The sequence below is a fragment of the Platichthys flesus genome, chromosome 6, assembly GCF_949316205.1.
Source record: "Platichthys flesus chromosome 6, fPlaFle2.1, whole genome shotgun sequence".
Classification (NCBI taxonomy): Eukaryota; Metazoa; Chordata; class Actinopteri; order Pleuronectiformes; family Pleuronectidae; genus Platichthys; species Platichthys flesus.
This window is the reverse complement of record NC_084950.1, coordinates 6,548,937-6,693,115: the sequence shown is the minus strand read 5'-3', so window position 1 is coordinate 6,693,115 and position 144,179 is coordinate 6,548,937. Positions and strand designations below refer to the sequence as shown.

General features: G+C 45.1%; 2 protein-coding genes across 4 annotated transcripts in view; both read left to right on the top strand.

The window, feature by feature from the left end:
• The window catches only part of mtss1la (MTSS I-BAR domain containing 2a), a 23,841-nt gene extending 5,518 nt beyond the window's left edge, over positions 1-18,323 (top strand). The window contains exons 4-15 of one of the 3 annotated variants that reach the window (XM_062390338.1): positions 8,491-8,575; positions 9,103-9,194; positions 9,295-9,369; positions 11,604-11,761; positions 11,846-11,953; positions 12,828-12,925; positions 14,259-14,391; positions 15,091-15,165; positions 15,373-15,528; positions 15,912-16,079; positions 16,241-16,409; positions 16,890-18,323. In XM_062390338.1, coding sequence (XP_062246322.1) covers positions 8,491-8,575; positions 9,103-9,194; positions 9,295-9,369; positions 11,604-11,761; positions 11,846-11,953; positions 12,828-12,925; positions 14,259-14,391; positions 15,091-15,165; positions 15,373-15,528; positions 15,912-16,079; positions 16,241-16,409; positions 16,890-17,719 — 2,147 coding nt within the window. In that variant the 3' untranslated portion in view covers positions 17,720-18,323. The remainder of the gene's footprint in view (positions 1-8,490; positions 8,576-9,102; positions 9,195-9,294; positions 9,370-11,603; positions 11,762-11,845; positions 11,954-12,827; positions 12,926-14,258; positions 14,392-15,090; positions 15,166-15,372; positions 15,529-15,911; positions 16,080-16,240; positions 16,410-16,889) is intronic. The other 2 variants (XM_062390339.1, XM_062390340.1) reach the window with 2 other exon arrangements.
• A 5,081-nt stretch (positions 18,324-23,404) lies between these two features.
• LOC133954774 (neural-cadherin-like) lies at positions 23,405-112,246 on the top strand. Its single transcript, XM_062389258.1, has 33 exons — positions 23,405-24,407; positions 51,627-51,824; positions 54,337-54,562; positions 56,332-56,536; positions 58,137-58,248; positions 60,618-60,867; positions 64,566-64,708; positions 66,288-66,460; positions 68,387-68,555; positions 69,476-69,646; positions 69,974-70,146; positions 73,145-73,312; positions 75,230-75,479; positions 75,897-76,024; positions 76,462-76,648; positions 79,472-79,615; positions 80,982-81,265; positions 81,640-83,248; positions 84,048-84,141; positions 84,946-85,130; positions 85,999-86,228; positions 86,944-87,221; positions 89,597-89,811; positions 91,899-92,026; positions 92,190-92,317; positions 94,464-94,587; positions 95,992-96,175; positions 96,460-96,626; positions 100,097-100,361; positions 101,062-101,245; positions 103,619-103,869; positions 109,102-109,256; positions 111,311-112,246. Exons 1-33 carry the CDS (start codon positions 23,405-23,407, stop codon positions 111,869-111,871), a joined length of 8,742 nt encoding a protein of 2,913 aa, XP_062245242.1. The 3' UTR covers positions 111,872-112,246.
• The last annotated feature ends 31,933 nt before the right edge of the window (positions 112,247-144,179 follow it).

Sequence of the window (144,179 nt, the reverse complement as noted above, 5' to 3'; positions counted from 1 at the left end):
GCCATGTTATTTTTCTAAAATATATACATCCACATGTTCCACTCTTCCTATACTTGGTAAGGAAACAGTCATTTCTATATCTGTGGCTGTTTCTCCCCCTCTGTCTGTCTGTCTGTCTTTCTCCCTTCACCAGTCTGTCTGCAGCGATCATGTTTGCCTCAGCGTCTGCGTAGCCTTATAGGGCTGATTGCACCACAGGGGGGCCGGCCCTTGGTTACAAGCTGTAAGCCGTCATCGCAGTCGCCCCCGATTCCACTATGGTGATCGGGGGGGGGGGGGACACGAGCTGCAGCTGCTGACACAGCTGGAAGTTTGATCTTATTCTTCTACTGCTTCCCTCAGTCTACCTTTGACACACTCACCTCCTTCACCCCCCCCCCCCAGCTCTCCAGACCGAACAAACACGCTTCCTGCCAACGAAAGCAACATTCCCCGTCATTCATGGCTCCTTGATGAAACCTTGGAGAGAGGACAGTGAATGAATAGAGGATTTCATTATTTCCTGTCCTGCCGCTTGTGGTGTCTCCAAATCGGAAGGGCGTCCTTAAAGTTTCCTCTCTGAGATCATCCCCTCGACTTCCACCTCACACAACGCCCTCCCGCGTGTTCATGTGCCAGACTAACATTGTTCTGTGTTCATGTTCAGGCTCCCATGTAGCCCCCTTTTTAGAGTTTATGGTCACGGCCGTGGCGTCAGCGGCTGTGTTTTATGGAGCAGCTGGAGGAGTCGGTGGCCTGGCGCTTTGGCCCTGCGTCCGGCAGAACTGTTTCTCAAAGCCGCGTTGATGGATCAGTGTCAAAAGAGCAGACGACTCGCATCTGGGTTTAATAAGGCTCCGCCAACCACAAAGTCTATATTAGATGGATGTATTTGGAGAATTTTGGCCTTTTTAAAAGAAAAATGTTCCATGTTTTAACACCAATCTTTCATGGGACTTAAGTTTGAGGCCCTGCAGGTCTCTGGAATGTTTTTATTGTTGGATTGGTCAGCCTAATGGTTTTTGGTGTGTTGTCTAGAGCAGTTTTCGTTGTTTCATATTAAAACGTTGTGTGACATATCATAGCGGCGGACTTATCAGCAGGATAGTAAGCCCTGTGTTTGGTGCTTTGTTGTTGCTAGGCCGGGTGACATGTGTTTTAGTGGACGGTTGACTTCATCTCTTCCATTTCTGGACACGGTTGAAGTGGACAGAGGTCAAAGAGTGGGCAGTTCAGGGCTAATGTTCCATTATGGTATGAAATACAGGCTGTACACATTTTTTCGGAGAGGTGAGGACATGCAGCGAGGGGGGTGGTTTGCCCTGGGTGGGGGTTGTGGCTGCAGTGGGATTTCCACAGCTCTGGGTATCCAGGCTAGGCAGAGGCGTTTAGCTAATCCTCTTAGCCCCACTCTGTAACACACAGACAGAGACTGCCTTCCCTGCCCGTCCTGATCAGCCACCCCCAGCTTTCAAAATTCACACTCTGGGATCACCGGCCAGACTGCCATGCACTGCAAGTTTGTGTCCAGCACAGACCAAACCCTCTTTCTCTTTACATCTGTTTGCCAGAGCCTACCGAGTTCCCACAGCATTACTCACACTTCCACTGGGGTCAGTGCAACCCCCGCCCCCTGTCTGCCTCTCACTCTTTATTTTCTTACTCATTTAGTCTATAACTCAGTGGAGGCATTGAGGTATGCTAGTAGATCAGTGTGTCAGTGAAGCAGTAATCTGCTTGGCCGCTGTGCTTCTCTGGGTTGGCAGATGGGAGAGATATCCCTACCAGCCATCTGGACAGCCTGGCATGGACGACATGCGGCCGTGGCCTAGTGCTGGGCGAGATCAGGGGATTACTGTCCTCCGCACCATCCCAGCAGCGCAGCTATTTTTACAGACATGTCAAATAATGAGAGTGTGCCCATGTGACCGGCGCTGACATCCATCAAGCTTGGCATTTCATGTTCCAGCATGATGTGGGCCTAGATTTACATCTATTGGGGGTTTGACTCTATAAAATGAGATTAAGTGCTCTAGATTGTGGACATTCACGTGCACGCAGTCGCACTGATGAGCGCTCCAGCCACCTACTAGTCTGCTGATTGTATGCTAGGCTCTTCAGGTATTTCACGATATCCAGCCACGAGGTCACGTTAAGAAGCCACAGGAGCCTTTAATTCTCCGAGCAGTCTACCTCGTCCGTCAGACTGAGCTGAAAGCTTCCCAACACATTGGGTAAACTCAATGCGGTCCCGCCACAAATGAAGGTTTTCCAGCTATTATAATGACTACGTACAAAAAGTGAAGGGTGAAGTGGCCAGAACAATGATGTGAAGAGCAGATGAGAGTGAAAACAAATATTTCGGCTCAGCGTAACTCTAGCTCTGAGGAGTGAATAAGTAGACAGCCATGAGACTTGAGTGGAACACTGTGTTCGGCTGTACTGTATCCTGAACAACAAGTCAGCGTGGACGGGAGCTGGAGAGAGGAGGGGAACTACAGAGAGAGAGAGAGAGAGGGAGAGAGAGAGCCTGATAGTGGAATGCAAGGGAGAACGTTTAACAGAGAGAAAGAAAAGGACACATACATATTTTTATACGGTTGGAACAGTTGGAAAACATTTACTGAGAACCGTGTTTGATGGCAACCTCACTATTTTCAAAGGGCTGTATGTCGTCCACTGGATACAGTCAGTGCCTCCACCACTTCAGTCCAAACATTCGTGATCCCCAGAGGATGCATTGTTCCTGACTTTGTGGCTCCACTGACTTTTTCCCCGATAACCCCATGAGGTTTATGTTCTTAGAAATATCTCAACTATTTGATGGATCGCTTATAAGCAAATGCTAAAACTAAGTTTGCTCATTAACCAACACTCGATCATTTTACTTTAGTAAAATTACAAATAAATATAAATAGACAAACATTTGCTGTTAAATGCAATGGAGTACAAACAAAAAAGAAGCAATACATGAAAGGATGTACTTAGCTACAGTAAAATGTACTTCATTACAAGCCACCACTGACATGAATTGAGATGTTAGCATTTAACTCGGAGCATCCATGTGCTAATTACAGCCTCGAGCTGTTAGCATGATTACAGACTCGTCTAAATTTAATTAAGAGATCCTTCCCGGGTGTGCTGGGGGCATACGTTTTCTTCAGCGGTATCTTATTAGGGTTGAGTATATGTATTTAATACTTCTTCACTGCAGCTCAATGAGACACTGTGTCAGAACAGTTTTAAAGTTGAGTTGAAATAGTTCAGAACCCAAATGAAGGTCAAAGACGGATCTCATTGTTCTGAGAGTCGAGCGGTTCTTTGTAATTTAGCCGTCTAATAATAAATTAATTGTTAAAAAGCACAAGGCCCAGAGACTACAGGTGGAGATGGAGCTCAGTAAGTTCTGTGTGAGCAGCAGCAGCACCACCACCAGCAACACCACCACCACCAGCAGCAGCAGCAGCAGCAGCAGCAGCAGCAGCAGCAGCAGCAGTAGTGGTGGTGTCAGCATTGTTTGGAGGATTGTTTGCAAATGAGCAGTGCAGCGTTAACTTTGGCTGAACAAAGGAGCGGGAAGTGCATTGTCAGCTCAGATAATGGAAACCTTACTGCAAAGAGTGGAGAGCAGGACAACCTTATCTGAGTCAACCGGCCTAAAGGCTTTTTATCCCCCCCCCACCCGGCATATAATGCAGGGGCTATAGTGATCACAATGTCTGTCTGTTCGTCCCCCATTTATTTAGTTTCCATAGAAGGCTTTACCGGGGAGATTTGTCATCTCCTGATGTCTCTATATTTATTACTGAATCAATCACCGTTGTCTTTTCTTCAACTTTTCGTGCTTGGATGGATCTGTGGTCGTTTCCCTGAGCTGCAGGTGGAGAAAGTCCCTGAGGTTCTGCTGTTCTTCCCATCAATTGCATTATACATTACTCCTCCGCTTCCCTTTCAGTTATGTTTCTCTTGTTTTCTCTCTCTCTGCATCCCCCCCCCCGTCTTTTTTTTCATCTTCAATGAACAGCACATCTGGACAAGGGGCGCCGTTTATTTTTAGCAGCGTTTATGTCCCTGAGCAGGAAGCTCCTCCAGCAGAAAAGTCCAACTTCCTCCTTGTTCTCCTGCTCCTCCTCCAGTCTTGTCCTAATGCGCTCCAGAACACATTCAACCCACATCACACTGGGAGCTTTTTATGAGTGTATGTGTTACTGGTTGAGAGGTGAAACTTGCTGCGTATACTGTTTGGCCAGACAACAATGGGATGAGTGTGTTTGTGTGTGCGTGCGTGTTTGTGTGTGAATGACACAATTGATCTTGAGGCTGTTTCCTCTGCCTTTCATTACTATTGTTTTCTGGTAAGGAGAGACATTGTGAGGAAGTGACACAAAGGCCCCCGAATGCTGTTTTGATAACTGCTGCTGCAGAAACACACACACCTTCACTCATAACCACCCTCACATTCACAGGACGTCTCAGGCTTCACATATGGGACAGTTTGCACAACATTGTAAAATATATATTTTGGGGTTTCGGACAGAAAGTGCAACGTGATGACGTCACTTTGGGAAGTTGTGTTGAGGTTGTGGTCGTTTACGATATTTTTTTCTTGAAGAAACAAATATCTGTAAAATAATTGAGGGATAATAAATAATGAAAATAATCAATAATTGCAGCCTACAGGAAATATATATATTTCTCAACGAATCCCATTAATGGAGCTCTAATGTTCTCTGCTCCGCATTTAACAGCTGAAAAACACTCTTCCCATTGACTTATTATCCTAATGCTTAAGAACGTGTCCTCACTTGTTTCACTCTATTAATGTCTTTTGCAGTGTTATACTTTTACAGTTTCAGTGTCTTTCAAAACTTTTTCACTGCACAGATTTATATACTTTTAGATATTTAGAGAAAGAAGGTTTCTTAAAAGTTCTGAAGGATTAAAACAATTTCACGACGATTTAACAATGACTATAACATATACAGTTTATGCAATTATACCCAGCATCAACTGAACAGAAGGTTTAAAGTCCTTTGTATTGAATCTCCGTAAAAGCCATTTCCAGTGGTAAATATAAGGTTGTGGAATGGAAAGGTTCTTTGATGTTGTATGAAAACCTTTCCCCCAGAAACTCTCGTCCCTTATTGTGCTCGGTAGACCAATTGACTTTTCACCTTAAAGTGTGGGATCTTGTCTTTGGCAACGCCGGCTACACCTGCAGCAGCCAGCTCGCACTTCCTCTGCCCCCTGACCGACCAGTACCAGGCCGCACCTCGGCAGTGTGTACCCTCTTTCATCCTCCCCTCTCACCCAGCAGCCCTTTTCATCCGTCACCGGCCTCCGCTGTGTCCCTGCCAGCTCACACTTAAAAGGGTTGAGGGAGGGGAAAAGGCAGGAGGCTTAACTGTCTGTGCCAGCCGCAGTCAGCTCCGCGGCTGAGGTGCCAGCGATGGAATTTACCAGCTCAGCTCCCTGTATGAGAGTGTGTCAGGAAAACAGGGACTTCATATTCCTGGAAGTGAAACCTTGAGGATGTTCTGTACCTTTTCGCTTGTCCCATATAAACATGCTTTATTGACACAGGAAGCGGAGAGAGAGAGGGAGCACCCAGGAGAACGGCTTCAGCTTGAAAACCAGTCGAGTCCAGAGGCAGCAGAATCTCACTCCAGCTCGGTGGTCGCGAGTGCAAATTAAGTCTGATATGAACGTGTAGATGCTGGAAGAGAGAAATAGTCGAGCTAAGATTCAGTGTTGGAGTCATCAGGGGAGAGACCCGTGGCAGTTTGGCTCCCGGCTCCTGGCTCCCAGTTCCCGGCTCCCTGCAGGAGAGTTCCCCATAAAGCAGGCCTATTAAAATGCTCCTCCTTCCCCAAGGAATCAGGAGTTAATCAGAACCAGACCTCTGGATGGAACCACTCACTAAACACTTGGACCACACTGCGTTGGTGCTGGATACTGGAGCTTAGGGTTCCCACCAAAACCCGTCAGTAGAGGCTTGACCTTCTCCCCGAAATTCCCATGTACCCGGAGACATACGCAGCAGATCTGGCTTCAATTTCTATGTGCGTTCTGAATATATGTTGAGTCAGGCGCCATCTGCATGAGAGAAGTGCTGTTTTAATCAACCACACATTGCTGTGCTACTCGGTTGGTCCCAGTTACGTGTCCTAAGATCTATGACTGGGTTGCATAACGGCTCTCTCTCATCCTGGTCTGTGTTTTGCTTCATTCATGCACGTGTGGGTGTCTGCTATGAGGTCAGCCCTGCTCCCGCTGAAGTCCCAGGGGTCCAGGTCTGCTAAATAATCACTTTCCCAGTTCCTACCCATGTTTAGTCAGGGTCCAAACGCTATAAGGTCAAGTATCAGTAGATTTTTAAGTGAGGGATGGAGTTGGCAAAATTTGTATTTATACAGCCCAGTATCACAAATCAAAAAAGTACCTCAAATTGAAATAATAAAAAAAAAACAATATCACTTTAAATAGCAACAGAGAATGGATCTCTGTTCAACGTTAAGATAAATATGAAATTAAATAAAAGAGAGAAGGGAAAGAAACTCCTTCCAGCCTGTGTGCGTTCGCCACATGCCTGTGTGCATGCCGGGTGCCGTGGGAGTGAAGAACTGCGTCCCTGTCCGTCCGGTCGAGGCCAGAGGCCAGCAGGGCTCTTGGACACTGGCAGGAAGCCTCTGGACCTCCCCAGGATGTAGCTGTCAGCTGATCCCTCTCCGGGAGGGGAAGGAGGAGAGGGCGAGACGGGAGGGAAATTGGCAGGTGTGGATGGGACAGGGGGGAGGGGGTGGTTAAGGGGTAAGACGGCGACATTGGGAAAGTCTGTTAGAGAGATAAAAGGGCCCACATTTCTCTCTCTCTCTCTCTCTCTCTCTCTCTCTTTCTCTCTCTCTCTCTCCTGTCTCCCTCCATCCTGCTTGCTCCCGCTGCACAAGCTGATTTGCAGCTGTGCACGCATCCTGCATTGCTATTAAGAGAAGTGGAGAGAGGCGTAACCAGAGGACACGTGTCCTACGTGTGTGTCTCTATTGCTTCTTTCAGACGTGAGCTAACAATCTCCCTGAAATTATCCAGTAGGGATGAATGTGAGAAAGCAAATGTCCAAGTCAGTTGCTGTGAACATTCTTTGGAGTCCTTCCCCTAACCTATGGACACTTCTTTGGCTATTTATAGGAGGAGCTCGGCGTATAGGTTCCACGTGTTGCTTCAATCACTTCCCGACTTTTCACCTCTGACCTGTCACCCTGAAAAGCGATGCAGACAGAGGACGACCTTCCCTTCCTCTCTCTCTCTTCCAGACACACAAACACACCGGGGTTATTCCACATCTGCCTGATCTCTGTGAGATGGCGTCCAGATCTGCAGCTGAGTGTCTTTGAACCAGGGAAACAGTCAGTGAAGTCGACAGCCGAGTGCTGGAGTGTGTGACGTGACATCGACTGGAGACCATAACCTAGTTTCTTTATGTGATCACAGGAAAGAAAGCACAGATCTCAGCTCACAGCCATCTGAAGCATTCCTAACAAAGTGTCTGATTTCAGAGCTGCTGTGCGAGTCACGTTTTTTTCTGTTTTTATTCTGCCTAATCGCTCTTTTTTTTTTCAGCTTATTTTTGCTGTGCATGTCAGAGCCAGTTTCTCTCTCTCTCTCTCTCTCTCTCTCTCTATCCCTCTCTCTCTCTCTCTCTCTCTCTCTCTCTCTCTCTCTCTCTCTCTGTGTCCACCCTGCATGAATGGTGTTTAGGAAACAGAGAGAACAGGAAAGGCAGAGCCGGTAGGGAAGAATAGAGGGATATCCCCTTACAGGGTTCCCTCCTTTTTCCTCCGGGATAGAGGGGATGAGAACATTGGAAAGGGTGCTACGGGAGGGGGTGGGGTGGGCAGTGGGGGTTGGTGAATTGCACCACCTGTACACACACACACACACACACAAACCTGTGCACATTCACTCCAAAAATCTCTCATATTCATTTGTCTGTGAGAGGCCTACTGATGAGAGATGTCCCCTCTCTTTCCCGTTGAGTGTGTGTGTGCGTGTGTGTCTGTCTGTCTGTGTGTGTGTCTGTGGTGAGAGACCCTCAGATTAGCCCTATGTGGCCCAGATTGCAACAGGATCAGTGCTGCCATGTATTACACCAGGCTGCTAACCATTAGTAAGACAGTGGAGCAGCCTGGGCCTTAGGAGCTTAAGACCCCATTTTAATTACACTTCAACCGAGAGGAAAAGTACAGTAAGCAAGTCACACGAGCTGGTGGCGAGAATCGTGCACCTAATGAAGTGTCAGTGGGGGAAATGCACATTTCCTGGACGGGGAAGGACGTGGTGTTGGATTTTAGTTTCCATTAGTGCATCACGTGTAGTTTCACAGACAAATATGACATTTACGGTCTCTGCTCTCGGGTTCCAAAGCCTGGGCATGTCCACCTAGTGGCGGCAGCAGGAAACGAGTCTATCATGTGTAATGCTTAACTCTTCATTTTTCTGTTTGTCTTTCTCAAGGTGCCACCAGGGACATTGGCTCCGCTCTGACGAGGATGTGTATGCGACACCGCAGCATCGAGGGAAAATTGCGCCATTTCACCAAGTAAGTGTGTTTTTTTTTATTTTTTGTCACAAAGGTCAATGAGATTCAAACCAGAACCCAGAAAAACACACAGCAGCTTATTGAAGAAGGAGAGAGAGAGATGATCACAGCTGTACATGTGTTATATACTACTATATCTATCCCTACTCAGTGGTGGGATGTAACAAAGTACATGTACTTAGTACATGTACGTATGTACCTTTTGATTTACTTGAGTGGTTTGATCTTTTGTTACGTTTCCCTTTTACTACACCACATATATCAGCAAATGTACTTTTACTTTTAATACTTCAGGTAGATTTAAAAGTAAGTGGTTAAAGAGTACTTTTCTGCCTATTTACTAGTACTTTTCCTCAAGTAAGTACTTACTCAACCACAGTTTTTTTAGTTACATACACATACACTAAATATACTTTACATACACGTATATTGCAATACTGCATATACACAAGCCGATACTTGGTAATTTGTGTGGCTGGGTTTTTACGTGTGTCATTAATCTGTGTTTGTTGTTCCTGTGGCTGCAGTGCTCTTATGGAAGGTCTGGTTACACCGCTTCAGGACAGATTAGAGGAATGGAAGAAGACGGCAAATCTGCTGGACAAAGACCACGCCAAAGGTGAACACCCAGCGAGCACCAGTGATATGATTCTCTTTTTAAGTAATGTGCATATTGGAGAGAAGGTGACTAAGCTCTGGCTTTGCCTTGTTCTCTGCAGAATACAAGCGCTCTCGTCAGGAGATTAAAAGGAAGTCGCTGGACACCATCAAGCTCCAGAAAAAAGCAAGAAAAGGTGAGAAAAATGCACCTGTTGACCAAAGGACCTGTTGTGAAACTCTACTGGTTTCTGCTTGGCTGCTGTACCAATGTTTCAGATTGAACTGGTGCCATCTAGAGTGTGGAGCTGAAAATGACACCTCAAATCAAAAGGCCTGGCACGGTTTCAGATGCTCCTCCACTGCTTTTGGATGATTTATTCTCTTCTACCTTAAAAGCCAAAAAACATTCTTCTTTCCTGGCTTTGCTTGGGTCAGCCCCTTCTGCTGGTTGTAATCAAACTGCTATTTTCATGGTGAAATCTCACCCGTGGCCTTGGCCCCTCTTATGCAATGTGTCCTGATTTGATGGAGCTAACTCTGCCTGTTCTCCTGTCTCTCCTCCTCTCGCCTGTCCCTGCAACCCCTCCTCTATTCCCCCCCTGGCTGCAGAGCTTCTGGGTATGTTGGCCAAACTTAACCCCGAATTAGAACTTTTCAATGAAAAGATCATTTCAAAAGTATCATACCCATCTTCAGGTGAAACTGCCAGTCAAAGAAAACCCTGCACTGTCTTAGCATTTGTGGTTTAAGAAAAATTAATAATAAAAATTAAATAAAAAGATTGATGCCCCTTTCATGCCTGTACGGTGCATATGCAAACTATATATAGACAGACAAGAGAGTGTGCTCTCACCAAACAGCAAGAAAGTGTCTAAACGTCAGTTTATCCAAACCCCAAGCAATGCAGTCGTTGTAAATATCTTACGAATGATTTTCCCCAAATTCGTAACAATAAATAATAAATACTGAACAGGAGTAAGAGAACGGGACCAGGTCACAGCAGGAAAAGCACAGGTCTTACTTATAGACTGTATGTAAAGGTGGACACACGTCTCCCAATCCTCCCACTTCCCAGAAATGTTGTGCCCATGCCCCATCCACTAACATGGAGGAGCTGGTTTATAATCTATGCTGCTGCCAGCCACCAGGGGGCAATCAAGACGCTTTTTGGCTTCACTTTTGCAAAACAGTCATGTCGTCCATCTTTATTTGAAGTATATGATGTTACTCTTAAAATTAACACCGAGTCTGATCTATTCCCGAGATGTGACAGTGTTCGCCCAACCTGTTCCTTTTTAATATGAGAAATGCCTTTTTGAATATAGTAAGAAACTGCCAATTCAGTTCCTTTGGCTTCCCATCAGTGAGACAGTCTCTCATGCCCGTTAGTAAAATCATCTTGTCACGAGCTGACATTTGGCTCCGGGATGATGACTAAGTGTCTCAGCACAGACTTAAACTTCCGTTTTTAAGAACCTATTAAGTGGCAGGCTGTCAGATCCTCGGAGGCTCTGTGTGTTTAATTTGTGGCCCATTAAACCTCAGGTACGCTGGAAGATCAGCCCATTCACGTGATGAAGTGTTCAACACACAGACCGTTGTCAGACAGATGTTCAACGCGTTGTCTGCTACAGACTGTCAGCAGTGTTGTTAGTCGGACAGACACATGGATAGGTAGATAGAAAAGTATCAGAGATAAAAGATAGATAGATAGATAGATGGATAGATGATAGATGGATAAATGGATAGTTGGATAGATATAAGGTAGATAGACATAAGATGTATATATAGGTATCAGATGTAGAAGATAGTCAGATGGATAAATGGGTAGATGTTATATGGATAGATGTAAGATGAATATATATAAGGTATACAGTGGATAGATATAAAATGGATAGATATAAGATAGGTAGATGTGTAGAGGAACAGACTTGTAGATTTTAGATAGATAAATATGTTAGAGACGGATGGACGGACAGTGAGTGCACTCTTTGAGATTTTAACCAAAAATGCTGAGGCACTGCAGATGCTATTACATTTCAGGGTGAAAAAACATTTATCTGGCAGCGTGTCTTCTCTCAAGCAAAGAATTTGGCCTCTCATTGCTCATCTTCATCTTCATCCTTTTGCCGTCTATCATCCATCATCCAGTGTGGCATCACATTCATTTCAGGAGTCAGCACCAGTTGCTTTGCATCAACTCGCGATCGCCGACTCATCCCCTCATTCCCATGAACCATCAGAATGTTTGTCAGTGCGTTGACCGTTAGTACACGAGCAATTTATCACCATGTGTTCTAATCATCTCCATTTTTTTACCTCCTCCCTCCTCTGTGTACACATCCATTATCTCCCTCCATTCCAACTTTCCCGTCCTCCTCCTCCTCCTCCATCTTCTCCCACCCCTCCTCACTTCGCCTCCTCCCAGGCCGGGGCAACCTGCGCCCCCAGCTGGACAGTGCCATGCAGGACGTGAGTGACCTGTACCTGCTGATGGAGGAGACGGAGAAGCAGGCGGTGCGCAGAGCCCTGCTGGAGGAGAGAAGCCGTTACTGTTCATTCATCACCCTGCTGCAGTCTGTGGTGGTGAGTTGCTCTTTGCACAGCAGAGAATAAAGAGTAAAAACACAGGGCGGTTTAATTCAATGCATCCTTGTTTTCTTGCTCCAGACTGTAGAGATTGCCATGCTGGGAGAGATCACTCACCTACAGCCTATAGTGGACGATCTCACTGGTTTGACTGAAGACCCACACAAGCTGCCGCCGGCCAGTGAGCAGGTGAAGTGGAGAGCTTGAAATGATGCCAACACATTTATTTCTCAGAGCTGCTCAGGGTTATTTCGATCATAATCAAAGCTTGTATATTTGCATTTCTATTAAATGAAAAGTCCGCCGATATATTATACTTTTATCATTCAATGCTTTTGTGATTCTGTCATTATAATCTTGAAAAGGATGAAGAATGAATTGATCCAACAAACACATCTTTTCTGTGTCTAAAGTCTGATTCAACCTAAATCAAATTCAACAAATTTAAACCAAAAAGCTGCTTTTGATGCTTGACTGAGTAATATTTGCATCACAGAGCTGTGTTTAAGAAGTTGTTCGATTTTTTTCTACCATCAACAGTAATTGTTTGTGATCTGTCTGTAAAGATTTATGTTTTCAACAGGAGAAAATGGGCTTGAAGCGGGAACGAGATTTACAGACTGTTGGTTTTGTCTTTTAATGAAATAAAAAAAACAAAAAATGAAATATCGTTTAACTTTTAAATTACAGTCAGATGCATCGCAGCCAGTTATCTGATGCAGTTTCTAGATTAATAAATGACTTTGCTCATCTCCAGCGGGAAGTTAATGTGTCACAGCAGCACAGCAGAGACGCAAAAATACCAATTAAATAACAACACCAGAGAGTTGTGCAGTATAATAAGTAGAAGAGATCAAATGTGATCATCTCGTGTACTTATTCGATATTTGTCGTTGAAAGTTTTTTAAATCTCATGTGACTATGCATCTCTTACTCTCATTCTTCAAATGTTACCACAACAATAATCGATTTGATTACACGTGTTTTCCTGTATCTTGAGCAGTTAGATCTATGGCTGCTGTTGCCACTGTATCCTCACTGTTTGGTTACGTTGTTGTCGCAGGTGATCCGGGACCTGAAAGGCTCAGACTACAGCTGGTCGTACCAGACCCCCCCCTCCTCCCCCAGCAGCGCTAACTCCAGGAAGAGCAGCATGTGCAGGTGATGTTCTATCTGACACATGCACATATTCGCACCTTATCACCCTTTGCTCTCTGTTGAGCGTGTGCCGTATCATTTCTCTCAAACAATAGCATCGAAAGAATTATTAAATGTTTGTCATGAATACAACCCCCCCCCCCTTCAGCTCTTGCTTGGAGCAGATTTACAGTTCCCAAGCTTCTTACAGGCAGATTAGATCCAAGGCCGTGAAACATCACAGCCTGAAAGCCACAAGCCTGCACGAGAACCAGAATCCACATATTCATGAGGCCTTATGAGGCAACATCTCTCTTGAGCAATTTATTCATTAAAATGTGGGTCAGAAGTAGATTCCAGGCCAAAAAAACTGCAATATTGAGCGAGAGGAATATCAAATGTTGTCATCAGAAATCATCGCCTTGCTGTTTGTGCTGCTGTAAGAGAACCCTCCTGATATTTCTGCCAATTACCACTGCAGCCTATTTTTAGAGTTCGGTGTTTGACTCACTCGCTTAATGCAGCTTTAACTTGTAAACCACAGCTAGTGTGAACTTATTTTGAGGTGAGAGTCGATAAAAACTAATAAAGAACTTGGAGAAACTTCAGAGTGGGAGCTCGACTGCTGCAACTGAAGGTCACTGGTTTTTATCTGCATGTGAGGAAACAAGATTCACTTGTGGATAAAGATGTTGGAAGGCTTTATTTCCCATTACAACAGAGATATGAAAAAAAAAGAAAGAAAAGGGTATTGATGGTGGGATAGAAGAAAAACAAGCTCTCTGTCCAAGAGGTTCATCCTATTTCATTTGTCTTATCTAATTTGGAATTCTCCTTAATCTTATGGAAGACAGTGATTAAGGAGAAAAGACAGCTTCAGATGCATTCCAGAGGGAGAGTGGGGGTGGGGGGTGGGGGGGGGGGGGGGGTGGGGGCACAGAGGGGAGGTGAAAAGAACAAGTTGCACATTTAAAAAAGAAAAGCGTGGGTGACAAAGAGACAACGCTGAGTGAGAATGACGGCGCACGACAAGGGAAAACACAGATACAGCTGTTAAAGTTCAGGGGGGGAGGCTAATCAAAGGAGGGGATAACTTTGTAATGCTCTTTGATGCAGCAAAATTAGAAGAATGGCATCATTTAGAATTCTTTCACCCCGGCTTCATGTTCACAGCGTTTGTGATCAATTTTTCATCCGGCTTCTCCTGTTCTCCTGCCCCAGCCTACACGTAAACCCTCAGATAAGAAACAGATAAGAGGGGAAGGGACATCCCTGCTGGGATCGTGATCATAACCCCTTCTTGTTTATACGCACGCTGTATGTCGGGGTATATACTGATGTGGTTTCCTGTCAACAGCCTCCTCCAGATGCCCTCTGCAGGAGCCCATCGGCTCAGCAGTGTGTCCTCCCACGACTCTGGCTTTGTCTCCCAGGATGCCAACACCCACTCCAAGCCTCCATCGCCCATGCCGTCTGATATCACCAGCCAGGTAACCGTCTTTGGCTTTATACTAAAGTTTAATCTTTGGTCAGGGGGAAATCAGGTCTTTTTATCGCATTGGAAACCAGGAAATGCAGACGTGTAAGCTGCTGAGGGAAAAACTGCAGGGGGAAGAGGACACATCAACAACTCCACTTTCTCTTGTCGAAGTAGATTTACAATAATTTTAATCTTTTTAACAACGGGGCCTTTTTTTCCATCTGGCATCTCCAGTCCGACGGGGGATTTGTGTCTTTTTGCATTTCAGAGATAAAGCCGCAGTTACAATAAGAGCCGGAAAATCAAACCCAGACCGAATCCTCCGTGTTGTTCTGCAATAGAGCCTTATCAGCTGCGGATGTGGACTTTCTGTCCCACTGGTTTGATAAAGTTAGTCAGACTCTCACGGGCTGAGCAGATTACAGTGTGCGCAACACACTTGGCAGCACACCAACTGACGCAGTGTTCTTTTTCGGGAAAACCCACGATCTTTAAAATGCTGCTTTATTTTGGACCTGGGCTACGTGCTTATAGATCCCCTCAGAGAGAGAGAGAGAGTGAGAGAAAAAACAAGTCAGCAACACCCAGACTCAACCCGTTCCTCTGCATCTCTCATCTCACACACACCTCTCTCTATCTCTCTCTCTCTCCCTCTTTCTCCATTTCCTCTTCCCCCTCCACTGTTTTTCCTCCATCTCCCGTTTCCCAGAAATCAACCAGCTCAGCCTCCTCTGAGGCTTCAGAAACCTGCCAGTCTGTCAGCGAGTGCAACTCTCCTACGGCGGTTAGTGGTGCATGTATCTCATCAACCCCACTTGCTTTATTGGAAACATTAGCAGAGTTGTACGCTTGCATTTCACCCAGTGTTGTGTAGTTTGAAGAGACCCGTGGGCTCCACTTGATTCTGTACTTGACAGCCGCAGTGTGGTTGGTCCTGGACTGTTCATGGATGTTGAGCACCCTGACTCACACTTGTCTGTCCGTTCCGCAGTTTGGCTCATGCTCATCCTTCGGTACCTTCCGCCCTGCTTTCTCTCACACTGGCACCATCAGGCCTCTCTCTGTCATACTTCCTGCGTCCCCCACATTTAATCACTCCCCTGGATCCAACACCCCCTCTCCCACATCCAAGGTTCCTAGCTGGAAGGTTTGTCTTCATTTGCAATTTTACTTTTAATTTCTTTCCTCTCTTTTTAAAACTGTGTTGCTTGTTTGCCTCTTGTGTTTTATGGCCCTCATGCACATTACTCAGCGTAGAAGATTAAGCTCACAAACACCCATGTTGCTGTTGCTCATCAAGCTCGGTTTCATCCTCTTTCCTCACAAAGATGTGCTGAACTGAAGCAGCTCTATCATTTAACAACACTTACCTAGCCCACTGTAGTAAGTCCACGCCTTTCCGAGCATCTAACCAGTTCATGAGCCAAACCAGTAGCGTCCGTGTTAGATGACCGTACGAGAGTTGGATGGCAAAACGCTGGACATGCTCCGGTTGGAGGCCTCGACTCATTGTTCCATATGCCGCTGCAGGACTGGGCCAAATTGAGTTCCTGCGAGCCGTCGCTGGCCAGCACTCTGCAGCGTAGGAGGGAGTCTGTGGAGAAGATGAGAGACCTGGAGGCGCCGCCCAGTCCACATGGGTATTCTGGGATGCAACCAGATGATTCACACCGAGGTCGACTTGGCCCAGCGAGCAAGGTAAGAAGGTCCCCCGGGGAGTAAACATTCAAATGTCAGTATATAAATTGATGTGCCCTGGGAAACGTGGTGTGGTGAGGAGGATATGTAAATGTTCTCATCTTTATGTATTTCCTACCCGTCTGTATCTCTAACCATGTGTGTGTGTGTGTGTGCTTCAGCATGGCGAGCCCCTCTCTCCAGCAGCCAGCACTCTAGCGATGGTCCTGACCAGAGGCCTGAGTATGGAGCAGCAGCAGAAGAGCAGCAGGGACTCTCTGCAGTACTCGAGCGGCTACAGCACTCAGACCAACACCCCGTCCTGCTCCGAGGACACCATCCCCTCACAAGGTAAACACCCAGGCCACCTTTCTTTCGATTTCAAATTAAATGTCCCCCCTCCCGTCTAGACGAGCCCTTATTAAGTCATTTCCAAACGTGATCTCTAGATATTTTACAAAGTCGCCCTTTTACACATAGAACGTAAACCAGTGATTTTCTATGTGAGACGTGTTTTCACAGAATTACACAAACTTGTTCCACACTCCCACTCGCTGGCTGTGAATTCTCTGGACATTCACCTGCTGTATTCCCACATCGTCTGTTTAATGAGCGGTTCACCTGATTCAGACTCTACCTTCACACGTTCACCTCCCTGTGTGTTTTCTAATGTAGTAATTGCCTTTTCTGCCATTTTGATTCGCTGTACATTATATTGTAAGGAAGCAGCCGCACAGTAACTCTTCCCAGCCTTGTCGGTGTCAGTATCTTTTATCATTGGGTGTAAAAAATAGATCCTCATGACTCACTGTGACACTCACTCACTTCCAGGTTCGGATTATGAGTGCTACTCACTCAATGGGGATGCTGACAGCGAAGGGCAGGCAGACTTTGACAAGTCCTCCACCATCCCACGCCACAGTAACATTGCTCAGAGCTACCGCCGCATGATCCAGACCAAGAGACCTGCCAGCACAGCCGGTCTGCCTGCAGGTAAGACCCTGCAGGGGACCCCCAACGGTGCGGGGGGGAGCAGCTCAGGAGCCATCACCTCGGGGACAGCCACGATTCGCCGGACTCCATCCTCCAAAACCGGCGTGAGACGCACGCCATCCACATCTGGCCCCATTCCCATTCGGCCCCCCATCGTGCCGGTTAAAACCCCCACAGTACCAGACTCTCCGGGGTATGGAAGCCCGTCACTGCATGGTACGGGCAGCGAGGAGTTTCTGTACGGGGATGACCTATCTGCTAACGACTACATGAGGGCTTCTCCAAAGCGGATGAGCCTCCCTGACACAACTTGGGGCTTGGGAGGAGGAGGAGGAGGAGGAGGAGGAGGGGGAGGGGGGGACAGGACTTTTTATGCCCAGCAGGCTGCTGGCATGGCCGCCCACAGTGCTGAGGAGGACCCTCAGCTCGCGGCCAACCGCCACAGCCTGGTGGAGAAGATTGGGGAGCTGGCAGCGAGTGCCCACGCCCTCGGGGAGGGTCAGTTCCCTTTCCCCAGCTTGCTGCTGGGGGAGGCGGCTCAGCCTGCACCCCAGGATCTGTCCTCCGTGACCCAGGAGGACTTGGACGTGCTGGTGTCAATACGCCGGGGAGTGAGGCTCCGCAAGACGGTGACTGACGACAGGTCGGGACCCAGGATCCTGCGGTAGCTGGAGGAGAGGAAGGCTGTGAAGCAGCTGTGTCCTTATTGACAAACTGAAGCTTTGTAGTAAAATGCAACAGCGCTCATGTAATACATGAACTGAGGCACAAGGAGGATGTAACATGTGGTGAATGAAGGCCAGTCGACTGACGTGATGAGTGACCACGAACTATGTCAAGTCATTTCATTTTATGTCATGTATGTATCGTGTACGTACAAAGTAATCCATATTTTTTGGTTTTTATTCTTCTGTTGTTTTTTTGTGTGGCTGTGCGTCTCTGCTCCCTGTGTGACCGGTAGTTTGATCCCCGTCAGTCCCTGTAGACCCAGTGGCCGAGACGTCACAGGTCTGAACGCTGTGTGTCCTTGTTCTTGCTCTTATGATTATTATAATATTGTGCGTTTCTCTGAACATGGCGACCTGTCTGTGTGAGGCCGTCTGTGTGTGTTGTGTTTCTCATCATTACTGTACAAGTACCGTATTACTGTTTTGTTTCATAAGCTGAACAGCAGCTGTGTAAGTCATGTAAAATGGAGCAATATGGCAGTGTTTTTATTGCTGTACTGTACTGTCAATATATTCTGCAATTAAACAGGCTTTTTATTGTTAATGTCTTTGTCCAAAAATGTCTTTACTGGTCGTCCACTAACCAGAAGGTCGGCAGTCAGATCCCAGTTTCTCCCATTCCACGTCCCTAGTTGCTTGTGTGAACTATGTGTGTGTGAATGAGTGAATTGCAAAATTGTACCATAAAGAGCTTTGAGTGGTCATTAAGACATGATTACTTATTCATAAATAAGACATTTCACATTATTATTGTTTGGGAGGCAAAAGAATCTGCGATATTTAAAAAAAAAAACTAATACTCACTGTATATTTAGTGGTAAAATGGGTCACCACCAGGGTTTTGGATGGTCTTATAATTTATTTTATTTCTTAGAAGATCCTGTTTCCCCCCCAGGATCTTTCTCTACATTTCTATTCTGCAGATAAAAGTAGGCTATCAGTATTTTATGATTTCTCCAGCAGCAGTAGGCTCGACGTGATTTCACAATTTCAAAGCTTTGTTTGTCGCAAATTCCCAAGATCATTTAGTGCTCTGTTCTCGTGGCCCACAGTCACACGATGTACAGCACCGCAGTCCCCCTGTAGAGGCAGAGGAGGGCGCCAAAGAGCCTTCCCTCGCTGTCACTGTGGCTGAGGAAGACTTAGGTGCCAAAAGGAGCAGAAATGGATGATTTCCATGTCCATGGCTGCTCCAGCGGAGACGATACATGTGGTGAGACACAGATTCAAACCAGGTTCGGACTTTTCACATGAACAGCTTTCATTAAATAATCATTCACTCATTGACAGAGAAACAACAAAAAACTAACAAATCTGTTTTGTTCGCTCTTGTTTGGCATCATAAGCTGCAAAATATATATTCATTTTGGCCAGGGGGCTGTTTCTGTTAGTGGGGGGTAGTGAAGAAAAGCCCATCATTACTCCTCAAATCATCTTCCTGCTCGAAAACAACTGCACAAAGCAGCAGCAGCGATGATGATGAACCACGCAGCCTTTTGCCTGGATGCAGGATAAAGGAGTTTGTTGGAGGGCACCATTTGATACATGAGCACGACGTCCATTCAGAGCTGCTCTCAGCGAGCAGCCACTCGACGTGGAGCCTGGAAACGAGGCAGGGTTCAGTCTGTTTTTCGAGACGGGGAAGGATGTCATCTATTTCAATTCTGAAACTGAGTCATCATCTCTGACAAGTCTCGTTGATTTATAAAAGAAGATTTCAGGCTCAGAAGGTCTGACCGCGATCAGATAATGAAGATTCAACAGCTGGAACCAGTGGGCTGATGCCAGATAATGAGGGGGGGGGGACTTTGGGTTTCGGCCTCGATGTGAGATGCTGCAGAACCAACCACGGCCGAGGAGATGATTAGCTGCTTTGGCTCATGGAAACATTCAGTAGCCTTCAGTCTTTTTCACCCCCCCTCCCCCTCTCATAATCCTCTCAGCCTCATAAATAGCACATTATTGAGTTAACACTATCAGTTAGTAGCCTTGAACTGGCCGAGTAATGGAAACCTGCCTAATGGCTAGGCCTTGCCAGAATAATTAACTGAGAGAGAAAGTGCACAATCCAAGGAAAACGCTCTAACTGACTAAACCGCGTTTCAAAGAGAACATCATCATCATGGCTTCCCTCTAAAGAAGAGGAGCTCGCCTCTTCATTAGCCGGAGAGCGAGCAGGACACAGTGCCATGCTCATTTTCGTTTTCTCCTTTTACTTTTCAGTGAACATCTCCCCGGTCCTTTGATGGTGCAAGAAATCTTTTAGACTGCAAACAGGGAGTCATGATTGTTTCGGGGGCTATTTCGGCGAGATACGGTTCAAATCAATGATGGTGTCTTAGTGTGCTAATCACTGAGGCAACCCCCGGGCTCCTCCAATCACAACGCTGGTATGATAAAGAAGCGCTGCTCAGACAAGACGCGGCCCTGAAGTTGTTGCACGTATTTGCTTCTATCAAAACAAAAGGGCCTGATGTTTTAATCATGACATTATTTTGGGGGCTTTTTTTTCCTGCTGCCAAGGTGGCTGCTTGTTGTTCTCATTTCATTATTACACTCATCCAGCCTGCAGGGGGTGTGGCTCCGTGATGAGACGCTTGACTTGGTTGCTCTTTTTTTTCCATCTTTTTCAAAACTAGGTGGAGGCTCCGTTGCACTGTTGTTGTTGTTATTATTATTACAACAGCGGAAAAGGTTAATATTGAAGCAATGTGCAGACTTGGCACTGTAATTAACAGCTCTATTAATTAACAGTTATGGTTTACAGCACGGTTTAAAAATACTACAGCGCCAGGAGCCTTAAGGGATTCACAGATACGATCTAATTAGCCGAATCTAACACATGTGGGACATATCTCGATATTTCCAGCTCCACTAAATGCTGTTAGGCCCCGGGTTGTGATGGGGGTGCTGGGGGGGGCTGGGGGTGTCCCGAGGGGCCCCACATGCGACACATGAGCTGCTGCTGCCTCTGCTGGCGGATGTCACGGTGTTTCCAGAATTGGGTCTTGTCAGGCGAACTTGCACGGTGTAGGGCTTTCCATAAACGTTCACAGATGAATGGCAGCCACGAGAGCTGCGCTGCTTAGTCACTCGCTCTAATTGTCCTGTCATTCTCGAATAAACCTGCCTGCTTCTGCCAATTATTCCGTTGACTTGTGCTGAATGGTCTATTTCTGAGACACTTTTTAAACACTGCACTCGCTGACATTAGCTGCCGATTAACTGATGTCGGTGCCAAGTCCTCTTAAGTCTGTCCTCCATCATCCCCAGTTCCTGTGTTTCCTGGAAGAATAAGAGACGACTCACACAACAGGCTACATTACAGGATCGCCGCCCCCCCCCCCCCCCCCCACACTCACCAAATCCCATCATGCCTCGTCTCTGAGGAGAACAGAAGCAAAGGTAGCATCTTTTAAAATGCTGCAAGGCTACAACCTTTGCCTTCATTAGCCACGTCTCCCTCCGTCTGAGTGAAGGGAATGGACCCGGTCAATTATTCATTGAGTAAAGCACGAAGCTTTCTAATGTTTGTTGCTTGCTTTCTTCAGTGGGATTCCTTCTTTTCCCCCCAAAATGCCCTGCAGCTCCGCGTTATCTGTTGGAGAAGAGGGAGGCACAGACCGTTTCATGATTTTTTATTTCATTTAATTCATTGCAGCTTTGTTGTTGTGGTTGTTTTGTATGTTTTCATCTCAGTAGATAGCAGCTTCATGCAACCCCTCAAGTAAACCACCATGGCCTGGGCCCAGGGATTGTATTGGCCCTCGTCACAGCTATCTCCCACGCTGGCAGTCACGGTGAATTTCAGCATGTAAGACAACATGATAAGCAGACGGGGTTTTGATTTGTATTCATGAAGCACTTAAGAAGTTCAAAGACAAGTCGCGGAGCAGAATAAAGCATTCAGGGTCGTCTCAGACAGTTCCAACGACGTCTATTGTAGGTTTAACCATTTCATCCGAAAATGACAACATGGCACTGCTGCTACATGAGGCCATTTCTCATCAATACGCTCCCTGTCACACTTTGGGCTGTGGCTATTTTTGGGCACGGATTTCTTTTCGGGAAAAGGGCCTCTCCCTCCTCAGGACGGAGATTGTAAAAAAACACCAGAGAGTGTAGGGATGGCTCATGTGTCCTGGTAACACAGCCCACAGCTTTGTGCCTCGTAAAAGAATACAGCGATCCACCAATATGAGCTCTGTGCTCCAGCTGCAGGCAGGGATTCAAAATTGTCTGGGGGCTCACTGCCAGTTACCAGAGTTATTGCCTGAAAAGGAGCAGTTTACTGCAGAGAGTGGATTCGGGTAAAATTGCAGTGATGGATTGTCGTTTCAAATTGATAAGGATCTTTCAGCGGAGGCTTTGATGATTTTTCAGACTGAATACAGATGTAGACTATACGCTATGTATGAGCAGAGGGGGAGCATCACGTGGGACGGGCGTATCATCGTGCCCCCAGTGCATATGAATATTGATCCACGCACATCTAAAGTAAAGGTTGACATGACGCGGGAGATGCAGTCAGTGTAGAAAGCAGCCGTGCTCTCCAGCCCATTATTTCCTTATCTTTTTGACTATTCACAGCCCTGCGGCCCATGTAATATTCAGCCGTCTGACTTGTCACATGCAGAGCAGTGAGGGGAATTGAAAGTGTGCAGTCTGTGAGAATTAGCAGCAGCCAACCTACAGATTGGGTCGAGAGTGCTCTGGGTAGCTTGGCACAGCAGTAGAGTGGGAAGGGAGAGGAGAAGCAATCAGGGTGACAATGTTCATTTGAACTCTGCTCTGCATGTAACACAAGCTGCAGAGACATATGGAGCCACTCAGAGTGGCTTGTCTTAAACAATCATGTTTGCACAGTTTAACAGCCCATACTCTGACAACTACATTTATATTGATGCATTTTACAGCCTCTCTTCTCTTCAGGCTGTAAATGAAACATGATTTGTTGATCACAGGGACTGTAAAATGATGAGTTCAGAGGTGACTTTTCAGCAGAAGGGGTTGTGGGATCAAATCCTTCCGACAGACAGGTAGAGAGAGAGGAGCGCACGAGTCTCTGTAAACAGCAACTGCAGAAGTGTTCTTGCGCAGGGCAACTCTGACATGCAGGGCTGGCAGTGTGCGTTGGATTCCAGACAGACAGAGTGTCTCTCGGATAAAGGAGCACTCGACCTTCTCTGGACTAGAGCGTTTTGCTCTCTATCAACACTTCTTTACGCCTGAGAGCGGATTTGTAGCAGACGGTGTCATGCAGCTGGGATAAAGCTCTCTGCGTGTGCACAGCTCGGCCGCCGTGGGGAGGTTTGGAGGCGGGGACCGTCTCAGGGTGGGTTCACCCGGGAGTTCCGTCCCCGCGCGCCGCCACGCCCCCGCGCTTGGCGCTGTCCGGAGCTGTGGTGCTGAACGCATCCAGCTGCCTGCAGCGCTGTGGACTGACTGCGCACAGGAGCCCGGAGACGGAGCTCTCATGATGATCGAGGGGGAAGTTCGCGTGGGTCTCCTGGAAGAATCACACCGTGGATAACTATGAGGGGAAGATTTTTTAAGTGTTTCTCTTTTCCTTTTTTAAGGATTTTTTTTTACTAACCGCTTGGAGGTCCATAACTTGCCACCATCATGATTTGGGGGCTCTTGTTATGGTGCCTTTTCATGGCGGCTGCTGGATATCGAGCACGGGAGCGACTGCCCTTCTTTCACGGGCATGTTTTTGAGAACTCGCCGGTGGCTTCTAAAGTGAACGGACTGAGCATTCCGGTGAGGCGCGTTGACGCGCAAAAATGGTGCCCAGTCTCTGGAATGCACTTCAAACTGTACGGGAATGGCAGCGACGATTTCCGCGCCTTCGCCCACCACAGGCGGGGGAACCTATTACTGAAAACTTCCCGAGTCTTGGACAGAGAGGCTCGGTCAGAGTACCGGCTGAGCGTCGGTGTCTGCTGTCAGACCTGCGCGTCGGACTCGGTCGTCTCCGAGGTAGCGTCGGTCAAAGTGGATGTTTTGGACACCAACGACCACGCACCGACTTTTCGCAGTGCAGACACCGTCCACATAACTTTAGACGACACCACCGCGCTCCGGAGTGTGGTGCACCGGCTGGAGGCGGTGGACGCAGACAGCGGCAAGAACGCAGAGTTGACTTATATCTCTGTGCCCCAAAACGGCAGTTTCTACGTTGTCCCGAAGACAGGCGAAGTTTTGCTGGTGGACTCCATCCTGGGGCTCCCCTCGCAAGTCAGATTCACAGTTTTTGCCAGGGACCACGGCTGGCCCCCTCTGACCAGTAAAGGTGTGGTGGTGACCATCGCTCCCCAGCGGTGGGCGACGCGCAACGCTGAATTGGCGCGCCGGTCACAGAGGGCAGGGCGGTCGGCGAGGGCATTGCTTGACTCCGGCACTCTGGTCCACCTCAACGTGTCCGAGGACGCCAGCATCGGGTCGGTCATCACGAGCCTGAGCCCCACCAGGTTTCAGTCCGCCGCCTACGAGCTGATTTACCCGGAGTCGCAGAGCTCCCCGGTCAGCGTGGGGCGCGACAGTGGAGATATCACGATAAGCAGGAGGCTGGATAGGGAGGCAGAGTCCACCGTGGAGCTCACTGTTAGGATTCAGGATAAACGAGGTGTGTAGAATATTCCTCTCCCTTTAATCCGCACTTAACTTGGGCCATGCACCCCCCCCCCCCCTCCTCTCACCGGGAATTATTTGCATTGTGGTGATCGTGCCCTATTTAAATGGAAAAGGCTGCACATTATGCGCACACGGTAAAACTGTGCCGCCATCTGGACACCTCAGCATTCACCAGTGGATCCCCCCCCCCCCCCTCCCCAAACATGGCCTGACATATCCATCACATCCATACAGAGCCCAGGCTCATTCCACAGGTGTGACCCATCATGTAACCATCCACATCCCTGATACATGTTCAACATGATGTTCAATGCTCTCCGATTGCTGTCAAATTCATCTGTGAGGTGTTTCAATGCTGATCTCACACGACAGGTTCGTCTGGAGCAGGGGCCACATGAGTTTACATTGAAGTGTCTACGTGAAGTGGTTGAATTATGTCCTTGATTGACATAGTTTGCCACTGTGAAGTTGTTTTCGAAGCTAATCCTTGCAGAGTGGCAATCCACTGTGACCCTCCTCTCTCATCTACTGGCATTACCCCTCTAATCCTCCTCTCATTCACTCTTTAGTCCCAGGGATTTGAAGTGTAGCACTGCCACATTCAGGCGTCCTCTCCGATTCTTGGAGGAAAACGTGATTCCCATCGGTTGTTAAAGTTGTGTGTTGCTCCTCCATAACGTACATATTCCGAACGTACCCCCCCCCCCAAAAAAAAACAACAACAACAAAAACAAGGAATCAAAATGATTCGCCTTGTAATTGAGCCGCACGCTGCGAGGGAAACCGGGTGCGCTGTTTTCATTTGACGTGCCTGCTGCGGCTACACTGCACAGCGTGTTCGAGATTGTAATTGCATGTCTGATTGGGACACGCTCTGGCAAAGGGTGTCAGGAGGCATTTCACAGGGAGGAAAAATAGTCAGAATTCTGACGGCCCCCCCCCCCCTTCCCCACCTTCACAGCTACGATAGCAGAAATAAAACAACTCTACCCTGACAGATATTCAGATACCTTCCTCCATTTTACCTTTCTCACCTGCAGAACTCCCCTCTCCTGATCAAAACCATGTCATGTTCTCCATCCTGTGACTTTCCACACTGAGTCCTGACAGGAGACCTTTTTCTTCTGCTTGTTACATCCCCCTCTTTTTATTTTATTTTCAGGGTTTCAACCTAATCTTTTATGTAAATTCTGCTTCCCAATGTATATGGGTTTGAACGGGTCTTGCTGTGAACGCGGGGTCTGTCTCACAGATAAAGGAGCGAGCTCACAGACACATGAGAGAAAGAGGCAGCAGGAGTGAGGAGCTCTGTCCTTGCTGGTGTTTGTTTGTATGCGAGTGTGAGGCTGCTTGATCACATGGAAATTGACCCCCGGTACGATAACAACAGTTTTAATAAGGCCCCGTGCGTTGCAGCATCTCCACTTATTTTACCAGGGCGAACCCTCGGCAGCACAGAGCTGACAGTCACCTGCTGAATGTCAAACAGAAAGCACCGTCAGGCAGCAGTCTGCAGCGAGACTTCAAAGACTACACAAGTCAGCAGCGTTCAGCGCTCTGACCTTAAAGATGTTTACCACATCATTCGCATACATGGGCAGATACAGATGTGAGGCACCATCGTTTCTCTCTGATGAGATGTGCACGGCGGACAGTTTGACATATACAGTTGGAAAACTATAAGTTCTCTTAACTGGAGCGAATCTTGTTGGAAGAGATGGTTCGATCCTTCATCGTAACACCGCTGCAGAGGTGGCACAGTAGCCCAACTGGTTTGGAGGTTAGCAATTCAGATCCTTTTCTTACATTTCGGTCCCTCTCTGTTCTAAATGCCTCCTGGAAGAGCATCCATCACACTTTAGATATTCAGAGCTGCCCTCCCTACGTCCTGTTGCCTGGGGTTCTCGAAGTGGGGTCCAGGGTCCCCCAAGGGTCCTTGAAGGGTTGCAGCGGGGTCCCCGGCCAAAAGGGGAATAATTTATCTTTTTAACATTTTCATCCATATGTATCACAATGAGAAGACTATTGGGGTTCTGAATCTCAAACATCTTCTGGAATAAATCCTTGAAGAGGAAAAATCTTGTCAAATGGGCGCCCATGTTCGAGTTGGTGTCGGCTAAAGGATCTTTGAAGCGCAAAAGTTTGAGAGTCACTGTTCTATGTATCATCTCACAAGAACTATACTTAAAAGACCCGATTGACTTAGATGATGATGGAGAAGTTGACATATTCCCCCAGAATGCACCAGGATACATTTACCAGTGTATGGTCGAGGTGGTTCATGCAGCTTCAAAACAAGGTTTTACACGAGAGATACAGTAGGTGCATAACTGGAATTCTACTCGTCCTCCCAGTTGCGTTGTTTCATTTTTATGATGTTCATAGAAAAGGTTGGTACCAGATATTGACGCCCACCTAGAAAACACTCAACTAGTTTTGTTGTGATGAATAATTGTCTATTCTTAAACTATTCTGACAAAAACCCAATACAGGAAACAGGAAGGTTACCACTGTAACACAATGCAGCGCTTCAGGATCACAAAGCAAGGGGTCGAAAACCAGCGCCTGAGTTAAATTATGGCTCCGTAGAGACCAAGGTATAAAAAGCACACTGACCTTTGTGATAGTGCAGGTAGTTGCTTTACAGAGCTTCTCAATCTCACCCTGCTCTTCTGCAACACTTGCATCCCTGCCATTATGACCATTAGCTTTATTACCGTGCAGTCCTCTCTTCTTCTTGCCCCGTAAATGTGTTAGTGGTTGGTTTTGTGCTTAACAGCCTAATGTTTGCTCCCCTGGATAATTACAAGAACCCACACGCTCATTACAGTCTACGTGGGGGAAAAAACATACAAATGGTTATTAACTGGTGAGCGCAGATTTAGCAAATGTGCTGCGAATGTGTTCATTAACTGGTTGATGTGGGCATGAAATACTAATCGCACTGGTGCGAGGCTTTCTTATGTTAATAAGTGTGCTGTGGGGAGAGCGTTATGATGAGAGCTAATACGTTGCTGCTCAGACGGAGATTAGAAAGTGTAGCTCGACACTTAGATATTTTAGATAGGTGATTCCGGCACGATGCGGACGAGGGGACAGCAGTTCAGGATTCATCTCAGTGCCGAGTAGAGTACATCCTCATTGACGTACTTATCTGAAAGAAAACGTGCTTACCCAATACCCCCCCCCCCCCCCCCCCCCGCCCCCTGTGGCTCTTAGACATGACATGTTTGATCACTGAGCCGTTTCTTGGCGGTTGTATTAATCAACAATGATGCTGAAAGGTTTCGTTTGGAATAAATGTTTAACAATACACCAATGTTATAATTATGGCATCATTTACAATGTGTTATACAATGAGGACGGAGCTAGTGCCACAGTGTTTTTGCACACATTTTACACCATGCATAAAAAGATCTACATCCGTCAGAATGTGTCTGTGTCTCGTAATCCTGAATATGATAACAATAATTTACAGCAGCTCCTATAGCAGCTCCTGTGGATGTTCCTATTGAATAGCTGTGCACACGGGTCGTGACCGATCTGAAACCAGTGTGCACTACTTTCCTACAGTTTCTGGCTTCAACAATAAGTTGCCTCATTGTAAATATTGTTATTTTGTCGATGTTCTCTCGTCGTCCGTCTCTGAAGTTGAAGTGTTTGCAGTTGTTCTTTCTACAAGTCGAGGGATCAAGGCAGATTATGTGGCACTTGTTAAAGGGATAGTTCACCAGGATATAATAAATTCACAGTGGCTTTTTAGGCTTAACACATAGAAGTAAATGTCAAATTTTAATGATGTGGCTTATGGACACTTGGACAACACCACGCGAGCACTATGGAGTTATTTTATGTTTTTTTGTGTTGTTTTTCTACGTTTGAAGAAGTGGTCACCATTTACTTCAATTGTATTGGATTTGGCTGAAACACTGTTTACCCATGAAACTCCGAAAGTGTTTTTTGGACCCAAACACTTCACCGACCACCTCCATTGGCATAGTGGTGAGTAGATAATGAGGGATTTTCCATTTTTGGGTGAACTATCCCTTTAAGCCCAATGAAGCAAATTGTGATTTGTGGATATGAGCTTTATACAAATACATTTGATTGATGGATTGACTCTAAATGGTTCACAACAGTGTCCAAAAGTTGAGCCACAAAACTAGGGATAGTTTTGTGGGAGTGTCAGAGGTGATACCTGGTGGATACATGGTGTGACACAACAGAGTGTCTAGTGTGTCACTAATCCTATTTTCAAGACATAATATGCAATATTTAATGTCTAAACCTGACTGGACCTTTGTCATATATACCTTTGACCTGTGTATTTACAAAATGTGTCCACTAACGTTCAAACCTAGAGTCGCTTTATTTCGGTCTCCCAGTTAATCCTCTTAACCCGTGACTTTGTCCTTCTCTGAAATAACTTCCGGGGCAAACGACGAATGACGGAGGTAAAACACACGGCTACTCAGAAAGCCAGTCAGCTGATTCCCCCGCCCCCCCCCCCATTCCTCCACTGTTAGAGGATCACCATTAGTCATGGCCGTTTGCACTGTATCGTGAATTCACCTCATCCGTGAACACAATTTGCATCAGGTCGATTTTCATCAACAACGATGACAAAGATAACAAAATTCCCATGATCCCACGCTGCATCACAACGTCATCAAACCAGGTGTTTGTTCATGGTTTGAATCAGGAACCCTAAGCAGCCGGATTTACATTTTTTAATAAATGTTTTATCGTTGGCTGAATTTTCTTTTCGGCAGGACATGATCAGTTTATTTAATCATACACGTTCTCACACTTGACTGCTAAATGCAAACACATCACATTGTTGATTTAGATCTTTACCGTAGCTCATTATTTCTGAGGTCAGGAACTTAAACAACCATCTCACTGCTGGGACTCGTTTCAACTCACTTTTTTAATTACACCCTTAAAGTAAGGAGTCTCAGTCTTGGTTTGCAAAAACAAAACAAACTTCTCACTTAATTCTCCTCTTTTAATTTAACTTCACTCAAACCCTTTTTTTTATGTATTATATTGTGTATTTTCTTTAGATGGCTGGGGGGGGGGGGGTCTAATTAATGGATGTACATGGAGAGGATTCCCAAGATCTTAATACGCTTTGACACGGATGCCTCAGACTCAGTCGTATCACCTTGTTTGTCTAAGGAGTCTGCTCTTGCTCAGGGCGCCGTAAAAAAAGTATTCCTCCTCGTCTCTCCGCCTCGATCCCCTTGCTGGCGCTGGAGAAATATTTACCGTGTAAACTATATTCAGTACACCAAAAATCCCCAGAGAAAACCACGAAGCGATATCTTTCTGACATCGCCTCCGTGTATCAAACCAGTAGCGTTAGAAAAAGGAAAAGAAAGAAACGGTAAAGACGCATTGGAAGTAGGCCATGACTCATGACTCAAACAGTTACGTGGTGTTGTTTTGAGGAGAGGGAGTGAGGGACCTCTGCAGCTCTTTCTGCAAAGGCTTCTTTTTTTTTTGTTTCCTGGCTGGCCCACAGAGGATGTCAGTTTAGATTTGTATTGGAGGGGAATTTTTCTCGCGTTTCTTTGCTTGTATCCTACCTGACGATTCCTTTTCCCTGCACCTGAGTATGAATCTGTTAATGGCACTTGACGGGTTTGGAGGAGTATCGAGCGAGTGCTGCGTCCCACTTCGTGAGGCGGAGTGGGGAATATCGGAGTGGGGAATATCGGAGTGGGGAATAGTGGAGTGGGGAATATCGGAGTGGTTCCTGCGAGGCGTCAGTGGGCAGGGTGGGATTCTGCTTGTGGTAATCACCTCTTCACAACCTGTTTTGTCAGGCAACCTTCTCTTCCCCTCTGTTGTCCTTCCTCCTCTGTCTCATAGTCAGCATCTGGCCTCACGCTGCCTTTAATCCAATTCCCCTTTTTTCAACTTGCCCCCCCCCTCTCTCCCCCGCCGCCCCACGATATTTGCATACTCCCCTTGCGATGTGAAATTAAGAAGAGACCCGATCCCTTTTTTGTTTGTTGGTAATTTGTGACTGTGGGGAATGTTTGTTTAAGTAGAAAAGAATTTCACAAAAGCCGTCTGAATTTATTCAGTGGAGTAAAAAACAAAAAATGCCCATGGTTATATGGATGCCCCCCCCCCCTTTGTGATTGTGAGCACGTGTGCGTGGTTTTATGTGCATGCACACAAGGGAGCTGTGTAAATTTGTTTGCGTATCACTCACTGGGCATGTGTTAACTGTTGTGATTGTTCTTCCAGTATCCCGACCCTCTTCCCCCCCCGCCCCCGGGAGCACAGAGTCTCAGATTTGTGACTTGTGTCGACGAGCTGCGAAGCTGTAACTCGCCCGAAGCATCTGATTTCTGCTTCTGTGGTCACTCCCACGGAATGCGTCTGTGCAGCATCCCCGCGGTCCTTTCCTCTCGACAGTCCTAGCATGTTCCCTGATGCCGTGTAGGTGGGGAAAAGGGGGGGGGGGGGGGGGGGCATGTGCCACGGCTCTTTAAAGACGGGATTAAGCACAGAGAGAACAAGAGCAGGGAAATGAAGGGAAGTGGCTCTCTTGTACATGTAGGAGAGATATTTAAAATGGATAGGAGACGCTACTATGAGGGGCAGAGAAAGGTCAGAACAAGTTGTAACACTGGGGGCATGTGTGTGTGTGGGTGTGGGTGTGTGTGTGTGTGTGGGGGTGGGTGGATGGGCGTATAAAAGCATGCCAGTTTGGGAGATTGTTTGTTTTTTAAAGGGCAGGGAGTTGTACTGTGCTGATGAGTGGTCAGCGTGATGAAATATAATTGTCACATGGTTAGAGGGCAGGAGTGAGGAGCTATCGGAGTGGCAGCAGGGGAATGAGGTGTGCATGTACCTCGCCTGTAGTGCAGGGTGGATGGCCACAGGGCACAAGGGAGCTGTGAGGAAATCTACCAGTGTACAGCTGTGAAAAGGGCAGAGTGCGCTAATATTTGTCGGAAGACGGTTGCGGGGCAAACAGAGGGAAGATGAGAGGAGAAGTATGACCTGCCCTTTGGAAGGAGGGAACAAACAATAGAGAGAAAGACGTGTGTGTGTAGTTTAGCACATGGGGAGAAAACAGACTTTTCTCTCCCGGCACTTACTCTGACACTTTCCTCAGGGTCTCCTCATCCCTAGAAACACCTTCTTCACGTGAGGACGGAGAATCTGTAGGTGACGTGACCTGGACCTTCTGGTTTTGGGTTTCTTTAGTTTGACCAATCACGCTTGAGCATGGGGTTTGGTGGCCTGCAGGTAAACTGTCCGTGTGCAGAGAAACTGAGGTGAACTGAAATCAGCTTTTTAAATTATCTGCATGCTTATGATGAAAGCTGTTCCAATCTGGCCTCTTTCTAAGGCTCTAGCTGGAAAATCAAATGCTTAAGAATGAACAGAGCATTTCTGTGCAACTACTGGGTTTTTATGAATTATCTTGGAATTTATATAAAGGTACCGTTTGCTGTAAGCATCGGTAAAGATGTTACTAGGTCAAAGTAAATGAAGATGGAACACAACCTAAATGAAAGATTTCTTGCAACAAATCTAAGAATGAACATCCCCTAATGAAATCATGCTCCAAACCTCTTGTGATCCACAGCACAACATCTGAACATTGTCTGTGCCACACTCTATTCTATTAGAGTGAGGCAGAGCAAAGTCAGAGACGTAATCTTCAAATGGCCGTCTTGGCACGATATGTACAAACTCTTTTATTTTCATTTCGATGTCTTATAACAATAGACATCAGCCAAAATGCCGTCTGGGTAAAAAACACTCTCTTTTATGTTTGTGTGGCTAAAATGTTTGATTTGTGTGGACGCGTTTGGCTTTGAACGGAGAACAGAAGACAGAGTCCTGGTCCGGATGTCTTCTGTCTACACTGGAAACCCTAATATATAGGCCATTGCCCCAGAAGCACTTTGTCAGACATTTATCACTTCAGGGTTTCCTGAGTCTCATTAAGAAGCAGTTCTCTCTTTGTCCCGACTTTACACTGTAAAGAAACAGGGGCCTGTTTTTACGTGAGAAAAATGCAACAAGTGAAAAGTGGAGCCACGTGTCTCCGGGCTGACATTTTGACAACCCCCCCCCCCCCCACCCCCCGGCCGCCTCGCCGGTTCCACCACTGTATCACACCACTCCTGACTGACAAGACTCATAATTACTACAGCTGCCAGCAGTCCCCGTCACTGCGACTGTAAACACGTCCTCATTGGGCACTTGCTGACGCGCAGGAGGCCGCTGTCTCCGGGGATCTGCTGCGGCACTACGAGGGACTTAATGACTATAACCAACAGCCAGAAACAGCACATTTAAAAAAAAAAAATTAAATCATAACGACAATAACAGAAATGTATTGCCATTATCCGATCAGATTGTTGCATCCCCACTGTCACTGCAGCAAGAGGAGATATTTCTGTGTCTGTGCTCTTGTTGGGAGACGGATAAATTGGCTTAAGTTGCCGGCAAACACAGTTATTATTGAGGCCAAAGTCGTGGAATGATTAGGAATGTATATGTCTCGGGCGTCCTCGTTCCACTGGGAATGTTTTTCTCGTTACGGCAGGAAACCTCACCGGCTCATCCCACATTCTGTGAATTATGCAAGTTTGTTGTCGGTGTGCCTCGAGATGCGAGCGCCGCTCACGCCGCGGTGCTGTGAGGACAGCCGTGGCGGCAGGGAGCTTTTATCCGGCCAAGGGTCTGCATTATTGATGCCCATTACCACAGACAGTGTCAACTCCAGACAGTGCGCGGAGGCAGCCGCTGTCAGGTAAATGTCTTGCTGACCTCCAGCGGCACAGATTCCCGGGATGCCTCCGCGGAGCTTAGCGTCTACCTGTGTGATAAATGAGCACGACTCGCACATTGTACGAGGAGCTCATCACCAGCCGAGGAGGTTCTGCTTTATTAAATCTAATCCATGATGTGCTGACAACAGCTTTAGTGGGAGACAAAGGTTTGAGTTTGAGGTTTCGGGGGTTTTCGGGGCATAATTGGATTTCTCTCGCTCTCGTCCTGGCAGCGATTGGCTAAATCTGGAACGATCTGTGGTGGACACATGAACAATTTATATCCCACCTCATTCCGTCTCAAACTTTTTTCCACCTTTGCATTGCATTCCATGGATAGCCTCTCTGTGGCATTTCCCCGGAGAGAGCGGAATCGATTTTGTGCTATTGATTAACCAGGAGCTGTTTTGCTCCCAGTCACAAAACATGACTTTAAACAACAATTTATGTGTCGTTGAATAGCCTGGGACAGACTGTTGCTGATATTTTACAAACTCGCAGAGAGGTAGGTGTGTGATTGAGTCGGGGGGGGGGGGGGGGGCAGATAGAACTGTCCCGAAGCCCTCTAATGAACCAGGCTCTCAGACGAGCCGTCCTATAGGCTGCGGCGAGCGCTGGAAAATTGGAGCGAGTGCGAGGACACGTCGTGGGAATTCAGTGCGTGTGCTTATTTATCTATTTGGCCTCGAATTTCTCAACCTTTTGTACCCAAAGGTCCAATTAACTGAGCATAACAATGGCTGCGGCTGCACTCTCTGTGGCCAAAGGATGCACCGATAAACACACAGGACACAGACAACTTTGAAAGCTTTGCCGGGTGAACTGTGAACAAGGAGATTTTTAATGTAGGGGAAGAAGATCACATGGCTGGCCAAGTTGCCTTGTGAGATGTTTTGACATGCGGCGAACTTTGCCTTTGAGTAAAAGTGCACAAATTGCAGAAATTGCAGTAATTGTGCGACGGGCAATTTGTGAAAGTACTGCTTTTGTTGGAAAGACGAAAATGACTAGCGAGCTAGAAGAGACGGAAGAATGAAGAAAAAGGCTTCTTGCTAAATTCTTGTCTTACTGGTGATAAAAAAAACATAAAAAAGCCCATGTAGAGGGCGAGGGATTTGAGGCTCAGATTTGAGAATGTGTTTGAAGATGATGTCCATCTCATGGTTCAGTTATTTAATCAGTTCCAGGAAACAGAGAAATAGAGAACAACTCCATCACAGCCTGTGCAGGGCTGATTACACAAGCAGGTGTCTTTGATGCACAGAAAATGTGCTGCTCTCTCCAGGCTGATGAGCATCCAGGAGAGAGAACGGGTTACATGGGCTTTTAGATGGAACTTGTCACACACGTGCACGGGCATGTGCATGTGGAGGGTGTGTGCTCGGTGCGCTCCAGCCTCCAGTGTGTGTCTGTTCCCAGTGGAACTAGTGAAGTATTTGTTCCTTTCTATTTTTCTCTCTGCCTCGACAGCGCGGGGCTTAATTCTGCGGACTAATCAGACCATATGGTCCCGACAGTCTTATGATGTGCTGAGAAGGATGGGAGGATAGAGATGCTGCTGTGCTGCTTTTAGTGGCGGCCGTGCTCCGGAATCACATCGACACACTCCACTGCTACACATCAGAGATTAGGACCTGGAACTGAGTGCACAGACTTTGCCGCCTCCCTCACAAAACTGTTTTACTCAAAATTTAACAAAGGAAATGTGAGAGAAGAACAGAATGGAAAGCACAGTTCTGTTTCTTCTCCAGCGTTCACCGCCTCTCTGCTCTTTCAGACCCGGTCTGCATGTCATTTTTTAACAAGTTGCCGACTCGTAATTACTGCTGCCCTTTGCGGCCCGACACCACAGCTGCTGTTTAATCATTTCAATTATTGATTGCGTGAATGAATGTGCATTAACGCGGTTTTGATGGATATCTCTCACTGAGAAATGGCTGTGTCTGTCAAACGCTGAATTGATGATCTGTGCAGAAACGTCGAGTTAATCTCATGAATAATTGCAACTCGAAGAGACAAATGAGTCGCTCGGCTCTCGTCTGATTTGGATTGAGAGCGGGATCACTATATATTTACTCTAAACCCGACTTACACAGCTTTACTTTGCAGAAAAAATATTAACATGAGATGATGTTCATCCACTATGAACACGATCACAGATTGAGGGCGTTAAGTTGATTAATATTAGTCTTCCCCACGTATGTTGTGCATAATCATAGATCTCCGTTGTGTTAGCGTGGCTCTGGTAGCAGATGCTGTGAGGAGTCGTGACGCGGTGGGGCCGACTCACACTTGGTGTGTGCCGCGCACAGCGGGTGATAAACATTGATCTTGTTTAATCTTGCTGGCCTGCTGCTAATGACGGGAGATGATGGGCCACACAGGACAGACTGCCCACTGGATTAGATATCTAAATGAGGACTTTATCCTCATCCTCTCTTCCTCTTCACCCATTACCAGTAAGCCAGTCGCATGCGGAGTTAAAGTTTAATGCATGTGACTAGCGCGGTGTGTAGCATGTTTTGTGTGAATGCGTGTGTGTGTATGTGTGTGTGTTTGTGTGCATTCACGACAAAGGCTGAACCGTGTCCGTGTGAGTTTTGTCAGTGTGCATTCATGCGAGCAAGCAGCGGTTTGCTTTGAAGGAACATTGTTACAGCTCGAGTCCGCGCTCCCACTGCTGCTCCCGTCTAATCTGCCGGACTTCCAAAGGAATATATATTCAGCTCATTATTGCACCTTTGCACAATAACAGACAGTGATAGGATGCTCCCCCGAATGCCTCGGCGCCCGGTGTGCCGAACAAACACAGACCCGGGTTCTGGTTTCAGTGATAGATTATTTGCTGTCTCACCCATACACTGTGGCTTGTTTTCCCATTAAACCCCTCGAGGCTCCCTCTGTTGCTTCTGTCTGGCCCTGGTCTTGTGGTGAGGACGTGTTTGTGTGTGTCAGCTCCTCTGACCGTGCAGGGGGCAGTGTGTGTGTGTGTGTGTGTGTGTTTGTTTTTCCTGTACACGCGTTTGTATGGAAAGATATCGAAAGGGCTCCGAGGACAACCCCCATCAATCACCGGCTCAGAAGGAAATGGAGAGAGGGATGGCGAATGGAAAGAGAGATGGAGGTCACCACAGGAAGCAGCATCTGGAGAAAAGGAGAGGGGGAGAAGGGGATGGATGGATGGAGCGGTCCGTGCTGGCTCTGATTGAGCTGGGTAGTGTAGTTTATATCCTTTAGAGATAAGGCCGGGGAGCACCGCTCAGCAGCTTCCTCCCACTGTAGCACGAACCGAGTGTGATAATAAGAAAGCGTGAATGGGGCAAATTGAATTAATGCCGCAGCACACCATAAAAGCCCTAACTATAATGCATTTTAAAATCCTATAATGAGCAGAGAGCTAAAATAATTTCACACTCCAGTGAAGAAGATGGTCCTCTAACAGATTTTGGGGCCTGGCACACAGTGCCGGGGCTTTTGTCATATAACGTTGACTCACGGTGCTCTGTCAGAATGATACTCTCTCTTACTTCCCAGGGTTCGGTAGCGAGAGGAGAACTTAGCGAACGGGCCATTCAGATTCCCGCAACACATACAGGTCTTAATCAGAGCGGGGAGCGGCCTCTTGCTGCTGATGTCTCGCTTGGGTCAGTTTTACCGACTCAGAGTAGAGCAGAGTTGCAAAGAGGGCACATCTGCCATGGAAGTGCTCCCTCATTACTCTCCATTAACAGCCCATTCAGTGATGGGGACAGTGGCAGGAGTTGGACCCTATCCTGCTTGTGACCACACGTTCATCAGCGTGCACACACACACAAACACGTACACACACACACACATAGCAAAAGCACAGATGTGTTGCTTCTGTATGTACACACACACAAAGGCACAAAGTATTTTTCAGTGTTTCTCCCCTTGACATGTTCTCAGCGCTCCCATCCTCATCATTAGAGTCCTGCCATCATAAAGCTGAAATTACCTCTCCATCATCAAACGAGGGGGGGGAGGTATAGCTGTCCAGCACACCACAACAAAACACTAGCCTCTCTGGCTGAAACCAACATCACCTACATCTTCAGGATGTATATACTGTTTTTATATATATATATATATGGAGCTGTATTGGGTTTCCTGGAACTTCTCCCTCTTTCACTTAACCCCTGCAGGCAACTGTGAGCTGAGGTGAACACGGGCGCATCTCACAAATCTAAGTCTTACTGGACACACACAAACACAGCTACTGTTACACATCAGCACACAAACTACACACACTTAAAATCAAAAGCACAGCCCAGTGCAGACTTTTAAATCCATACCTGCACAATCCATACAGTTTCACCCACGTACAAGCCCGCTAACACACATGGATACACAAACAAGACATAACGCACAAAAGCTTCAATATTCAAACACTGCCAAGCAAATACATGCACACACACACACACACGGTGAGCACGAGTCAGTGTGACGCACACACCTCGTTCTTTTTGCTCCGAGCAGAAATTGAAAGCCCAGAGCGAGGTGGAGAAGCAGGGCAGGAAGAGGCCAACCATAGTTTACTATAGACGTCTCCTCCTCAGATCCTCTTACCACTGAAATATTCCATCTGTCAGGATAATTTAGATTAACTCTGTTTCCACCTTTTCCCAAGACCAGTCTGTGCCGTGAACTGTGCGACAGGGCGTGCACGTGTGCCGTCGCACATCCGTGTCATTCCGAGCGTGGTGGTGCTGGTGGGTGTGAGGACGGGTGAGTGTGCCCATAGACTCCACCAGCATCTGCTTGAGTGCATATTATCACTGTACAAAGTGTCTGTTTGGATAGCAGCAGCACATTGTTTCAGCGCAATGTTTGAGAACAAAAAAGCATACTTCAACTGCCAGATGTAATTACGTGTGATATCACTGATAGTTGAGAAGATGCAATACTTGACTACTGATGGAGTAGGGTTTATGCAAATGTAACCAAATACCTGTCTGTACAGTTATTTCTCTCTCCGGTTCCATTTGTGAAGATGCAAGGAATCCCACACACTATCACTCATCTGGACTCACTGTAATTTCCATTTTTCAATTGTTTCACCTAGAAAGTCCTCTACCTGCCCATCAAAATCTCTGAGGAGGAATCTATAGGGCTGAGAAGAGAGCTGCTGTGGCCAGATGTTCATGTAACTCACTTGTTTTCCGTCCAATCAATTCCCAGGCCTTGCGGTCTTGTTCTAACACAACAGATTGTTTGTTTACAGCCTTGCTTAGGATCGCCTGTTCCTCCCAATCATCTGTAATCTTACAGACGACCTGCAGATAATTTACTTTCAATCAGGGCCTCGGAAACGTTTAGGCCATCTTCCTTAAGAAATGCAATCAGCAACGTCTTCTTTCCAGACAAAACTGAAAATCCTAATTACGTTGGATTCACCAGTCCGGTTACTACCCTCATCATCCTGCATTGCTCATACTGATGTGGTGGGAGCACTGGGTCCTGTTGTCTGCTACCCTGTGTTTAGCATCAACTATAATTGTGAGTGGACTTATTGACTGTTTAATATGTTGGCTGTTCTCCTCTGAGGTGTGAGTCTTGATGGAAAAGGGATGTTCGTCTATCTTGAAACAGCCAATCAATATCTGGGGATATAAGGATTTCTTGCTGCCCGTGCAGAGGAAATTAACAATAATGTGTTGTCTAGGATAGTTTGGTTTAGATTGTCTTTCACAGCTAATGCGCTGTTAGGCTAAGCTACATATTAATAATATCATTTTGATTTATTTGCAAATGTGTAGATAGATAGATAGATAGATTGATAGATAGATAGATAGATTACTTTATTCATCCCCGAAGGGAAATTAAGTTGTCATAGCAGCTGGTATATTTGAATACAATAAAACACAATACAATAGAATAAAATAAAAAATTTTGAGGTAGAAAAATAAAAACAGAAACCCAAGATAAATAGGTAGATAAGGTGCAGTGGCAAGATGATGGTAATAGTACTAATGATATGATGGTAATCTTATTGTTAGACTGTATATAAAAATAGTACACTATATATAGTCAATAATATAACATAATATATATTTATATATGATAGTAATAATTATACCAATATAATAGCAGTATATAGTAATAATGGCAGCAACAGTATATAAAATAATAATAGTAAATATAATAATAACGTGTACACATGTGTAAATATGTGTATATAGACTTATATATACAAAAAATATACAAAGAGTATGATATAATATAATATGATATATAGTAGCGGTATAAATATAAGGATTTGACTATACAATAAATAATATAATATACCATGAGTGTAACAATATGTAGACATAGTGTGCAAAAGACAATATTATTGTATAAAATGATGCATTGAGTTGATTATATTTAGTACATACGCATCTCTTTGCTATAAGAACACGCGTGCAAATATGTTTCCAGGGGAACTACTCAGTGATGAACTTGACCGCAGCTCAATGCTTTGTGAAGTTATTGAAGTTTGCTGCTCGTCAGCGGCGATAGAAACGTTCACAAGGTTTTTTACATCTACTCACAATATCACACTTTTTCCATTCATAGCTGCCGTTAACTATTTGAAGAGTTAAGTTGGTGGTCATGAAAAACCAAAGTCAACATGTGCCCTTCATGATTTATAGTATTGAGGCCCAGCTTTTCCCTTTGTGACTGTTTCTTCCCTCACAGTTTGTTGTGATTTCTTTTTACACTTGATGAAAGTGTTACCTCATAGCCACACTGCGGGGGTGTACAACCGTTCCCTCTTTCACTCCTTTGCCAAAGGGACACACTCGTATTGTTTGTGCTGATGAGTCGAGTGGGACAATTTCATTCAGCATTAATTTGGAAGAGCCTGAAATAACTCTCTTGCACTTCACTGCTCGGGAACATGGTACGAAGAAACAACGTACATTTAAGTACTTAGCTCAACTACGAGGTACTCGCATTTTACTTTGAATTTACTTACATTTTACATTAGTATTTGCTTTCGGCTCCTTCCACTACAAGCACAAGAGATACAGACTTAATTTGCCCATCTTGTTGTTATCCCAGTGCCTACAATTGAGAGTAGTTAAATGTAATTAGATGGTCTTTGAAGTGGTTTTCATTAGCGTATAAAACAGCAATGAACACGGATTTCTATAAGGTGCTGTTTGTATTACTTGTGTAAACTGGATTTTATCAGTGGTCGGGTTTGGAGAGACCTTAGTGAGCCTCCGTCGCCGGTCGGACAAAGCTTTGTTCTTCCATTTATATTCATCCTCATAATTTGAATAGAGTTAGGAAAATAAACCTCAATATTGGCTGATGACATTTCTCCATTAACGCAAATGGCTCTTTCTTGTGAACATAATACATACAATCCTAGTAGCAGGGTGCAATAACTGAATATATGCAGTTATTATATATATATATATTTATATGTATGTAATCTGTATTAGTTTGATCAGTTAGAGGATAGAGTCAGTCAGTCCTTTGCTTTTAAATGTTTGAATAAAACTGTGGCCAAGGCAAACTTTCAACCAAAGTAAAAGAAAAAGAAAAAGAAAGACAAAAGTCAAGAAAGTGAAGGGAGCTAGAATCAATTCAAGTCAGTGGAGATGAGAGTAACTGTGATGTGTGTAAAGAGACGAGTGCTTAAAGTGTGGGTTTGATCAACGGGCCTTTGTTTGGGAGCTAACATGAAGGTTTGAAGTGTGATTCCCATGGAAGCAGGTCAGCGCTACAGTGTTTGTGAGAAACTGTTACTGCCGTCGTAGGCTTACAGTCTTTTTTTTTTTACAAGCCTCGTATTGATAATTTAGAGCCAAAGTCAAGAATCAATAAAAACGGTGTTGTCTATGAAGGAGGTGAGGAGGCAGAGGAGGGATGTTTTATGGTGTTCGAGGTAGTTGTAAATCACCGGCCTGTAAATCATCAGGTTGTTAATGTTTAAGACTATTTCCTGATATTTTGAGATCAAGAAACATTTTTCAAAAGAGAACAAATGAGGCTGACTTCTTGTATTACCTCCACCAAGGTGCTTCTGTCCGTTTGTTGATTTGCAAAATCTACTCGGAGGATTTCCACAAAACTTAATGGAAGGATGTGTTATGGTTCAGGGAAGAACCCAGTGCATCACATACGTTTGGACACATCGAGTTAGTATCGACATTTCCTTTGATTTCTTATAATTCATGGAAAAACCAGGCATGTTTAGCAGGCTGGTATTTTAGGTTTGTGCAATTCGATGCAGATCCAAATACAAATTAAGATCTTGTGAATTTAGAAGTGGTTTCATTAGGGGACTGACGCAGGCGCTCTCCTGAGTGCCACTCTATTTTTTTTAATTTTTTTTTCAAGTGAACATGATGACAACAATCAGCTTTTTATTTTGCCAACTTGCAACCTTGAGTGTAACATTTATAAACATCCACAGAGCTTGTTGACTTTGAGAGATAAAAACAACAACCGACGTCCACCACTCCAAAACACACAGCCTCGGAAATCACAACACATCAAACCTGAGTAAAGCAGCTTCACGATAAACATCTCTCGAAGTTCTCCGCAAGTTGTGATTGTTGTTATTTCAGGATTCCTTCAGTGCTCCATCTTTACCGAGGTTCTTTGTTCATATGATCAATTCTCTGATTTCCCCCAAACTTTACACTAAACATTTTAAAAAATGACTTGAAAGGTTGAAGGCCAAATGCAGAAAAACCCAAACGATCCCAGACAAGTGAAGGACAGTTTCTTTTCAACCTCATTATTGGTTTTTCAGTATCTTTGTTGCATCACCACAAAGCCCCTTGAGCACAGTTTTCATTTGTCCCAGGTTGGGTCCAGGTGCTCAAATAGACCTTTACATTCTAAATGTGTATGTCAACAACACACAACGGTTAAATTGATTGAAAACCTTTCACCGACCCTCGCTGTCGTTTCCGCTCGACACAAGAGATGTGATGATCAATTCATCCTCATTTCTCTAAACAGCAGTAACTGCTCAGAGGTCTGCAATTATATGGATCGGTTCAGAGCAGCGTTCACTTATGTGTCACACTAGTGTTCCAGTTCAATCGGTGATCATGGGAACTGGTGATCTTTGTTTACATTTAAGCGTGTCAGAACAAATTGCTAAAGTTTATCGGCACAAACACATCCAAACAGAACTCTAACATATGGTCCTCCAAGTCAAACCTTGTCCGTTTAGACAAAATAAACCATCAGCAACTAAAATAAATAATGAAATGCCACGGTATTTGTAATCCGTCCTACACAGTGATATATAAGCGGTGATTAACAGATATGAATTACAGGATTTAAACATTATTTTGCAACAAATGTTTCTGGTGTTGAGCACTTCGATGAGCCTGTTGACATGACAATGATTTATTTTCTTATCTGTCATGTCACAAATCAAATCCTGTCCAAAACAAATGGGAAAGAGGTTGTCGCCACATTATCAAATGCACTTCTTTCGGAATAGCAGAAACCATGCAGTATTAGAGCGAGGACAATCCATTTAACATGAAATACACAAACCCTGAATAAACGCTAATGGATTAGCCAGGGTTCGACTGGGGCCTTTCATTGTTTCTGTCAAAAGCAAACAGGGCAATAACAGACTCAACAGGTGGTTGTGCAACACAGCTCTATCTAACACAAGAGTGAAAACACAAACATGCATGGCTGTTCTATAATTAAGACATTAATCAAGTGCCCCGAACCTGCTTCACACATGTGTCATGTTGACCAAACACCCGACACGGCTCAAATAAATCATCTGATGATTGCGGAGCCTTGTGTTGTTTCCCCGAAAATAAATAGCATTCGCACTGCAGCACAACTACTGAAAGCAAATTAGAAAAACCAGCAGCTTCTGTGATGAGCTTTCTCAGATGATGATCCACGGCTCAGCAGAGAGAACATCCACCACGTCCTCCTTTAAAAATCAGGTCTTTAGCAAGAAATGAGTTGGGGTTACATCATGGAAGCTTAAACATCCACCGCTGTTTTAATCTGAAAGCATGTTCGCTCACACAGAGGTCTGACTGTGTTCCTGTAGGGGAGGGATGCTTCTACATGAACAGTGGAATATATCTGTGCATTGTAAACACCACTATGTGCAAAAGGAATTTCCTTGGAAGAGCGCATGGCAAAGGTTTTTATTCTTTTTTTCAGGCTTGGTTAAGTAGACAGCATCTCTCCGTGGGAAGTTGTGACTCTCACCAGTTAACGTGGACAATCGATCAACAGCAGGTGTTAAATGGCCGACAGGGACGATTCATGGGTCGTTTGAGGCATCAGTCGAGCAGATTGTGCAACAAGGAAGCTGATGGACGGAACTATGTGTCCCTGAGGGAATATTTCTGATCCCAGTATGGCCAGTATGCGATGTACTGTTGTCTGTAAAGCTGCTTTCACATATGCACTGAAGTCCAAACACTTTCCTGATACTTCCCAGAGGGGCTGCACATCAACCTTAACTTTCTGCTTGGGTTAGAAAATTCCCAGCGCACACACTTCCCTCCCTTCAAGTTCATAATCGCTTTTGTGGAATCCTGTAAACCAAGAGACCAACAAACAAAGGCAACCGAAAAAAAGGACCTTCTCGACGGAGGTGAAGTGCACCAACACAGTTTTCAGTAACTACAACACAACCTGAACCTCTCCGCACACTTCATGGCCGACTCACAAAGAACGGCTTTACCACGGCTACATGCTGACATCTTCACTCACACACAGCGAGGGCCTCACTTCCCACAACGGAGCAGCCGAGTTGGAGTGAGTCACATTTCCACAGGTGCAGTTTCTATTGTTGCACGAGCGACTGGAGGCAGGCAGGCTGTCACCGGAAAATCACAAGTCTATAGTAATTCATATAATTATTGTTTGTTCATGTCCATAGACGGAGCTCAGAGAGTGACAGGTGAGGACAGAGAAGAAAGGCCAGAGGAGAGAATGGAAAATACCTAAATACAGGAAGATTGGCCCAATTTTCCATGATTCAAAATGGCTAATTTCAGTTTTTTTTTTTTTAAGATACATTTTATTGATCCCAAACACATGCACAGTCACACTACATGCAGATGAGGGAAATTTGTCCTCTGCTTTTGACCCATCTGGTGAGCATCGCAGGACACACAGAGCAGTGCCAGGGGAGCAGATGTTGGGGGGGTAAGGTGCCTTGCACAGGGGCACTTAGACAGTGGGGGTAGGGAGAGTGCTCTTTGGACTTTGGAACAGATCCAGGTGTTTTCCATCCAGGTATTTTTTTTACTGTCACTGCGAGGAGTTGAACCAGAGACCTTCCAGTCCGATGTGCGTAACTTTCTGCCCATAGTCCAATTTTTCTGCCACTAGTCCTCCGCCTCTTCTTCTTTCATTTTTAACATTTTTTATTTTTTTTACAAAGCTGTAAAATACGTGAATTCAAAATACTATTAACGAGTCTATCCATCATATAGTAATTACCTCAACCCCAATGGTCCCATTGCCCCCACGTCAAACCAGTTGGCAGACAGACAGAGAAACCACATTTCCTAACGTGTTACTGAGCTAAATCCTGAAAGTGTTCAACACCAGCGAAGGAAAAAGGTCTTTCCTCAGCTACATGACGTGACACCTCCGTGACCTCAGCTGAACAAATTTGTATCCTCGTCATTATGGCCAGCAGGGATTTGTTGAGTCATATTTTTAAATGACTAACGTTCCCGTCATGGATGGGTTTTTTGTTTTTTTTTCATCCTGCTCTCCTCTGTCAGTTCACATCCACTCGAGGTCTGGTCAGCATGTTGCTTCAACGTGCAGCAGCCATGGCCGCGTGTCCTCATGCGAGTCTTTATTTTATTTTGTTCAATGCAAACGCTGGATTAGTCAATTTCTCTCAGACAAAAATCAAAATACACCCTTTTATTTATATATTATTTTACAGGAGAAAGCAAAAACAAAAAATTGGCGATGGCAGCTTTCCATGTAGGTGAGCCAGCTTCAGGGCTCCGGCTTTGTGCCTGCTTACTCACCGACATGGTGCACTTAATGGAACAGAGCCACCAATAATGCTATTATTTACCCTTGTGCTTTTCATGCTTTGGCAAGTCGGCAGGGGGATTTGGGTTGTGCGGGTACCAGACTTATACCGCTCACCGAGAGAGATGATCCACAACAGCTTGCAAAATAATTGAGCAGCTCCCTGAGCGGCTGTAATAGACGTTGTGCATTATTGCGAAGAGTAATTGGGATATTGGATCCATCCACTGATCCACAGCACTGAGGGATATCACATCTCTCTTCAAAGCCATCCAAGATCTCCTGCAGGTTATCTCTCCCTCGGGCGGACGTGTGAATTGGCTTTGTGATGCCTGTAGAGCAATAAACGCACACCCCCTCACAACAGAAAATGCACAGTTGCCTCACCTGCTCAAAACACCTTTGAAATCATGCCGGTTGGTAACGGCACCAAATGGAAAAAGCAACGGCATGGTTTGGCGTAAATGTTCCCTTTGTTTGAAATGGTCAAAGTTTTCTACCGTGGATATCAGAGGCCTCATGCTGCTGTCGAAGCTGAGGACAAAGCCAAATATCTTCTGCTTTTTTTGCGCGTCTCAAATTGCGTTGTCTTTTCTGCTTTCATAGCTCGCCATCGCAAAACCCATGTGGCATTTGTCTGACACAGTCACCAGCCTTTAGACCTTACAGTAGAAGTGACATATATAAGGAATGGTGAAATGTGGAACACAACTATTAGCCGGGACACTTTGGAGATGCATGATGGACACAGGCGTAGACATTTGTCTCAGCCATCCACTTTCGTTTGGATCATGGCATCGCACACACCTCCTGAAAACACTCACAAACACTCCCATGGCTTGAGAAAAATGTCTTCTTCACCTGGGTGGATACAGGGAATTGGGGATTGCTACATTTTTTTTTTTTTTCCGCTTCCCACGTTTGCTCGTCACCAATTGCGTTATCTTGTTAATCTCAACAGTTTGACCCCCCACATATATTTGTTCTGTTTCACTTTCTAAACGCTTGTGATACAAATCCGACAGTCGTCTGTCATAATAACAAGCTCTTAGACCTTTTAGTAGAAGTACATTATCCATCCATTATCGATACCGCTTATCCTGCATGGCTCATGGGGGAGGGGGTGGGACCGATTCCAGCTGAGAGTGGGCAAGAGGCAGGCTACACAGGTTTCAGGTGTACTGCATATAGAGACAAATGACCATTCACACCTACGGTCAATTGAGTGTCACCTATTAACCTGAGCCTGCACATGTCTGTTGTCTGTAAGGAAGCCGGAGAAAACCAACACAGACCCGAGGAGAACACACAAAACTCCCCACACACTCCCCGGCCAAACCAGGATCCGTGTTGTGAGGCGACAGCGCACACCAGTGTGTCGTTTTAGCCGAAGTGACGTTTGAAATAACAACGTGTGAGCAGTGTTTGACGGGACACACAGGTGCAGACGACAGTGTGTCTTGGCAATCCTCCGGAGTGATCCATGTGCAAATGCCAGGTGTGGAAACAGAGCCAAAATGACTGCTGTTTGAAAAGGTCTCGTCCAATCCAGAGACCGAGGAGGGAACTCAGAGCTAAGCACACAGAGTCAGAAACTCCCCTGCCACCGAATGCAAAGATTAAGTTTAACAATACTTGCTTTTCGACTTAACGAGCAAGTGGTGTCATCATTGGCCATGCTCGCTGTAAATGGAGTTCTAAATATTGTGGAGAAATACCGTAAAGCCCCCCCGAGGGCTTTACGGTACCAGTGTATCTCCGCTCAGCACTCGCTTCCGTCTAAATCCTCCTTCTATGCCAGTGAATAGGCCACATTCTTCTCTGCTCAAAGCAATACAACAAAAGGGATTGAATGAGTTGTGTCATTCCTTAGGCAGAACTACAAGAAGAAGAAGAAGAAGAAGAAGAAGAAGAAGAAGGAGGGAGAACCCAGTAAGGTTGTAGCTGATGGAGGTCTAATGGGGAAGGAGAAATCCATCAATCCATTATGACATGATTCTTGCATTGAACAGAAACACACATGATACTATAAACACTTGGAGTTAAGAATAGAGTCAAGGTGTCAGATGCACCGCGAGGATGATTGCTGCTGCTGCTGAGCGGACCTTTGTTGTTTCTCTGCTTCCCTGTAGTTAACTATAGGTTTCGCTAGCTGTGCACGTTTATCTGTACATGTGCATTTCACCTCCGTGCACTGCACCTGCGTTTTTCTTTCCATTTGTATCTCGCTGCCGTACAACAGTGTATGACTCACGAGTCCTGTATGCAGGGTTTGGATTGAAGCGTATGGCAAGAAATTAACTACACACAGAATATTTATGCACACAATTCTTTTTTTGGGGCGGAGGGCTGGAAAACTTCATGTATCTTGCAGGCAATTCTGAAAATAGTTGTTCCATTTTAAGATATTAACGTTTAAACCCGGATATAGTTGAAGGGGCTGTTAAAATGGGAGCGAATAGGGACGTCCTCGGTAATCTGAAGGCAGATAGTTGCCAGAAGACACATTGTGGGACACGTTATCAAACTCCTGTATGTGGGCTTTCTGCAGAGTAAAACCAGTGAATTAATTGCAGATGCTTTTCCTCTTTTGTAATTGTTCTGGGGATGGAAATGCCCGGCATGTGTGTTTACTGTGTCAGCCATTCTGAGCAGCAGCAGGGTGCAGGGTGGAGGGTGGAGATTGGAGGGTCCAGTGTAGAGGGTGCAGGGTGGAGGTGCCGGGATCAAATGAGTTAATAGATTTCTTTCCCCCTGTGCTTTTAGCGTGTTGATCTCCTGCTGACAGCTCCGTGCTCGGCTTTAAGCACAGAGGTGGAGGGGTGGGCAGCTCAGAATTGAGCCTCCTTAACTCTGCAAACATTTGGTTAATGTAGCTTATTGCCCCCCCGTTGAGCTGACTTTCACTTTCCATTCACTCGGCGGATAAAGAAGCACCCCTGAAATCCATGTCTCGCACGGGCCATTGACGTTTATGCTTGTAGACGCAATTTGTTTAATTACACACAGAAATATTTGTTTCTTAATTTCCTACCTCACTGGATGTAGGAGGAACCAGGGATCCATAAGAGAAGCCCTGTGTTATTAATTAAAACACATGTTCTACCTTCATGTTTCTCTCTCTCGTGGCCTGTGTGCTCTGCTCTACTGTACGCTCCCAGACGTGGACGCTCTGTGCGTGTGTTGTTGTTGTGTCACGCTGTTTGTTGTGCCTCCCCGGCTTCTTCTTCCTCCACGCTGCATTCCTCTCCCTCCTCTACGTCGCTCTCTCTGTAGATATTTGTGTTTCTGTATCTGTGCCTCTCTCCTTCACTCGGTTCCCTCTCATCTCCTTCCCACACACACTCAGTGTCCTTGTACTGTGGGCAGCGTGTATGTGCACACAAGCACTTGAGACAACTTTTCTTTTTTTTTCTTTCCTTCATACGGCCAAGCCACTTAGCAGCTTTATATAGAAACTACCCAAGGAGAGGATTAACAGCAGGAAACATCAACAGAATGCCCTGCAGTGTTATAGAACACACGCTCACACATGTGAACGCACCACGCTGCTCGAGTCACTAAGCCTTACCCTACTCTGCACCCCTGTCACCCACCTTTGTGTGATACATTAATACAGTTAGTCCCCCCCTCCCCTGCAGATGCTCTTATCCTTATGGGATTGTGGTGCACAGTATGGAGCAGCCTTTCGTCACACTGAGCGCAGAAAGCATATTTGACTTTGGAAAAATCCGGTGGAGCCTGCGACCCTCCGACTTTATTTGATCGCGTCGTTTTCTCTCAGTGAGGTGAGGCTGTTGGTGTCGGCTTGCGGCTCGCGGGCCATCGCTCACCGCCGCTCTCCACCTGACTCGCCGGATCAGAGAGGAGTCCCACACGTTTGCAGCCTCAGCACACGGGGCGTGCAAGTCTCGCTCGCCCATGCACATCGTCGCCCTCTCACCTCGCACACACAAACACACATACACACACACATATGCACACTCACACTCAAGAAAGTACATTCTTCATTATCATTCCGGAGCTGATAGGCTCTAATTATCTGCCTTGGCTCTGATTAGTCTCTCTGTAACAAGCTAATTAGATGGAGCCTTGTAATATCATCACCACCATTACCACAGAGACATGGCTGGGAGAGACACCAACAAGCGGGAGGCCAGGAATGCATCTCGCGCTGCTCCAAGCAAAACATTTGACTGTAAAGTAGCTGGGAAGTGCTGCAGCTCCGATTGCCTTTTGATTAAGTGCCTTTTAAACCCTTCCACTTTGCAGTACAATCTTTATCCTTTCTCATTATTCATCACCAAAGGATTCTTCCGTCTTACGGGGCAGGATGATCTGGCTTAAATTGCACAAACTGCCGCTGTCGACATTTTAGGAGATAGCATCTGAGCATTGATTGGTTTCTGTGGCCCCCCGACACTGTGGCCATTTATCCAAAACCAACCGTCGTCAGATCCGAGTCAGAACTTCTCTCTCCGCAGAGCAACTTTAAAGCCCGAGCAGAGAGCTAGATTAATTCTCTCCTCTAGCTTCTTCCTCCCTCTGTTATTATCCCTCTAACAATCCTTTTAAGAGCTGTCACACACTTTATAGCTATTGTGTTTCGGTTGTGGACACTCTGGAGCTAGCCTGGTGTGCAACACATTGTATTTCCCATCAAAATGCATCTTAACTGTAAGCCAGTTAAAAAAAGAGAGAGAGGATCTCACCATCTGTTTTTTTTGGGGCTTTCCAGCTCACTCGAGCAAACATGTATAGGTACAGAGAAAGATTTATGATATCAATTCAGACTGTTTGGAGACTTTATACCATTTCCTGTGTGCATGCACCGATCATTACCAACATAAAGTTTTCTCTTATCATATTATAATTGACTTTGGAGAGACATTTAGGTTACAGAACATTGGGGAAGCCAGAAAGGTAGAACTGTTTTGTGCAGCCCCAGCACATCTGTTGCGTCAGCCCTCAGGAAGTGAAAGGATGCGTCGCAAACTCCCGCTGCCTTTGTCTTGGATTAAAAAGTCCATCTAAAGCCTGCGGTCACACACAGGAGACCTTTTACATAATGGGATTTGAAATCCATAGTTACTTTTCGCCCTGAGGTAACTCACCTCTGTGCTGCGGAGTGCGTGGGGGGTTGTCTATGTCTGAGTGCGTGAGAGAGAGAGACAGGAAGACAGAGAGAGACATGCTGATGGCAGCTCTGTCAAGTGTGCAAACATGTGTCTGGGTGTGACAGGACGACTTGCCAGTATGTCAAACCTTTGTGTTTGTGTTCATATCAGGGACTGTGTGTGTTAGTGTGTGTGTGTGTGTGTGTGTTTGTCCTGGCAGGGGGGTTCACCCTCTCGGGGGTGAGGCAGATGGCCTCTGTGGAGCCTACTGAACTGGTTGGCAGCTCTTCTGACATTCCTTCATGCCACGCCGACATTAGATCACAGCCAATATTTTGCGGAAATAGTTTCTTAGCTCACAATCCGGTGACTTGCTCCACTTTGCAAGAATATATTTTACACAAAAAGTGTCCTAGATCAGGCCTGTGACAGTGTAAGACGTTCTCTGTGCACAGTTTCCAGGTCGTGTCGTGGTATTTAATGTGGATAACGATCCGCTGCTATCAGTTCCAGCAGGAGGCACACTGCGCTCTTGTCATATAGACAGCAATGCAGTTGTACATCGCTCCTCCTTGAGAGAGCTGCTGTGCGCTCTTGCTGTCTGCCCCAGCTCAGGGTGAGTGAGTTGGTAATTGGATTGCTGGAATCTTCTTATTTTTCTCCAATGAGCCAGTGTGCAGGTGACAAAATGCATGCAGCCACGAGGCATCATCCCCAGGCCCCTGCGGGTAGATCAAGGTAGCTTACACACAGACTTGGTGGATGAGACTGCGACTGTGGCTTCCTCCCATGGGAACCTGGGAGTCTGGCTGCCTGGATGGGAGCCCTGATGGAGAGTGGCTGGTCGACGTCACGATCACTAACCTCCACTATGGGCCCAAGCAGCTTTCCTGACATCCACAGTGTTCTCACAAGCCAGGCAGCTGTGGTGAAGCAAGAGGAAGTGGAGAGATAGTGGGTACACTGCCATTACAGATAGTGTGATAATTGGCTTTGGCCAAAACTTTGAGCTGAACCGACTTCCCTGGCATCAGTGCCACATTGGAAATACAAGTATGAATGTGTTCTATTCTGATCCTGCAGAATTATGTTTTGCCATCAACTACAGTTGATTTCTCACATACCTGTACCCTCAGGTGACTCGCTGCTTTACGCTGCTCTGGATTCCCCTGGCTGCTTGTCCCGCCGCTCCACACACAGTTACATGACAGCTGTCACTTTCAGTAACCGCAGCTCCGTCACTATCTCTGCTCTATCCCCCAGGCCCAGATTGGTACCTGAACAAGGTGAAGCTGAAGATCATTGATGTCAATGACAACGTCCCTGAGTGGAATATGAAGCCGTACCCGTACTTGGCTGTAGTCTCCCCCGAGGCCTCTGCTGGAACGTTCGTCTACCAGCTCCAGGCCCAGGACGGGGATGAGGGCAGCAGTGGAGAGGTGGAATACTTCCTGTCCGATGGTAAGCACGCACATACACACTAAACACACACAAACACACACACGAGACGCATGAGTAGAAAGTGGCATTAAAATAGGTTGTGTTGTTGTTAAAATAGGTTGACAGTCCATGAAACCTTGGAAATAAATCCAACTTGTCAGACACCAGCAGAGTCGCACAGACAGCCACAGGCATTCACACATTCATTCATGCATCCATACACTATTTAGGTGTCCATTAGTTTCACTGCTTCCCTTTCACCCTGTCTCTCTCTGCCGCTGTGTCTGAGTTGCTTTACTCTCTTGCACACACATACGCAAGCACACACACACACACACACACACACACACACACACACACACACGCATACGCAAGCACACACACAAAGCCAGAGGCCGTCACACGTTTGTTTATGCACTTATCATGCACTCTTGTCTATCTGTCTCCTTCTCTCTATTTCATACACACACACACAGAATCAGGCAAACACACGCCCGCACGCACAAAACGCGTGCACAGTGGGCTTTTGGAAGTCAGCCAGGGTAGTATACCCCCTGGTGATTGAGGGGATAGAGGTTTGTTGGCATGTCAAAGATGGGGGGGGATGCGCTAATCTTGCCAGTGGGGCTTTACAAAACCCTGCCGACTTCCGTCTGACTCGCATGAGTCCGTCACACAGCACCCTGATGTGAGTTAAACCACGATTACCACGAGGTGCCCGTGGTCTGCATGACCATGCTGAGAACCCATGTAAGCGTGAGGTTTGCTGCTAAAAGCTTGTACAAACTAAGTACCTCACCAAAGTTGTCTAGACCATATTTAAAGATTCCACATGTGTTAAATAACTCTCTTATCCTGTGCTTAACTTTAAGATCTCAAGAGGATGAGAATAGCTTGTGCTTGTGACGAGTGAGGTCAGCCTGCTTGACCCCATTTTTAGTATTAAGCAGTGCTGGAAAAGTTATTTAGATCTTTTCTCTAAAGCTATGAGCTTTTCCTGTAAATAAGACGCGTTGTCACAATAATGCAGTGTGTGTGTGTGTTCTGGACGTCTTCCTCGATAAACATTTGCAAAGCCCAATTTTTAATTATAAAAAAAATGCATTGTGTACATCCACGTTCACTAAAGTCGTTTTCTTCTTCGCAGCCTTTATTGATGCATTGCTTCAAATATTTGCACATTACTGTCACCAGCTGTCAATCAGCAGAACCGTGAGGAACAAATGTTTGTTAATTGGCCCACTTCTTTGCATTCGTACACCTGCATTGTTGTGAGCAAACACAGTATAAAAGGAAATGCAGTGCATGCTCACAAAAACCCTGTTCCATAGTGCTACTCGTGGTCACAAATGCTACAGGGTACCTTTGAGTAAAAGAAGAAAAATCCTTGATCTAAAAATACATCATCTGGAGTAAAGCTGCTTCAGTCTTGCAAGTACAGAAAGATTCATAGCGACAGAATTCACTTTGCAGAATAGGTCCTGCTAAGTCCTGCTCAGCCTCATGCTTGTGAAAACATGTTGTGACGATAGTTATTATGGAAAGAAGCTACCAAACTTGAATAGACAGCGTAGGTAGCAAATATTCAAAAATTTTAATCTGAAATTCAAATAGGGCTTAATGTATTTAATGTACAGAACAAGGACAACCACCTTCAGCTCAAACTCCCCCAAACTTAAACTCCTGGAGAGATCAGCCAGTCCTTCAGTTCAAATGAAAGATGAATAGATTAATTATATTGGTAAAATAATAGCCATTGGATTTGTAGAGGTTTCCAACTGTTTTCCTTGTTGTTGGGTTGAAAATGATAAAGAAGAATCGTGATTCTATAGTAACGATTTGGGGCAACAAGGTTTTTCCAAGTGAAGTAAATGAAATAGTCTGAATATGTAAGAAAGTATTCATGTCACCAATAGTTGCCGATACAGAGGCCACTGTGTGTTGAGTCACTTATTTTCTGAAATGAATTGCAGCTCAGATTTGACCCAATTTGTACGTTTCTCTGGACGAAAGCTTCAGCGAAATGAATAAGTGCAAAATCTAAATTCAGGTTAATGTCGGAGCTGAATGTCGAAATGCAAAACAGCAATTAAAGAGTCGTCTTGATGAAGCTGCTTTAAAAATCTAAATCCATTGGGTTTTGTCCGTGTTAGAATAATAAGTGGATGTGAATATTGATCATGTCTTTAATAATCTTTAATTATTAAAAACACATGCCCTAAAATCAAAGTCAATTCCCTGTGGCACAAAGATTTTAAATAAACCAACCTCAGATTTTGTGTGTTTATGTTCATGTCCAGATCACTGATACTACTTTCATAAATAAATAAGTTTCAGAGAAATGCTGCATTTCAATGAATATGAATTACTGCGTATTTTAGAAAAAAGTGTGTTCTGTTCCCTGAACTCAGCAAACCTTAGGCAGACTATTTCAAATTACCATGTGGGTAAAATGTCTGAGTTGTTATTCTAGTCAGCACTATTGGATTGGTTTGGATCCAGTCTGAGAGAATAATATTGTATTTCCCTGCAGGTGGTGACGGCTGCTTTGCGGTGGACAAGAACACAGGCCAGGTGGTGACCACGGGGCTGCTGCTCCAGAGGGACAGGGAGTACTTGTTAAGCGTGGTGGCCCTTGACGGCCCGGGCAGCCGCAGTGCCCCCGCCATGCTCTCCGTGATGGCAGGAGCCCGGGCACCGCAATTTACCAATATTAGCTACGCCATCTCCATACCGGAGAACACACCTGAAGGACAGCCGTGAGTACCGCATCCGCCTGCACATACTCAAGCAGGGAAGAAATGACTAGTGGCTGGATTCCATTTAGCTTTGCTTCAGTTTCAGGGCCGGGGTGTTTTGCATGCTGGCTCCCAGTCACATGGTTTGGGTCAGGGACACCTGAAAGCCTTGTACGACTATAGAGTCAGAATAAGTAATGAAAGAGTATTAAATAAAAACATTGCAGGAGTAATACCTGCCCTGCACTGTTGTCAGAACGCCATTTCATAACGGTGTCGTGATTTTGTGATTTATACCATATGATTACAAATTATTGATTCATCTAAATAAGCTGTAATTACCTTGGACGAAGAGGTTATCTCTCATCAGTGTTTATTTGTTTGTCTATTGATTAGCACAACACAAAAGATGCTGGACTGACACTACAAGGCTGGTGGATGAAGTTCACGTTCATTTGTTCCTTTTTTTTCTTATTGGGGTGGATATGATTTAGGAGAAAAACTGACAATCTCGTATTTAGATATTAACTGATGGTGTCTGATCATGAATCTGCTTCCTCAGGTCACTTTAACTCTGAGTCCTGGCCGTGCGCCTCACGTCTGGTGTTGTCCTCAGCACATTATGTTTACATGCAGCCACATGAACTCTGGAGCGAACCAAACAAATAAATTCCATGTACTGATCAGGTTCTAATTACTTGTGTTGAGAGTTGGTGCTGTTTATTAGTTAGAGTGAATGCAGGTCAGCAGGAGAGGGGAGGAGGACACATGAAACTCCTGCACTGCATGTTTGTGGGGGGGGCCTGTGTGTGTGTGTGTGTAAACTTCAACTCGTTCCCAGTCTCAAACAAACTGGCTTCAGCAGTAGAAGATGCCTCGGACCACTAACACCAGCCATGGACCGTGTCTTAAGTCATTACGTGTGAATCTTGATAAAAATATTCAGACGCATTAAGGTGTTAGTATCGAAGAGTGGTTTGGGCTGGTTGAATTTAAAGGGGCCACTGGACTTTGGCCATTTTTCCAACTTCTTAGTGATGATCATAGATACAAGTTTGCCTATTAAAAAGGCATTTTTGAAATATGTATGTTGCTAGTCACTTATCACATAAGATGGGAAATCACCTTCCGATCAATTTAAGCTTCACACTGTCCCTCTGGTCCTGTTATTTACAGAGACACGTTGGAAAATGTGTGTCATCTCGAGAAACTCTCCCAACTAATATCCCCTTTCAGTTTGTTGAAAATCAGTACGCTACATGTGTTGTTGAGTTATTTTATGGACACACAAAAACATACGAAAAAGCTGAATTAAACCCCAAAGGTGTTGTCATTATATTCATATCTGCAAAATACCAAACTCCAGTGAATGCAAGCATGAAATCATATCGCTCACACAAGGAGTTTCACATCTACATATATTAAATGACTGGGGGTAGATACACACTCGTCTCGGTTTGGATCTCCACACTCTACCTGTTCAGGTCGACTGTAAGTTGATGAATATTCATTTGGTCACACCAACTCACTCGAGCACAAATTGACATGTCATCGTCACACGCCATTACAGAACACGGAGCAGAACACAAACATTGATATCTGCATAACAGTGTTACATTATTGCACGGAACTGACAAGTACTGATTGAATGTGTTCACGGGACGTAGTCAATGGGCCATACAGAAATTGATTTCATTACAGTGCTGATGTAGGAAAAGAGGATTTCGATTTTAATTCACCATGTGCGCAATTGGAATCGAATGGCAATCACTTTCTCTTTGTTTCCGCAGCTTCCTGGTGGTGCTCGCCATTTCCTTCCAGAAGCAGCCAATCGGCTACAACCTCCTGATCAATCCCAGCAGTCTGTTCAGCATCCGGCAGGAGACGGGGGAGATCAGCCTGACCAGGTCGTTGGACTACGAGAGCGACCAGCGACGCTACCTGCTGATGGTGCGAGCCAGCGAGGAGCCCGGCAGCCTCAGCACGGCCACGGAGGTCAGTTCAGAGAGAGAGGGGGATAGGGCCAGAGAGCCGGAGTCGTAGGAGTGATCGTGCAGTGAGCTCCACTAACCCCGTGAGCTGAGGTCAACTGTGATGTTCTATCATCGCATCTGCTGCACAAGTGATCTTATTGAAAGAGAAATTCAAAAGACAAGCTGTGTTGTGCTCGCTCTCCCCACTGGACTTCCACAAAGCTCTCAGACAGACATGGTTTCACCCGAAATGCTACGTGCAGACAGAAGGTGCATTAACAGCACTGATCTGGTGTCAGCTCTGACCTCCTGACACTACACAGCTCGGCGATAACCACAAAGGACCGACAGCCGAGTTTGAAGCCGAGCAGGAACGGCATGGCTGAATGGTTCTGAAAGGTTAACAAATGGAGCGGGGGGGAAGGGGGGGGGGGGGGGTGGGGGGGGGGGGAAATGGTTTCTCCTCTTCTTTTTCCCTCTCGCCTCCTGCCCGTGTCTCCCCAAGCGTTTTTTGCCAGGAGTGTGATTTGGAGATGAGCTGTGTTAAACACACGCCGGTGTGCGAGAGCTCCGCATCCGAACACTTCATTCACAAACGAACTCTTCGGAGATAAACTATTCATGAATTCGGTATCATTTCAATTATTAATCCTGAGATTTTCTTTTTTGCACCCAATTCTCGTGTCAGCCGCTCAGCTTGCCGCCGCCACAGAGCGAGCAGGCGGAGTCTCCCTCTGCTCAACTGCACGATGTGGACTCTGCGATGGTGACTGGGAAAAACCTACCCCGGCTATTTCAGGACTATTACTCAGCTGTCACTTCACACTTTACACACAGCGGTGACAGGGAGCTTGTAGGGCGGAGAGCGGCTAAGGGCCTTTGTCAAAAACACACAGTGAGGCACACACATGCTCGGAAAAAACATTTCTATTTTTGACTCAGGGGAGATCAGGAAGTGGCAGATAAAGGATTGTGTTGAACTGGCATCTTGAGAAACTATAAAAATGCAATTTGGATTAAGTTTCGGGGGGGGGGGGGGGGGGGTCAGATTCCTGTACATTGGAACATTTCTTATATGATTGTCTGATTTTGCATTCTTCTCCTCTGATTGTGTCTGTGTCCTCTTCTTCCTCTTCCTCTTCCTTCCTCTCTCCCTCTTTCTCTCCCTCTCCCTCTCCCTCTCTCTCTCTCTCCCCCTCTCCCTCTTCCTCTCCCTCTCCCTCTCCCTCTCCCTCTCCCTCTCCCTCTTTCTCTCCCTCTCCCTCTCCCTCTCCCTCTTCCTCTCCCTCTTCCTCTTCCTCTTCCTCTTCCTCTTCCTCTTCTTCTTCCTCTTCTTCTTCCTCTCCCTCATCCTCTCCCTCATCCTCTCCCTCTCCCTCTCCCTCTCCCTCTCCCTCTCCCTCTCCCTCTCACTCTCCCTCTCCTCTTCCTCTTCCTCTTCCTCTTCCTCTTCCTCTTCCTCTTCCTCTTCCTCTTCCTCTCCCTCTCCCTCTCCCTCTCCCTTTTCCTTTCCCTCTCCCTTTCCCTCTCCCTCTCCCTCTCCCTCTCTCTCTCCCTCTCTCCCCTCTCCCTCTCCCCTCACCTCTCCCCTCTCCCCTCCTCATCACGCCGGCACTAATCAGGTTCAGGTGTTGATAACGGACGAGAATGATTGTGTCCCGGAGTTCCTCCAATCCATCTACAGCGTGGACGGAGTCCCTGAGACGGTAACCACGGCAACGTCCCTGCTGCAGGGTGAGCCTCCTCTGACCCAAGAGTCTCACATCATCTGTTCCTCTCTGAGTCGCAGAGAGGAACTATCCAAGACGTCGCTTCTGAGACAAAGAAAACAACAGATGTATTTTGGGGGGAGAAAGATGCAGCAGACCACGAGTCACCGTTTCAGCATATGGACTCATAACACTTTCATATCGGCGTTCCGAAAGAAATTGAGAGTTAATTCACATCTGCGATCATATAATCATAATTATACTTGAGTAAATATGCTGCTACAAAGACCAGAAACACATTTGGAAATCTGGAGATACAAGGCTTCCTGCAGAAAGGATCAACACAGGGAGAGCACAAGGATCTCAGAGTGATGATGAAGAACAGTCAAAAGCACAGGTCTTTTATCGCAGGACTTAGGGCTGTCCTTGTTGACCAATCCAGACTGATTCCATAGGTGGGGGAAGGAGAGGAATCTAAACATCAACAGCTGATTCACATGTGTTTCCTTAGGTGATAAGACGACATACACTCCTTCCAGTAATCAAGTCGCAGAAGGTCTCACTGTAGTCGTAAATAATTAGGTGTACGTAAATACGTCATAAGTCATAAAAGTCTCTTGACAAGGCTTCAAACACTTACTTATCCAAATGCAAAATAGTTAGTCAACCATGCTTAGTTGATTGTTCTACTACGGTTCTATTATTTTTTCTTCTGCATGACTAATGACACGTCAATATGGAACTGATCTATTAAGGCATGGGGTTACATTATAATCATCAATGTTGACTGTTAAGCGGAATCACACTGTTGAACCTGTTAACACAACCGTATTGTGCTGGGAATTCACTGTGCAAATCTCCATAATGTGCGATAACCTGTGTTCCTGTAAAAAGATCAGTGGCACTTGTTTCCCGTTTGCTGTGTTAAACAAGAATTACACTTCTCCCTGCACCGAGAGTGTCAGATGTGTTAAGATATCGCACCGTAGAGATCCCATTGCAATATTTAGCTGCAGCCTGAGATAGAGAAGGACCTCAGCAGGATATAATACTTTTTTTCTGTCTCTCCATTACACGTTACCCACAGATCAATGCCTGCTCAAGGCAGAAATACCTTTAAAGACGAACACTCAAAATGAAAACGGCCCCATTATTCACGAGTATTCTTACACCTCGAACTGTGTTGTAGTTTTCCATCAAACGCGCCCGTGCCTGTGGGACTTCTGCCCCTCATGTGCTACCACAGTTGATTCATGGGAAATCTCGGGGCTCGGGCGATTGTTTCTTGTGAATTCTGGCTGAGGCAAAAAATGGAAACACGTTTATTCTGAAAACCTTTCGAATACACAGCCCGGAGCTGCAGGAGCTGGTGCCACAGCAGAGAATACAAACCAGTGCACCGAGGAAAAGATAAACCGATATGGAAGGAAAACATAGAGAGACAGTTAAGGCAGGGTATCGTCACTGTGACCAGGTTAGAAGAAGGTCATGCACCATGCAGACGTATGACTTTTTAATTCCTGACAAGTCACATTGAGAGGGAAACACAAATGATCCTCTAAAAGACTGTGCGGCTAAATAATGAAATGTTTCGAGGCACAGACAAAGCGAAATCTCTATTATCCCATCAACCCGGCTTCTATCAGGCCGAAGACACAGATGAACACTCTACAATGAGGCCATCGCTTTAACTTACACCCACCGAGGCTGATGGTTCAGAAGAGATAAGCCCGGAAGCGGCAGTAACACTGAGGTTTAGGAGAAATTTACTTCTTTCAGTTCTTTATCATTTACAGAGTCAGTCGCATTATACAGACCGTACAAAGCGAGTACAGTAAATTGCCAGTCTTCAGCTTTAATGTCTGATATTGAGACGGAAGCACGGAGATGTGGCTGCTGATGCTTGACACAGAGGAAATAAACACATCAAAAGAATATGCAAGTGTTATGAGCTAGAAGGGAACAAAGGATTTAAGTAAAATTCACATAACAGGAAACTTAAATTAGCTTTGCGACCCCTGGTCTCAGTGTTTACCGCTGCAGCCTTAGAAAGAAAAGAAAGAATCTCATTACACATCTAAAAACAGATCTATATATATTTTTTCTGTGTTATTACATGAGAATAAAAACATCTCCCCACATCTCGCCCGTTCGTTCTGTTTTAAACGTCTTTTAGCATCTTCTCGCAAATGACGGTAATCACTCTTGGAGGGGCAAACTGCAAAAAGTGATTGAAGCTGTCGGCGCTTATGATCTACGAGATGTTTAGAAAGGGCATGAAGAGATAATGATCGACACAGATGTCAACATGCTCATCAGCTGACGCCACCTAATTAGCCCGTTTCGATTAGCTGTTAATTGATGGTCCTCGTGTGATGTCTTCCCTCCCGCCAGTGTTGGCCACGGACTGTGACTCGGGGTTGAACGCTGAGCTCACCTATTACACCCTGAGCCCGGACTTCAGCATCTCGCCCCACGGGACCGTTTTCCCCGCGGGCCGGCTGGACTACGAGAGGCCCAACCATCTGTACGAGTTTGTGGTGATGGCCGTGGACAACGGAGATGAGCCCCATTCCGGCACCGCCACGGTCCGCGTGAGGATGGCCAACGTCAACGATGAGGCCCCGGAATTCTCCCAGACTGTGTGAGCATCATGTCTCTTATATCGGCAAAATGTTCGCATGTTATTTCTACGCTTTTATATTTTGGAAATTGTGAATTTTCTGTTTGTTTTACTTTGTTATCTGCAACAAACAACGGTTTAATAAGATGTAGGTGGAGGTACATTTCCCATTCCTTTCAGAATATTCAAAAGATTAAAAGGACGCTCCACCAATCACAGCCATCGCTACAACAACATTACACCAGAGGATTGTGGGTAGTGTAGTACCTTTCCTTGACATAGTGACTAAAACACTTTGTTCAACAATTAAAATCATACCAACTCCTGGCTTCTACAGCAGCATCAATAAGTCTACATTGGATGGTTAAAATATTATGGCTAATAATCCAAATATCTATTCAGAAAAAGAATGGGATTTTTCCTGTGGAACCATGCTGAGTCCTAAGTTCATGTTTAAGACATTTTGCCCTCAAGATAAAATCCCCAATATGTGGACTTTCTGCAGTTATTGTTTATAATACCTGCTAACTGAGGACTACACTGTATATTGGGATAAAACAATGAATGTGGGAAGCCAAGACATGCTACGAGCTGACCAATAAGCAATTAGAGAAAGAAGTCAGTGTGTGTATGTGTTTATGGAGCTTAGATTACAAATTAATACTGTAAGATTGTTTGAACAAAATGACCAAGCTGCACCTGTTTTGCTGTCGCCCGAATCTTAAAAAGCTGAAATCTGAGCGTTAACCGTGGCCTGAGTTCAGCTGAAAATGTCTAACTTTGTCCCCAAGATAACAAGTTTAGAAAAGTGGTTCCTCCTGCTGGCTCTGCCTCTTCATCCCTGATCCACCAGCTCATCACATTTCATTAGATTGGAGGAGCCTTGCTCACCAGGGCAGAGTCGTAGTTGTGGTTTCACCCCAGGTACAGTACATACAGTGGGGACCAAAAGTCTGAGACCACTTTTGGAGCCTACTCGAGGACATTACAACCCACATCACTGCCCCGCCCCCCTCCAGGCTGTTCTTTGCAATCACGTTCGATGCTGGATGTGCTGCCAGACTTGCGCCATCACTAAAAAGTAGTAAAACTTAATATTCAGGGGGAACTGCTCAGAGTCATGACTGGGTCAAAACGGATCTCAACAAGCTGATTATTATTATTATAACAGATTTTTAATGGTTTTTCTGTAACTGTCGTGCAGTTCACCGTCTACTTGGCAGACTGGGCTTTCTGGAATTAGTAAATGGAAAAATAATAACAAACTGTGTCCTGGCCGTCTTCTACTGTCTGAAGCGATCAGGGTGAAACAATTGCTGTGAGGGAACAATGGTTAGATGCTGGACAAGTCCCACAACCCAAGCAGAGCAGAAAATAACTCATGGAGGGAAACACACACACACATACACAAACACACACACACACACATCTCTATAGTCTTGAGGACACTCATTGGCATAATGCATTGCCTAGCCCTTTCATCTAGCCATAATCACCACAACTCAATGCCTAAACCTAACTCTAACCTAAACCTAATTCTAACCCTAACAATAAGTCTTAACCCTCGTCCTTTGAATTTGTGAGGACCATCAAAAATGACCTCAGAATGTTGGTATTGACCAGAATTGGCCCTCATAACTACAAATAGACACACACACACAAAAACACAGACACACATGTCTTTTGTATTTGTATGTGAATGGTTTTTGGTCGCAAGTAGCATTTTCCACTTGTTGTGTTAATCATAGTCATCTGGCATCAAAACGATCTGTTACTCACTTCTTTCATGTGATGTTGTCAAGGTTTCCTGAAAAAGAGCCACTAGTTCAACGCTGTAATAAAATGTAGCTTTCAAACAGCTCAGTGCAAGATGTATTTTTGGCCTTCTCTGAAGGTATGTAGTAAACTGACATACAGATGCAGTCCTGTGTGTCCTCGGACGCTTTTTAGGCAAAGCTGTGCAAGTGGTCGGGCAGCAACTGTCACTGTGGCTCTGCTGCAGTTCCCCCCCCCAAACAAGTTAGCCGCTTGTACTGTCAGACATGTCCCAGTGACCTTCACGGAGGACTGTTGCAGGCCTCCTTCGCCCGCTCTAGTTGCGTTGTCAGGTGTCAGTCTCAGTGGGTGGCCAGACAAAGGGCAGAAACAAACAGGCGGGCGAGAGGAAGAGATGTAGACAGAAAATACATGAAGCAGAGGAGGAAAAACAAAGACTGATGCATGGTCGTGGGGCAAGCAAGTCGAGAATACCAAGAACATATGCGATGCGTAGACAGGAGACAGCCAGTCAGATACTGGGTGCAGATAAACACAGACGCCTGTCCGCAGATAGACAAATGCTCTTACCAAACTTGCAAACAGATAGTTAGAAATGCAGGCATTTTGCCAGGCAGGGTGTGATGGCCTCTTCATCACACGGCAGCTCACTGATGTGCAGATGAATGCTGTGAGGGCAGAGGAGGACAGTGTCCAAAGACACGTTGAGATAGGCTGAAGCATGCTATGTCAGACTAATGTCAGACGAAATGAGATACTTGGACAATGCGATTGGACAGATTATCATTTCCCGGCATGCCCTCTTAGTTTTCAGCTGAATGAGTTGCAGAGAGGCTAAAAGTGATTGAAGTGTGGGGCTGACAGGCGGAGAGCCCACGGAAATGCAAATCGCCCGACTTTCAGGCCGAGAGAAAGACAGGCGGGCGGCTCGGGCAGGCAGGCTCTCGCTGAGTATAACTTCACAGTTCAGTGAGATGTGGGGAGATGCTTCAGGATGAGAAGGGGGGGGGGGTGTATACAGAGTGTTTCATCCAACAGAGCAGTGGAGAGGTGGCCTCGGAGCCGGGTGACAGATTACAGGTCACTCATGTTGCAACGGAGACTGCCACGGCATGCAGAGATGAATCACCCATCAGCGATCTTCGGTAAACCATCAATCACCTCTGACTTTGCGCCGCAGACACTGATCCCTAACCCCCCCACCCACCACCCTCCCCCCTCTTCCCCCTCTTCCCCCTCTTCCCCCTCTTCCCCCTCCCACCGACACATACTTAAACGCACACACATTAGAGGAGGGGCACATCAGGAAATCTCACAGGGGATGAGTTCTGCTGACGAATCAACTCAAACTCTGAGAGAACGCTGCCCCCCCCCTCCTCTGATATCCAGCTCAGCTCCTCTGTCTTCCACTCCCACACATCACTTTACCTGCCACTTCGGTGCCAGTCTTCCCTTTTGTCACCTGCTCCCCTCTGCACCCTCTCGCCTCTCGCACGGTTCACCATTCCTCTTCATCGGTGGATCCTCCGAGTCACGCAGTTCATCTCCACCCAGTTGTGACTGGCGCTATAGTGGTATATCAGTCTCCTGTGTCTCGATGGGCATCCTGCTGTCCGGAGCCACAGAGCGAGCAAATCACCGTTGACATTTTAAAAGGCCCTGGATCAAATGGCCCACAGTGGGCTGGGCGTTTGGAAGCACCATTTGTTCAATGACTTCAACAGCCCACGGAAGACATTGTCATTTGTCTGTGGTCTTGCCGGCTAAGAGGACAGGTTAAATCACAGACACAGGCCAGAGAAACAACAATCTGTCCAATCAGGTGCTCCGGAATGTGTACATAAGAAATACATTCTGTCTGTGTGCGTCTGTCCTTGACTTCCGTGTGTGTGTTTGTGTTCTCACCCCCTTGCGCCTGTTAAACTTGAGCTCCTCTCTTGCAGATATCGAACCTTTGTTTCCGAGGACGCGGGCCCCAACACCCTCGTCGCCACCGTTCTGGCCAAAGACCCCGATGGCGATGGTATAATCTACTCCATAACAGCGGGCAACGAGGAAGGAAACTTCATCATTGACAGCCAGAAAGGTGATACTTCTTAATTTTCCAGGCAGCCTTCCCATTTGCATCTCTCACTCTAATTGACAGGCGTTCCGTCAAATCACACATTCAATTTTCTCTAATACGTTTCCCGCCGCGGTGGCTTGATGTGAACGCGTCAATGTGGGGAGATATTGAAAGCTGATATTAAAATCTGTAATTTCAATACATGCGCCGCTTTTTCTGTTATTGTGCTCATAAATATAAACCATGATATTATTTAGGAAATTTCCACTCTTGGTTTTTCTTCTTGTGGATACAGAGTGGAAGGCCCCCCCCCCCCCCCCCCCCGCCCCACATGTTTCTGTGCTTTCAAGAATTGGCGACTGCACAGTTTATCTTTTTTATTTACCCTTTGATCCGAAACCAGTGGCAATCGCTGTGACATTTGTCACCCAGCCCTTTCAATTCAATTTCACAACAACTGCTCTATCATAGCTCACCATCTTCAGGGCCGCGCTCCGCCGGCTCCTCGTTCCTTTGTGTGGTCTTTTTTATATTCCTTTTCTACCCTTTTCTGTGTCTCCTCGGAGCAGGGAAATGCTAAGGCTGACATCCTGTGAATGCAGGGAAACCACTATACAGCGCCCCCCCCCCCCCCCCACACTTACTGTATATATACGAAGAGTGCTGGCTCATTGAATAGCTGCTGGGGCTCACGTCGCATTTGTAAACAAGGTTGACATTTAAGCCGGGAGAATTACCATGCACATCCCACAGCTCACTTATTTCACGGTAGTGGTGCAGTGCCGTCGGTGTCACGCGTCGTCATTAGCAGCCGGGACCCTTCTCTGTGGGCAGCCGGGCTGGCAAGTAAATTGGCGGAGAGAGGAGGGTCAGGCACTCACATCTCTGTGTGTGTATCAGCATGCTGCACTGTCTTTAATCAAGAGCGGTGAAGGAGATGAATAGAAACACAACGAGAGAATAACCCCCCCCCCCCCCACTTCAATGAGTTCCCCCCACTTCACAGGCTTCCTGCTCGTCCTGCAACCTCAGATGTTTTTCTGTACTGCTGTTGACGAGAAAGATGTTGACTCAGACGCCTCATCCTTTTATCCCACCTTTTATCTTGACTGTTACATAAAAGCAGACAAAGGGGGCGAGAGAGGAACAGCTAATAGGCAGCTGCCGAGCCCGTTTAACTTCTAACCCGACTCACTTACTACTTTGTTTCGCTCTCTCCCGACGTGCTCGAGTCGGACGGGCGTCTTTCGAGGAGAGCGTGCAGTTATTAGATTAGAAATGTGACGAGATCACCACTGTGAAATTGGTTTTTGGATTTTGTCTGCATGTCAGATTCTTACCTTTCTGTGGACTTCCAACACTTGTTATCTCACACCCCCCCCCCCATTTCAAACAACAACAACAAGGAGCATGTGTTTTTTTCTGCTGTGTTTTTTATTGATAGCACATCCTTCACCGACGCAAGGCCACGGCGGCAATAACATCCTGCTTAATGACTAATGGAACAGTTGTACTTATTCTGTTGGGGATGGTGGGTGTGTGGGTGGTGGGGGGGGCATGTTTTATACAGTGTAATTTAATGAGCCTGTGGTCTTTGTAGGGCTGATTCGACTGCGCTCCACTCCACTTCCTAAGCTTCAGGGGCTGGAGTATGTCCTGAACGCCACGGCCACGGACGACAACGCATCGGGCGGCCCGCACTCCCTCTCGTCCACGGCTCGGGTCATCGTCGGGGTCGATGATGTCAACAACAATAAACCTGTGTTTGAGGAGGTGAGGATATCGAAGGAAACGTGTCTCCATTTATGAGCGCCTCCTAAGATATGCATCCCACGTACAGAGGGAGTGTGGAATAAATGTAATCACATTTTTTAAATGATCTTGCGCTGATTTTGACTTCGCAGTCTGACCCAGCTGCCGAGCGCCGCTGTAGGTTTATCTGATGACAAAGAAGAAGATACGTTCAACTCGGTCCATAGACTGAAGGGACACTGCCCCATCCCCACTGACTGCTACAGAGCACCGGTCACTTGTTTGTTAAATTTGTATTAATATGGAGTGAACCACACGACTAAATCGCACTAAATTTGACACTTGAGCACTTCTTGGGCAATTAACATTAGAAAGTCAAAGAGTGAAGTCAATATGATGAACGGTTCTCAAGGGTTGTGATCCACATACAGAGAGATTTCAGGAATCCTTTTAGATATAGGCAAACTGATCCCAGTATAATCTGGGAAAAGTCTCATATCGTTCAACAGATAAATAGTTCAGGCTCCAGTTCTTTTACAGCTCATCCTATGGACTTCTTTCCATTTTTACTTCTTTATTTTGACTCAAACACAATCATTTGAAATCACTGATGTTAAGTCCAGTTTCTTTAGGAAGCTTCTTAATCTGACAGCCTACGTGTTGTTCTCTCTTCATAGCAAGGGGAGGAAATCTTGTGAATGAGAAACCGGTTAGAAAAATAAAGCTTTAAAGAAAACTGTTTTGGTAAAACACTCATTTGCTCTGAGTTCGGTGAGGAGAGTGATACCAGCTGTCGTGTCAGCTAACTTGGCTCAGTGATCCTGGCTCTCTCCATTGGTGACAAAATCCGTTCTGTTTTGTTTTTGCAAAAACCAGTTGCCAGACACTGGGCTCCTGGCAGAGCAACTGGTCCCGATTTGTTACCTTTGTTCTGAGCCAGGATCGCTGCTTCCCCCTGTTTTTAAATCAAAGAATGTGCTCCCATCTGCCTGCCTCATCCTCTCAGTGCACTTCAACTACCCACTCCTCTCCATCCCTCTCCTCATCCAGCGCTCGTATGTGTTTTTTTTTTTCCTCGCCCTGGCGTTCTCATTTCCCCGGCCTCCGTCTCTCTCCGCTCTATTTTCCCACGAGTTCTGATTAGCCTGCACACCCACTCTATCTTTAGGCACTCCGTCGGGATTTCAATTAATCTATGAATAAAGAAAAATAAAAAAAAAGTGCAATATCATCACAATACACTTTACCTGTTTAATTAACTTCCTCCTTAATTAGGGAATGACTTGAACTTCAGCGCAGACGTGCCTGTGCTGAGTGCAAGCTCCCGAGGTCTTTCGGGTGGGCTGCGAGTTTTGGCAGCTTGACGTGTTTAAATATCAAATTGCACCTCGGAAGAAACCATCTGGGCTGGCGTGATATTTTTATGAAGAGCCACCTACGGGCCATGCACCGTGTGCCATCCCGCCGTCTCACATTGTTCGTCTGTCTGTCGCCCGCTCACACGCTTTGATCCATCTCGCTCCCTCTCTTCCGCTCTCACTCCTCCTCGCCTATTGTTTTTCCTTTTTTATTTTTTCATGGGCATTCTATTGAAAGAGTAGCGAGCATTCGTATCTGATTTTGGAAAAAGACTCCAGAGAGCAGCTCTTTATCTGGGGCATAGTTTCATTCAGGGGACTGGAATGAATTCTTGGCTGAGCTCTTCATTGCCGGCTCTAAGGAGAAATCGTTGATTTTACTTACTGTATCAATAACTTCCATATTGTGTTTAATACACATTATCTCACTGACCTTCTACTTAAGTGCTTGATTTTCTTTGATCCTTGTTTACCCATAACATACACTGACAATAGATTCTCATATATGAGGATTGTCTCTTGTATTTGTTTGTCTCCTTTCATTCTTTCTTTCTTTCTGTCTCTCCCTCCCTCTTTCCTTCTATCTCAGTGCCAGCAATATCGTGAGCAGGCTTCAGTGCTGGAGAACCAGCCAACGGGGACTGTTGTGTTGCAAGTGCATGCCGTGGATGCAGATGAGGGAGCAAATGGAAAAGTCAAATATGGCTTAATGCACAGAGACAGCACCATGCCTGCCTTCAGAATTCATCCGGACTCAGGTAGCGTGGTCACGGATTGTCTGGGATGAAATGGGTCTCAATTAGATCATGGAGAGCGGAGTCTAGTGCAGAGAGACAATTCTGCTGTTCTACGCAAATGTGTGTCTCTATTGTTAATTGCACTTGAGCTGTGATTTGACAGGAGAAGAAATTCACAGTCAAATGTTTATCTAAGCATAATTTGCCTGCCCATTTTAAACTGGTCTCTACTGTTAGCTTAGCCTGTGGTAATGCTACGGCATCAGCTTGTTTTAAAGCATTACAGCAACAAAACGGGCATCGTGCTTTTACTTTGAAGGAGCTGCCACATCCCTGAATATCTGTGTCAGTCTGTTGTGGTGAAGTAAAAAACCATCAAATTATCAAAATGATCTTGATGTGATTTTGACAGTAGCACAACTGGTGCCTTGTTTAATACATCTTTATTAATATTGAGTTCTTGATTCGGCCAATTTACAATACACATGCAAAGGGTGAAGTCAATATGCTGAACGCTTGGATGATATGCGTTTCACATAGAGACATACAGACATTCATGGAATTAGTAGATAGATGAGTCAAAAGCCAACAGCAGTCTATCGATCACTGTTTCTCTTAATCTGGTGAAGCTGTTTTCTGACTCTTTGGTTTATAAAATGACTGAAAGAGAGAATGAGCCCTCCCATAACGTAACACGTGGAGTCAGCATGTGGTTCAATTTACTCAGAATAAATACAAAAGTCTTTATTTGTTTTTCTCAGTCTGTGAGTGGATGGTCGGATGATGGGATAGACGGATGAATGGTTATGCGGATTGATGGATGTATGGATGGAGGGATGCGTGTACACATGGATGGTTGAATTGCCGAATGGAAGAATGAGTATATATGAAATCATGTGATTAAATGTTGTGCCGGGCTGATTGCTGCTCTGTATTTACAGGAGCGATCACGACGGCCAGACGCTTTGACAGGGAGCGGCAGCGAGAGTATTCCATTACAGTAACGGCCACTGATTGGGCGGAGGAGCCGCTCATCGGCATCTGTCAGCTCACCGTCCAGATACTGGACCAGAATGATAATAACCCCAAGTTTGAGAACTTGCGCTACGAGTGTAAGTGTTGCCGGTGTGAAATGAAATATAAATATCTCTGCATCACTGAAGCAGCCCATAGCCCATACCTTTAAAAATGCTGAAGGTAAACAGGGTGAGAGGGGGATGTGGGTGGCTATATGCTGGAAAATAAACATTCTTTGCCCTGTCTAATGAATTTCATGTCTGTGTGAAATGAGCATTAGAACCACCCCAGTGTCCCTGGTGGTGGGAACCAAAATTACTTTATGCATTGTAACAAATGTCCGTAACATCCCTCATGCTTCACCCATTCCTGTCTTTTGCCCTTAGCTCTGACCGGCATAACAATATCTCCATCCCCTGCAGACTTTCTGAGAGAGGACACTCTGGTCGGCACCAGTTTCCTTCGAGTGGCCGCTCACGATGACGACTTTGGCACGAACGCAGCCATCACTTACTCCATGTCCCCGGAGCAGCCGGAGTACCTGCAGGTCAACCCCGTCACCGGATGGGTCTACGTTAACCAGCCCATATCACAGGTCAGTCAGCAGCTATTAGCCGGCTCTCCATCAGCCACCAAACACACACAGACACAGACACACACTGTCTGAACCACACATGACAGCCTGTGGGTCTGAGTCAACAGAGCTAATGAGTGAGCCACCTCAAAGTGCCTCTGCCTGCGACCTCCAATCAGAGGTGTGTGATGTGTGTTCTCCCAGAGGTGCTGCACACAGAAGGACCACAGAGGAAGAAGATGGAGGGAGACTAATTCAGGTTAAACTACTAATAAAAAATAGATGTTAACAGCTCGGAATTCCTAGTTGATGACTGCGGTTCTGTTTATTGGCTTGTCACTAAAAACTATTAAAAAAAAAAAAGAAGAAGCTTTAAAAAAAATTATTGAAATGGACAAAGCAGGTTTTTAAGCTAATTATCACAAACCAAGACTCTGTCCAACTTTAAAAAAAACAGGCTTTGATATACTGAATTTAAGACTTTCATCATTTTAATTTTATCATCTCACACTGTGATAAGGAGACTGACATTTTAAAGGCATAAGTGAAACATTTTGAAGGCTGGGAAATGAGGCCCGTGATTGCGCTTACAGAGCATCCACACTTACCTCAGAGCCATTACAACCAAAGCACTGAGCTCCAAAGATAATATCCATCAAGAAGAAAATAAAAGAAGACTTTTCAAAAAGCTGAATTCTTGTACTGTTGGTATTCAAAGTGAAAGACGAGCGAGTCGACTTCCTCAGTTGATGTTTGTCAACTAATTGATTTACCATGTCAGAGTCTCAGTGACGCAACACCTCTTATCACATTCTTCACTTGGCGTGTTGTTGATTTTTTCTTTTCATGTTTTGTGCAGCCTATCAACACTGGTCCTCCCATTTTCCCTCTTTCACTTATTCACATCTTAGTGTTGTTCTTTGGCTACAGCTCTACAGAGCCGTGTATTATTCAGCACACTTTTTAGCACGCCGGTGTCAGAAGCCTGTTGTGGTTTTGCCACTGACTTCATGCAACATTGAAGTGTTAAGCCCAAAACCTTGCTTGAACAAAGCTGTTGCATATTTGAGAGTGTTTCCCCCCCCCCTCCGAATCATCCCCACAGTAACTATATGCTGTAACCAAGATTATAAAAGCACTTCATTAAATGTTAAACGTCGCGGGCCCGGTCGGAGACACTGTTCTGCTTTGATTTTCCTCATCACGCTGCCTGATCACAGTGACCAAGTATTAAGGCAAAGTTTGTATTCATCGCACATAACTAAGTGTGCACCACAGTTCCCAATTAGCTCACAGCATGTCAGTGGAACATGGAGGAGGTAGGCCATTGAACAACAGCCTCTATCATTATGCCCTGAGACCAAAGAGCTAGAGTCAGATGTCACCACATGAGGATGAGGAGGAGGAGACGTCCACATCCAGAATATTTTATGGGTATTTTCTTGGTCAGATCTGATAACATTACTGCAGAATTTCATTTAAAAAAAAACATGGTTGGATTGTTACCAGAAAGTCGGCCAGACATTCACTTATTGCAGAAGCAGCAGCCGCTCGGTCCACGCTGGACATCACAGATTGTGATCTTTGTTCTCCGGGTTTCAAGCTCTGGGAAAGAATTGCACTTGTTCACAAATACTAATTGGATTGTACCAGGAATAGAAAATGTAATTTCTGAGTTAAGTGAGATTTCCTTTTATCTGGCGACTGCGGCATTATAATAGAGCTGCTAGGCCATGATTTGCATTGATAGAATAATGCAGCTTATGGGTGAAATGTTCCTGCTTAACAATGGAATCCTTATTTGAGCAATTTTTATTAACAAAGTGGTAGGACTATAACTTGCATTATCTTTTATTGTTAGTGGTTAGAAAGAAGTAAAAATTAGCACATGTTGGCAAGAAGAGGCCCTTCAGGGAGGTTATAGAGGGGTTTCTTCTTTCCGATGTGAGTTTAATGTTGATTTTACACATCGTCTAATTAAGATAAACCAAATCAAACACTCTAACGACCTCTTAAGGAAATTTACAGCTTTCCCTGCAGTGTCCATTTTGATGAAAAACAGCTTCTTAGTCCAATTCACCCCTTTATTACCTAGCGGTTCAATTTTGGCACAGGAACAGAAGTATAGAGGAGCTTTTGTGCAACATGAATTATATGTTAATCATTTTTTTGTAATACTCACACAGCCGCCTCTGTTGTTCTTGGCCTAATTAAATGATTTCCACAGAGGAGTTCATCGAGCAAGTCCAGGGTCAGGAGGGAATGTGAAGTCATTACCGCCAATCATCTGATCATGAGCTAATGCTCAGAGCGTCAAGTACAAACCTATTCACATAACTGAGGTTTATTTAAAAACCCAGCTCCACACATTTAATCATTATTATTGCTCATTGCTGTTGCTGGCCAGTTTCCACCAGCCCACTGCTGTGGCACAAGCTACAGGCACATGCTCCTCAAAGAGGATTCAAGGACTATTCATTGATTTCATTTCTAGTGCTGTGATAAATTATGAATCTAAAAATAATAGTGTTACAGTAGCAGGTTGTGTCACTGGATGAAGGCAAGGCAGGGAGGCTTCTTCTCTGGTTTTACAAATTCCTGGACGAAACATTTTGTCCAATCGTTGTCTAGTTTTAGAGTGTTTTAATTCAAGATAAGGGATAACAGATAATCATCTTGTTTTCTATGCTCTTTGAAAGAAAAACCGTTTCTTCTACCCATGCATCCATCGTAGAGCGCTGGAGCTGGAACTGAATATCACAGAGTCGGGACAAAGAACCATTAACACTCACATTCAATTTAAAGTCTCCAATTAACCAAACACAATCCCCATCTTTGAACTGTGGGAGTAAACCATAGTAAACCCATGCAAACACTGGGAGAATGTATAAACCCCACATAGACAGACCCCGGCCTCTGCACCACCACACACCACTAATGAATTGACTAATCAATTGATCGTTTTCAGCTCTAAAATACCACGACGGTGATAATCTGAATGTCTTGCTTCCGCCCTTAGAGGCCTTACATCACCCGGGACATCGTGGCGACCGACGGCGGAGACCGAAACACTTCTGTGGAGCTGGCGGTCACCATCACCAACGTCAAGAACCAGCCTCCGCAGTGGGAGGAGGAGAGCTACAGCGTCGTCATACCCGAGAACACCGCCAGGGACACGCCCATAGTGGTACGTGTGCATGTTACTCCGCTTGTGTTTCAGAACATACCGTTGTTATGCTGGTTTCTCCATCTTGCCACTTTGAGATAAAATAATTGAATGAGCAGAATGTTTGTCTGCTTTCGCACATGGATTACCGCACAGACACCATGTTCTCTTTGTGCTCCGACCGCACCGCACAAAAGATTGTCAGCGCACTGAACAATCGGCGAATGTGTCTTGAAGGAGAAAGCTGACTTTGGTTGGGAGCAAGTGTCATGACTGCGGGCTAATTAAATCAATTCAGAATGTCTCCTTTGATGTGAAAATACAAAGCTGTCAATCCCGAGCGCACAAATATCCCCTTTTCTCTCCCAAGGTCTTCACAAGGGGATTCGCTCTGAGATAAGAGTTTATTGCAGAGCTCAGACAACAGGTGTTTACTCAGATAATCAATCATCACAATAATCACGTAACCTTTACACCTTTAGACGGCGAACGACTAATGGAGAAAAACTTGATAACGCAGCCGTAAACATGTAAACAAGTTTTTACCGACTGACCTCGAAGATAATCCTTGTTTAAAGGACTTGTACAAGCTTTATGGAAATAAGCTCATTTGCTCACTTGTCACGATTCGGAGGAGAGTATTGACATCACTCTGATGTTTGGACGCTCAGTGTGGAGCTTTAGCCTGAAGATGGTTAGCTTAGCTCAGCATAAAGACCAGAAGCTGGGAGAAACAGCTAGCCTGGCTCCTGTCTGCATTTTAAAAAGATGCCTGCCAGCAGCTCTGCAGCTCGCTAATTAACATGTTGTATCAGCCAAATTAACCATTTCCCCCCGTTTCTAGACTTCATGTTGAACTAAGCTCATTGCCCCCCAGTTCCGGCTCATAATCTAACAAAAAAAAAAACGAAAGAGCACATTTTCCCGAAAATAATAAAATCGTATTTTTTGGTGGCTTAGCTTCACAAAGCTGAGTCTTAACCAAGAAGGTGGAGGGAGAAGTCCGTTATCATAGCTACCAGGTGAGAAATAACAGATATAAGGGAGATGGACTGTTTTTATAAAGCTCTTTTCCAGTCTTATCAAACACTTTGAGCATTTAATAGTTCAAGTTACATTCACCTACTTATACAGCAATGCTATACACAGCTCTTTTTCCATCACCCACCATGTCGGTGCAGCCATCAGGGGCAATTTAGGCTTCGCTATCTCGCCCAGGGATACTCTATAATCGATGTTGATGGACACCCTCTTCCACTTTCTGAGCCTTGGCTACCGCTTTCTAAACCCCCTGAACTGGAACGGTAAACTGTACCGTGGGTTCCTGGGCGCTTTTTCATCCACGTTTCGCCATTTCCGTTGCCATGTGGCTCACGGTGCAAAGACTAAGTCTCCCGATGCTTTTAAGAAAAGCATTTTCACAGACACACTCACATGTTCTATAAATAAAAAAAAAAAAAAGGAAGCTGCCAGCATCATAGCATATGACTCATAGGGTGGTAATAGCTGTCCGGACATCAGGACACCCACATAGAAAACCTAGACAGCCCTCTACAAACCAAGATGTCTGGTCATTGTATTTGCCTGCTAGCAAGTCTAAAGTTCACAAATTAACATATTTTGTTTATTTGCTCAGTTCTCCGCTCAGTTCTTTGCTGTAACTTCCTAACTGGGTGCACCGACCTTGTGTCATAATTAACGGGAGAGTCTCCATTGCTGGTAAACACATTTTTTTTGTTACATTTGGACAGGGCCAATTATCTCCTGGCTCTGTACTCTGGGGACAGACACGACAAGAAGAGTGGTATTGTTCTCATCTCACTCGAGGAAAGAAGGGAAATGAACGATGCTCAGAGCTTTTACTCCTTTTTCTCACATCGCCCCCCCAACTCCTCATTTTAACATAACCTGAGAAACAGCGCTTCTCATCCTGTGCAGACTGTCAAGGCGACCTCTCAGCTGGGCGACCCGAGGGTGACCTACAACCTGGAGGACGGGATGGTCCCGGAGACCAACATGCCCGTGCGATTCTACCTCTCCCCCAACCGCGAAGATGGCTCCGCGTCAATTCTGGTGTCTGAGCCGCTGGATTACGAGACCACGGCCTTCTTCTCTCTGCGGGTCCGAGCGCAGAACGTGGCCGCGGTGCCTCTGGCTGCTTTCACCACCGTTTACATCAACATTACAGGCATGAGCTTTTATTCATCTCAATTGATTTTCTGTGGTAGCACATTTAATTGGCAGATTTTATCAGCCCATTAGCAGGTTGTATTAATATCCTTTAAAGTTATGTGCACATTAATTTGTAATTTGGATTTTACTTTATTTAAAATAGCATATTAGTGAAAAGAGAGATAATGTATTGATGAAATGTCAGTTTCAGTGCACGGGTACTCAAGGATATGATAAATTACAAAATATGCCTACAAAAAGAAAATAAAATATACCAATACTTTTATAATATGCCTCAGAGATACACAGTTTAGTATAATGATGAATTCATGAGCTCCTAAACTTTTAATTTCCTCAGCTTTAGATGGTTGAGATTTTATTATTTAAATGAAATCAGGAAGTTAACACATCTTTATCTCTCTTCTCTCCAAAGATGTTAATGACAACGTGCCATTCTTCACCTCCTCCATCTACGAGGCGTCGGTGACTGAAGGAGCCCAGGTTGGGACTTCAGTTCTCCAAGTGTCTGCACACGACAAAGACCTGGGTCTTAATGGAGAGGTTTGTGGTGTTTTGCTCTTGTCCGTCAAGTCCAGCTTCAGAAATTCAAAGTGATTTAACAGAGATCTATTCAACCGCATCTGAGAACTGTTTTTTTCTCCACCTTTACTAAACCATTCTTGTTATGCTTGAAGGAGCGCACGGTGGCAGGGCGCCACGATCCCTTAAGTGTGGAGGCTTTTCGCTGCAGAGTCGTCAAAGTGTTGCGGAGGTGGAACTCTGTGAAGTGTGCAATCGCAGCTGTGTGACTGACTGTGACAATATCAGTGTATCGATCTGGTGTTTGCCTTTAATGAGAAGACGCACTCTGTCTGGGAATATAAGAGCGACCACTTAACATTTTCAGCCACAAACTCTTACATTTTCATGTCACCTCTGCAGGTTGCTGTTTGAAAAGACTGTGGCAGGTTCATTTTCGAATTCCCTGTGCTTCGCAGATCACTTACTCTCTCCTGAGTGACAGCAGTGGAGACCACCATCTGTTCCGCATTGACCCGACACTCGGGGTCATCTACACAGAAGCCGTGTTTGATCGCGAGGCTCGCAGCTCGTATTTGTTGGAGGTTCAGTCGGAAGACGGACAGGAGTCAGCGCGACCTGGCAAAAACAAACAGGCAAACTCAGGTTAGAAATGAGGAGAATTTAAATGACATCAATACTTTCTTATTCAGCAGAAAGCTCCTTGTGAATTTATATATTTCTTAATTTTGTTAAATCATAAATTCAACATAATGGTTATAAGATAATTGCTTTGCTTGTTACAGTTTAATGAGAAGAGTAACACCTCTTTGACGTCTATACACTTAATACACAGATAGCATATGGATGTGGGGCCACTTCAGGCAAAATGGATGTGAGCCTAAAGTGGCCCACTTGTAAAACAGCAAACATCCCCCAAAAATGTGGGCCTTTTTTAGTAAACATGTGTTCTTTAGGTGTAATCTCATTGTGAACCGAAAGGGGCCTATGTGGTAAATGGTGAACGTGGTCTAAATAAAACAAAACAAATCAAATTTGGGCCGTGCAGAAAAACCACGTCGGGACATTTTTCCAGGCTTTTCACATATAAAGAACGCAGCCGGAGATTGTTTAAGTCAGACGTGTTCACAACAACAGGAGAATTGAGGTGAGTGTGTGAGGTGCAGCTCCTGGGCAGAGCAAGCAGGAGGCCGGACATGACTGATGGTAAATGTCGCTGTGGAAATCACATGTTTTTGTTTGGAGCACATCGACGTCGGTGTCAACCTGTGACAGAGTGGGTGAGGACTGGGCCTTACTCACCATTTGTCCCTGGCATCCTTCGACCACATTACACATTGAACTCATTAGTTTCTACACAAGTTGATTTTACTATAATCTACAGATATTTTATAACATTGGCATCCATCACTATGCCAGGTTTGTTTGTGTTGGCAAATTACTACAGTTCACATCAAAGTACGTTAAAGAATATTAAATAAAACACACAAGCCTGAGTTAGTTGAGTTTCCTTTTATTAGGTTAGGGCTACAAACATTGCTTAATTGCTCCTTTGTTCTGACTCAGCATGTGGGATAGTTTCTCAGAAGGCGCCTCCCGGCATTTCCTGGTCTTTGAATATCCATCATCGGGACAAACCAATGGAAGGGGTGTTTATTTTCTGTGTTTCATGATTTTAAAGCATAATTAGCTCTGTCTCAGTTTACTTCCTTTTAAAGAGCAGTTTAGCCATGTGAATAAGGTTGTAGAGACAGTGTATAGTTACCTGCTCCTGATGGTTCAGGCTGAAGGTGTGAATTGAACACCCCATGCATTTTAGTTAAATCGTATAGTTAGATTTTAATTTGTCCTTTTTTCAAGTTTTCTAAGATTCTAGGAGTTTGGGGAGCCCTTTAAATAAATCTCTTCAACTATGAAACAAGACGAAGTTTTCTGTAAAAACAAAAAGATTACAAATCTCATCTCAGGATGAAAATGAGGTGCCGTACTCATAAGATGCTGAAGAAGATGTCAACAACATTATAGAGATTTTGACGATAAGGGCAGACAGTGGTCGATGTGAACAAAAACATATGTGGGCAGCAAAATCATCATTTTCCTGTTGTTGTGACTGTGTCTGACCTGGACAATCTCCTGCTGTGGTCTACATGCGTTAAAGGCAAACTCCGCAAAATGTCCGGATCCAACTATCCCTGTAATTTTTGAAGAGTTGAGAGCTTTAATTATCTTTAGACTATAAGTCAACGTCAACCACCGACTTACTGGTCTGGCTCTATCTCCTGAGCTACAGCTGCCCTGTAAAGTAACAGTCTTCTGTGATTTATTATAATCTGTTTACCAAAACGTTGAACTACTAAGACAATTCTCTATAATCTTCCTTCATGCATAAAACAGTTTGTAAGAGAACCCATGTCCTAAGTAGTTATACAAATAGATGTTTTCATTGTTCGAAACTGGATAAGTTCGTAGAATTAACTCTGTGAATCTTGATTTCTAATTATTCCACAACCAGACGGCCTCACTCTCCTCCATGTGAAAACAGCCCGGAGATTTCTCGAGTCTATTTTGTCTCCACCTCTTTTATTTTCATCATAACACCACAGTCGGTATCTAGAGTGATGCAATGTGACGTTTGTATTCAGAAGTGAGTTTTGCCAGTGCTTGTGAAGGCGGTATTAGGGCTAAAGGGTGATGTTTCGGAGCAGGGTTGCCAGGGCTGCTTAGCATTTGCAATGAGTCTTAGCTATGTCTTGTGCTGCATATCTCCCACATGCAGTAGGTCTCATTTCCACTGCAAACACTACCTGTCTCTTTGCGTTACCCCAGGGATACACCGAGAGGAGGTAAATGTAAAAAAACACAAGCTGAGGAAATAAGGCCACCTTCCACCACCACCATCATCTCTTACTGCAGCAGCTCCAAATTAACATGTCACCCCTGTTTTCAGCCAGCGGATAATTTAGTCTTTTTAACTAAAGAAATAAACAGCGTAATGAGGAGTGCACCGATAAGACACAAACACTTGTCATCGTATAAATATTTAACCTTCCCAGTAGAGTGGTTCTTTATCTACTCTGCAAAAACAGCAGCTTGTTGAAGAGTTCTAGCTCTATTGCTGTTATTCTTCCTGCAGGAAAACAGTCAGGCCCGTTAAAACAATAAACTCTTGACAAAATGAATAATTTATGTAATTTACAGCACATCTTTGTGAGCAACGTTTTGTCTGATTTCCATGTCAATGAGCCACATTCCGTCAGGTTAAGTGCCTCTTCTGCACTAAACAGTGACAACGAATTGTAAAATCAATACGCAGATGGAAGGAGAGAACACACATGCAATGCAGTGTGTTCGCCAAACTCTCTGTGACTCTGTGTGTGTGTTTGTGTGTGCCTCTCTCTGTCTGGCTTGCGTGTGTGTTTGCTTGTACACTGTGTCATCTAATCTTCTGCCGTTCTGTTATTCTTGCAGACACAGCATATGTGAGGGTTTTCATCAGCGACGTCAACGACAACAAGCCGCTCTTTGCTCAGCGGCTGTATGAAGTCGGCGTCGACGAGAATGCAGATGTGGGCCTGACTGTTGTCGCCGTTAGCGCTAATGACGAAGATGAAGGTACGCATGATGAGGCAGCAGACTGAGGAGGTCCCCACCAAGATTTTACTGATGCCGCCTCTCAGAAATAAAGGTTAAAGAATCTAGCCAACCAGAACCAATATTAAAGTTTTTCGTGAGACACTCTCTCTCTCTCTCTCTCTCTCTCTCTCTCTCTCTCAGAATTATTTCGGCCATTTTTCCAGCACTGACTTGTGTGCCAAGTAGGCACTTTCTTTTTTGTTGTTGCAAGATTGCCTGGGTCTGTAGCAGTATGCATAAAGTGACCCTGTGAGCAGTCTTTCTCAATTTGTCCTACGCTGTGCTGAAATCCTGCTGCTGAAATCTCGCCGTGTGCCAGATTTAGCAGCAGTCATTTAAGTGCTCGGCAATCCACTGCGGCACATATGTTCCAAAAAGAGTGACACGCTCCCACACAGTAGGTGGGCGGGATTTAGGCAATAAAGCAATTGCTCATCCTCCGTACAGCGGCAGCCTAAGATCCCTTTATCAGGCATGTTTAGGTCCGTTAATCAAGTATTTATGGCGAGCGGGGGTGCAGCTTAGGCCGAGCTGCGGCACTAATGATGAATTGCTGTGGAATAACTCCAACCCCCAACGTTATAGTTACAATACTGTTGCACTTGCGTGTGAGAGGCTACCCTCAATCTGTCTTGTTTAAAAACTCCACCCTGGGCTTGACTGCTGTAAGCCCGGCAGATCCCGGTGGGAGGCAGGGAGCACTTTGTCAGCCAGGGTTGTGTTAATAGTACAGATTAGTGTATTTACATCGGATTGTAGCTACTTTAACCCGACAGCATGATTGAAAGCGAAAACACTGTTCATTCTGGGAGATTATTTTATCTGTTCCAGTGTTTTGTAGATTGGATGGTCTACATGGAGACACAGTAGATAGGTCGAGATATGAACTTTGCCGCTACTAGACCACATCGCTCCATCCTCTCTCAGGTCCTCCAATCATTCCCTTGAGGCCACTATCAGAGTGCATTATGCTGCTTTTCACTCCCTAACTCCCTTCTTTTTTAATTAGTATCTGATTAAAGCCGAAGAGACAAGGAACAAAGTTTCTGTTTAATTAAGTGATCAAAAACAAGAAAGGGATACATAACCTAGTAATGTTGAGGTCTCAGAGGAAAAGAGGTGTAATACCCTTGTGGTTATGCCCCTCTGTTGTTGCCAGGAATATAGTATGCCCGATATAATTAAGAAAATAGAGAAATGCTGAGGTATCCAGCATGTTGCTCCACCTATGTGTATGTAGGCCTCACCTTCAGATTTCACTCGTTATATCCTTAAAGTGTTTCTTTGAGGAATGAGAAGGGTTAAATCACATTCCCAGTCATGCATTTTGTTGTTCTCACCACAGGGGCCAACGCCAAGGTGCGCTACCAGATAACGTCCGGCAACAAAGGCGGCGTTTTTGACATAGAGCCAGAGGTGGGGACGATCTTTATTGCCCAACCACTGGACTATGAGCAGCAGAAGAGATACAAGCTACTGGTCCTAGCGTCTGATGGGAAGTGGGAAGACTATGCCGCCGTGGTAGTCACTGTGGTGAATAAGAATGATGAGGCACCAGTGTTCTCCATGAATGAGTACTATGGATTGGTCACAGAGGAGCTCGACGGGTCACCAGTGTTTGTACTACAGGTGAGAGACTGAGATTATCACTGCTAACAGGATTTACACTGAATTAGTTTCAGGGTATTTCAAACCTCGCAAAATGCTCTTACCATACCAGTGAGCTGGAGATGTCGTGATGAATCTTGAGTGGATAAGAAATTCAGCTTTGAGGCTGTCAGATGCACTTTCGGCCCAGATGCAAGAAACAGCCCTGATCAGAGCTCAGTGCTTTAAATAAGGTGGTCAGGAAAAAAAAGTGCACTTAAACGGGCTGTCGAAAAAAGAAATCCAAAAGCAAAGAAGACCCAAGTGACAGCTGAAAGGAGGAGAACTGTAATTTAGGTTTGACTGAATGAATGCACATCTCCATTTTTCTTAAGAAGTTGTCTTCGTCTCTGCAGGTGACAGCCACCGACCCAGACAAAGATGCCGACCAGGGCGCCATACGGTATTCCATTCATGGCCAAGGGGCCGAGTCGCACTTCATGATCAACGACATCACGGGGGAGATGTACGCCCAGCGCACCGTGGACCGGGAAGAGCGTGCCGTCTGGCGCTTTGTCGTCATGGCAACAGACGAAGAGGGCGAGGGACTTACCGGCTTTACGGACGTGATCATAAACGTGTGGGACATCAATGACAATGCCCCCACTTTCTCCTGTGCTCCGGATAATTGTCACAGTAGCGTGGCGGAGAACTCCCCCCCTGGGGCGCTGGTCGTGGAGATGACGGCGGTGGACAGTGACGATGCGGCCGTGGGTCAGAACGCAATCCTCACCTACAGGATTATTGAGAACGCCCACAACAAGAACAACGTCGATCTCTTCACCATTGATTCCAGCACCGGCACCATATCTGTCGCAGGGGAGGGTCTGGACCGGGAGATTACTGAAAACCACCGACTGGTTGTCGAGGCCCGGGACGGCGGGGGCATGACGGGTACAGCTACTGCCACTATCATCGTAACAGACATCAATGACCACGTCCCAAAGTTTAAAGAGGACTGGTGCGGCGCTCGCGTGCCAGAGAGCACTAAAGAGGACGCTCCGATTCTGGAGTTGAGTGCCGTGGACCCTGATGCTGGCACGTATGGACAGCTGACCTTCAGTGTGGTGGCTGGAGACCCAGAGCAGCAGTTCTACATGGTCAGCCACAGGCTGGACAAGACAGGGACTCTGAGACTGAAGCAGAAGCTGGACTTTGAGAAGCCAGGGAAGCAGCGGTTCAACCTCACCATTAAAGTGGAGGACTCTGACTTCTCCAGCCTCATCCACTGTCTGGTACAAGTGGAGGATGAGAATGATAACGTCCCTTTGTTTGACCCGAGTTCCCACCCTCTCGCTCCTTTGCCCGAGGACACCAGTGTAGGAACCAGTGTCATCCAGGTCATGGCCACTGACTCGGACTCAGGTCTGAACGGGGACATTTTGTACAGCATTCTCCCCGACTCTGATCCATATGGACATTTTACCGTCAGTCGAGCAGGGGTGGTCACAGTCGCCAGCCCGTTGGATAGGGAGAAGCTGGCAGGTTATGAACTTGTAATCATGGCGACGGACCAGGGTTCCCCGGCACTGACTGGTAGTGTCACGGTCCACCTGCAGCTGCTAGACACGAATGACAACGGGCCGGAGCTGGAGACGGAGTACGCTCCAGTGCTGTGGGAGAACAGTCTGCCACCTCAAGTGGTGTGGCTCAATGAGAGCTCAACTCTGCTCCATGTTGTGGACAGGGACTCGCCAGAGCACGGGCCTCCATTCTCCCTCTCCATACCCCCGCTTTTCTCCACCGACTTCCACCTGCAGGATCACGGGAACAGCTCTGCCACACTCACCGCCCTGCGGCGATTCGACAGGGAGAGGCAGAGCGAGTTCCGCCTGCCGTTGATTATGATAGACAGCGGCGATCCGCCAATGACGGCCACGAACACGCTCACAATCACCATCGGGGACCAGAACGACAACGCCCATCAGGCTGGAGAGAAAGATGTCTATGCGTACAGCCGCAAGGGTGAGTTGCTCGCTCCCCCTCATTTCATCCTCTCTGCCCCTTGTTTACGCTAGGCAGAGCGTCAGTGAAGGGGGGGGAACTGAGGATACAGCTGAAGGGAAAAGTTTTCGCTCCCCCCCCCACCTGCTCAGCGTAGCCTGGAATTCATAATTGCTCTCTTCCTTTTACATTCTAACAGTGTTTTGTTATGATAATATCCCTGTCAAATCCTCTCTCAAGCCCTCAGCACAGCCCCCCCCCCCCCCAACCCCACCAACCCCATGCCTAAAGCTTATATGAACTTCACATTATGGAATCACTATTCATCTCTTACTGTTGAGTTTTCTCACCCTGCAGGTAAGTTGGTTTGGTGCATCGGCTTGTTAGGGTTTTAACCGTGCACTCAGCTAAATGGCTGTTTTGGTAATTGTGGCAAACAGGAGCGCTGTGACTCATCCAGACTCCCATTGTTTACCCAGCTGCAGTACTCTGGCACTGCAGGTCGATAATAACATAATCCATACTGAGATAGCCCCGCTTCCTTAAGCTCCACGCTCTCTGAAGTGGAGCACTGAGAGTCTATTCATTCCAGCAGTGGGGCTCCACAGTCATGAGCATAATAAGTAGAACAGAACACAAGAATGCAAGATAAGGAGAAGAGAGGAAGGTAAAGATAAGTGTCGGCATCAGCAGATTCCGTCCGGACGAAATCAACCTGTGTGTGTGTGTGTGTGTGTGTGTGTGTGTGTGTGTGTGTGTGTGTGTGTGTGTGTGTGTGTGTCTCTGTGTGCGTGCATGTGGGTGTGTTTACCTTGAACAGGAAGGATGACAAATGCAGCACTGGGGAAGGTGTATGCCCCAGATCCTGATGACTGGGACAACAAGACCTACACTCTGGAGACAAGTGCAGCCAAGTAAGCGCTCCCTGTTAAATGCATTGAATTTTCCACTGAAAACATGCTGATCTCCGAATATACAGCACAAGTACAACTGCTAGAGCAATACAGTACCAGAAGAACTGCCAACACTGTGGAATCTGAAAAATAAAGAGGATGTGGACTCAGCGTTGTGGCTGTATTTCTCCGACCGGGCCTTTTTTGGTGATATCACTCAGCCTGAAACATGCCTAACAGGTACTTCTCCTAATCTTATATCCAATTCAATGACCCCCTCATAAGCCTCGCTTTCCGAACAGAATCGTAGCCGTCAACAGTGATTGCTAACAGCCTATTTTCTATAGAATGCAATTAGACTCAAACAAACTGAGCAACCTCGGTCCACCTATACGATGTTTCCGAGATGGAACAGCATGTACGAGCATGGTCTGTCTCCATCAGGGACCTTGTGCAACTATTCAGTATTCACACCGTCTTGTCAGATTTGAAATACAAATTGCATATTTGTTTTATTCATATAATAAATTCGGACAGCTGCCATGGCAACTAACAAGTTCTTTTACAGGCTTTTTAGGAGCCAAGGAATTATTTTTTTTGTTTTCTTATTGTTGGTGTTTTGGAGGAAAATTAATTCCCTTTCACTTCCTGCTGGTAACCACAGCTGACCCGTTCGGAAGCTTCAACTTGTCTGACTGGCATCTTTTAGGAATTTAATGATTTGTTTGCCTCTGTAGTAAAAGCTCAGAAACAACAGGAGCCAATCACTCATCTCCCAAAGGAAGCCGTCCTCTCCTACTCAACAGCCCCCTCTGCTTCTCTCAGATACTTCAGCCTGAACCAGAGCACGGGCGAGCTGACCATGCGACAGAACACTCCGGCAGGCAGCTACTGGTTGCGGGTCGGCGTGTCCGACGGGTTGTGGCCGGACGTGATGTCAGGCGTCAGAGTTCATGTCCGGGAGCTGGGGGAGAAGGCCGTCCTGTCGTCCGCCTCGCTGCGTTTGACAGGTTTGCAGAAACGTTTCTCACCCGCTGGTAAAAGTGCATTAATGTTGAATGACTGCAGCTCTACACGTGTTTGGGTGTTGCTGGGATTCAGTTTACCTCCCTTCTTCACTTTGTTGCCACTTCTCTTGTAAAATGCATCTTTTTTTGAAGCTGATGTTGAAAGAGACAGGCCACAGGCATGAATAAATTGTTGCTTTTCATTGAATGATTATCAGGTTGTCAATCCAGTTAACGCTGAAATAATAGGCTGTCAAGAAGATTCTTTATACTTGCATTATTTAGCATTTCTAAGCTTTATGAAAAGCGACTGTTCACAGCGCTTGTTGGAAACTGTTTCCTCCTTCTCCTTCTTCTTCAGCGCTCTGAAGTTTTTGTTAGAGTGTTCATTTTTCTGTCAGTCCCTCAGAGCAAATTGGAGTTATAAAGGTCAATTTGGAAGTGTCAGGTAAAGTCCTTGACATTTAAAAAGCCATTCGGCGAGAGTCAGAGACTATTATGGATGCCTCTGACTCCACGTCATTATCATTTTTGGAGATTAGAATAGAAGATGTCTGCCCCCCGTTCTCCAGATATTATTGGAAGGTGGAACCACAAATATGATAGATTTTCCGGTCATTAAGATATTTTGTGCAAGGCAGACCTTCAAGGACCCCAACTCTATGCTAGGGGAGAAATAAATGACGGCACGAATCATTCACCTTACGGATGAGTCAGTGAGGAAACGGATCGATAGAGGGAGATGTCAGGCCACGTCTTGCGCTAATGGAAGCAGGAGCTCAGTAGACTTTGATCAACTCTGCACTTGTCATCGGTGAGTCAGTAGTTCTCACTGCATCAATCCCCTCTCCCCCCCACTTGTCTCCTGAAGGCATTACGGCTCGAGATTTCATCGGGTCTCGAGTCGAGGGCAAGAGTCGGCTCGAGATGTTCTGGGACTTCCTGTCTGAAAGCCTGTCCGTCAGATCGGGGAGCATCAACATTTTCAGCCTGACCGACAGAGAGGACAGAACGGTGGACATCCATTTCTACGTGCTAACCGATAAAGGCTACCTGCGCCCGGAGAAGCTGCACGCTGTCCTCGCTGCACATAAAAAGAAGGTAAATGTCCCACCGCGTCTGATAGATAGAGATCAATGCTCGTATATCAAGCGATACACCTGGGAGCTGGGGGGGGGGAGATAACAGGGCCTTTTATCGGCCCTCTTATTTCCACACCAACTTTCTGTCTGTTTACTGCTTGGCACTGTCATGTCTCTTATCTCGCACATTCATTTGTTGTTTTTGTCTCTCTCCTTTTGGTGACACGCGTTCTTTCTTCCATATTTTAATGGCTCATCATTTTGATTTGACTGTCATGCTTGACTTAAAAACAGCCAGTTAGGGAATATTTAAAGTCATGGCGGGTGATGTGGCCAAAAATCAATATAGCTATCAGATTATCACAATAAATGTCACATTCTTTTAGGTTTAAAGACGTATTCTTGCTTTAAACATTTGATTAACAGCCGAACATTTAAATGTCTGAGGCAGATCAGTTGTTTTACCTCCTGTTGTATGTATTTAACTTTTGTTACATTGCTATTGAAGACAATAAGTACATTTGTGTAGACTAGGACTCGCCTTCTTTGCTTGCCTGTCCTCTTATGCATTTCTTGAAGTCTTTTCATCCAAACGTGTGTGTCACTGTATGTACACCCCCTCACCACCAGCACTGGAGATTCAAGCCCTTTGTGTTCTAAGTGAAAATTATTGTAATTTCCATTCTTGTTCCTTTCCACTCCTCCCTTCTTCCCCCGTCCTGACTCCCCCGCAGCTGCAGTCCCTGCTGCGTGTGAGCGTGAGCCAGGTGCAGGTGGACGAGTGTGTGCGCACAGACTGCAAGAAATCCGGCGGCTGCTCCACACAGCTAAGTATCAGCGACTCGCCCTCCCTGGTGGACTCGGGTGCCATCTCCCTCGTCTCGGTGAAGCTGACGTCCACGGCCGTGTGTGGCTGCGCTGCCAGGGAGATGACCCACCAGCCCTGCTCCGCCTACCCCAGTAACCCCTGCCTCAATGGGGGGACCTGCGTCAACACCCTGAATGGATACAGGTGAGAGGCGCGTCTGCAGCTGTCCGAGATGATTGTATCTGGGAGAGAGAAAAAAGCTATTAAAGGGCAGAAAACAGAAATAGGATTTTTCTCGATGTGCTGCTGTCTTCTCTCTGGCCCTGTTCCATTAACTGCAAGAGAGGCATCATGGGAATTGAAACCAGAATTACAAACAGAGTCTCTCGTCATGAGAAATATTTAATCCACCTGCAACTTCACCTAATTTACTCAACCTGCTCTGCTGTGTTGCCAGCTGAATATAGATTAGCAGTTTTTTTTGGTGGTATATCTGCTCTAAAAGCAAAAGGCTTGTGTGTGCATATCTATCCACTAATGCCTAAAGTCTGTCTATGGCTCGCATTTCTGTTGATTTTATCAGTTTCTCACTTTGCATGCGTATCGTTAATGGCTAAAGTAAGATGTGTGATACGTTCTATATAAATACATTTCGAAGAAAGAGGTGACCAGTTCTCTGAAGCTGCAGCGGCTATAGGATTCATCAACGTAAGGGACATTGTCAATCAAGACAACCGATTCTCCAGTTCAGGGTTCTGCATCTTGACTTGAGCTCCACTGAACTTTGAATAAACAGGTGAACAGCTCTTTGTTTCTGCAGACCGAGTCCTGAGACTTTAGAACAAGCTGCAACCAGCATCACCACAGGCTGGGCAAGTTCCTGAGTTGTCTTAAAACTCTTGATTGTTCCTTTGCCAATGTTTTTAAATGAGCTCCATAGATTTAAAACCTGATATCGACATCTTAAATGTCTGCCGCACAGTGTTTTTTTGCCGTGCTTATCTCTAAATAATAAACATAGCCTTTGTGTGGAGGTCATTTGCCAGCACAGTGAGTATTCACTTTAAACGTTGATAAAACGCCTGCCGTCGGTGTGAAGGGCCTTCACCTTCAAGTGGAAAGGTCTCCGTGGTCGTCTATCACAGAGGGAACAGCATGCAGTTCACTTCATGCGCACACTAATGCCCAGATTAGATAAATATAGGGCAAAGGGATTAGCACAACCCTGGCCCCCCTCTGTGCTCACAACTTCTCAAAATCTCATTTAATGCCATTTACATGAACATGCAAGTTTGTTAAAAGCGCAGTCTTCTGAGAGAAAAGCCGACAGTGCTCGTGTTGTTTCTGCTTTCATCTCTTAAATTGTCTCTGCTCCACATTGTGAGAGAAACCGCCCACTGTGAGGAGAATACCCCCCCCCCCCCCCGTATATATATGTGCTATACATGCCCTCGTGTGAATGCACCCTGGACCATAAAGAATCCAATTTTTGACACTGTACCATGTCAAAGGGGTTTTTAACAAGCAACCTCAGACAGCGGCCGATCAGATATTGTCAATCAAAGTAGGAAAAACATGCCCCTTGCCTCTTGATGTGGAATTGGCAGCGTTCTCCTGAGTGACATGAAAGAGCAGCGAAAGAGTTGAGGTGCTACGTTTTTTCGCACGTGCATATTTATGCGCAAACTCGGCCGAAGGCCCCCCCCCCCCCCACGCACGGATCAGTATTCCTGACGTGTGTGGCCCCTCTGCAGAATAAACAGCAATGGGGAGAAACAGCCCCTCGCAGCCTCAGTACACACAGCCCTCCTCAGACACCGCATGAAAATAGATGGCTTTGACATTATCAGCAAAGCCAGCTTGTCTCACATGCCTGCATTGGAGGGCACAGGATGAGATCAACCAGTCCCCCTCCATCCCCACCATCGCTGTGATTGAATGGGGGCTGTTTGCATCACCGTGGGTATCTCTGCCTTTATTGTGTTCTCTCGTATGATTATTAATATTAACAATTATGCTCTCAGACAGAAACATGTGGAGGAGAGGCGTAGAACACATTTCCTTTTCACTTCTTGTATCCGCACTTATCCTTCACACTCCACTCGCTCTATACGAAATATATAACCAGCAGGCGAGACAATCTCTTATATATATCGTTAAGTTATTTTGACCATATAAATTTAAAACCTAGACAAGGGTGGCAGGTGAGGACAGGTGCGAAAAAAGTCCAGGACATCTTCGGTGGTGCGGCTCAAGAAATAGTGTGCGAGAGATAGAATTAATTATCTCCTAACAAAGGAGATGTGATGGGCCGAGTAGGAGCCGTCTCCAGAGGGTTCAGCCCGGGCAGCTCGATAGAAAGAAGAATAGAAAGAAGTAATGTTTTGTTCGTGGCTAATTGATTTAATGTAGCGCTGAATATTCAGGGTTCCTTGGCTCATGCAAACCCAGTGAAAGTCTCCTGCCGGTGCCACGCGTGCCTCCAGAACACTGGACACCGAAAAGAAAGTAAATAATCTGAGAAATGTTACGACTCCCCTTGATTCCTCCTCACTTTCTTTTTCTCCTCGTCGCTCCAGGTGTCACTGCCCCCCCCAGCTCGAGGGGCCAGACTGCCAGCAGACGAGACTCAGTTTCCTTGGTGACGGCCATGCCTGGTTTCCCCCCATAAGGCCATGTTTTGATAGCCATCTTTCACTGGAGTTCATGACGGAGGAGGACGACGGGCTGCTCCTGTATGCCGGGCCGGTCGCCACTCTCCTGCCTGGGGACACAGAGGACTATATGGCCATAGGTAAAAGGAATGAGTCTGGATCATCACACGTGTGTGTGTGTGTGTGTGTCCGGGGGCCTCTGGGCTGCTATCACACTTAAACTCGGGGCTTCATTTTGTGACTTTTATCACTGGGTGGTAGCTGATCAGATATACGAGGCAAATTTGTGTTTGTGAGCGTGCTGCTGGGGAATAGGGGGGCACTCACTCTCCTGAGGTAATGTGATGCTGCGCGGGCAGTTTACTGCTCAGTGTGTGTACATGCCAGCGAGGAGTTGTTATTGCTCGCCACCTGCTTCAGCTTCAGAGCGGTGCTTCAGCGTTTGACCAGACTCTTTGGCAAGCAGACAGGCACTGTCGAACTCAAGGACACATCAGCAGGGGGGGGGCAGGGGGGGGGACTCCTGCAGGTGACGGACAGCGGTTGCATATTTTTTCATCTCACTGATTGGGTGATAGCTGGTTTTTGCACGAGGGCATCAACATATTTTATAAATGCAAAAAGTCAGAGGGATAATTGTTCAGTGCCCCGAAACCAAACTTAATGGAGGCCTCATTACAGCAATGATGTGTTACTTTCTGATGTAGTGGTACAGTGATGTGTTTTTTAATAGCCACATCATATCACTGGAGCTCTGCATGACCCTAATAAGTACCATGAAATATGATGGAAACCAGTGGGATTTGTAAGTTTTTGATGACAGCGTCTGTCACTTTTGTAAATATCTCGAGATGTGGGACACACGCACATTCCGCACATGTTCGATTTCCATTTACCATTCTTTTCACCCAAGTGACACAATAACAACTTTCTAAATTACCACTGGTCGTATCTTGCAATGCAAATGGTTTTTTTTTTTTTTTATATATATATCTGCCTCCACCCCAATATGATAAGGGTGAATTCAATTTCCTTTACGAGACCTCACGTCGTTTAAAAATTAGATGTAATAAAAAATCTTACTTGCGACGTCTCATTATTACTCAGGATCATTCAGAGTTCAGTAATTCTGGTGAACTGAGTCATTTTTTTATTATTATTCTCTATTTTACAGCCAATTTTCCCTTCACCTTTGTTCTGGTAACAATCAGATTCCCCCGCTGTTCTCCTTCTGTGTTATACAGCTTCTTATTGCCGTCTTTGTGTTGTGTTTGTTTTGAGGTGCGTCGCTTTCATATGTCTCCCGGGTTTTTTTCTTCTTCCCGTTCCTGAACAAACTTCTTATTTGCATCTTGTTTTTGCAACAGATTTCATCAGTTTTTTTAATTTATTTTTCTTGACCTCGCCTTTGCATTTTGTATGTGAAAGCAAGTTGAGTCATTTTTTTTTTTTTCTACACTGCAAATCTGCAGGAGTTTATACGTCTGCTAAGGAGGTTGCCTGTTCACCCTGGCACATGAGCAAGATTACACAAAAACAACCGAGCAGATTTCCATGTAACCTTGTGGAATGATGCAGTATACTTTAAGAACCCCTTTTGATTTGGTCCTTCCGGTTAATGGACAAAAATCTGGCACATTCAGGGAACTGATATGTGTGAGTGTGTGGGACTGTTGGGCCTCAGCAGAAGGGTTGCTCTCCACTGACTGCAGTTCTAGATATAATCATTCTAATACTGATCTTCATATCGTCTAGAGTCTAGAGTTGTCTAGAGATGTCTAGTGATGTCTGCTGAACCTTCTCAAGTGACTATACTCCCCCCTCCACCCTGGCTTGGACTGCCACACACCCTCCTCCAACCACTGAACATTTGAACATTTGCACTAGACTGTTATTTTTTTTACTACTGTATTATCCCGCCTATAGTGTATTCATATTTACATATATTTATATATTTATCTTGCTTATAGTGTATTCATCGTTCTTATATCATACAATACCTCTTAATACTGTACTATTCCATATATATTTCTTACTGTACATATCTTATTTATTAACATGTTCCACTTTAAATATGCACAATACTCTGCACTTTAACTGCCTTTTTTTGCACTTCTGGTTAGATGCTAAACTGCAATTCGTTGTATAAGTACTTGTACTGTGCAATCACAATAAAGTTGAATCTAATCTAATCTAAGGTGTTAATTGTGGACTCTTCTCCTCTCAGAGCTTATTAGTGGGACACCCAGTCTGAAAATTAACCACGGCTCCGGGACCCTGGTGCTCCAGCTAACGAATAACGTTGGCGTGGCTGACAGGCGCTGGCATCGCCTCGACGTGAGGAGCAACAGCAAAGTAAGAGGAGCACATCTGTGCTGGCACCTTTACACGTCGCCCTCTCTGTGTGGGAAGACGATTAGAATACTGTAACGTGTAGACAGCGCCCGTCTCCTGTCTGTACTCACACATCCTCACAGCTGCCTGCAGTGACCTCTTTCCACTCTCCCCCAATTTAAAGGAAGTGCGCTTCACTCTCGATCGATGCTCCACTGCCATTGTCATGGAGACTGAAGGCGTGGACTCATGGGCGATGACAGAGGACCGCTCGTCCTGTGAAATCCGAGGGGTCACACCCAACAGGGACAAGTAAGATCAATAATGAAATGGAATAAGTCCGACCAGCACTGCACAATAAAAGAAAACAGTCTCTTCTGAATCCTGAGAAGAAGTCAACAAACACCTCAGGTCGCCAGCGCTCATCGTCAGATAAATAATAAATGTTGTGTTTTACATATAAATATATTGAAATACAAATGTGGCTCCATTTTCTAAAAGAGTGCATGGTTGAAGTTACCAACACACAGATTTTAGAAACTCTCCAGAGATGCTTCTGGGGTTTGTCTGTGGCTGCAAACCTCTAATCTACTGAGGTTTTTCTTCTGTTCACTGTTTTTAAAACTAAAAAGCAAGCGAGGCCCATAGGGACAGTGTCTAAATGGCCCGTGTCCCCACAGGGGTAAACAATTCTCCACAGAGCAGAGCATTAGCAGTCACAGCAGAAGCAGCAGCACTTTGTCAGTTGGTAAAAACGGGTAATAGAGTCATTCATTTACATCCAAACTGCTGTATATTAATATGGTAAATAAATCTGGTAAATTCAATATAGAAACACATTTTGTCAGGACCCACTTCCTCTGAGGATTCCAAGCAGGAAATGTGAATTAAAATCTAGCTTCCTTCCTTTAAGGATACGTTTGTTGTCCCATATTAATGATGTGTTATCTGTATTCATTATGTGCTGGCATGTAGCACTTAGTAACGTTCCTAATTGCAATTGTTGATTCGCCGTTTGCATCAACAAATGTCAGCTATTGTTCAAAGGACTCTTTTTCATCTTAATGATGCAGAGTTGACGCAGCTTCATCAACCATGGAGGAGTCGTCCTGCTGTGTCTGTTTGGAACCAGGTTCTAAAAAGATTAACTAAAGACTCACAGCTGAGGTGGGGCTGTTAAAGGAATGTCCGTCCATCTGCCCATCCATCCATCCGTCCGTCAAATCTAGTCACGTAGCATATTCCAGACATCCCTCTCCCCAGCCGTGCTTTTCAGCTCTTCCTGGGGTATCCTGATGTGTTCCCAGGCCAGATGGGATATCCAGTCCCTCCAACTGAAGGTGGCCCTGTAGATGTCTCGGTTAGACCACCTCAACCAAGCTCTGTCTGAACTTTATCTATCGAGGGTCGCCGGGGAGCTTCAGCCAACGCTATCTGACATAGGGGTGACCCACGACGTGATGCTAACATATACAAATTATTCACATTTAACATTTGCACTCTCCTTGGGAGGAGTATTTATACGTTTTATTTTGCAAATCTTTAACTCCCTCAACATAAAGATCGATTTAAATTTCGCTAAAACACTTTGTTCAGTAAACAGTATGTAAAACTGTGTTTATGTACAAGCTGCATCATTTATCAGAATCAAACCGGGCTCTTTCCCGCTCAGGCTTGGATTCCTCAGTGTAGCAGGCAGTCCTCCTCTCTGGGGGGAAGAAGCTGCTGATGAAATCCTCCGGTTTAATCCTTAAAAACGCCGGCTAACCTTTCTGACGACGTCTCTGCAAATAGATGTGTTTTTTTGCTTTGCCACAGCTGAGTTTGTTTATCCCCCTCGTGAGCCCCGGCCTGCCACTGCGCTCATTGTTCTGTTGTGTAAATACGTTTAATGAATTTTTAGAAAAACATTTACATAAGAGCTTTACGGCTGCTATTAATTTTAATAACTTATACATTTAAAGAACCTTGAAGAACTTTTTTTTAACTGTGTGTCCTCCCCTCAACTTATTAGGTAATAGAGATAGTTGCTGCATTAAATAGGGAATATGCTAGTTAGCAGGCTGGAATGAAAAGTGCTTTGTCTCCTCTTGTGGAGCCGCTCTGAGTTTTGAAAGTAGCAGAATTGCTTTCGCTGAAACGGTGGATGTTTTGATCGTCTCAGGCAAATGCATATATTTTCAAAATAAGGCAAACAAGGAACAAGAATGAGGTTTCATATTTGTTGTCTGGAACCAACAATGGTGATGACAGCCTCAGGAGGAAGAGAAAGAAAACCTGAATCTTTTTACTTTGACAGCTTATATTGTGTGCGCGCGTGTGTCTTTCTTCTCCTCTGCCCGCTTTTTGTGTGTCTTTTATATTGCGAGTTGCGTTGTGATTTGTAACCATGAGATCTTTCATGGTGGCTGATTCAGTTTCCTCTTGTATATTGAGGGTTTTGCTTTTTCATTTCCAGGTACCTGAATGGGAGCCATGTATTGCAGCTCGGAGGGGTCAGCAGGAACATATCGTATGAATACCCGCAGCTGCAGCACAAGCACTTCACCGGCTGCATAAGGAACCTGCTCGTGGACACTAAGGTAAAGTCCTGCATGGCCATTGGCCTGTTGCGATAACTCGATTGTGATATTTCATGAGTATGAGTTCTGGAGGTTCCAAATCTATAGAAACTCACTTTTCACTTTCCATCACAGTCATAGTCCCCCTCACTGTGTGACTGCAGCCAACACGTATAGCTACAGGGAGTCTGCCAAGTATAAATGTTTCCCATCCATTGTTTTCATCATAGATGTAAAGTTTGTTCTTGATCTTGAAAAAAGGATTTGCTGTGGAAGAAGCATTGAGATAATTTGCCTAAGTGACAGCAGTAATAATGTTTTGTTCCACATGATGGATCCTGCATCGAATTGCGGAGTTGTAATTAAAGACGCCCCGTGGAGATTTCTTTGAAACAAAGTTTTCATTTATATTCAGTGTTTTTCTCAGCGGTAGGCTTTGTGCAGTTTTCAAAGCTGCATTGTTTGCATCCATGTTGCATATATGTTGCATATTATTGTTTTTATGATCGAGTTAATGGAGCAAGGTGCGTATTGTGCAGCAGGTCTTCATGCATGTGTTTCATTGCTCTGAATCCACTTAATAGGGATCATGAATTTTGGATTAATAAATCATAAGCACTTGTGCACTTTTAGGTAAACTCAATCTGCCAAATAATTGGTAGCTGCAGTTGTTGAATAAATGGAATCGTGTAAAACATTCATATATTTCCCTCTGAAATTAAATGAATCAAAAGTACAGAGCAGCATAAATTTGAATTTTCAAAATTGTACTTAGAAGCTGTTCTTAGGTAAATTTACTTCTCCATTACATGTACTGTGTATTCTTGAAATGTATATAAGCATATATAAACAAATGGAATAGCAATACAACAATGGAATGTTTTATAAATGCAGTAACTTCATTTTAATGCAGCTGAAGACGTCTCTCTGCAGACACAACTTAACACTCACTGCTCGATACCATTTCATTGGTGCAATTAATTTCTTTAATCCCTTTTTTTAATTGTTTTGCAGCATAAGTTTTGATTAGTTGTGTTTCGTCTGTCTTTCATGGTGTAAACAGGTTTTTTCAGTATTCTGGTATATCTAGTTTAAGCTTACATCTTATTTGATGTTTTTCAGAAACAGTTAAACCTCCCTGTGGCGGATCAATGGAATAGATTTTGTCCGTCTTTTTAAAAAGCAATGTTGTTATTATAAGAAAAACAACTTTTCAGAAATGTAAAATCAAGATGCAATATATATCTGCAATCACATATCATTTTATTGTATCTTACATTTAATGGTAAGGTGTGATTATCAATTTGGGATCAGATTTACTTCATCTATGGTTACAAGGACAGACACACGCTGCCTTTTCATTTCCTGCAGATTTCTTCCCCTCTTCATATTTTCTCTCCTCCTCCTCTCCTTCCTTCAATCCAGCTGTACGACCTTGGTTCCCCGGCTGAATCCTCCAACACTGTGCCGGGCTGTTCTCTTATTGATGACCAATGCACCAACATGGAGCCGCCTCCCTCCTGTGGCAAGAGGGGCCGCTGTCACGGCGAGTGGGGCCCCTTCAGCTGCCTCTGTGAGCCGGGGTTCACGGGGCCGCTGTGCGATCAAGGTGAGCGTGAAGGGGTTAATTTTTAATTGACTGTGAGGTTTTCCGTGGAAGGTACAGTGCGATCTCTGTGGAGCAGGAGATTTGAAACTTCAGAGCGTTCGACCCGAAGAGGCAGCGTGGGAAATCGTGTGTTCCAGAATGTCACCGTGCTGCTGTGGGAAGATAACCTCACCTTACATAAAGTGCTTTGGTGGAACAGCGCGCCCCCTCCCCCTGATATCCTGGTTCCCACGTGACAGCCGAATTAATTGAACACGTCTCTGCTTTGTTGTTTGATTGACAAGTGGCTCCAGAGTTTTCCTTCGACGGCCGCAGCCACATCCAGTTCCAGCTCTCGTGGTCCCTGCCCGCCCGGCAGACCCGGGTCCAGGTCGGGGTTCGGACACGTGCCCCCGCCGGCGTCATCCTCAGTCTGCTCTCCCAGGAGCAGAATGAATACCTCCGTCTAGAGGTGAGTCATGGCCGGTCACCCCGCCTCCACCTTGACAGCTCTGATTGTCTTGTTTGTGGGCCTCAGTGTGATGATTAGGACGCGCACAATTATTGCTACCAATGCTTGTCAGGCTGAGAGTGAATAATATCGGGGTTGGAGACACATGGGTGGATACTGAGGGGGCTGGTGATTGACATATGTATGTTCCCCGACAAGGTCTTTTAGCAAATCCACAATATGCCGCTGTTGAGTGACTGCTATATAAAATTAGGGCCTCTTTTATTCAAGGTTATTTCTGTCTCTGGTTAATATTGCAAGCACAATTCGGTCTCGGCAAAGGAAAAGGTGTGCACTGCAATCCGAGGGCAGAGTGCTCTCAAGCGGGGGTCAGATCCCCTGCTCTGTACTTGAGGGTTTGGACACAGCTTGCTTCAAGTGGTGGGCTCAGAGTCACGCTGCTCGTTTTGCCACAGCCGCGGCAGAGAGGTGCTCACGCGGCGCCTTTTCCTTCAGGAGGAAAGTGTGCTTCACTTTGATAGACCTTCATTTGAGCCCACCTCTGCTGGCAGCAGAGTGTTGTTGAAGAATATGTTGAAGGAAGGAATCCACAGACCCAGTTCTTTCAGTATAACAGAGTTTATTACACAGAAGTATTACAGGTCAGGACGAGCTCTAGAAACTCGGAGGTAACACAGCCCGGATAGTGAAAATCTGACTCGCCGGGGTCGTAGACACATTTATATAGGGAGGTTGGTTCTGCCCATGACTTCAGGTAAATGACTTCCCACATGGGATCGCTAACTAAATAAGGGCATGTTTCCTACCTGGAGATGAAGGTACATTGTTAAAGAACCTTCCTTCTACATCCATCCATTAGCAAAAGAAGAGAACTAAGATAAACACCTGGAGGAGTTTTCTGAGAATGTACCACCATAAATGTAAGCCTGTCATTATGTTTTAAACACATGCCAAAATCATTTACTCTAGCGAATTTAAGACAATATGAAGCCAGTCCTTCTTCTGTCTCATTGACTGACAGCAGCTGAAAGTGAACAGCACCTGGATGGTGAACGGCTCTGCTATAGGCCTCGTACTTGTGGCTCACTCGCAGGTCAGGTGTTGGGGTCTCCGCTGAATGATCCACGCCAGCGCTGGTTCTGACTTTGAAAACATCTCACCTTGTGATTGTCATGTGTCAGAGAGCTTTGTTTAAAGTGTGTTCCGCCCTCGTCTCTTTGTGCTTACGTGAGGAAACACAACGTTGTCCTCTCCCCTCGCTTCAGCCTCACACTGACAGGAGGAGGAAGAGGCTGTGGCCTTCACTGTCTGAAGCCGCTCTCGGTGTAAACCTGTGTGGAGCTGAATTGGTGAGCTGTATAAAACCTGTGATTTCTTTCTGCGACCGCCCTGTTGTCTACGAGCTCTATAAAAACACTTGAGCACAAGGACTGCTGTGTGTTTGCAGACAGAACGCCCTAAATTAAGCCCTGTCTCTCTCTTCCCCCATTTTTTTTTTCTTAAGGGTAGATATTGGATGGAGTGCACACTGATTAAATAACAACACTTTCACACAAAGGTTACCAGGGGCCAGCCGGGTAGAAACAGCATTCAGCTCTCCGAGGAGCACGGTGCCTCTGTGAAGAAAACAGTGCTCCAATGCAGTCTGTGAAGGACTTCTTCAAGAGCGACCTGCCTGCACTACTTTGTCAGAGACCACCAACCCTTAAGAAAAGCGAGACTCGGAACAATAGAGCTTCTCCTTTTATTTTACTTTTTTCGCATTAATGAATTGAGTTCGAAAAGGTTCTTTAGAAATTCAGACTTCAGAAATTCGCTTGAACTTCTTGAGTTTTAACAGAGATTGCGTAGATCTCTGGAGGCACCGAGGAACGTTTCTATAAAAAAATAAAAATCTGATTTCTTTTTTTTCCTGAATATTGATTGAGTCCTTTGTTCATTTTTGTTGTGGACTTGAGGGCAGGATGAGACAGTGGGGGGAGCAGAGTCAGCTTTTGCTCTGTGTGTCAGTGTGCGTGTGTGCGTGTGTGCGTGTGTGTGGGTGTGTGTGTCTGCATGTCCAGTGGGGGTGAGGCATTTGAGATGCCCATGCTGAGGGAGCAATAGTTAATGCAGACTGGGCTGAATGTGAATGATCTTGCCCCACTGTTTCCAATTAAGCTTTGGTAATGTACAAGCTGCAGTTGAGGGAGCCCCTCATTGGTTGAGTCCATTGTGTTCGCTCATCCTTAACTGCTGAAGATAATTGTTGTTTCTCGTATACCTTCCCGTCGGGAGGACACTGGCTCCTGCCGGGCAGCCATGTGAGCTCCAGCGCTGCAGAGCCAAAGCATCACGGCTGCAGAAATTCCGTATTCATTTCGATCGCTGAAATTTTCAGGCCCCATTTCTGGCAGAGGTTTTTTTCCTGGTGTAGCATCATTTCACAATGTTGGCCCAGCCCAGTCTTTTTTCTACACCACGGGATCTGGCCCACTTCCTCTCATGTTGTTCTGCTGCAGGATCTGTGTTTTGCCCCTCCACACTCCCGTGGCAGGCGTCCAGGTGTGTCAGTCAACAATTTGTGCCGGTCGATTTCTACTATTTCCTCCAGACAACGAAACCAAAGCCCTGAAATCCAAGCTAATACAATTCTGTTTAAGCGGCTAATGACATAACAGAGCAGCTTGTTTTTACAGCATTGCAAAAGTCTCTAGTGGGAGAGTTATGGATTTCGGGAGGGCTGATGCCAATACCAATATTTTGGAGTAGAAAACTGCAGATAGCGATAAATCGGCTAAAACATATGATGATTCAATGACTCCTGGATTTTGTTATCAAACCCTAATGACAAAGAAATATAATTGAGATTTTAAGTTTACTTTAAAGACTCTAAATTGAGTGTATGAGTGAATGTTCACCCCATTTTTGGATATACAATGAATTACAGTAATCTTAACATGATGAAATAAAAGCATTGGATGACCTCTCACTGGAGATCAGAGTGAGAGAGATGAGATCTAACACTTCCTTGTCTGATGAAAGGTCACCGTCAAACCTGACACCCAGGTTTCTGGCTGCAGGCTTGATGTTTGATGACAGGGATCCAATATGTCTCTGTATAACGGGGATGGCCTTTGCTGGACCAAAGACAATTACCTCACTTTTGTTTTCACTGAGTTTACGAAGGTTTTGGGACATCTGGCATTTTATTTCATAAAGACGAGATAGAAGGTGATTAATTACTTACGGAAAGTTGCCCTCCTTACCGGTTTTTATTGGTAATATATATATAGAAAACAGTAAAAGGACAGAGCCTAGGGGAACACCACAGGTCAGAGGTGTCCTTGAAAAGCTTGTAACAGCTGATAATATTGGCCAACCCATATTCTGGTCCAGCTTCAGGATTAACACCTCCAATGTGATGACGCCCGTCCAAAAGATTACAATCTTTTATTTCTTGCTTTCTCCTCTCCAACCTGTTATCTCAGGTGATTCAGGGTCTCCTGGCCGTTTTCTACAACCTGGGCGATGGCGACTACAACATCACGCTGCCCTTCCATCGCCTCAACGACGGAGGGTGGCACGACGTGGCGCTGGATCGCTACGGCAGGGAGTTCACCCTGCAACTGGACGGAGGAGGAGGACGGCGGGAGGTGACAGTCTCACCCGGACGGGGTCAGGAAATCATTATCGACCCCTCGGCGGTGATGATTGGAAACTCTTTTCCCTCAGGACACAACCGGAGCTTCCTCGGTGGGTTAAGCTACGGATCAGACGGGATGAACGTCAATAAGATAAATGAGTGAATGGATGAGTTGTTGGATAATAGGAAAAGTGAAATCATGATTATTGAATGAATTAAAATGTGACTTGGAAATGGATTAATACGAAAAGACAGTCCCTTAAACTGTGCCGCTGTACACCTGTTAAATTTAATGGGCACATAAAGGATTCAGTTTTATCTTTCCCACATACTGGTGGTTCTACATTTCACAGCCTGGCCCAAAGGTGTTTTGATCCCTTAGTTTCAAGCAGACGAGATAAAGTGAGTCAGTGACTGTGATCTGTATTTAAATGATGTGTTGGACCCGGCACTTCCCACAGAGCGAGCAAACCAACCAGCAGAGAAAATATCCAGAAGAAAAAAAAAAAAGAAGCCATTGCAGGCTGACAGCTTGGCCTCGGGCTGTTTGTGTGTTTGCACGCGTGAGAGTGTGCAGGTGTGTCAGCGAATTGGTTTTTGTGTGTGTATGTGTCTGTGCATTCGAGTTTACATCCCTGCCGTGCTGTAAATGTAAGTTCATAAAAGATTTGGCCTGGGGACTGGTGTTTGAGTGTGTCTTTGTGGCATTGTAAACTCTATAAACTTTCTATTTTTCATTTCTCTCTCTCTCTCTCTCTCTCTCTCTCTCTCTCTCTCTCTCTCTCTCTCTCTCTCTCTCTCTCTCTCCAGGCTGTTTGCGAGATGTAAGATTCAACGGGCGCTCCGTCTCCCTGGACAGAGAGCAGCCTTCAGAAGGGCTCCAGGTGGTCACCTCGCAGGGCCTCTCTGTCGGCTGCTCCTCAGACGCCTGCAGGAGACATCACTGCTCGGCTCCCCTGGTCTGCGTGGACCTCTGGAGGCACCACGAGTGCAGGTGCAGTAAATATATGCAGAGTCAAAAAAAAACAGCCGGGTTGAAAACGAGGCTTCTCCGGATGCCGGCACATTATGTAGATATCCGCAGCCATACATCCAGAGGCAAAGAATGGCGTAACGCAGCCTCTGCTCGTAATAAAATTAGTAACACCAGTGCTCAACTTGCAAATGAGATTAACAAATGAAGTGAAGAAACCACACACACCTGCTGAAGCTGCTACTAGGTGGGTCACATTAGGTTGAAAGCCACACACTCTCATTTGTCAGCTACAAACCAATCAGCGCTTAGATGCACGAGAAGCAACACAAGACGAAAAAAAAAAAATCCAATGAAGACGAATCCCCTGGGAACCAGACCGCAGGTGCAGCGGTACAAAAATATCAGCCGCAAAAAAAAATATCAATCACAAACTGTATGGACAACCGAGCCATGGTGATGATGATGATAATAATATCAGACCTAATTACTTCCACCAACGATTGTTTCCTAGTCAGCAGGAATACACAAAAGCTTGGGTGCAGCATGAACCAAAGATGAAACCCATAGAATTAGGTGTAGATCTGAATATGGCGAGATCGAGTGCTAGCCTTGACGGAGGTATGCGCTCCCTTGGTCTCCTATTATAACATATTTTATTCATAAAATACTGCTCAATGTGTTTATGCTTATAGTAAAAAAATAAATAGATTAAAACAAGTACAACAAATAAATTCAAAATTAAATTTGCATGTATCCTAAATTATTTGGGAAGTGAATAAATCAAAATAGAGTGTCCTGAAGACAGGATTTCAGTTTTTTCTCTAATGAAGAATGAACCAGGCCTTGTTTGTGGTGATGAACGTTTTTATTTGGGCCACTTTAGTGAAGCAAATCTAAAACACGTCCTGCTTCACACCGAAAAGCACAAACTGTTTAGCTGGTAAATATATTGGAGCATTTAGCGGCTGAAGCACCAGATATTTCCCTCAGGAGACCAAAACTCTGCGTTTTACATTCACCAGTTTGACCAGAATCACGAGTGAACTGGTACTGCTGGATGAGTAAATGAGCTGTAAACAAACAGTTTGGGAACGTATCAGCCAATAGCAGCTTAGAATGTGTTGCTATGCAAGTGCTGCCCCCATGTGGCAAAAGAAACCGTCAGTTTGAATAAAGTTTTGCACCATTTTCTAACAACGTGCTGTCAATGGACTTCTGAACTTGTTTACAAGGAAAAAACATCTGGAAAACATTTCATAATAATAACAGTAATAGAAGTTAAACTTATTTATATAAAAAGAGAAGCAGATCATAACAATATAGGGGAATTCAATTAAGTTACACAAAGGTTTTTAAAGACATTAAATATGTCGCCTGGCTGATTTCTAGACAGTTTGAGGGTCAATAAGTTCCCAATGTATTTTGGAGCAAGTACATTTAAACCTTTAAAAGTATAATTTTAATTGTATGCACCCAGTGGCCAGTCAGCAGGTGTGTTACTCCCTATCAGAAAGTGTCAAACACATTATTTATTCATGTAGAACAACGATTTACCAACGTTTGAAACTGCAGCGATCATTCTTATTAATGACCTTTAATTAAGCACTGGTAAAATAAGCAATAAGCAATAATTCTGCCAATTATTAAGCACCGCTGAGGTGGCGCTGAAAGTTGTTTGGATCCACTCCATATAGTAAGACACTTTGAGTACATGCATAAAAGAGGCTGCACCTGAATTATTAACAAATTAAATAATTAACCCACTCATTAATTAAACATGCAAAAACTTATGATGATCATAAAGTACTTGCACAGAATGTACAGTATGTGCATCTAGGTGTGAACAATGCTCCGGTGAGTTTCTGGCAACAGCCCTTGAAAACAAAGTGTCCACCAGATGGCAGCTCGGCCTGAGCTCAGGCCCATGTTGCACTGCGTGTCTAATAGTGTGTCAGCCTCAGAGAATAGTGTGTAACTGCAGCGACTGTCTGAGTCCCAGCCTCCCCCCTTTAAACTCTGCAGGACCACTGAGCCTCCTGCCTGCCATCTCAAGTGAGGGACTGCTCACTGCGGCTGAATATCCATATTCTGTGATTGCAGCACCGCCTCGGGATACAAAGCACCGGGAGACGCAGGGGTGAAAGATATTCAGGGGATATTTTGTACAAATATTCCGAGGGACTAGAAGTGCAAAGCCAATCTAAGCTTCTCCGTTTCTCTCTTTTATGTCTCTTCCAATAGTACAGTCGACATTGTATAACCTTGAAAGAGCCTATCTTTGAATCCTTGATATAAGAGGTGAAACTCCCGAGGGTTTCAGAGCGAGAGTAGAATTCTGTCTTTGTTTCATCTGCGAGCTTCTCGAGTGCCTCTGGTCTCCTCTCCACACAGGTGCCCTCCAGGCCACCTGACCAAGGAGAGCTCCCTGGGCAAAGCGTGCGTCTACACCCTGTGCGCCAGCCGGCCCTGCCGCCACGGCACCTGCGTGGCTCACTCCCCGGCCCGCTACTCGTGCCACTGCAGCGAGGGCTACAGGGGGCGCCACTGCGAGGTGACGCTCGCCATGTTCCACAACGAGGACGGCAACAGCCTCAGCCTCAGCTCCATGTTCGCCATCAGCATCTGTGTCATGGCCTTTCTAGGTAGCTATGTCGACTACGTCCTCTTCTACCTGTGGTGACCACCACCCCCGTCGTCATCTTCCTGTGGCTTTTTTCATCTTTTTCGTTTTTCGTCTTCCATTTTCTTCCATTCTTCATCAGTAATAAGCTGATTTTCATACTGTTGTGTGTTTATTTTTTTGTTTGTTGCCATCCTCATTGTATAATTCTTGCATTATGTTTGGTTATATCTGTAACATCTGCAGTTTTCCCCCCTGTTTGCCTCTGTGAAATCATCCCGACACATATCTCGTAGCTGTATTGATCTCCTGAGCTGTGCCTAGATGTGATTTCTCCACGGGAGGTTGCTGGAAAACATGAAACAAATATCTGGAGTGGGAGAGGAGAGGGCAGGAAAGCATTGTACATCGTAATTTGTGATTCACGGGCGAGGTGCAAAAGTCCCCGCAGGACCAGGGAGTTTCTTTATGTGTGTTTCCCCGGTTTCATCACTTCTGTGTCTTCTGTCTCTTCCAGTGATACATTCTGACTTCAGAAGTCAATTTCACTCTCAGCCTTACTTTTTATCTGTCCAACTTATTTTATACCCCCCCGTCCACCCATTTTACCACTGCTATGTCTTGTTCTACCTCTTCGTCCCACATGTCTGTACCCAGAGTTTATTTCACCAAGTCATCCTGCATGTCTCTTTATTCTGTGTTTTCTGATGTTATGTACAGGGCTTGGAATTGTAATCGATAAGATGAGAATGAAACAAGATAAGATGAGATGATCTGAAAATATGGACCGAAAGCATTTCAATTTCACTCAAAGAGCTTTATCTAGTTGATGCCAATAATTTTTCAAAACCACTTCCACTCGTAAGGTTCATTATTATCAAGGGATTTTGGGTTAATAAGATAATTCAGATACTTTTAAATCTGACAGTGTTGTGAATTATTGTCTCATACAGCCAAAGGCTGGGGCCAAGATTCCTGTGGTCAGACAACTGGCAGCGTGCAGCGTGTATTAAAAAACATCGAGCAGAAGCAAAAAATGTGCTCATTTATAAAAAACACTTTGTGCCAAAAAAACAACAACACAACTCACAACAGCAGCCTTTGTGTCTCTGGTCAGAACGTTCATTCTCCGAGAAACTGCATGATTGATGCGGGTATGTTTATCCCTCATATAAACACAGAAGGGCCAGGACTTCAAAATAAAAGCCGCCCCCAAGTGGAGGCAGTTATGTTGAAGCCAAACAGATGGATCGTTTCCTACAGTGAAAAGATATATATGTTCATTTAATACGAACACTTATTTATGATTTCCTTTTTTTTTCCAACAGTGTTTGGTTGTTGATATGCCCTTTCATGAAATTTCTTCAACTTTTAAGACTAGAAGGACTTGGTCGGGTCAGACGGGTGAAATGTTTGAGATAATCTGGTGACACTCAAAAGGCTTAATGAGCGTAAGTGGGACCCATAATTAAAGCATCTAATGAGCATATCTATCTTCGGTTTCTTTAGGTTCCTCTGTAATGCAACGACAAGTTGAAAAGTGAGCTCGGAAAAGCTTCTGAATGTGTTGCAAATATAATTGCATGTGTAAATATGAATATATGTATATATACAGTGTTTATAGACTCTTAGATCATTGACCTTTCACCTCACGTCTGGGGCGTTACGTTTGTTCAAGACAGTTTTTTAGCTTCACTTAGATATTTACTTCATTCGTGGGGAAGCTTGAAAACCCAGAAGAACGATTTATCCTGTCTTTCAGGACTAAACGTTGTATTAACACATCCTCTGCACGTTCACAGCTGTAGCACAGCGTGCAGTCAGCACAAAAGGTGAGAGGATTATTCTATATCTGTGGGTTTATAAATAAGGAAACCTCACAGTTATCAATTTAAACTGTGATAAACAAGAACACAAGAATAACGGGGGGCCGTGATAATCGTATCAATTCTTCACTCAATTCCTCCCATTCGGTGTTTGTCGGCTCCCTGGGATAATGATTAATCAGTCAACAGAGCGGCTGCTGATTCATTTCCTTCTGATCGATTAATCAGCTCAGTGTTTCAGCTCCAGACTGGATCCTGTTAGGGTTGATCTAACAGGATCAAGCCATCAATACAAACCCATGGCGTGTGCAGCCAGCAGAGCCTTTTCTAAACGTGTATGCATTGATACGGCGACAGGAACCACCGCTCCCGTGTCCAAACGGATGAGCCACCACTTTAATTCTTCGTCAACGCTCGGGACTGGGACCAGTTAATTGTGTTACAGGGTAAAGCTGATGGGAAATGTGATTTTCTGGCATCCTCACAAGGACGAACGTGAGCGTGCATGTGCGCGAGCAACTCGCCTGTTGTCACCCTCGCCTCCCTCGGCAGGGCCACGCCGCTGTTTATGAGTCTTTCTGTCAGAGCCGGGCTTATAAAACGCTTGAGCGATTCAATACTCTGTCCCTGCCTTTATAACTGACTCAACATTCCCTGCAGGGCATGTGGCCGGTATTGGGACATCAGTTATTCTGACACTTGAGAGTGAAGCGTATAAAGCGGTCTTCAATATTTGATAATGAATTCAAAGATGATAAAGTGTGGCCTTGGCCTAATTCATGAAAATCCATGTGTGTAGCCCCATTTGAAGTGGCGCCAGCCCACTGTCGCTGATGAGGCGTTTATATTCAAGGCTCAAATGTTTCACGTTTAAAAGAGTCACTGTTTGACGGCTGCACATTTTCAAGCCTTTTATTGAAGTGAAACAGCTAAATTCATCTTTGTCTTTTTTAAATTCGTGCAAAAAAAAAAAACAGTTTTACCTCTTCAATCCACTGGTTGGGTTTTAATGAACAGCCGGTTATACAACGGTTGTTCAGCGGTGACCCCTCATCAGGAGCTACAACCACGAGTACACGCTCCACGACTTCTGGCTGGGTGCGAAATTAAAAAGGGACTCCTGCTCTGCCTCAACATGCATTAAAAGTTAAAGCCATCATCCATTATTAAGTTTTACACGAGGCATCACACGCCGAGCGGAGTGCGAGTTCAGCGTGAAGCTGCAGACGGAGCCAGATGAGCCGGCGTCTGATCAGGCCTCATTAGTCCAGCGGCAAATCTGACGCTCTCGTGTTTTTGAAGAATGGAAGAGATCATTCTCCCATATGGGCCCGTGAATGCCAAGCGATCGTGTAAAGTGCCTGTTCTGTTCACTCTTTATTTTAGTTGGAAGTGTTCCCCTGAGAGATTTAATAAAATAAATGATTTCTCCATCTCGTCCCCATCGGTCACCTGTCTCATTTTCCACCTGTTGCTTCCTTCTCTACCAAACCCTTCACGCTGCAGCCGCCTCAGTTATCCTCCTCCCTGGGCCGGAGTGAAAGGGTTAAGTGGTGTTGATCAAGCTACACTGTGGTGTTGTATAGTTGTTTACTCGACACTCATTCATAATGCACCGTCTGGTCCAGGCTAACATCATAATACCCTGTTGGTTAGAGAGCAAAGAAGCAGCAGCATTACGGATTGATGAATGACTGCGAGGTCCGTTCTCCACCCTGGGTGATATTGATCTCACTGGAATGTAGCTGCACACACACACAAACACACACAACCAGCAGAGTGTGTGTGCATGTGTGTTTGTGTTTACCTGTGCCTAATTGTGTGTGTTTGTGATAGAGGGTTCGGTGCTTCGCTCCCTCTGCGCCGTGCATCGAACCCCCCCCCCCCCCCCCCCCCGACTTCAGAGATGTGTTTAGTACCACCTCAGGTGATGGTGAGGGCTGAGGTGAGGGCCCGCCTGCAGGCAGCACCTCGGAGCAGGTTGTTCTGGAGGTGAGGAGGAGGGCCGGGCGCCCGGTGGCGTCTCGCCTCATTGAGATTCTGGTGTTTTCTGCCAGGGAGCTGTGGATGCTGCGGTGAGGAGCTGGGTCAGCTGATCGATAGCCGCCCTCTCCTCCACCCAGCACTGGCTGAGGAGCAGGTGGGACGGGGTGGGGACGGGGGGATTACCATCTCTTTGTTTCTATCTGATATGCCAGCAGCATAGAAATAGAAAGGTGCCACAGCTGAGGTGTTGAAAGATATTCCAGGCAGCGAGCACACAGAGGTGATGGATTTTAATTGAGAAGGCATTTTCTTTAAGCAGGGAGAAGCTCTCAGGGAGATTGTTTTTTCCCCTCTTTGTTTATGAGTACCTACCTGTAAGGGTAGCCCAGTGTGTTACTCTCCTTTGAATGCAATTACTTTTAAAAAATCCAGTTTAATGCGATTACCCCCGCATTTCCCCAAAGATTTCCAATTAAACCGATATACTTGGCGCGCACCACATAAACTCGTCTAGTTGAAATGGATCCCAGCTAGTGAGAGAGATAAAAGCAGAGAGGCCAGACAGAGGCCAGAGAGGGACTGAAGGAAGGAACGGCGAGAGTCTTAATGAGTGAGGAAGACAAAGGGAGAGACGGTGGGGGGGGGGGCGGAGTTCCACTGTAGAGAGAGAGATAGTGAGAAGGGGAAAAAAAAAAGTTGCGAAGAAATACAAATAAAAAAAAAAAAGAGAAAGAGCCTGAACTTGTAAAAACAGATAGCACAAGGAGGAGGGAAAGAGAGAGAGAGAGAGAGCGATGGCAGATGGGAGAAAAAATAGTGGTTGAGATTAATGGACTTTAAAGGTCAGTCCAGCATGTTGTATAATTCAGCACACAATAGCTGTGATTGATGCGTGTGCTTTAGGACCCTTCCCCTGCTCGGCTCCTGCAAAGCATTCCTCCCCGCGTTCGTCCCCGAGCCTCCGAGGCTTTGTGTTTAAGCATGGGAGGAGCACACATTCTGTTAATAGGGTTTTAGAGGAGCTGTGGCGTTTGATAAGACGGGCGAGCGTCGAAGGGAAACAGGTGGAGAAGGTGGGGGCCCTCCGTTTCCACGCGCGTGCCATTAGTGTGTCTTAACTGGGCGATGTCAGTGCAACTAATAGGTTTCTACAGGATGAATCAATGGGAGGTGCAGGGGCCTGATATTAGTCGGCATTATCTATTTATCCACAATGACGTAGGTTTGTTGGAAACACATTCATATATTAATTTTGAACAGCCGTGTTGTTTCATCGCTTTCCGCTCTCGTTGTCGATTTCATTCACACCCAGAGATGTGTTTTTTCTGCTCAGCATCTCAATTGTAATTACGTGAGCTGCTCCCTCCCTCCCTCCCTCCCTCCCCTCCTCCCTCCCCCCCGGGCCCCCCTGCTGTGTTAACCTGCTCTCTGGCACCCCTCAGTGTTGATGCTGGGCCTGTTTCTCTACTCCTGCTGGAGGAGGCACAAGGGCCTGAAGGAGGGCGTGTACCACGTGTCGGCGCACCACGGCGAGTGGGAGGACATCCGGGAGAACGTGCTCAACTACGACGAGGAGGGAGGAGGCGAGCAGGACCAGGTGAACAAGGACAGAGGAGGTGTTAAAGGAGACGGGAGGGGGTAGGGATGCCACTGGGTTATGTTTAAGGAAATAAAACAACACAAATAACGTATAAATCAGTAAAGATTTTCATTCAACAGAGAGTTCATGGTGCAAAATATCAATACCCCGGAGATTTATATGACTCTGGGTCAGTTAAGTAAAATGTTTTGCCGTTTGTGTCTGCTAATAACAAAAGAGACATAAACCACAACCTTGATTCAGGAGCAAAAATCCGCCTTTAAACAACATTTATCATAATAATTATCGATATCGACGGATGTGACAGAAAGAAGAACGTGATCAACAGTGATGAGGAAGGCTAATGGGAGCAGGACCAGGGAAACATAAAGCATTGACTTGGTATTTAAATGTCACTGTGATATTATTCAGAAAATAAAGCAACACAAAAAAAACATTCAATTGTGCCTTCAAATGAAAAACCAAGTAGTCAGCAAGGTAAAATTAATTTTTTTTGCAGTTTATTGCTGCTCATGAAAGAGAGAAAGACCACAACCTTCACACAGGAGCAGAAATCTGTTTTCAGACTTATCCAAGAAATAATAAAGTGAGATTTATTGGGATAATTAATGATAATCACTGATGTGACATCCTCGAGAATGGAGGAGGGAGGAAGGTGGAGTCCACACCCGGAACAAATATGCCACTTGCTTCAGTTCTTATGTGTTTTTTAAATGCCACTGTGTTATATTCAAGAAAATAAAAACAACACGATCAATGGCAGAAAGGAAAACTGACATTAACAAAAGCGTGTTTGTTTGAGTCTTCAAATCAAAACCAAATGGAAATAGATCGACCGGTTTTCTGAAATGTTTTTTGTATTTGTCATCCTCTGCTCAATTAAGAGTTTAAAACCACCGACTTCAGTCAGGGGCAAAGTTCAGTCCATAGATTTATAAGAAATTAAAAATGATGTGGCATTAATCGACTGACAGAAACTTCAAAGAGGAGGGGGGAGGATCAGGTAAACACAGACAGAGCTGGTATTTCAAACAGGCAGGCAGGAAGTAAACAAAGATTCCGCCCCAAGAACAAACATGGCTCCTGTCTAGGTTCTCGTGTCCTTGTGTTTGAAATGTCATCGTGCTATAACGCAAACAATGACAGAGAGTGAATCAGCAATGTTAACATTTACACAGAGCAGGGATTGCTTCCGCCTTCAAACTAAAATCAAGTATCATGAGACGGAGTCAGGTCGCTGAAATGAAGCAAAAGTAAAACAAAAAACTGCTGTGTCACAAGTGTTCATTTCTGCATTTGATAAAAAAAAAAAAGAAAGAGTTTTAAATCCAAACCTTCACTTTGGAGCAGGAATCAATTTTCAATAATACTGTGACATTAATCGCGATAATTAGCAGCATCGATTGATTTGGCATCTGGGAGAACGTGCTCAGCCTCGGCGAGGAACGTGTCGGGTAAACAAAGTGTAGAGCTGGTATTTAGACGGGAAATCATCAGGAGTCCACCCCAGGAACAAATATGGCACTCGCATAAGTTTCTCATTTCCATGTGTGTTAAATGTCATCGAGTTATAACACAAATAATGGGAGAAAGTAAATTAGTAAATAATGCGTTAACATTAATCAGAGCTCGGTGTTTGTGCCTTCGAATGAAAATCAAATATCAGCTCCCTGGAGATCTATGCTTAGCTGAAATTAAGCAAGTGGACCCCAATAGATGTTAATGCCTCTGTTTTAATAGAGCTGGAAATAAGACGCCCCCCCCCCCCCCCTATTCTCTGCAATCAGATAATTAATTACTTGGCTAATCAATGGGGCTGTTGTTGCCAACATCTTTTCCTAAATGCTGGATCTTCGTCTCAGTCTGGGGAGCAGGTTCATTTGCCAGCAGAGGCATTAGCTCAGCTACAGCGCTCCGAGCACAGATTGGTGTCATGTGGCAATGTTGTTTTTCATTATCTTTCTTAAACAGATTCCAAAGATTACACAGGAACTGAAAAACCAAACCGTATCTCTTTCCTTCTCCTCCGTCCCCCCTGTTGTGTTCCCCAGAACGCCTTCAACATGGTGGAGCTGCAGCGCTCCCTCCAGCCCAGCCCGGCCCAGTCCCTGCGCTACAGCTACCCACACAGCATCGTCTCCTACCCGCAGACCAAGCTGCCCCAGGACACCAACAAGAAGGAGGCGCCCAACGGCAGCGCGGCCATCGCCCTGCGCCTCGCCATCCCCCCCTCAGAGACCCAGACCCTGCCGTCACCTCTGACCTTCCGCCGCTCCCACAAAACCCTCTCCTTCTCCAGCCAGGACTTGGCCCGCTACCTGTGCGAGGTCATCAGGGACATGGAGCACCCGGGGGAGCTGGGCGCCATGACCACGCCGCGCCGTCCCTCGGGGAAGGAGCGCGGCGTGGCGGCGGTGCGCTCCCTCAGCTCCCTCAGCGCATGTCAGGGCTCGGAGGTCCGGCTCCAGGGGGGCCAGGGCGGCCGGCTGGACAGGTTCAAAACCCTCCGGGCGGTGATGTGCGATTTGAGAGGAGACCCCAAGGCTCCCGAGGGCCAGAGAGACAAAGTGAAGGAGAGCAGAGGGCAGCCGAGCTGTGAGAAGAGCGGCTGAGGCTGCACCGAACTGAAGGTTGCCGAAAAAAGCAACGCTAATCAGAAGGTGATGGTGGAATTCCAAAGGGAGATCATTAAATGTGAAACACTCTGAGACTGGGAGGTGGCCCGGGGTGTATGTGAAGTCTGCTATAAATGTACTGTATTGATGAAACTCTGAACACTTACGTTCTTTGATATAAAAGATGTTTACCAATGAATGATCAGATGTGATGTATTGTTTACTTGGCATTGCACTGTACAGTATATCATCCACCAGGAAGCACTTTTTTGGAGGCGCCGTGTGTCCAAACTACTCATGTCATGAAAACGCATAAGAGCGATGTCTGCCAGGGAGAAGGCAAATTGTTTTTGCCCCAATGAGAGAACTCGATTCTTTCTGCTGTTAATGATTCATGAAATCATTTATGTGACAGAAATGATTTGGATTCATTTGTATTATCTATTTCCTTTTAAATAAATGAATATCTTTGATACTATTTAGAGCTTGATCTTGTTCAAACACCAGTTTCAGATTAATGAACGTCATATCTGTCTGTTTTTGAAGTTCAAGCAAACTTTTTATCTTCAAATGTTGGTCCCGCTGTGTGTTTGATGTCTTTCCTTTTCTCTGGAGGGCAGAGGAAAGTATTTAGTAGGATTTATTTCTTATAGCCTACAAGTTAATCATCTGTTTATACTTATATTATATATTAGGGCTGGGCAATAAAACAACGACAATTATTGAAACATATTAATATAACAAAGGCTCATTATATAAATTTAATGCATATTCACAGTGAGGAGGTAGAAAACAAACTTGATCCCCGCATAGAAAATTAGTTTGGGCCAAGATTTGGCTTGTTTGCCAAATCTAGGCTACAAGTAAGCCACAGCAATACCACATGTCAACCAAAGGTGGCCGAGCTATTCTTTTGCTATTTGGGCCATCTACCACATGAGCCACTTAATGTTCTCATCCAGGTTACACCGTGCAGAGAGAACCACATGTTGCCACATCTGTTTTGCAAATCTGCATCTATATGCTATAGAAGTGTTTGCATTATTACAGGCAAACTAAAATGAATGAATAATAATGTGACATTTAGCGTGATAGTAATCGACTGAAATTGAAATTGCCTGAATATATTTTTGGGGCCGTATCGCCTAGCCCTAGTATGTGGTATAATTTCTGTATTTAATTTGTCTATCTTTATTCCTGGCAATGATTTGGATGCAAACATTCATCCGAGCTGGAGCAGCTGTTCTTGTTTTATTCAGAAAACTACTACCAGGAACCGAGCACTGATAGGGAAGCACTAAGTCAATTTCCAGATTAATCATTCATGTCCAGAGCCTGCAGCCTCCTGACCCGAGCTTCTGGGAGCCTCCACCGTGAACTCCGAAGCCTGCAGGTCCCAGAAGGCCGCACTACACCGCACTTAATTGGCCAGTATTACTGGAGTTAAACAGCTGTGACACTGGAGCGAGTCGCCGGGGAAGCACACGGAGCTGCAGCGTGCGACCGAGGGTCTTGATGTCTGTGTCTGGTTCATCTGCACCCACCCACAGTGTTGAGAGATGTGAGAGGAAAAGTGGAGGGGTTCGAACCCCCGAGGGTCCCCTGCTCGTACCGTACTCTCTATTCATGAGTCCTGGTGATGTGTGTACATTAGAAATCTCCATGTGAAGCCAAACATCATCGCTGCTTTGATGCAACAGTAAACCCACTTCTCTATATGGTTACTAATATCATGACTAAATTAGATGTGATTCAATCCTGTTCAGTCTTATACAGTACATGGTTGTGTGAATGCACACTGCCACCCAGTGGCAGGTAGCTGGTACTGCGTTTATGACAAAGGGGGAAAAAAACAATCATTACCTCAGTTTATCTCCTCAGGTCACATGAGGATTTCCCACAATGCAATTGAAGGATACATACGGGATTCACGGTTATCTCAGACATCATGAATTCAAATCTAGCTCTGATACTAATCCAAATGCTCTGTATTCATGATAAGTTTCAGTATTTCTACCTTTTTTTTTTCAATGGTTTGAATTGTAACATGATCTCAACTCTGCAGGCAGAGAAAGATCTCTTTTGTCATTCTACTCAGGGCTTCTATAGCTAAAGACATATATATATAAAAAAAAAGTGTAAATACATGAAAACACTATCATTTTAGAACAAGATGGATAATATACCTTATTATTGGCAGCGTGATGATGACACATTTAAATTCCAGCAGAGAGACGCCCTCCACTGTTCCTGCACAGCGGCTCATTCCTGTCGTCCTTTAGAACAACAGCACTGCTCACAGCCAAACTGCCCTGAACAAACAGAGGATAAGATAAGACACATCCTGCCATTATTCATTCATTCATTCATTTATTTATTTCCTATCACGCAGTTCACCTCTCAGCCATCAGAGGGCGCTCTACGTCCAGGAACAATCTTGCAGCAGCACCTGAGGGGAGATTATTGTGTGAGTGAAAAAAAAAAAAAGAATAGGTAAGTGGAGACAGATTATGAGATGGTTTGATGAGAATGACAATGAGGTGGAGTCTGTGCTGTGACTGCGACAGCCACCAGGGTTCAGTCACACTTGACCGACACCTGGTGGAGAACATTATAAACTGGGGACAAATTTAACTTGAAGTAAAAGTTCGAGTAGAAGACAATACATCATCTATTCAGACAATTCTATCAATGAAGAAAACAAATACCCTGTGACCGCAGATATGATCAAATGTGATTTTATTAGACTATTAAGTATTTCCTGTTTTAAGCTTTTAAAGACTTCAGTTACACTTGAAGTCGTTTTATCCTGTGTTTAGTAACCTGAGGGTCAGGAGGCTCCATCCTGATACATTTAACCACTTTGCCTGTTTGAGCCATTAAACTGTAATTGAATGACATTTAAAAAACACAGAGAGGAAAATGTCTCTCTGCTGGAACTGCACCTGAAGACGAGACATGTGGGTTTTATAAAGAGTCACCAGGCAAAGCCATTGAAATCCAGTGGTTTCATCTCTAACAATTGTTTTACAAGCTCAGGTGAAAATAGCACATAGTGGAGTGAAGTAAGAAATACTGGAAATATTCAGGTGATTAAAGTATCGTTACATTTTGAAGTTCTCTACCTAACTGCGCAAAGTGCCTTGAGATACAGTATATTATGATTTGGTGTTAACAAGTAAACTTTAAATTAAATTGAATAATAATTGTATTTCAACTCCAAAGTAAATGTACTTAGTCTTTTTCCACCATTGCTAAACACCGCATGAGGACATATTCATCCATCCTGTTCATTCTTTAAAGGTCGCGGGTGGAGGGTTCCTCAAAACGACTTCTCAGGGTGAAACATGACCAGGACCAGGTTTGTTTCAATATTAATATGTCCCGCTCATGAAATGGATGATTGTATCAAAGAGCGGCAATAAACAACTTCTATCTCTTGATTTCTTCATACAATTATAGGATATTATATTACATCTTATGGGTTTTCTGTTGTAACTCTAAAGTCTAAACCCCTTCACTGTCATATTTACACCTGAAGTCAATTAAGAGTCTGCAATTAACCTAAATCTGCATGTTTTGGGATTGTGGGAGACAATTTACGCATTATTAAAGATTACAATATCATTTGGCAGAAGCTTTTATCCAAAGCGACCTACAGTTCTATGAGGGGCCATTTAGGGGTTCAGTATCTTGCCCAAGGACACTTAGATAGATAGATAGATAGATAGATAGATAGATAGATAGATAGATAGATAGATAGATAGATGGATACTTTATTAATCCCGAGGGAAATTCAGATCATCCAGTAGCTTGTACACTTAACACATCCCTGACATATAAACATAAATCACATACATAACATATATCACATACGGAGAGCATACATACAGATACAGGTATGGAATCCTCGGAAGACTGAGGATGGAACCGCTGACCTTCTGGTTGGAGGGCGAACACTCTAGGGGTAATCCCTCCCAAAATCTATAGGCCTCTGGCAGCCTAACCGAGGGATCGGTCACAGCTCACCTGAAGAAAGATTTAATTCCATAATGCTAAATTTAGAGATGGTGTAAGTTGGACCCAAACTGGAGGTTGGGTCCACAGGAGAAGAGACTGCTAACTTGTTTGTGTTACGTTTGTCATTGTGTTAGTCGAATTGGAGGATCTATGTCGAAGAGGTCAGCGGATGTCTGAAGGATTATTGTGACCTAAGGCCTGACTGAGAGGTTTAAATACAAACCCATCACAGGCTGCATCAGACTGTGAAGCTTCCACAAACCCTGGGTTTTTCCCGAATTTAACCAAGTCTCAGAATCACCTCTGTGACAAAAACCTGCAGTTTCAACAGGATGACAACAGAATGAGGCAACACACGCAGGGGACTGGGAGGACGGACCATGCACCTCCTCCTCCTCCTCCTCCTCTCTCACTCCAGGAGACAACCCTGATGAGGTCTCAGTGCGGGGAGGTGGGGGAGGAGGTGGTGGTGGTGGTGGTGGTGGGGTTGAGTCTGGAGGCGGAGCCTGTGCAGGAGCAGCGTGTTTGATGTGACAGCTGGAGATCGTAAGAATGAGGGGTGACACAGAGCTGCAGCATCCTCAGAGCCGGGGCCGGTCATCCAGTCGGACTGTCAGTCAGTCACTCTCCGAGAGTCCAGCTCTGTTTACTCTTGTGTTATTAACGTGTGTGTTAGTGTGTGTGTGTGAGTGTGTGTTTGTGTGTGTGTCCGTGTTTATCCTCAGGCAATAGATATGGGAGAAGTGACAACGTGGCGTGGCCCTCTGTCAGTCGCCCGGCGAAGTGGCATGCGTGTCAGCTCTCCTGACAGACACTCGCATCCTGCTGGCCGGCGATGGTCGGCTGCAAATGTGGGACATGTCTCGTGACAGAGCGACACAGCCTACACGACACGTCGGCGTGCAGACAGGACACACAAGCGAGTGGGGTCACCGCTGAGGGGCCCGGGCTCCGGGAGGGGGGGTGAGTGAAGGCTGCAGAGATCTGTGCACAGCAGGAGGAGCAGGGACTGGGCCTGCACCTCACTTAAACCCTTTTGTTCCTAAATGGATGGAGGAGAAACCTGTTTTTGGTTTTGTGTCAGAGACGGGCTGACGTGGTTCTTACAGCAGCCATGTGCATTGTGTTAAAGGGATCATTCAGCCCCAAATGACAATTCACTCATCATCAACTCAGCAGTGTTTGAGTCCACATAGCACTTTTGGAATTTCAGGGGTAAACAGCATTGCATCCAAATCCAATACAATTTGAACTTAAACGTATACAAAAGACCCCAAAATACATGATCCCAGACATGCAAATTAGAGTTATAACGTTGTAAACATTGTGCAAATGACGCCATTGACTCAAATTTTGAATGTCGGGGCTCGTGGACACTTGGATGACACCAGAGGATCAGTATGGAGGCATTTCATATTTTAGATTTTTATTGTTTCATACGTTTTGAGAAGGAGTCTTCATTTACTTATATTGTATTTTATTTGGCTGCCACTCTGTTTACCCCTGAAACTGCCAAAGTGTTTTATGGACTCAAACCCTTCACCCACCACCTCCCTCGGCACAGCGGAGAGGAGATAATGAGGGAATTTTCATTTTTGGGTGACCTATCCCTTTAAACGTCAATAAATCATTACTGGACCATTATTGTTAACACATGAGATCATCACTGGCAGATTCTTCCTGCCTCCACACTGTGTTTGATTCCATGTTGAATCTTGGATTTGCTCTACAGTGTGAGATTAAGTGCTTTGCAAAGGGCCCCTGGTCTCACATGTGATGGAAATGCAAATATGAGAGATGGTTGTGAGGACAGATGGAGGGAAAATGAAAAATGAATTTCCAGTGTTTTCTTTCAAACAGGAAGCACAAGTGTTTGTGTTTTAATTTTTGGGACAGGGAACTGGTTCGAGACAGAAGGTCTGGATCTCTTTTGAAACGAGTTCTCGTAGAAAACATAACAAACCAGAGTATAAACATCATTAAAACTCATCATGAGCAGGAACAACTGAGCTCTCAGCTTTAAAATAAATGTTTAAATCACACATTTCCTCCCAGAATCTGAATAACAACATCATTAAAATACGTAGATAAAGAGGAAAAAATCTTTCTGTTTTACTTTGCAGAATAAGAAAATAATTATTAAAACCACAATAGTTTTTAAAGAGGATATAAAATTGTGTTTAACTCCAATCCTGTCTGCTTCAGGGACGTGTTCTCTCATCAGGCTAAATCCTTTCTCTGCATTTAATTCCTTCACTTTATTCAAAAACTTAAATGCATCAAGTTGGTCTCCATTAAACAGTCCAGACCATAAGTATTCAGTTCAACATTTTATATTTTTTTCTTCGGACACTGAGTTAATTTAAAATTAAATAATAGATCGGATACTACATTGAAGAACCCAGCCTCAGCTTTTCAATTGAGCGGGTCAGTGGTTCTCAACCTGCAGGTCCTGACCCCCAACAGGGTCACTGGATCATTTTCACCAGATGCTGTTTGGTGGAAAAACAATCAAATAACAAATTAGAGATCAAATATATAAATAAAATGTTTGTTTCAGGCTGGGGGAAGGATTTGACTTGGTTTCACATGTACCGGTGATACAATTTACCTCTAAAAAAAGAGATTCGGTGTGGAGACACATGTTTTTTCTTACCAGACATATATTATATTCTATTTTACTACTTTTCGTGTGTTTTATTGAACTGCTGCCTGGTCTTTGTGTTTTTGATGTTTACCAGTTTGAGGTTTGCACCTTGTGGTGAATCCTCAGGTCATGAAGTATTACCATAACAGAAAGAATTACATCCTTGACTTTACCAGGTTGGAATTCTTCTTCACCTTAAAAATAACGTCCTGCTTATTTGTCATTTTCTATTTTTCCCTTAAACACTTTTCTTATATGTTTTTGATTCTTGAGCTTCATTGTTATCTTCCTCACTCGCTCTGTCACCTTTTCACTCAACAGACGAATCCATCTCAATCCAAAGGGCAACTCTGACCAACACGTGAGATACTTCAGTCTGTGAACTAAAATTAAAACCACGCGCAGTTGCCACTCAGACAATGAGAAGTCAACCATCAGATTCATTTTGAATGCCCTTGATTGTTTTATCTCACCACACAGTTATTTATGATGAGGTGAACCTTGAAAATTTAGAGCTAATTATTCATGATAGCTTTTCACTTGAACATAAAATGTCCAAATGTCCAAATAGGGTTTGGATTCAAACTCAAGTTCAGGTTCTGTTAAACAAGGGTTGTGTCTGATGTTCCTAAAACTGCTAGTTTTATTATAATGTGGACACTTGAGGGCATTTTGAACGTTATTACTACAAGGTTTTAATTAGATAAGACCATCTACATTGGCTTTATTCGTTATTAATGTATCAGTGCTGTGATCTGAGGGGAGGGAGTTTCTGCTTTAATTTGTCTATGTCCAAAAAAGGGTAAAAAAATATATATAGTGCTATGACAGAGAGGAGCTTAAATGTTATAATAACTAAACGAACCAAAAAACGAATGACGTATAAGATTTAAAAATCCTTTCCTGTAATTTTCTATCCTGTATCATGTACTTATTTCTACAATTTTATTTTCTCAACTGCTTCTAAGGTCTGAACCACAGTATTCAAGCCGAAATATACGAATTCTATTTTCATGTCAGCTGGGAAACTTTGCTGACAGTGATCATGTGATATGAGAGAAAGCTCCAGAAAAGCCACTAAACGTCACCTTGCATCCTCTGTGCAGTGTCACACGATCCCCAATCATGCAGTTCTTCCCATCCGCCCACAGATGGCCCTCTTCTCCACACCTGAGCTCTGACTCACACCACTGATCTGTGCTCACTTCACCATCCTCTGCTTCTCCTCTCAGCCTCAGACAGTCTGGATGCTCCATCCCCTACCCCTGAGCCTCAGAGCTCCTGCACGCCGCTCTGCAACGGTGCACCTCAGCACCTCCCAGGAAAGCGGCCCGGCCTCAGTTTATCATTGACTGTACTGGGAGCATTTAATGGCACAATCATGATGGATTCCGTGAGCGGTTGATTTATTGATCACTGTCCTCGGCTAAGCTGTGAATACTCAAATAGTTACCAATCACCTCCAGAAATCACCTTCCCTCACGGCCTTTCTTTTCAAAACTTCTAACCGCTTTCCCCCCCACCCCCTCAGTGCCACAGGTGACTTTGGGACAATCATTGATATTTCTGAGTGATTGCATAACAGTAAGAAGACCTGTGAGGTGCTCTGGCGTCGAATGTGGCCGTTTGAGGCTGTCAAGGACTTTGTCCATCCATCACCGAGGAAGAGGAGGGCTGTGCCGAGCAGCAGTGCTGGAGAGGAGGAAGGGCGAGAGCAGAGGGCGCCTGACAGATGGGCTTAGAGAGTGAATCATTGACAGGGGCCTGGTAACGGATGCTGGCTCCATCAATAGCTCAAAGCCTGTGTGATGAATTACTGCAGATAAACAATGCTGAGTAAGCAAATGTGTTTTTAACAAAGCCAGGTGGAAATATTACGGCGTCTGTGCTGAGCCACAGACGTCAGAATGCAAGCTGGACTCGTGTGCCGTGCATGTGTCTGTTGGATCGTTTGGAAGAAGACAACACAAGCCGAGCCTTTATTCCTTTTATGATTTTATACTCTTAATTCTCTCTTTTCCTCCGGTTCTCTTCATGATTCTTAATCTGCACACTGTCTGATCTGGCACAAAATCAAAGTTACACCACTTTGCATTTCACCGTGTGAGCATATGACTAGTAAACATTTTAATAGGGAATGTATTTGTGGGGATGGAGGAGGCTGCAGGGAGAGTGCACCTCCACCTGTGCCAGAGGATCAGTCAGGGTAGGTGAGAGGCTGTTAGCTGATTGGTCCTCAGGTTTAAAAGGCAGCAGCCAGGGGAGGGGCAAAGCTGAGCTGCAGAGCTAGTCGGCAGCAGAAACCACTGGCACTCCAAGTTTAGGTTTTTGTGAGTTTGTGTTTTCACCTTATTTTATAAAGATGATGAAAAGTGGCTGGTCTCTGGCTGCTGTGTGGAGACCCCCGGTGGCATCTTCGTATGTCACAGTCTTTTCTTTCATTGTATGCATCGTTCCAGTCTTGAAATATTATGTAAATGTATAACAACATATTTGTTAGTGAGTACCAGACTAATGCAAGCGCATATATTAATAAATACACATTTGCACAGAGATACTTTAAGATATTTACGAGGGACATTATTTTACGTCGACCAGTAAGGTTGTGTTTTTGTCCACGTTTACTTGTTTCTTTCTTTGTTGTTTAATTGGCAGCATTTCAGAAACAACAGATGACCATAACACTTGGTGGGAAGATGTGGACACTTCAGAATCAGAGCTCATTATTCACTTTCTCTAATATTGATAAAAAAGTTTTTCGAATTCATGGCTCCTGGTAAAAAAAAAAATCTGGCATGTTTCGGGGATTCAGATTTATGAGTCTGGGTGATTTAGTGCAGATCCAGAGAAAAAAAAACAGGATCTAGGGGATTTAAGTTGGGCTGTTAAGCCTCGGCGTATGTATGAACTCTACTGAGTATCAATCTAGTTTAGAATTAGTGATAAACATTTGTGGTGGAGTCTGTCTTTCTCAACCTGGATACCAACACAAGTTAGTTTGCTGTTGTGAACAGATTCAACAGTTGTTCCTCTGCTGGTTTCTAATCATCACTTTTGTTTTCATTCTTAAGAATGGCAACTTCAATAGAGAAATAAAAACCTTGATTCTGCGCTTTTGAAATCTGGCAAAAGTTTATTTTTCTCTCATTGTCCTGCTGCTCAGAAATGCTATCCCAGAAAAATCTTTACACCTCCCTCTCCAAAGCCCCCCCCCCCCCCATTAGACGCAGACAGAGCTCCACCAGGTGCTGCTGGAAACAATGGCTGTGCGGCCCATACAGGGATCAATGCCAGGCCACTGATGGGCTCTCATTCCTTCACCAGCAGACGTGATAAATGACATGGCCCATATGTTTCAGCAGCCGAGACTCGAGCCGCCAGCCTCCTTTGTTTCCCCATCAAAAGGGAGTTCTGCTGTGAAAAATGTAACGCTCACACACACATTCAAAGAAAAGACATTAACTGTACTTTGTGTCTATGTTTAGACACGAACTGACAAAGACTCACTAACTGGAGGCAAATCCCTATTGTCCTCAGTTGATATACTTTAGCAACTTCGGGATGTGACTCTTTTATAAAGATTTGTTTATGCTGCCTCTGTCTTCCTCCTGTTCTCTCTCTTCCTCCTCTCTCCCTGGCAGCAGTAAATCCTGATGTCTATACAGGTAGCAGCGCTCTGGCCCCTGCCTGCCGTGTCCCAGGTGTCTTGTCAGCTGTCAGAGACGTCCAACAGCAGACAGGGATGGCATGACCAGCGGGGCGGGCCGTGTTGGACGGGTCAGCCGTCAGCGTTGTAGACAGACAGGCATGTGGCAGTGATCTCCCTGTGACAGGCTGTCAGAGCCGCCGCAGAGCCACCAACCAGCACTCGCCCCCTGTCATCCCACCTGATTACAGACAGAGGGTGAGCTCTGAATCCTCAACTTGGCACCCGGACTTCACTGCTTCCTCCCCTGACGCCGCGCGGTGCAGCCACCGAGGCTTCTTCCTCATTCTATCTGGGAAATGTTGCTGCTGTGCTGTCCATTAGATATCACATTTGAATATGTTACTGAAAGGGGGATTCAGTTCTTCCGGCTTCACCTCTGGAAAAGGTTTTACCTGCAGGGCGGATATAGTGAAGCTGACAAGTCCAACAAGAGGAGGACGTGCAAACCTGTCAAATGACATAACTGGCATTTTATAACAAGGGACATCTCGGCAGGACCCAGTCCTTTACCCTGATGATAATGATATTGTCTGAATAAGTGTATATATGTGTGTGTGTGTGTCGGTCTTTGTGTGTTGGTCTCTGTGTGTGTGTGTTTACCCCAAACCACTCTCTGCCCCCCATTCTACGTGATCCCGTCTGACAGGTGACATTTGGAGTGGTTCAGGAGATATATGTGCCATTTGTATCCCGGCAGGGTCAGAGCATGTTACATGACCTGCAAGACAGAGAGCCAGAGAAACGATACTAATCTCGCCTGGCGATCAATGCGGGACAGAGAGGCACTGATAATTGACCGCTGTCAATCAATCAGTGCTGTGTTTGTGCAGCCATTAACCATCTCTTTGTGAGAGGGAGGGAGTAATGAAGGGAGGCTGGAGACAGAAGAAAGCCCTGGAAACAAACATTACATTTTATATACGGCGTTAAAATCTGCAGCGATGGAACAAATAATCAGATAATTCACTTTAAAAATTAGCAGTGCTCTTGTATAAGAATACTCCACTACAGGTAAATGTCATGTATCATCAATTTCTCATGGTAGAAATATATCATTCACAGAACTACAATTTGAATGTAGTATTTTTCCTCAAATTTATCTTTTATTTTGACATTATTGTTAAACTAGATAGATAGATAGAGATATATAGTACTTTATTGATCCCAAATTTGGAAATGGTTGTGTTACAGCAGATACATTTATTATTACATTTATTCTAAAGCTTAAGTCAGAAGTGACTTTGCAGATTTCAGATAACGAATTGCAAAATATCCAGCAGAATACCAAGTAGTTAAACATGTCCAATCAATGTGCCTTAATGCATCAATAATATGAATCAAAAAATATATTTTGAAATGGACCATTCTAGCATAATGAGTACTTTTTTTACTTAATTTTGAAACTATTATTCGAAAAAACATTTACTTAAAGTAACAGAAGTAAAAATACACAAGTAATGACATAAGCGAATGTTTATAATGGGATACGTGACTGTGGGCATGGAGGTGGCTGCTGGGAGAGCACATCCACCTGCACCAGAGGACTGATCAGTGCAGGTGGGAGCTGTTACCTGATTGATCCTCAGGTTTAAGAGGCAGCAGCCGGGGGGGCACATAGACACACATGGGAAGAGACTGCATGAGAGACAGAGAATGAGCTGCACAACTGAGGACGTCTACGTTCAGTTTGATCTTTGTTTTCACCTGTGTCGGCAGAAATTAAATGTTAAAGCCCGGATGGTTCGTCTCCGGCTGATGTGGTGAGACCCCGGTGCCATCGTCATGTGCCACAGTGAAATTATAAGATCATTAACTATGATGCATTCATTGGAAAGAGGCTTTCTGCTATTGTAGTTGGTCAATGTGGAACTATTTGTACTTTTGGATAGTTTAACCCACAACAAGGTGCTTGTATTTAGTAAATCTTAACATAAGATAAATGTGGAGGAGGAAATTCTTATTTAAAGCCTAAAATATATTTTGTAGTGCAGTGTTTAAATAAGTTTGCTGAATCAATCTCCACTTAAGTGAAAAGGTCTCAGTGACTTGTTTACTCATTTGTTTCCTGTGAGCGTTCGTGGCCGTGGTCACCTCAGAGACGTGCGTTGTGAAAGAGTTGCACTGATCGCTGCTACACTTAAAAACAAATGTTTTAAACGCTTCACGTGAGCTGGGATTTCACAACACAACATTTCCAACATTGTTTCATGATTTTACAAACACGGCGCCTCGCTGTTGGCTTTTCGGTGGCATTGTGTAAAGCAGGGCCTCGGTCGGGGGTTTTCATTGCTAATTATCTGAGGAGAGATGCTGCATGTACACGCCGCAATCACCAAGACATTAGTTACATAAACAACAGTATTTCCATAAACACGCCTGTGACAAGAGTGATGGAACACCAGTCTGCTGCAGCTAGCATGTCTGACTGTGTTAATGGGAGGTGTAGTTAGCTATGTCTGGACGTGTGGCGCACCGCACAGGCACGGGGGGAGAAAAGACTGCAAACGGGAACACGCACACACACACACATACACACACACACACACACACACACACATACATACCAGAGGCGTAGAGTACAAATGCATTTGATGTTCGGAGAGGAGGTGACATCAGAATATGCAAAAAAAAGACTTTGCCGCAGGCCAGAGATTTTTAATGATGAATCCATTCATTATAGAATAAGGTCATTATGCTTTTGTTGTCATGAAATGTACACATTCATCATCGGTCCACCCAGGCCCGGGTCCATTGTCCCTCCTCTCCGGACGACCTTGGATGGAAAATTTATAAACCGAAAAAAAATAACAAATACACTCGAGCACAAACACAGACCTGCCCAAACATGCACACTTGTGCACACATCAACATCCCCAAGGACAGCAAACATACACACCATGAAATATTTTTCCAAACCACATGCATTTCATCACACCATTTATAATGCAGGAGAGGAAATGTAACAAAATTATGTTTTGGTGTGTGTGTGTGTGTGTGTGTGTTGTTCAGCTGTTTCATATCCTTAACAGAGACTAAACCAGATATATGAGCCTGTAATGAAACATTTTATGCTAATTGTATTTGTTTATGAGCAAATTAATGGCAGCCGTGCAAAGCGGATGATGATGTGAGCACACACACAACATGATAGGATTCCTGAGGAATTCATTAGCTGTTTGCAGGTAATTAGAGGAAATAATTAAGGTGATTAGAGTGCGTCACATACACGTGCACGTACACACACACACACACACACACTCATGCACGGGTACAGTATACATCAAAAGATCTCCCCTACCGCCCTCCCTGTTTTTTTCTGCAACTCTTTGCGGAAAGTGCTGACAGTGGCGTCTGGAATAACCCAATCACAGCGTACGGAGAGATTTTGATCCCTGTTCCTCCGCCTCATCTTCTCTGTGCTCATAGGTCTCCTGTTCGCAGGGTCCCCCTCCAGTCACAAATCCCTCATACGCAGCCCGTCCACAATCTGACACATGCAGAGGTGGCACATTGGTGTGCGCCAAAGATACAATCGAGTGGAGAGCAACACAATGCAGGAGTGATAAATCAACAAGCTGGAGCTCCCCAATATAGACAGCACAGCATCACCGACAATAGCCTGCTGTCCATCCGAATAGCAGAGGGGTGATATACACACACACACACACACACACACATTTATATTATGTGTATGTAGAAATATAACCGCAGCAGTCCCGCCATGCACATCCGGCAAAAAATCAAATGTTCATGTGTGCAGCAGGAGCTGTAACACGGAGGGTAAAACCCGTTGATTATCTGAGTGTAATAAGCAAGCAGCCTCTTCTCCAGTGTAATTGGTCTGCAGTGGATCTGCAGCCGAAGCTCATTAGTGTCACAGCAGAAATAATCACGCAGTAAAATCCCCTCCTGTGACTGATCACCATATATCATACACATACACACTTACAGATGCATGAATGATTCCCTCACGCACACAAACACGGAGACACACACACGCACAGAGACACACACACAGAGACACAAGCTCTTGATAGGTGGGGCTTTAGTGTTATAATGCAGATTTGTGCATTAATGCAGGATCTAGAGAATAGCTGTAATAGGTTGTCATGTGAATTGGAGGTGGTTTGATTTATTTGGATGAATCTTTGTCGCTATTTTTATTTCACAAGAGTTTGTTAAAACGTCTTCATTGCCTCTGTCGCCTCAAACCGAAAACAGCAGAAGTGTTTGTGCAAATGCAATTTCAGCTTTAATCTTTTTAGAGTCCCCCTGAAACACAGGAGACTCCTCTGAAATCAACGCAGTCAAATATCTTCCGTCGTTCAAATCATTCAAGTTCACGACTTTCTGCCAAAACAAAAGATTAATTCTTTCTATTTATTTTTTAACTTCACTTTCATATTCTCTTTCTTTGGGTTTGATTATCACAATAAGTTGAGCTTCAATATTTATTTTCTCTCTTTACTACGTGTTTGTGAGATTTATAATCAATCGGGTTTGACTGTTGCACAAACAGCTGGATTTAACAGCTGTATAGCTGCGTCTGCGTTCTGTTCAATATACGCGACCAATAAGAAAACGCTGCTCTGATTCCAGCCCTGGAAACAATAGCAGAAAATATTACTGAAGCCACTGATGCACCTCAGAGGGAAGCAGTTCTACCCCACTGCTCCTATGAGAAGAAATACTGAGTAGATGGCATTGGAGCTATTACAGTTAAAAGAGTGTGGACCCTTTCATTGTTTAAGATGAAGGTGAAAGGAGGCGTTTGTGTGTGTGTGTGTGTGTGTCTGTGTGTGTGTGTTTGTGCGTCTGTGTGTGGGCGGTGACTGATGATCCCGTTCCAGAAGGGGGACCGACACACTGTCTGAAACAGAATCAAACCCCGGCACCCAGGTACACACCACCTGCACCAGAAGTCATTTAAATGTCCTCCTGGGCCATCGTAACATCAGGAAAATTCAATCACCCTGTCTGCTGTTGGGGGGGGGGGACAACATTCCCCGAGATTACTTGCAAAGAAACTTAATAGCTAAGAGCATTAAACGCTGGTTGTTGCTAGCACCGCTGCCAATAGTGAATAAATGGTTTTGGCAGTGTGTACAGACAGGGAAATCAATACCAAAGGGTTTTCTGTGGCGTTGGGCTTCTGTATTCATGTAAACATGGGAAGTGGTTTTCTTCACACCTCAGAGCGAGATTACCACTCACCACTGGGGGCCTGCCCGGGTGCAGAGGAAGATACAGCTCTCAGCTTGAGCCTGCCACCAGCAGGAAGATGATATTTAAACATGGCCTTTTCCAATACAACATATGCAAATATAAAGGGGTATTTTTCTTTCCCTGGTTGCCCACGGTACATGTCAATGCAGGGGGAAGAAGAAGAAGAATCTGTGGTTTGAGTGCTCAAGCAGAATAACTGTTGCGCAGTCAGTGGCAGCTGCCTGGAAGGCTTGAAATTGTGTGATCGCTGATAAGCCGGAGCAATATTTCATGAAGTGTCTCTGTTGCGCTTAGTCAAAAAGCTACTGGCTCTTTTGCTCTTTTTGCCGCGCCGTCCCCTGTTGTGACCCCTCGCGCCGTATCTCCATCCAGACTTCAGTTAGGGGGCAAATGGAGGGACGGAGGCGGGAGGCTGAGGAGGGGAGGATGAGGAGGGAGAGGGGGGAGGCGGCGGTGCGAGGGGGCCACGGCTCAGCCATAGTGACCGGGTGAAAAGGCAGTGCAGATGTAATTTGTCCTCAATGGCTGTTTGGGAAGAGTAATTGTGGTGACATTGGCGGGTCGATACTATGGATTTTTTGTTTGGAGTGCCCTGTGTGTGTGGTGCTAAGGGGAGGCCAGGAAATATAACACTGCTGCTCAAATACAATAAAAATGGATCGAGGGTGTGGTGGTTGTTTGCAGAGCTGGTAGCCATCGTTTGGCCGTGGATGTCATACTGTAGCCGCTGTGGTTATCAAATACACCCCGGCCGTTCTGCCCTATTAACACCAAATGTTCGAGGCTTCAAACGGGTCTTTGAAACAGGTTTAAACGCTGGAACAAAACCATCCGTTAAGAGCTTTTCCACCAGAGCAAATATGTGTCCGAGTGAACTGTACAAAAGGACTCGCAGTGGGCCGAGACAAACACTGATTTGTTAAGCCCCTTTTAATGCACTTCCCAATAAACCATGACGTGCTGATAATGATACCAAGCATTAAAAAAAAGCAGCCTGTAGCAGGGTGTGTTTGGATATAAAGGGTAGAGCGTGATACTAATGCAGAGGAAAATGTGGATGCCTTTAAAAAAAAGGGGTCGGTCTGTACCCTCGTTTCAGCGATTGTGCTGTAACAGTGGGGGGTAAGGAAGAAGCCTCAGGGGGAGGTCAGCGGACGCCAGCTCTGGTGTCCCAGTCAACTCGAACATTCATCAGGCAATGGCGTGTGAGCACAATGTGTTTTGTCCACCCTAAGAAATGTAATGAGGTAGAAGAAAAGGGTTTATGACACACCGGAGAGAAATGTCCGTATGGGGCTGGAAGCAGCTTCTTCAGGGAAGGGAGGGGGGGAGGGGGGGCTATGTACTGTTATTGTTTGCTTTTTAAAACCAGGTAAGAGTTTGTTTACTGAGAGGCTCATGCACGTTAACTCATGCATCCGTGACACAGATTGTGCTTTTGCAGGGGTGAGATCTCCCCGGTGTAACTGGGCTAAGACCTCATCTTGAGGTGTCAGAAACACACACAGGCAAAGCACGGGCATAATTTCTCTGACATTCACGGCGGAGTCTGCTCTCCAGCACGTCGACAATGAACAGTGTGTGTCCCGTCTTAATAGGACATTTCCCACTGTGCCAGGGCCACCTCGTCGAACGCAGCCAGGCCCGGCCCGGCTGTGTCGCCCCTGTCATCTCACATCGGATCCTGTTTCACTCCAGAGCAGTGCTCTTTGGGTAAAACCATTAACAGAGTCAACGGACACAAACAGGACCACACGTTTGACACTCGCTCGCCGCACTGACGTAACCGAGCGCGACACCTGACGTGGGGAAAAGGTCACACGACTCGTCAAAGAGACAGGGGTGCCTCAGATGGAGGACGCGAGGACTCAAAAATGGACGCCTCCCGACGGTGATGATGGACACATGGCTGAAGCATGGCCTTCTGGGAGCGGTGGGAGGAGTGCGCGTCCTGCCGGGAACTGTCCCTTCCGGTTCCTCTGTCCCGTTGACGAGTGGTGTCCTCGCTGATCTCACATGATCAAGCTCACGCTAAGTAGGCAAATCAAATGTGGTTAAGTGTGGACAGTCCCACATGTAATCAGGGAGGACGTGACTGTTGTCGGTGCTTGAAGAAGTTCAGTGGATATTCACATGCTGGTCGTCTGTAAAAATGTGCAAAAATGTAGAATTGGCTGTGTCATCAATTAAATGAATGAAGTAACTATATATATATATATATATATACAGTATATTGAAGAAGCTCATGCAAAGTGTATAATACTCAAACTCAAATATATGTCAGTATGTGTCTGTATATAAATGAGATCATTTATCCTTTTTGGTTTATTACTGTGGTTAGACTTTCAGTGGCAAAGAAGAAATAAGAGGACAAAGGAAACAATTGTGTTAAAGAAATATTTTGACATTTTATGGCTTTTTATTTGCGTGTGTGTGTTAGATAAAAAGATTAAAAAAAATCATTCATCTGTAGGTTATCTGAAAGGGTTGACTGTTGGCTAAACTTAGCTCAAAGACAAGGAGAAACAAGGAGACACACTAACATACCTATCTTGTTTGGTGCAGAACCAAAGTAACCAGTGAAAGTTGCCCCGGACCATGATTCAGAACAAAAAATAAGTCTGTCCAAAAGAGTTGGACTTGGTCTGTATCAAACTGAACCATGGCACATCACATTATTAATAGCTTCACTTCCCAGCAGACCCAGGCTAGCTCTGTACTTCTGTTTTATAATGTTTGTATTCAGCTAAGCTAACCAGCTACTAGTGGTTGCTATCTGCACATCTAGATTAAGATTAAGATTAAGATACATTTATTTATCCCAAACACATGCACAGACATGCACAGACACACTCATGCAGTTTTTAGGGAAATTTATCCTCCCCTGCTTTTAACCCATCTGGTGCAGGACACACAGAGCAGTGAGCAGCCATGTACAGCGCCCAGGGAGCAGATGTTGAGGGAGTAAGGTGCCTTGCTCAGGGGCACTAGACAGGGTAGGGAGAATCCTCTTGGATTTTTGGACAGATCAATCCAGCTTCGTCTTTGGTTTTTACTCCGTGGAGTCGAACCAGAGTCGAACCAGAGACCTTTTCTGCCCATAGTCCAAGTTTCTGCCATTAATCCACCGCCTCTCCCATTAACGACTCAATTCAGTGTATTTCCCGTAATATCAAACAGTTTCTGATTTTGTCCACCAAGTTACAGCAAAGTCTGACTGCGTGCACACAAAGTACACTGGCTCTGCAAACTTTGCAAAAATCAGAATAGTCTCGGCACCATCTCTCTGCTGGTGTTTTTTTTCAATACAGTACTCTTGTTATTTACACATCTAACAGTACAGCTTAATGGGAGCAGAATGCCAGGGGCGTATAGACACAGAGAGGCTGGCTGTAGAGAGCTCGTGAGGCAGGGAGAGAAAGAGGAAGAAGGTGAAAGAGAGATAGAGCCTCCCTGGGGCCCCATTAGAGGCAGTTCTGAGGGCCTGTGACATCTGACTGGATCAGTGTTGTTCAGTCAGAGGCTCTCCTCTTATCCACTCCTCTGCTGGAGTCAATAAACACATCACCTACGCACAAACACATACGCACACAGTAACGGGGCCTCGAGGGTGAACACCAGATTAGTTCATTTAGAACGGGTTTGATTCTTTCTCCTTTCGGTGCACAGCTTACTAAAGACTTAATGAGAATGTCAGCTGCTGCTGCATATGGGTTGCACTCGGACTCGGACGTCTCAAAGGCACGGCCATTTTGGAGATTGTAGTTTCTCGAGAACAAATCTGTTTAAGTGTGCAAAGCTGGATGTAAATGTTTAAATGTTTGAGTCTGAAACTTGTTGGCGTGTATTAGGAGGAGGAAGTTAAAGAAGTCATGGTTTTAACGGACACTTCTCGCTCCTCGCCGACAGTGCGGTGGCACAGAGCGGGGTGAAACTTTGAAAGTCAAGCGGTCCTTTATCCATCCCCGCTCTGACCTTTCTGCTAGGCTGCCCTGTATTCACTGGCTGTCAGTGTGAGTTTGTCAGGAGCCATCCGTCTCTGTCCACCTCCACCCCCCTCCCCAAATCCCTGCCGACCCATTAGCCGATAGGATCCGGGGGAGCGGCGGCGTGGACAGCCTATGGGGGCCTCTCCTTCCTAGCTCCCTCCCTCCTCCCCCCTCAGCCTCTGGTATCCACGTAGCACACAGCTCATCCAGGTACCCCAGAGAGGCACAGCTAGCCGGCTATATATATACAGTATGTAGCAAAAGCATCAACACAGCACTTCTGTCTGACGTGCGGCCCATGGGAGCTGCAGAGGGGCTGATAGCTGCTGGGACACAGGGAGAGCCGGTGGCAAAGCTGCTGCTCCACACTGATCTGTCTCATCTCTAACAGTCAACCATGTTTTTGGACCAGGAGTCAAACACACGTAAGATCAAACTCAGACTAGTTGAAACAAGCACTTAGTTAAAAGATAAAACTAACATATAGCTGATATCTGACGAGTTCAGAGTCAGGAGAAAGGAAGTTATAAAATATGTCTGACTCTTGATCCTATTACTGTTTCACGATGATGTAACCTGAAAATTTATTAAATGACTATTTAACAAAAACCTTATTGTCATTATATAGGACTATGGGACTGAATTAGGTCAACATGTGCATACTAACTCGGAAAACCCTTTATTCTCCATGAATGTAAACAGTATATAAATAAAATTAAGTCAGAGCTACATTTAGAAAGCATCAGCTGCTATAATACCCCTAAAACTGTTACGGCAGCTACTTGCTTGTTTATGTGGTGTCGGAATAATCGGAAAACTACTCAAAAGTCCAAAAGTCTGCAAAATCTCTGGTACATGAGTCCCACAGTTGCTGATGTCATCACTTAAAAAACAATCAACATAATTTTACAATCTAAATAGTAGCTTCCTTTTAGCTACATACTTTTTTGTGATTATCACTTTAGATCTATGCCGGTCACACTTTTCCTTTGCTTTTTGTAGTGATGCATACAATTAAAAGAGTTGTCAAGGTGTTGTTCAAATGCCCCTGACACATAACTGTACACATTTTGTTTACAGGATCCATGTTAACACACACGTAGGAAGTCGTACCTTCAGATTAGTGTGAGGATGCACAGTGTGTAAAGACATGGGATGCAAAGAGACGGTTTACAAAGTTTTAATTGGACAGTGACACAAACAACCACAAATACATCACTTGAGTGATAGCTACCCTGCAAAATGTATGACAGATGTAAAATACTCAGTCACAAATTTACAAAAACCTGCTGTGACAGGACACAAGTCTCTCTTTATGCTTATATAAGTTATATTTAAAGTAGTTTTTCTTACCTAACACCACCATCTGTTCTTTAAGTCCTGTGGCAAACAGGACTTGATAAGGTGACAGGACTTTGAGGGAGGGAAAGTAAACATGTTTGTAAAAAATATATAAAAAAAGTGATGCAATTGTGAACGACGGAGGGATGGATGGATAGCTGGGGCGGTGGAGGAGGGGTGGAAAGGTGGACGGGGGAGAAATAGACAGTGAGAGAGGGAGGGAGGAGGCAGTAACATGTGATTAATGGATGGGTGGTAGTAGGGAGGTTGAGGCAGACTGGGAGAGAGCAGAGTGACAGTAATAAAGTGAACCTGCCTCCCATTCATCTCCCTCAACCCATCTCCCGTCTGACTGGTCGGGCTTTACACACTCTGACTAATGCCACGCTCCGCATGCGGGCACAGACAGGAGTGCCACACACCGCTCTCGGCTGCGATGCGCCGCCACACAAATGAACGCGCACCTTCTTATGGCCTCCCGTCGCCGGCTTCCAGCCCGTCCGGGGCTCAATCATTCATCAGCGGCGATGGCTGTCGGTGAGATCAACACTACCTCATCGCTTTTTATGGCTTCTAAATCATATTGTGTATCAGACTCATCTGGCGTGAAACAATCGCTATCGTCGCTTTAACAACAGGTCAAACATGGCGGCTGAGTTCGCCAGGGGACATTATGTGCACAGGACCCTCCCCAGATCGGACCATAATAATGCGAGGCCTTGCTGGTGTTTTCCTGCTTTTCAAGGATGAGTCCCGTAAAGTGGCAGGCTAAGATAAACAGTGGTGTTTAGTGACCTTCCCTCCGGCTGCCGTAATGAGATGCATATCCCAAATGTAGCCTCATTAACCTGTCCTGAGCGGCTTCGGGTCACGTGTTGTACATTGATTCCACACGGGGAGAACCTAACCTCTCTGTAATAGGGTTATGTTGGGGTTGATACCTTTACTCATAACACGTTGCCTTCACTCAGACTTTCTGTAATTATAATAAATTAAACATGGCCCGCAGTGGAGAAGATGAACCGAAATATTCATCCTTCCGGGATTGTGTGTTGCATTTAAAGTGAACCTTTCCTGACCTTGCCCGGTGAGTCACGAGCCTCAACCCTGCATCCCATAAACCTCCATCCCCTCCCTAATTAGTGTATCATCAGAGTCACCCCTTGCGTATGTGCGGGTGCACGTGATGTTTGAAATAACTTGCAGATGAGCAATCATTCATCTTTCAGCCAACTGCCACGGTGCACCGTTAAATCACAATCCTGAAAATCACAAGTGAAAATAAAATGTACGACTAAATTGGCTTAAATCACTTTGGCACCGACTTGATAAAGGACCCTCCATGTTATTTCAATCATTAGGGGTTTTAATTGCTCCAAGGTATAATGAACACATTACTAATTGATAAGGAAACCAGTAACAGGAAAAATCGGGCCCCACCTGCATGGGGTAAATCTGTCTTCATATCAGCCACATGACTTTTGCCCGGGCAGACAATAGATTAAACAATGAATGAATGATTTATTAGCTGTCGTTGTCATGCTATTTAGATGGATGGGTGTACACGCGGCATGACCTCACTTCCTTGTTCTCTGCCTTGTATTTGAGGGTATGAGGGGAGGAGGGGGTGGACGGGGAGATGTTGGCAGGGCGGGGCGGGTCAGGCACACCGCTGGCCACTGACAGGACCCAGCCACTTGATCAATGATCCCTGGATTCGATATTGTGCCGGGGTGTGAGGCAGCTGCGTTCTGTACTTCAAATACATATGGAGGGACAAAAGCGTGTGTGTCTTTAAACGGTATCTGTTTGCGTGTGAGTGTGTGTGTGTGGGGGGTGCACGAGTGCATGGATGTGGGATGGACTGCAGAGCCCCGAAAAGTAACTACCTTTACTCTCTCCAACCTCACCTCCCCTCTCTTCCTCTTTCTTCCTCTCTCAAATGGGTTATTCTGGCGATGGCCCTGACAGGCCATGGTTTGGATTTTGATTTATGTTCCTGTGAAGCTCAAATCAAAGATTCCATCTACTGCTGCTTTATGGCAGCTGGGATGATGAATGGTGCAGTCTCTCGGTCAAACCAAGCCTCTGTGTCTTTGCCCCACATTTTAATTGCTAAAGTAGCCAGTCATCGCTCAGCCCTCCTACCCTCTCCCTGCCTCCTAACCTCATCCTTTCTCTGCTCCTCAGCCCATTGTCTCTCACCCCCGTCTCCCGTTCACGCAAAATAATATACCCTTATCGCCTCAGATCGTCCGCGCGGCATAACTTCCCCCCGACACAACTTCAAATTGGCACCTAAAGAGTAGCCATGTGGAAAAAAAATAATAATCACTACAAGATATTTAACTGCTGAAGTCTAACAGATATCCCTTAATATTTAGACACAGCATCTGTCTTTTTCACCTCGCCTGCATTACTTCACACCTCCAGCGTTAGTACATGATATACAGCAAACAAGTCTGATGAGGGGGAAAATTCATTCCTGCATCAACATAAAAAGCCACTTTATTTGGAGGAAGAATGCGTAGATGTCAAGCCCTGATAGAGTTTATGTTTTCTCACTATTTTTCAAAAGTAAACACATTCTGCGGTACATGACATTACTAAGTAGGTTAAGTATAGCCGGGGGCCATCATCCATCAGTACAGAATGAAGCGAGCATATTCTGCTCGATGAGAGGTGAAAGTTTTCCACTGTGCCACGATGACATTTAATTTTTCACATCTCCTGCGTGTTCCTGGGATGAATTTTGGCAGACCTGCTGCAATTTAGCTGCTTGGCAGTTTGAAATTGGGCGATGAATCACAACGCGGATTCAATGGGAACCAGTCAGTGTACAATATTTTCTCTGTGTCAGAATGGAAGGGGGAGAGAGTGAGACAGAGAAACGGAGAGAAACGAGAGGGAGAGAGAGAGAGGCTGAGGCTTTAGATTGTGTTCTCCAATCATCTTCCGCTCACACAGCCTATCATCCCTTCCTCTACCCCCTTCAAAAAAAACAAAGTGCCGGAGTCAACCATTATAGAAGGAGCGTGTGTGGCTGCAGATGTCGAGCGGTGGCAGAGGTCTTTAAGGTCTGCAGTTGGATATTTTTGACAAAGAGCAGTGAAGAAAGAAATCAATAAAGTCAGGACTTTGCCAGTCACTGAGCAGAGCGCTGGAGAATGCAAAGCTCCTCTCGACAACCCCTCGACAAACTCAAAATGAGCAACCAATAGACTGACACTGCCTCTGACACAAGCCATTTATTAGCCTGGCAGCCGAAAATGGTGGATTGCACAGCTGATGGTCTTTATCTGGGAGGACCACACCTGAGGAGCAGACGTGTTATAGGGGACAGCATGTGTGGCGGCACTGAACTATGTGGCAGTGACTAAGTGTGCGATGCGCTGACGTCTGTTATACGCAGGTTTTAGATCTACATCATCCATATCATCAGGCTTTGGTATGCAGCACAGTCTGGCATGCGGCGCTGTGTTCGAGCCCCGTGTTTGCATCATCTGCTCCACCGAGCACTGAGAAATTATCACCTCCAGCGGTGCCGTTGTGTGTGACTCTGCACTTTGACCTCCCTGTGGAGAGGGCAAGAGAAAAAGAAAAAAAGGGATTTCTCTCACCAGCGACCATTTGCATGCTGTTCGCTCGTCTGTGGAACACGTGCAGAGAAATGATCAAACATGGTTATAATTATGGGAATTAACTAATGTTTGAATCAGTGTGATTTGTAAAAACGTTTTATAATAAACCAGATGAAAACATGAACATATTATTTAGTGACACTGGATGTTCAGCCCTAGATTTCTCATATAAAACATCCCAAAGCCTGAGAAAGCTATTTCTACAGGAAAGGAAAAGTCTTCAAATCAAATTAGCTACAAAAATAATCTTTGACCATCTAAATGTGGAGAGAAATTAAAAGACAATCTAATTTGAAATAACTAACTATAGACACTTCTGCTGGTTTAAAGTGTGTTTTAACGGAATAAATTCAAATGTAATGGTTTGTTTGCTGATGTTTGACATTATCAATAATTAGTCAGGCCTAAACAAACCTTAACCCTGCTTGTTGTTTATTTGTAAATGTTCATAGGTTCAATAGGATTTTGAGGCAAATTGCAAGTTGGGAGGTTTCACATTGGAAAACCCCTCGAGTCACCGTCCTGTTTAAAAGTGTTCAGCTGAACCTAAGATGGGTTTTAGTGGTTTGTCCATTCTGGGTTACTGTAGAAACCAGGTGGCGACACATGGCAGACTCCATAGAGTAGGACCTGCTTCAGATGTAGACATAAAGGGTTCAATCTAGGGCAACTAAAAATACAGCAATTCAAAATAAAACATTAATATTCAATTTCAGTCAAGAGATCCCAAAATCCTGCGATCGGGACCTTTACTTCAACAGAGAAATAAAAGAAAGTTGTCTTTATTCAGCTTTTCAGTCATGACACTCTGCGGCAGCAGCTTTGTACGAGACCCTTGAAACACATAAGCCCTTAAAACCAGTTATTATCCTGAGTACAACTGTTTCCTTGGTGATATAGTTGATGTTAACCCCTTAAGGCCCAGGGCACGTTGCCTGCCTCACCTGTGTGTGATGCTTATCTCTGAGTGTCCACACTACTGTCCCTGCTACTGCCAGCCACCTACATTGAGTTTGTATTTGATAATGGCCATTAATAATAGAATAGATAATTACTTTATAAATTTAATTAATATTTGGTTTGGACAGAAGGTGCGGGGGGGGGGCATTATAGCTTTCATGGGTTACTGTTGTGTCCAAATAATCCACATATAGCCTCCTCTTTATATATTAACTAATAACACAAAATTGTTAAATGTCTAATGGGGGTGCACAGGTGAGGTGCTACTGTCAGGGGGCTCGGTGAGAACTGGACCTTCTTCTCTCTATTCACAGCTCGCCACATGGCAGCCGTATGGCCCCGCATGTTCAGTTCACTGATCCCCCCCCCCCCCCTGTTCCTGGATGTGTGAGGGCTTCCACTTCCTCTATGCAAAATCACATTACCCTAAAGGGAAAGACAAATGAAAGGATAGCGCCGTGGAATGGCCATAGACCAGTGGGTTGTCAAAGCCATTTAGGTTCGGTCGAGAAAGACAGAAAGGGCGAGAGGAGATGGAGAGAGGAGGGGAGAGAGAGCAGAGCCCTCATCAAACCATGTGAAGCTTTGCTGTGTTCTACATGTGACCCAACGCCATCCTCTATGTCTCTCTGCCTTTGAGTGGGATTTTAAATTCTGCTAGTCAGAGGGGGAATATGAGGAGAATATGCCTCTGTCACTGTCTCCTCCTCACAGGCTCTGATTTATGGAAGGAACTCAAGCATCTTCAAGTTTACAGCTGTTAGCCATAGAAATTACTTTTTTTAATGGCTGTATTGTTTTATGTATTTTTTTTAATTTTGGAGCCTGCTCTCCTCGTAGTTAGTATTCATACGTCCTCGCAGGGTAGGCTAGCTACATGTATAAATAGGTAATCTTCCTGTAACAGGGTAGCTCTATGGGGTGATTGATTGTCAAATAATGATTATAATTATAACTTTATTTGTCTAGCACTTATCTAAACAAGGCAAAACTGTTGAATAAAAATAAAAGGTATCTAATTCAACAAGAGAGCTGGTTTCCACCCGGGTCTACACTGACCACCTCTATCTGTGCATTACTGCTGCAGCTAACATGCGTCTGCTGTCCAAACTGATTTCCAGTTCATTTGTTAACATAATGTAGAACTGGAATAACTTGATGGGGGTTGGGTTGATTGGAGGTTCTAGATTGACCGCAGATGAGAGTTTGAGTGTGTGCGGTTGTTTGTCTCTGTATGTTGGTGCTGATACGTTGCATTCAAACCTACATTGTGAAACAATTTAAGCAATTGCTGAGTGTTATTGAATAATGATAAAATCCCATGTATGCCATCATATTACGTCCGGAAATATCAATACAAGACAGCAGCAGTTGTTACGATCTTCTATTTCGGGGGGTTGGACGTATGGAAATTGAAAGAACATGGTCATGTTTTATTCCACCCTGGGTGGAGGTATCTGAAACACTAAAGCCCTCTTGAGGATATGTGCCTGTACTAACTGCCCCCCCAACCCCTCCACCTTCAAAATCAAAATTCCGCCCCTGCTCCCTCACCTCGTGCAGTCGCATACTCTCTTTGACACCCGGCTGGAAAATGTAAAGTGAAATCTCTTTGTGCGTGCATGTGTGTTTAGATGTGTTGGTGCGTGTCACAGTGCGCACACGTCTGAGGCGTGTGCGCTGATTCAAAGTGCCATTTCGTTGTGTGAGGACAGCCTTCACAAACACACTCGTCATGCAGAAGATGTTGTCATCCTCCGCCTCATTGTTTGGGTAAGTGATGTCTCCAATCACCATCAAACACGTGGAGGTTTCACCCTCCCTCTGTCACGCTCCTTCTCTGCCTTCGCCTCTGATTGCACAAATTGTCCCAGCGTCCTTCTGCTCCTGCAGTCGCCCGTCTCTTCTATCCCTGCCTCTCAAGAGGCTTAACTTAGACCGGATAACAGACAGCAGCAGTGAGGAACAGTGACGTACTGTATAATGAAGTACTACATCTCCAGATTTGCACCTGATCGTAGAGTACATCTGAGAATCTAAAAGACTGAGAGGCCTGTGGTAGAAGAGAGAAGCTTGTAGATATGAAATTAAAACTTAAGTATTCTGAGACCTTGTGGGTATTGATGGCTGATTGGAAGATACAGTAAGTACAATGACAGACAAAGAACATTCACGCATACAGTCCACTTCACATGTCTTTGGTTTACAGGATGAAACATGATGACCAAGCTCACACAGATATTAGATCGAACCAGGAGCATCCAACATATTTTCCTCTTTGATGATAACATGCAGAATATTTTGATATGTGCAATATTAACATGATCAACCACAACATTAAAACCACTTGCCTGATAATGTCTGGGTTTGCATAGATCTCTGAATATGCCCTTCTCTATCACACACCAAGATGTAACCAACAGATCCTTTAAATCCTGAAAGTTACACAGTGGCTTCCAACAGATGCTCACTAGGCTTGAGATCTAGGAGAATTTCAGGCCAGGTCAGCTCTTCGACTCCTGCAGGGGAGCACTTGCCCTGCAACAATATTGAAGTACGTGTCAAAAAAAACTCCACATGACCAAGGCCTCCAAGTTGGACATTACCCAGAGCACCACACTGCCTCCACTGCTTGCCAGCTTTCCAAAGTGTGTCCTTGTACCATCTCAGGTAAACAACACACACAGGCCTGGCTATATACATGCAGTAAAACAACATGGACACTCTGACCAGTCCATGGTTCCACCGTCTCTTTCACAACAAGCTGCAGTGCGATGTGGGTTTGGACAGTTTTTTTAACATACCACATGGGCCTTCAGTCTATATATGCTTCATGATCCTTGGGCGCCCATGACCCTGTTGCCGGCTCACCAGTTGTCAATCCTTGGACCACTTTTGGTTGTAACCACTAAGCAGAGCAAACTGGTAACACATCACAAGACCTATGGAAGCTATGACCCACTTGTTAGCTGATAGGATCCTTATACCTGCATGTTTCTCCTGCTTCCAACACATCAACTTCAACTTAACCTGCTGAATAATAAATCCCACTCTATGATTATCAGTGCACCTGTCACTGGTTTTTATCATTGATGAAAACTTGCTTGCTAACAAAAACCCAAACGGTACAAAGGCATTGTGTGTTTGAATATAGATGCCAGAATGAGAATATATGCATAATTTCTATTCATATCCTGTGTTATGATATATGTTACAGTAAGAAGTGTGGTTAGAGTAATTGCACATATGTTCAGATGCATGTGTTGAGAAATGCTCCTATATTTGTATTACGGTCACACTGTATGTGAGAAATAACAAGATGGCAGATGATCAACTAATAGAAAATAATAATATGATAATTCAGGGCATTTTGTTTTGAGTGGTACTTTACAATTTCAAGTCCAAGTGAAAACTTTTGATACACGTGATTCCCAAATGTATCGGCATACTTTAAATAGTATTAGGCTTGATTGCCAAAAACATCTTTTAGCAATAAGGTGTCGCAGTTTTGCATCTGTGTGTAAGTGAGCCTTCCATTAGCGCTGTCTCTGGCCATTATGATGGAGCCAGGGAAGGCTTTTGGCAAGCTCCATTACAGCACCAATCCCCCCCCCCCCATTCCGCACCCACCTACCCAAATATCTCTTCTCATTACCTGATCGACCTGTTAGCATTCGTTACCAAAAGCTGTGTCCGCTCCCCGCAGAGTACTTCAGATAGATTTCCCATTTAAGATCACAGGCAAAGTGGAGTCAGCTTCGATTGGAGCCGACATCCGAGGAGTTCTTCAGGGCAAACCAGCTGTGACTGGGCTGATGTGTAGCTGTCACTGTGTCGTGACATGATATAATATGAAATGATATTGAACAACGCCTGTTTGGCACTAAATTGTTAGCAGGGCTTCAGGTCTGACAGCAGCCAGTTTATGGCTTTAATCCCAAGGTCCTTTAAACCTTGTTTGACATAAATTGAGTTTGGCTTCTTGACGGAGGGAAAAAAGAGCAATGACAGAGAAAACACTTTCCGTTACTCTGTCTTGTTTGGTTCAAATGGAAACTTTCTCTCTTGTGAAGTTTCATTTGCTCTCCAGCCACGGTAAATGTAGATGTCAAAGAAATGCAGCGGTGGATTGAGCATCATTCCCGTATAACCAGTGATACGGGAATTTGACACCATTTTCCCGAAATACGTAACACGGACCTGGCACAGATAACACGTCTCTGTATCCACACACTGCATCATCCGGAGCTTAAGCTACAATAATGAAGCTAAACAGCTTCGGACGGTCATCTCATCTCAATGTTAGGGCACTGACATCGGCGAGTGATCTGTGATAAATCTGCTACGCGAAGCTCAATGAAAACCACGAACACAGGTCTGAGGGAACCGTTACCATGACTAATGCCCCGACTGACAGCGAAAGATAAGACTCATCCTTCACCTCAGCCGAGCCCATTTCTCAGCAATAATGTTCATAATGGAGTCCTCCGGTGTCGTTATTGTGTGAATAATTTAAATAGTGATTTAGGATACTGGGCACCGAGGTCACAGCCACAACACCTAACCACAGCCTGATCCAGATGAGAGATATATCCTCACTGTAGATTTTCTGAGGGGGTCTACTCTGTTGCGGGAGCGAAATGGCTGGAGATGACCGAGAGGCAATGATTTGGTGTGCTGCTTAATTAGATGTTCCGGCGACATCTGTTTTTAAGGGGAAACTGCAACTCTGGCACATTAATTCACTTTGTAATGAACGGCTGAATGTCAATGCGGGCCGTGAAATCACCAAGTGGAAGTGTGTGTGTCTGTGTGTGTGCAACACAGTGATGCTTTTCCATCTGTTTGGCAAAAACATTCCCCCCTCCAACACTGGCACCGTCGCTGCACAGTAGCCAGAACGAGGAGGGATTCAAGATGGCCTAATGCTGATTGGAATGCCTTTTGAATGGGAAGAAATGAAACAAAGATGGAGTGGACATTATGCTGCTGAATCTTAGTTAAGGACGCTTCACAAGTGTGTGACAGTGTCATTAATCTCGTGGAATTACAGACAGAGAAACCAATACAACAGAGTCACAGGCTCCGGACGGAAAGTGTACATTTTGTGCTGTCCTGGAATCCTGCACATACTCACGGATGTTCCTTCATGATTTGGTACGTTTTACAATACAATTTCTGTGCTTAAATCTGGTAAAACTCAACTTCCAGATGGAGCTAATGGAAGTAACCATGCTTTTCTCTCCAGCAGGATGAAAAAATGGGATGCTGCTCCCTCCCTGCGAGTGACTTACTGCAGTCCGAGGAGACCACTTGGCACCTGGAGTGACAGGCTGCCATCAGCGTGCAAAGATGCTAATATGAATTCTGATCACTCACTCATGTAGGCAAGGGAATTACTGCCCATCACCGGCATCCAGTGATTCTCCACACATGGCAAAGTCAAGGGGCACGCGGCAGACCCCGGCAAATGGAGTTGGCACGACAGCCGGAGCCAGACTCTTGCTTGACACTTCCCTTCTAAGTGATAGTGCCGTAAGATGTTCTCAATAATATAATAAATTGGGAGCTCTGCCCTCCAGATTTTTCGACTGATGAGAAATTTATATGACAAATCCGTCGCTTAAACTATCTCTGTCCTTCAGTCTTTGCGGCTGCGTGATCCCAGGGGGGGTCAAAGGCTAATTACCAGACAGGATAAGAGGCAGAGGAGGAGGAAGACAGAGTTTTCACATTTTTTAAAAGGTGTAAATTTATGCAGATTGACTCTAATACTGGAACGTCTCTGAGCCTGTAATGCTGAGGAGAAGAGGCACCTCACAAAATACCTCACAAAAAAATGCGTGCAAAGTTTAACTATAGTATTTCTTTTCTGAGCCTTAACTTTGGTTTATTTATGTAAGAGACGTATTGTGTCCAAAGACAAGTTACTGTATTATTATCTGTTATTATTAGGTTTCACGCAATAAAGATTGTATATGTCGGTAGATGGGCTTATTCACTTCCTTGCCAAAGAGTTTAAGCCAAATCCACATTTAGTTAGGTCTCAAAAGCTCATCTTTCCAAGTTGACGTCTTCTTGTTCCACGTGCATGGCACCTCTTTTTCATCCTAGAGATATTTGTACTTTTCTTAAATTTTCAGTGTTGCGTCCGTCACACCTCTCAATTGTCCTCCAGACATCATCCTGTAGGTGAGCTTAATGGAACATTGTGAGTTTCTGCTCGAGGGCTGGTTGGCGGCTGGCAGGATAAACTACAGAGAATCTCTACAGTAACTGACTTGGACCTGTGTGTTCTCAATGCCTATGGATTATTTCAGGGGATTATTCAGAGTTCAGTGCATGTCTGAAATCTTATTTGTGATAAACTAGGCTGAGAGACTTGAGTATCATCCTCTCATCTAACAAAACATCCATACACTACTCATTAACTATGTCATCCAGATTTAAATGTGCGATTGTTGTGCAAAAATTCTAAAATTATGTAACACAAAGGAGCGTGGATATTTACAAGCAATTCTCAATATCCAGAACTGTAAACGTACAAGGTAAGAAAGTGCAAGATAACAGAAGAAAAGCCCAAACCTGACACAAGAGTGAAGCCAACAGGGCCGAGACGACGGCGGCTCTGTACCACTGTCCCTCCACTTCTCTCCTCCCCTGTGAATTCTTGCCTCACTCGCGGGAGAGTGATGATACTGTCTACTCTGCTAAGTCTCCCCCTGCTTGACATCTCGACACGAGGAGAAGGATGTTCCTGTCTGTCTCGTCA

Bases quoted from the DNA above. Each gene is read 5' to 3' on its own strand.
- LOC133954774 (XM_062389258.1), top strand. From the start codon at position 23,405: ATGATTTGGGGGCTCTTGTTATGGTGCCTTTTCATGGCGGCTGCTGGA. The intron at 54,563-56,331 runs GTGAGTACCGCA...TTGTTTCCGCAG, and splicing joins AACACACCTGAAGGACAGCC to CTTCCTGGTGGTGCTCGCCA. The intron at 60,868-64,565 runs GTGAGCATCATG...CCTCTCTTGCAG, and splicing joins CCGGAATTCTCCCAGACTGT to ATATCGAACCTTTGTTTCCG.